The sequence below is a fragment of the Erigeron canadensis genome, chromosome 9, assembly GCF_010389155.1.
Source record: "Erigeron canadensis isolate Cc75 chromosome 9, C_canadensis_v1, whole genome shotgun sequence".
In the NCBI taxonomy this organism is placed as follows: domain Eukaryota; kingdom Viridiplantae; phylum Streptophyta; class Magnoliopsida; order Asterales; family Asteraceae; genus Erigeron; species Erigeron canadensis.
Window position 1 is genome coordinate 31966642 of NC_057769.1, and position 141378 is coordinate 32108019.

Genomic DNA, 141378 nt, shown 5'->3' on the forward strand with positions numbered 1-141378 from the left:
ATTCGGTAAGAGGATTATGATTACTCGCTGAAGGAGTTGAAAGCGGACTATTAGATTTGGCTCCACTTGATCTATCACTTGTACTGGTCAAAGCCTCAGAGAGATTATCTCGTTTCTAGCGAAAGAAGAGAAATATTTACAACATATAGCAGATTGAACATTTAAAATGGGATCACAAAATGATCTAATGTTCGATATATAGAAGACTTTCAAGCTCAAAAGAACTGAAACTATACAAATACAAGATAGTAAGGAAAAATATGGTTGCAACAACTGTGCTTTATACATAGACCATGAATCCTTGATCAGTATAGAAAACGAAAATTTTCAACAAATAGGGATTATGTTCATCAGACAATAGGAGTTTGTTCCTCAAATAAGGGGCGGAAAAACGGTCAGATTGGGCGAGTTGGGTACTGAGTTCAGGTTGAAACTGGTCATTTATAGTGCAGATCGATACAGTTTGGCAAGGTTGAGTTGACCCGGACCCGGAGACACTTTTTTCTCTCTTTATATAAATTCTTCTATAAGTAATTAATACAATAGTTATGATTACAATCTTTGCACTAAAACAATTTAGGAGGATATATTTCTGAAAAATAGGATTCAATCAACTTTCAACCTATTTGACCCATCCCCCATTTAGCTAACTTTCCTGAATTAGCCTTTATATGATCCATTTGAGCAAAGACACCACCTAAATTGACACATTCATATGGGTCCAAGTTGCACATCTAGTATAAGTAACTGCTGAAATGGTACCAGTTCCCTGAAGAATAAAGTGTGATACAATGACCAGGATATAGGAGACTAACCCGCAGTTTTAACCAGTTAAGCAATCCAGGCTTCTTAATCTTTTTCTCCCCCTTCAGCACATCATTGTTCGGTTCTGTACTTCCATCAGCAGAAACAAACAGCTCAGTGTTTGAATCATCCAAACTTACGTCACGCCTTCTGGGTGGGAGATATGCAAGCTGCCCATTTTAAGAGATAATTTTATATGATTTGTATGTATGCTTGCAACAAATATACAGAATATCAAATTATATGAACAATATTTGCACCTCTCTGCTAGCACTTCACTATTCAGAGTGATTAACTTAGAATCCGTGGAGATGATAATGAGTAGAAGCAACAATTTCGATACACTTATCAATAATGCTTGGTCGGTGTCACATTTTAACGAATAAAACCTCATAACACAAAAAAAACTAGATTATGATTATGATTATTATATTATTATTATTATTATTATTATTATTATTATTATTATTATTATTATTATTATTATTATTATTATTATTATTATTATCTTGTAATCAGAAGTGACATAATAATTGTGTTGATGTCAACCCAACCCAGACCGTTCTGACACATTACCCAACACACTTGCCACCTCTAAAATTATAAACAAAAAGAAGACCACAGTATATTCAATCTAACCTCTTCTTCTCCAAAAGAATATCCTCTCCTTAAACCAGGGCGATGAGAAAATCTAGATGCATGTGGTGATTTATTGGATACCAAAATTAACTTTGTCAGACTCTGTATTCGGCTTAACAAAGCTTCTTTAGCTTCGTCTTCTTGCTCCAGTCTTGACTGGACTTGACCATCTTCAGACTTTAGACATTACACAAGTACAGAAGAACCAGATGAATAAAGAGAACCTCTACATCTAAAATTTAAGGGCCATAATGGCAACTGATGATAGTACCTTTCGTTGAGGAATTGTTATAATGCCCCCCTTTAATTGATCCAATTCCTCTTTCAGAGATCGAATTTCATTTTGATATTTTTTGATTAGGGATTTCTCATCTACAATCTGTGCAATTTTAGAAGGTTATGTCCAAGAACTGTCAAGGATGACTATTTTTAAGTTCACAGAAACTAGATGCCCATACCTTGTTTTGAGCAGCCTGAATTTCAATGTGCTTTGCACGGTGGGCAAATTTTAGCGTGTTATGTGTTTCTTCTGAATTGCTTGATGAGGGGGTAACAGTACAAATTAGCTGAAAGAGAAGGAAACATATAGGCATCCATGAGCCAATAATATTATGGTTCCATAGAACCAAGCGTTGATGAACTACGAAATATTTTTTTAATGAGCTGAACATTAGGTGTATGGCTTACTGATACTCTTCCATGACCACTTAATGAAGATTGAAGAAGCCTGGTCAATTTTGAGTCCCTGTATGGTATGTGAGAAGCTTTCCCGTCTGTTAATTTGGAAATGACCTGTGATAGTTCTGAGTTAGCCAAAGGGAGATCTATAATGTAGAGTTCAAACAATTTACAAAGAGCAGAAACAAAATAACCTTATGATTGGTAAGGCCCGTTCTATTTAAACGAGATAACATTAGGGAGTGTTGCTGCTTTTTATAATCTATATCTGAATTGTGCAATATGGCAAATAGCTATGATAACAGGAACGTTCGGTTGAAGCCTTGTTTAAACGCTGAAGCTAGTGAATGGTACATATGGGAGATGGTGTGGGTTGTGTAATAGGGCAAAACTCATAAGTTTTAATACAGGTGTGAATGTTCAGTCAGGTTGATCTACAAACACTTTCAGGACCTTTCTTAATTACTTACAAACATTTGATGTGTAAATCATGATTACACATTCTATATTGTTACAATCTATCTATTTCTAAAATAAATTGATTTGCGGGGGCTTTAGGGATTTTAATGCACTATGGGGGACTTAGGGTAAACTCCGCCTACGGAAAGTAAACTGCAATGTCTCTAGATCACGGACAGTGATGCCGGAATTAAATCTAAGACCTCAGTTATAGATTGCTCACTTTCTTTCAGCTAGGAAAAGCAAGCATAATTTTTCAACCTGCTTGACTTGCTTGACCCACTTAACCCATTTGCAGTTTAGCCACATATTTTTAACTAACTCATTTGACCCATAAGAGATCAATTGTACCAAATAGACCCATTTATTTATAAATGGGTTGAAGATGCCCTCTAAATGGTACGGAATAGGTATTTCAGACAAGATCAAATCTGAAAGTTCTTGCAGCAGGACTTTTGATGCAATAATCAAGTATTGAAGCCATTGGTAAAAGTACTAGACTAAACTTATAATAACGTATAACTAGTCCTGGTAACACCTACTCTTTCCTGTTATACAAATATTAGTAGAAGTTGATGTGGATTAATAAGTTTATGAGCAAACAATGGCACAATTACAAGTCGCTTCGTAAAGTAAAATTACACTGAGGCCTCACAGTTCCAAGAGTTAGCAGGCTCTTATTAACGTAGGATCCTTCTTTCTGACAGACACCAGTAGTCTCAGCTTTGGAGCTCTCAGAACCTGCCAGATCTATGAGGTTCTGCAATTCAAAGTAGCATGCAAGTGGTTAAACCAAATCAATGGATATTACATAGAATGATAGAAATGGTGATATGAAGCCATTTTCACCATGTTTGCTAGTGAAAATACTAAAAACTAAAAGCTAGTTAACTAGGAGCAAATTAGATTCAATACAAGCTGTTGCTAAAAAAAACACGAAATCAAGGCCAAGATGAGGTTAAGATACATACCAGCTGTGAAAAGTTAACCGCCTCGTCTTCACCCTCTTCACCACAAGGGCTACTCTCAATTGTCTGTTTAAAGGTATTAGTATATAAAATTATGTTTGAACTATGAATATAGAAAGAAAAGAAAATACATGAAACCAAATACATGTACTGTTTAGGAGAAAATGAAAGATATCATAAGAGAAGAAAACTATGCATATTTGTGAAGATTTGTAGTTTTTATATGGAAAAATATAATACTTAATAGAAGGTAAAGATTTCTAAGTGTTCCATAAACAGGGGCAAGACCTTTTTGGAATCAAGCAGTATGTGATACTATTACACAATGGACCAAATGGCTAATTCAGTCTTACAATAAAAAGACGGGTTACCAGAGTAAATATTGTGTGACTTCTGCTACTGAGGAAATTAAAATTTGTTGACCCAACATGTCTGTGCTCTGCAATAACACAGGAAAAAGACCCAAAAGTCGATAAGATTCAAGTAAATGTAACACAAACGGAGATTAAAAACCGTGATATCAAAATACATGTAAAGGGGATTGAGAAAACTAAGTATAACACTATTTTAACAGCAGCTTTTCGTTGGAAGTTAACTAACTAAGCCTTTTAATACACAAAATAAACAAAACAAATGCACACATGTTGCAACCATAAGATGCAAAACCACATGTCTGCTCCATATCACTAATTAAAGACAAGCAGTTTCAACTTTTCAGTATATACAACCAGAATTAAAAAAATGCTCACATCATAGTGTAAAAACTTACCCAAAGGCAAAAAGGTTAAGGAAAAACAATGAACATGACTCTCATGTGACTACCAAAACGGATAAAAGAGCAGTCTATAACAGTCATGACCTAAATCTATTTGAATGTCATGCGTGTTCAATGAGAAAACATGCAGTTCGCGAACTAAGGCCTGAAAAATATAACACACCTTCTCCAGCTGCAATGAGAGAAAGAGCATGGGCAGGAGATAACACAACTTCCTCCTTTATTCCTTCGACAAAGGCTCCCTGATAGCAACAATTATTCCACAATTTAGTTATACTGACATTAACTAGGAGATTCTACAGAACTGCTATCATTATGCCAAAAGTAGATCATCAATATGTTATCGCCATTATATATATCCTTCACAAAGAGCATATGTATTCAACTCTAGGTTTCAGGTAAATTAATGCTAATTATAACAAGTATGGCTTTAACCTATAAAACTATGAAACCTATTTTTAAAAAATATCTAGCTTACAAGGCAATACTATATTCAGGCCTTCAGGGCCTGTTTATTTTTTTACTTATTAAATGTCGTCTTGAAATGACTGTCCGGATAGATCCAGTTTGTATCTGATAAGCAGTATTTTCGTTCGTTTGGTGTACTGAATGAACAATCTGAATACAGATGATCATTTCACCTTTTTGTAAAAATTTTATAACTATTTATAACTATCTAATTGTTTGATAACTATATTGTATGAAAGTTATAAAAGATATTTTTCTATAGCGGATACAAACAAGTCAGCGCCATAATGAAGAAGCAGCACCCCATTACCTTTCTAGCTAACTCAGATAAGTTTCTTTTTCAAACTAATCCAAATTTATAATTTGTAAAGCACTTTTAGTTGCTGTAAATGATTAGTTGGAAATTTATTATTCTTTCTTCATCCATACAGCTTGTGAAATAACAAAAACTTGTAATTTATCTTGAAATGAAAATGACGATTCTCATGTTTTGCATCAAAATACTCTATCAAGGTTGTTGAATGTGTACTTAGACCCTTCAAGATACATGCGAGATAATTCAGGATGTTGTTATCCTTCCAGTATCATATAAAAACTACGACACCTACAGACCAGGCAAATTTTGCTTAAAACGAAAATTACAAAAAAAAAGGTGGTCAAACAAACCCCTTCAAGGTGCTCTCAAAAGAGCATAACAGTACAATCTGAATCCAATCTAATATTTAGGAGAGAACAAACATCATAAATGTGATAGACGACTAGATGTACTAACAATTTAATTACTTTGGATGGAAATAGCATGCGAAAACAAGTATCAGAAGAAGATATACATTCATTACCTGGCTATCCTCTCGTATTCTTAAATTTTGCCCTCCTGGATTTAACAAGTCATTGACGACCTGAAGAAAACAGATAGATTTAACAGCAAGATTACCAGAAATAGGTAGAGAAAAGAAAGATAAACAAGGTGGTATATCTGTAAATAAGTTGCCAAAGGATCACAGGAAGTAAAAAAAGACTGCAGATATGGGAAGGACTAAGGAGATACATGTCATACTTTTATACTTGAGAACAGGCTAATATAAACTATCTGATCATGGCAATTTCGGTAATCAAGACTACTATTTAATTTAGAAACTGACGGGGTGTAAGCAGGCCAGATTCATTAAGTCATGCAAGCAATAACTAGTGAATAAGTGAAAAGATTTCTCACCTCATTATAAATTTCCAAATATGAGACACGAAGAAGAAATTCACGGTTTGGAGTCTGAAATATAGTACAATTATTTTATAGTCCTCTTGAAACAAAATATAACATATATAATGGTACCAGAACTTTCAACAAAAGCTACCTCTTGAATGAAGCCAAAAGCATCCTTTACAGCCAACGGAATAATTCCTGGGGACCTCTGGTCACCCTGTCTTGTATGCATAATCAAGATACCAATATAAAAACAATGATATGTAAGCAACAGTATGTCCCAGCTAATTAACATAGCAACTAGAAGATTAAAAACATAATGGAAACTTATAGAAGAAAAGAAGTTAACATATGCAAATTCTAGCTATGCAAAGTCAATGAAAGTGGATCATAGAAATTAACCAGCAATTACCAAGCAAGACAAATAGCTTAAAGGGTGTTTGGATGTACACTCCGAGTGATTGTGTGATATTTGAACTATCAAAACCAGATAATCATCCATAATATTATGCCTTTAGGATTAGAAAATAGTTTGGGAATATGCATCTGCTATTAAAATCCTAGTATTCAGATAATAAAGTTGTTTGTGTATTCGGCAAAAACCAATATAACTATGGTACTAAGTCTAACTAATCAAATGCCCCCCAAAAAAAAGACTTGAGGAAAAAGATGTTTCTCGTGAAAAAGATGTAAAATTCGCTAAAATGAGGTTAAAGCAAATACATAATTTTATTGTACCCGTTGGTACTCAGTGTTTGTTGAGCTGGTATGAGATTGGTTATTTGAACACAACATCACCAGAACAAGTTTATCCTAATATAAAATAATATATAATTTCGAGTTCAATTCACAAAAATTACATTATCATTTCTATAACACATCATATTACGCATTTACGCTTACTAGTTTTATGAGCTACAAGACTGGCAGCTAGCAGAGACAAATTTCTACAATTCCAAACAACATTTAATACTAAAGCCATAATAAGAAGACAAATGCTGATATACTTACATGCATGGTGTGTGTCTTTCCACTACTTGTCACGCCATAGGCAAAGATGGTTCCTGTAATTGAAACAGAGCATGAAAGATTTATAGGCAGACAATGACAATCACAACACGCATCTGATTTTGGGAGGTGATAGGTATAAAAGCTCAATGAACCCAACACACATGATAGGCAGTGTCTTAGTTGCTTATACTTGCAAAGTAGTTTGGCTTATTAATCTATAGACTAGTGGTACTCATCGTCTGGAGTCTGGACCTTGTTTTGAGGACCTACTTTAGAAATTAGGGGCTCATACTTTTGTATGAATCTTTTCTATTTCTGATCAGAAGACTCGTGCTTCTAGGAAGTTTAATAGATGCTTCAACGTAGTTGTATGATACTCCATGTTTTAGGAGTTTTTATGTTTGTGTTGCAAAGTAATGTTAAAGTAATCCTCTTGGCCTAAGTCGTCTCCTTTGTGACAACAATCATGATTAGATGAAAAAAATGCAGTGGATTAAATACATTTAGGAAACAAAAACATGAAAATTCAGCTAGAGAAACTAATATGCTTACTTTAGTACAATATGTGATTTGCATAGATCCCAAGTCACATTAATTTCTATAAATTTACAAGAAAAAACGGAAAGGAAACAAAAAGCCATATAAATGGAAGAGAATGATACCATTAACGCCTTCCATCGCACCGCTAACAACATGTTGGGCAGCAATATCATATACATGGCGTGTTGTAGTTGTAGGCCCAAACACCCGATCTAAATACGAATTATGAGAAGAGAAAGGAAAAATAAATGAGACTTACGGCCAATAACATATGAACCTCATAAAGATCCTAATTAGAAAGATCCTTATTTTCAAAATTATATGATCAAACACCCTAATCTATTTATATGTGGAAATAGGGGGGAAAAGGGGATATGTATGATTCAGATGTAATAATCTATTCTACATACAGCAGCCTCTTACAAGTTACAGACTTCTTACCATAGAAACAACGTCCTCATGGGAACTATCGAATGACACGCTCCTACTTCCAGTAACTGTCATTTATTCATTAAGAGACCCAATTCCAGGAAAATTCTAAATTTTAAATGCATGGAATATCAGTCCTAAAATAGTCCATCTAGCTTCCACTCTAATACTTTTCTATAAAAAACTTGACATTGAAGTACTTCTATCTAGGGGTATCACTTTTATCCAAATCCAACTAATCCATACGATCCAAATACGGTTTGGATTGAATGGGCTGGGTTATTAAATTTGGTTTTCAGATTTGTTATTCAAAATGCACATATTGGATTACAGATTTATTTTATAATACTCAGACCCCTCCAAATAAGAGTTTCACTAAATAATGTATATTATTTACAATACAAATTAGGTATAATAGTATTTAAGTTGGTTTTATTTTTGACTAGCTAATAAAATGAGAAAAGCCATATCAAATTAGCATCCCATTAACAAAATTTGAATCTTCTCTCATGGTGTGCTTTTTGTATTATCAAGATGATATGTAAGTAAGTAACAATCAAGGGTTGTCGGGTTATGGGTCCCAATACAATTTACGACGGTGTATGACAACTTATTATATGTATATTTATGGCTAGTCTGTCTTTGACTCTTTGGTAAGAGATGCTGATATTAATGCATATATCACTTATGACAACTTTGAAACCTTGAAGTTTAACTTATTTTGTATTATATCCAAACTATCTCATATTTAACTGAATCCGAACAACATGAACCTTATTCTGTTCGGATTTTGGATGAACTTATAATAGGTTAAGATCCGGATAATCTGAACCTTATACAGTTTGGATTTTGAATGAATTACGATAGGTCAAATCTGAATAATCTAAAATCTGTACAATTCATCCGAATAACACCCTACTTATATCTCTTCACTAACATAGAAATGGAAACTCCTAATCATTGCAAACTAAGCATTGAATTTGGCACTTTTTGCACAAGATACTCACTCATCCAAGATTTTTGCAATACAAAAGAAGATAGCATTGGTTGGAACAAAAAGCATAATACAACAAGTCAATAACTTTTAATCAATGATCAATTATTGAACAACCATCTGCAGTCCCTAATAATATAATACCAAATAATATCATCCCTTTCCAAGGGGGTATTGCCCAGCGGCTGCTGGTTTGGGATTTAGAAGTCCCTAGTTGAGACTCAAATTCAATCCCTGTGCAGCTCCATTGGTTCCAGATGGGAGGACTATGCTAATCATGTTTCCTAGAATGGGTGGACACTCTAAAAGGTTGTCAAGCCTAAGTTCTACAATGCCTTCTACATGGTTGTCAATTATTTGTGAACGTTATCCCTTTAGCAACAGTCAACACACAATCCAAGGTCAAGAATGTTACTTCAACTTAAGTTGGCTTTAGATTGTATGTTCACCTATTTTTCTTTGACATAAAAATAGTCCTAGTGAACTCATCATCATCAACAAAATAGTCCTAATCCTAAAACAATAATAGCAATAATAAATGAATAACATAACCCAGAATCAAACAATACCATATGCATAAGCTATTGATGGAGTTTCCTCGTTCCGTAAAATCGTTTCTCCATCTGCATACCATGCAATCTCCTCTCCTCTTCTTATTTCCCTTGGACTACATATATATAGATACAAAATTATTCACATCCAAGAATTGACCACAACATATACATATATACACACAAATCACAGAAAACCAGATTTTAGCAACACAAATTGATCACCCGGGAAGCCAAAAACAGAAAGTAACAGTAACACTCCAAATTCACAATATATACATATACATACATATAAACATAAACGCAATAAACCGTAAACAGACAGTAACAGTAGCATTCTTCTTATAGAGTAACAATCATATATTTACACACACAAAATTAACTCAAATTTAGCCACAAATTGATCACCTGAAAGGCCAAAACAGACTGTAACATTAATGGTAAAATTTTCTTAGATTAACCACACTACATACATAAAAATACACACAATAAGGTAAAATTTAGCATCACAAATTGGACCGGGAGGCTGAAAACAGACAGTAAAACAGTAACATTCTCTTAAGTTAACCACAATATATATGTACAAATATTATATATATATATATACAGTAACAGTAACACTCTCTTAATAAACCGAAAAATATATACATACAAAATTCACACAATAAATTAGAATTTAGCAACACGAATTGATCATCCGCGAGACTGAAATAGAACAGTAAAATAGTAACATTAAAACTTACCACATTATATACATACAAATACATATACACACACAATAAATTGGAATTTAGCAACACAAGCTAGAGACAAAAACGGATAGTAACGGTAACATTCTCCTATAAGTAAAAACAATATATATGTACAAATATATATATATATATACACATACACACGATAGGCTGTAATTGAGCTAGAGGAATATATGGATCACCTGAGAGGGCGAAAGCGAACAGTAACAGTAACATTCTCGATGGATCTCTGAAAACCTAACGGTAACAAGTCCTGAGAATGCGGCGGTTGTTGTGGTGGTGGTGGTTTACTTTTAACAGATGATGAAGCCGGAGAAGTTAAAGAAGGTTCTGGAAATTGTATAGAAGACGACGTCGTTGGAGATGAAGAACAACATGAAGCTGAATTCGCATTTTTCGAGGTGGAATCCATTTGAAATGAATCTCGCATTTATAGGAATTTGTTATTTATTAGATCTGAGAAATATGTTATCAGACTGTGAAATGTGAATGTTTTGTAATGAATGAATGAATTAATTTGTGACAGAAAAAAAAAAGTATTTATAAATGAAAGTGATGATGAGCTTCTTGTTTATATGGATGGCAGGGAAAATGAATTCGTACTTTTTTGCGTTTTTTTATTTTCTATTTTTTTACTTTTGAGGGTTTTTTAGTGTTAAAGTGTTTGATGAAACCGTACTTTTTGGGGTTTTTTAGAGTTAAAAGGTGTTAATGAAACATTACTTTTTTTGGTTTAGTTTTTCCTTTTAGCATTAATTTTAATCTATTTTGTATTTAGTGTTAAAGTGTTGATGACGGTCTACATGTTATCGCTTCTTTATTTGGGTGGTGAACTATATACAACTATTTTTGCCGATACACCACCAAATGTGCTTTATTATATTGTACATTACAACCCTGTAAAACATATTAGGTGGTGTATAGCCAAAAACTGATAGTATACAGATCGCTTCTTTATTTATAAGCATTTACCTTTTTCATCTATATATTTTTTCTACACATTAGCATAATTTTATCACTTAATTCACATTTTCTTTTGTTTTTTAATCATTTACAACTATTTAGACTTCATATTACTCAATTTAATACCCACAACAAAGTAACTCCCAATCAAAATACATAAAATAATTATAAATTTTTTTTAAAAAAAATAGGAAGTGAAGTAGGTGATAGTGTTCACCATGGCTTTTAACACTTTCACCAACTCATTTGGTCTCTAGCCTCTTTATCTAACATTTTTATCCAGTCTTTACGGGTAGTCTTATAAGAATATATAACTTCTCAATAGATTTGTCATACAAAAAGTTGAGTTGCACACGGCGCCTTTTAATATTGTGAAAATAATTTAAAATTGAAATTAAACTATATTGAGACGAGGTTATATGATAATTTTAAATGTATATTTTATTGGGTGGTCAATTAACTTGAAACCAAACTAATATTTGTACATAAAATAGTATTAAAATATAATTTTATAGACATCAAGGATAATCGCGACCACTTTTCACTTTTTTGTAACTACGTCAATGGTGTTATAAATTTATTCAAATCATATTTTTCATATACCATTATCTTCTTTAACATATGTTACTAAAACTTTATTTTTTACTATATTATTTTTAGACTATGTTCTTGATCAATCAAGGATATAATGAAATTATAATGTACCTAAAAAAGCTCACAAATACTTTTAAACATCAAATTGAGTAACAAAAACTTTAAGTACAATTAATGACATATTTAACTATCGCTCAATGAGCGTTTGGAATGTCAAATATTCCTAAAACCATGAGTTGCATATTACAAACTACTCCGTACAATTTATTTGTGATTATCAATTTGCTTGAGTGTTTAGATATTTAATGAACAAGAAAAAAACATACTTACACTTATATAATACCTAAAAAAGATCAATAAAAAAGAATGCTACTTTAATCAATCAAATCAATATTACAATTAACATCTACACTTTTACTACTATTAGAATTGAGGTTTTTCTATATTATCGGGGCATTTCTTATTGAAAATTTCTCACCGATACTATTAGATATCGAGTGACTGAGATTTTCTTTTACGATATTTATTTGACAAACAATGAAGTACAACAAATACATAATTTTAACCTATTAGAAGGAATCTTTAGATACATAATAAAATTAAAAAACTTAGTGAATAAAATAAAAATAAAACTTAGTGTTTTATGTTTATCTATGAAAAAGTTAACTATAACAATGTTAGAATATAGTTAAACTGGTATTGAGAACATATAATCACGTGAGTCCAATAGATGAAAAGTGCAGGGTCACTAGTTCAACTTTGTTAAAAGCGGGGAGAAAAATATATCATGTGCTCCATGTATGAGAATTGTGTTTCATCAAACATGAGTTTTATGTGGTGTGCACGACTGCACGCAGAGTATCTAGATAGTAAGTGGGACAAGGAGTTCCCACTCATTTACCTTTTTTTTAATAATTATGGTAAACATTGATTGGAGTCAATTGATTAAACGTGAAGGGTATAGACTAGAGGAAAAGAGAATTCACCATTATTGTGTGGCCTTTGTTTATAAAACAGTAAAAATGTACGATGTAGACATCCACGTCTCTTTATATAACTAAGAGATGATAGTTTTTGGCTTAGTTGACAATTATGAGAAAATGTAAGTAGGATTTTTCATGATGTGTCTTTTTTCATTAATTTCATAATTTTAAGCATTTCATGTTATTTGAATTATTCATAATCATTTATCCTAATCATCATTAATTAATAAATAAAAATTAATACATAAATAAAAAATTATAATATGTCAACAAATCTTCAATGCTATTATTTAGGGAATGTATCATAAATGTTTCGAATTTCCACTAATATAACACATCGAATTTAAATATGCCATAAACACGAAAGATATCATGTAACCTTATAATTTTGGCCTATTAAAATTTGAGATCCCTGTAATTATATTTTATAGTTTTTTCATTCTAATTTTATAGTATGTTTATGAAGTTATTTTATAAAAATATTATGAGATTTTAATTAATTTCCAATAAATTTTAATATAATTATTCTTTTCCATGCAAAACATGAATTTAATCTAATATCAGTGTATCACAATATATTAGTTTCTATATTAATAGAACAAAGAGCTTAAATGGTAATCTCCTCGTTTTAATTAGGCTCAAATGTATGACAAATTTTGGTCAATTTTATTCTTTTCTTTAAAAAAAACTTTTCATAAAATTTTAAATTGGTTTAAGTTAATATATCACTGAACAATTAAATTTGAACTTTACAGTATGAAAAATATTAAAGGCAGGGTTGCATGTAACGTGATAAAAAGTTTGTACCTTTTATATTAAAAATCCACCCCTGAATTTTTATGACAAATGTACAAAGTATTTAATACACCTTAACTGTAGCCTTAAGGACTGCGTTTAGTAAAAACCCTTTTTTTATATATAAAACCAATCGGGTTCTCCTCAATTTCAATCATAGTTTTCAAAAACTCTTGACTTCTCCTTCGCCGACCGTTCCCAATCCTAGTTTGCAACTATTAAGCAATAGTTTGAACTTTTCAAATATAATAATAAGAAAGGGGGAAGAAAAAAAAAACTTCAAAGAACAAAATGAAATAATGCTTTTGTGGAACGAAATAACCTATCATTATAATAACAATATATATACAATCAAACAATATAAACAATAGATTATGAGTATGCAAATATTGCCCAAAAAATATAAGCTAAAAATGGGGGGGTGGGAGGGGGGATGTCTAATCTATGAGCTACTAGTATTTTGGTTTATGCAAATTGATCAAAATGGCTAGTGCACATACATGTCAAAGTGTGGACATGTAGCCTTCCAAAAAAAAAAGTTCATGTAGGTAGACCAACAATAAATCATGGCTAGAGTTTTGGTCCTTCTTGTGCTTGTAGGTGCTTATCAAAAACAAAGTGTTTATTGTCCCCTTCCTATATTATCGCTTGTTCATACGAAAATTCGAAAACCTTATTATAATGCAACGTACAATAATACTCAACTAAAAGTTTTGGGTGCATTTGTTTAACACCAAAGGTTTCTCCCAAGTAAATGTATCCTCATTTGCCAATGACAGCTTTTGACATAGAATTATCTCTTATCTGCTAAGTCAACGTTGCCATTTTTCTCTTTTATTTTTACACATTGACTTCATGTTTTGTTTTTATTGCTTATTGCATTATGCCATTATCTATTGATTCCCTTACACAGGATAATGAGATAATACATTTTAGTATTTTACAAAACAATACCAATTAAATCAGAATGGGTACACCACCATTGAGAATATAGGGATAGATGAATAGATGATTACCCCATAATGGGTGGCAAATTAGTCTGTCTACCAAACAAGTGGGTAGACTTGTTCTGTTTTCTTTATAAAGTGGATAGTGGTTGAATATTTTGTATGTATGGTTTTGTTGAACAATGTTTTCATTTCTTGATACTTCTATAAATGTTTTAGCTATTGACTTTTTAAAACAAATCTTTATTTTATATATACTTCACTGTTGTAAAACTCGCCGAGTGGAGCCGAGTACTCTCCGAGTACTCGCTACAGGGTAGGGTGTCGAGTAGGCCGATTACTCCTAGTACTCCCCGACTTGGCCACTTTGACCCCGAGTACTCACCGCATACACCCGAGTACTCTCAACTCGCTTGTCAACCGACCTGAAAACGATTAGCGACTTCCGCAACCTTGATATACTTAACTAAAAAATTGTCTAAAAAACCTTTTAAATTCGTCTAACTTGAGTATTAAATATTCATTTGACGTGAGTACTAAATATTCACACAACTTTTATAAATGTTTGTCATTTCATCCCATGGGGAGCGAGCCAACCATATTATCTTTTAGTCTTTTTAATATATATATATATATATATATATAAAAGATGATTGAGGTTGGTTATTGACTTATTGTAAAAGAAATATTAAAGTAAAACAAATAAGACAAGATCTTGACCCTTAAATTATGAAAAAATGCACGAAGTACGAATATATATTGATGCACGATGATTTTTATGATGCACGGTGATTTTTAGTGAAGGGAAACATATTGTTTTATTTATTTTACTTTAATACTTGTTTTATTTTACCTATGATATTATATATATGATATTATAATCGGTACTGTGGCAGTTTCCAAGCTTGGGTACTACCTATCTCACATACAGGGGCCTCAATCTGTAATTTAATAAAATTTTAGGAGGTAAAACCATTTTTTTTCCTTATACAGTGCAAATCATTTCTTACATATATATATATATATATATATATGTTTTAGGTAAAATAAAACAAGTATTAAAGTAAAATAATAGGTTTCTTTTTACTGAAAATCATCGTGCACTATGAAAATTATCGTGGATCAATTGCTTTGTGAATCTTCGTGCATCAATTTAACCATGATCTAAGGATCAAGATTTTGCTTTAATTTATTTTACTTTAATACTTGTTTTACAATACACAACCCCTATATGTATATTGTATAATATATATATATTTATTATGTATATATATGGCCCTAGATTTTTTTTATATGTTTGATTACTAATAGAAAATCTCTGGTTTTCACACCCTTAAGGCCTTAACCAGTTCAACATTCGGTCCGATTTTAAAAATACCAAGTAAAAGTCTCTAAAATTTAAACAGTAAGCCATATATGGACTTGTGGATCATTGATAATTGTAGTCCATATATTTATAATACAACCCAACTCACTTCTAGAAAAAACATATAACGAAGCCTGATTGTAGCACTAATTATGTAATGTAGATATGCAATAGCATATTCGTTTAGCATTTTCCTCTTAATTCATTGTTCGGATTTGTCTAGTGAAGACATGCATTGACGTTATATAATTCGTATTGGAAATTTCTAGGATTATCTCGATCATTTATAATGTTTGAACTTTTTTAAATTTGTTTGATATATGACCAGCTCATAATTTTCCTATATGAAAATATATCGACCCTTGAAGTAAGGGGAGACTATTGATCGAATGGCTAGATAATCATACATGATTTTGATGGAAACACTAAACCCGATTATAAAGACTTTAATTATGATCATTGAATCGAATTGATAAGCCAAATATCCCCGTAGGCTGATAGGCAATTACTTAGGAGGTTAGGGGTTAGGGCGCAGCTACTTGTTGTGACAAAAAAGCCACATTAATTAATAGTTAAATTGAGATAGGTTTGTTTTTTGTCACCACAACTCCACAAGTAGCATTCTATTGATCGAATGGACAAAAAACCACATTGAATAAACACAAGTAACGAGAAATTGGGTTTCTAAAGGAAGAATTTTGTCCATGTTAATTCTTAGTGGAGAATGCTATTCATGATTCCGTGGGGTGTGTATATATGCTTTGAGAAGGAAATAAACAAACGAGTTAATCAAAGTATCAAACAAACAAAATCTACTTAAAAGCAAAAGTAAAATCCTCTACATTATTGGGTGACCAAGTTAAACAATATGACATATAGGTGACGTAGAGACGTTTGTACGTGGATCATGGTTAAGGAAGGTCGGATCAGTTGGTTAATCATTTTATCTATCTATATATACTGGAATATTTTATAAAGTATTTTGTTTTTTTTTTTTTAAATCTCAAAAGATGATTTGAACAACCTAAATCACTTATCTTCTTTATTCATTAATTTAAATATATCTACCTAATATATCTATAATACCCTTAAATCTCAACCACTCATTTTTTTCACCTCTATAAATCATTTTATTCCTCTAATTTGTTTAAAAACTTTTATCTCAAAAAACGTATATCGATAAATTACAAAAATTGTGTGAGCATTAATTAAATTTCATGCTTTTTCCATTAAAGATGTCATTCGATATACATTCGATGAAATTTTAAATCCGAGGGCGGAGCTCGTACGGCTAAAGCATTTAACTATCATACTCTATGACTTATAACCTCCTATGACCTATCACTCCACCATCTCACCGTCGCAATGTGCGAATACTTTATTTCGTATATGAAGATAGAGGTTAAAGGTTCAATCACTATTCTTTGTAAAACCGAAGGTCCTTATTTTTTAAAAAGAGATCTGAAACAACATTTCTACCTTAAATAGTGGTAAGTACATAGGTCTCATCCACTAGCTGATATGGTCTTTCCGATTTTTGCCGATTTCACTTTCCGAATTTGTGAGTGATTGAATTTAATAGAATCCTTTACTTGCCAAATATACGTAGATATAGAAACTTCCTCTTGGGGTGTACGCACATGAATCATTTCATGACACATACGTATTTAGGAATAATGTAAATATTGCAAAAAAAAAATATTTAAATAAAAATAAAATTCCTTGCTTGTCCACAAAAAAGAAGATTATGTAACGGATTCCGTAAGCTTTATTTCTGATGATGTGGGTCAGCTTAATTACATCAACCTTTTGTTCTCATTAATCCAACATATATTCTTTCTTTCCTTTTAATCAAGATGGAACAAAACACTTTACATGATTTTATTATAACCAGTGACAACATTTTCTAAGTAATTCTTTAGGTTATGGTTATTAGCTAGATATATAGCGATAATTAATCACCAATCAACTTTAAATGTTTGTTACCATTCTGCCAGTGAAGAAGATGGGAGTTGATGTAATAAAATGAGAATCACACACACACAACCTAATAATGAAGTATAAAAACATCATACTTAACAACAGCAATCCCGGTTTTGAAATCGAGACTATGAGTCTTGGCCTGTGCATAGCCTCTAGCACAACGAAAAAGCCCAGTTCCACCAACTATCGACATTTCTCTCATAGGCGTTAACGCAGCATTTCGACCCAATATGCTCAAAGTGCTTCCATTGTACTTACCTTCAGTAAAACAGTAATTCAAGACCATTAAAAACCCCAATTGCTGCATATCGGATGCAGCGTATATTCCTTGAGCTCTTCCCACGATTTTGGACTTTGGTTCGGGCCCAATAGTTAATGGGTCATCCATCATCATCACAAGCCCAAAAAAGCTTTGCGAGGTGTTTGTGGTTGGAGCTGAGGCAACTTGGACCGCGGTAGGGTTAGGACCGCTGGGTATATCATGAAAATAGAATTGTATGTGTGTTAGCTTCTCTTTTTTAGAACCAAGTGATTTTGTTGACAGTTTTCTTGAAAAAGGCTGTGATTTGATGGTTGTGGTGAGGATATGAAGGATGATAAAAGTTATGAGGAATAATTGGGTTTTAAGGAAATTTCTTGCCATAGTGTTTTGATATGATGAAGCTACGAAGTTAATTTTGGCATATAACTATTAGTTATATGCATAATATATATATACATTTCATAAGGTAAAAAAAAAAACCACAAGTGTCTTAAAAACGACAAAGTGAATAAAAGATCTCACTCCATTATGGCCTTATGGGCATGGACCAAGTTAACCAAATATGGCACGTGGGTTAGTCAGATCTTTTCTATTGATTGTTAATTTCTCGCATGCTAGCTAGCTTTATATAAATAGCTAGAAATCTTAATATTATAAAGTATTGGAATACTTTGTCGTCTTACGGAGTATTTTTTGTTTTGATATACGAACCTTTAATTCTTCACATAAGTTACCATCTCTTTTTATTTCCACATCATTTTTCTTCTCCCCAACGACATACTAGCAATCTTACATCTTTTCCCACTTTTTCTTTATTTTGATTGTATTCCTTTAGTAAAAAAAAAACTAACAAGGGAAAAAAAAAAAGAAGGGAAATACCGGGGAACAAAGCCTGGATAGGACCGTGGGAGGGAGCTTAATTTGTTAATTTTACAGGATTGACTTGTTGAGTGAGACGGTTGTTATCCCTATTGGGCCTGAGAGGCCCATTAACTACCCTACTCGTATAGTCGTATAAATTTGTGAATGAATCATCATGGTAATTTGCAAGACGGTGGTTTTCACAATTCACAAAAATCAACATACGATCTAGATAGGGTTAGTCCTATGCAAGACGGTGGCTTTAACAAAAATATAATGAGATCTTGAAAGAGGTGGCGTGGGCAATCGTTTTGTTACATGGAGACAAAGACGGAGCTAGTATGGGAGCTAAGAGAATGCTCATTGCTCAGCCTACTCCAACTAAGACAACATATTTTTAAGTTTTAATTCGAAACATTAAATCATCATTATTTGAACATGTTATAAGAAAATATTTGAAGAATAGTATTTAAAATGTGGGCAAAGTTTATGATAAGGTGCAAATAAAGCCAATTTTTTTTTATGGATATCACTACTATATCAGATAGATAGGTCAAAAGGTCAAGTTCCCAATTGGAGTGAGTGGTGCATAAATCTAACATTTGAACAATGTTAGTTTGATTAATCATTTTCTTAAAATTTTTATTTGGCTACTCGTTCGGTCGTTACCACCATTTGGTCTTTGGGCTACTGTCACTACCCCTCACATTTTGAATGAGCTGGGCTTGTATATAGGACTGGGCCATGAGGAGGAGGTTTGTGGATGTATTTTTTTTTTTTACAATCCTACTTCCTACTTTTCCTAGTTTGTCTGAATGGTTTTCAATTTGTAAGATTTCTTCCTGGAATTCGATTAATATGACGTACGTGTTTATAGGATAGATTATATTTATCAATATCGTGGGTGGTGGAAATCGAATTATGGCTGTAGCTAATGGAGCTATGAAATATAATTGTGTAGTGTCCTTACTCACTTACCATCAATGGTTTGCAACTTGCATACTTTTCAATTTTTATCGGTAGAGTTTATTTCAAAACTTACAGTATGCTGCTAGAAGTATGTATGTTTTTCTATTCCCCCTCACAATCTTCTCCTCTGAAAATCACATGTGTAAATACAAAATCACCGCCCTCACAAGATCACAGCATACTTGTTATCCTCTTTATAATAAGGGTTAATTTATGTCGCTGGTTTTTTTTTCTCCTTTCATTTGAATTCAATCCATATAAAATTCTGCCTCATGCTTATCAACACGACCGCCAACATCAAATCATGAGGTCGGTATGGATGGTCTAGGCATGACACGCTAAGCCGACATGGGAGAGAAGTGTGTGCGTGGCTGGTGCCAAACGGCTATTTTAGGCCCCATTTTAGATCTACAACCAAATTTGAAACAAATTCAATCTTCTGTGCAAAGTGGGTTAGCCCTACCACGAGCCGACCAAATCCGAACTGAACCAACCGAATCCGTTTTAGGCGGGGTCTTGGGTCTCTGTTTTTAACCTCTTGAAAGTTATTTTTTTTTAAATAAAAAACTTCTTTATGTAGATGTATATAGACATATAGATATACTAGAACGGTGTTCGCACGATATAGCGGTGTAATGGCGGCAACGGTGGTAAAAACGTTGGTGGCGGTGGCGGTGACGATTGGTGGTGGGGATAGAGGCGGTGGTGGACGATTGGTGGCGGTGAATGTGAATAGTAGTGTAAGTTATTGATGTAATGTGGTTTTGATGAATTGTTGAAACTTAGTTATTAAAGGTTCAAACTTAAAACTTAACAAAAACTCAAATTTTGATTTATATTATAGTATAGATAAATTGGAAGAAAAATAACACATATATGATTTTTTATTGTTTTCAAATTAAACACCCTGTAATTTTATTTAGTATTTTCAATTCAAATTATATGTGATATGATTAGATGTTTTATTTAATGTTTTTTTATTCAATAACTAGTGATTGACAAACATTAATAAATTTTAACTTGTGTTTATTTTATTAAATTGTTTAATATAATTGTGAGTAAATATAAAATACAAAATTATTCGAGGTATGAAAAGACATAATTATCATGGATTAGACATACATAACTTAGAAAAAAAACAATGTGACACAATATTATTGATAAATTGTTAAACATAAAAAATATGTAAGGCATAGCTTTCATCATTGAGCTTATAAATATAATGAAAATAAATAATAAAAAAGCGTTTATCTATATTATAACTAAAAGAGAAGGTTAGGGAATAACCACTTAAAGTTCTTTTTAGGCCTAATACTCTATTCTAATTATTCTAAAAGTCTCTCCTTTTTTTTAAATTTTTTTTATTTGCTTATTAAATAGATAATTATTATATAACACTTTATCATAAATCTTTTTCTATCAACTTTTTTTAATTTTTTTTTAAAAGATATATAATATCCTATAAACTCTCCCAATAATAATTATTATATATACAACCTAAATTTTTATTAATCATTCTCATTCATATTATTCATTTCCTTCCTATAATTAATAAATAAATGAAGTTCAGTAAACTTCTCAACAAAAAAAAAAACATACGTTTTTTTATATTACTTTTTGTCTTTTGTATTTTATTTGTGTTTGTTTATTATTTTATATTGAATTGTTATGTTGTTGTTATTTTTCATCTCTTTTAATTTAGTTTATTGTCAATTGTAGTTTGATTATGGCTTCTTCTTCTAATACAAAAGGGTTTATTCTTTTAAATTTGTTTTATTCATGTTTTGTTATTTTTCATTTCTTTTGTTATTTATTATTTTGATATTTACCTTTAATATATGGGGGAAGGAAATATAAGGCTGTTAGACATTTAAGTTGGGTGAAAAACCTCACACATACTTTTTTTAAACCATAAAAATTATGCGGGGTCAAACATTTATTCAAAATATTAAAATATTGGTATGTAAGATATTTTTCACCCAAGTTGAGTGTATAACAACCTAATACTCACTTTTCTCTTTATATATATATATATAATATATATAATAAAACAAGATTGTTTTCTATAAGTATTTTTAAAAAATTTGATGTGTCAAAATCATATTTCACCTTAAAAATTATTTTATTTAAATATGATGTCATATATAAATAAAATAAAAAAACCTTTTTAATTATATATATTATTTAATATATTTTATAATTTAAAATTTTAAATAATATCCCAGAGTTGAACCCAGGTTAATTAACTAATAATATATATATATATATATATATATATATATAAATATTAAAACAGTAGGAATCATAGTTTTTTAAAACCCTCTTTAATTTAAAACTATTTTTAAAATTTGTCACATAGGAATTTATCCTATGTAATAATTTTCCACAATATTTATTTATTTATGCAATAAAAAATATTAAATATATATTGGTATGTAAAAAATAAAATTATGAAATTAATAAAATTGATTTTGTTTCCTAAAAACCAACATTAGTTTCATATATAGATTACATAATTGTGTCGACACATCACACCATTGTCATATTTTTTTTTAAAGTTGGTTTTTGATTTCATCTTCAAATTCTTTTCGACTTTTAGTATGAAAAGTAATTGGGTTGTTAATTTTTATGTGCTTTATACATCATTATATTTCTCAAAAAATTTATATGTTTTAATGTATTATTATATATTAGTTCATGTTCATTTTTATTCTTTTTACGTAGGTTATTTTAAATAGCCGCACATCGTGCGGGTAAAAGAAATAGTATATATATAAACTATTAGTTGATCGGAGAGGTACGAAGACTAGTATAAACAATAAATAACAATCACGTTGCGTAGGAGTTGCAAAAGGAAGTGGTGCCCGGGTCAAAAGTGGAAGGTGACCTACCTCTTCTTCATTAATGGGTGTGACCGTGATTTATGGTACGGTGAGTCGGTGACTACATGGATCTATTGTCATTCTATTTCGATGTTCCTTTGTTTTATAATCTCCGTAATAAATTTGATCATTAACATGTCACTCAATTTCGCTGAATGTTTTGTGTCGTGATTCGACAGCGTGAGATCTAACATATATTGTCTTAACTGGATCCGCGTTAGAGATCTCATTTAAAGTAGAATTGTCTATTTTAAATACCCGATGAGAGGAAATCCTCTACTAATCCGCCAAAAACACAACGATTAATAGGGTAAACATTGCCATTCAGATTTAAACCTGAATATACTCAACCCAAGTTCAGGGTCTTTCAATATCCTCCTAACTCCCAAGTCTTGAAGAGACCTTTTAAATGGTAGATGACTTTTTAATCATTAAGCTAATACTTAAGGATATTTAAGAGTATATTTTTATATCATGACAAAATTTTTACCAGATATAATTACATATATGATACGAGATAATCATCTCATTCTTTATTCCTACTTGATTTATCACATGGCTTCAAATTCTCATAAAATATTTACTAACCTAGTTGAAAAGCTAGATATGATGATTAATATGGGCAACGTGAAAAGCAAAAGTATAAACACAATATTCACAAAATATGTTAATTTATTATTCCATTTATTAAAGTTTTCGAATCTAATAAATCAATGAAAAAGCTTACATGTAGCATCACAACTGTTCCTTTCCGACAAGTGTATTGCTTTTTCTACAAAAACACAAATAAAAACATATGGTTTCAATAACTCACAGCAAATTAAACACACCAAAAACCATACATTCCCACTTTGCCACTAGAATCCAACACAATCAATAATGTAGGACATAAACATTGTACTCAACAACAGCATCACCATTGCTAAAATTTAAAAAAATAGTCTTTGCAAGTGCATAACCACGAGCAAATCGGAATAATCCACTTCCACCAACGATCGGCATCTCCCTAACCGGCGAAAACACATGATTAGTCCCTAAGATACTCAAAGTACTACCATTATATTTTCCTTCAACAAATACATAATTTAGAGCCATTAGTAATCGAGTGTCACTCAAACAAGCGGATGCATATATCCCTTGAGCTCTTCCAACAATCTTGGAGGTTCGTTCTGGACCAACGGTCAATGGGTCGTCTATCATGACAGTAGCACCAAACCCGGTTCGGGAGGTGTTTGTTATTGTAGCTTCAGCTACCCGAACCGCGGTAGGATAGTCACCTCCTACTATGTCATGGAAATAAAAGTGAAGGTGGCTTAGCTTTTCTTTTTTGGAACCAAGTGTATTTAGTGACAACTTTTTTGAAAACTGATGGGATTGTGTTTGAATGAGAATTGTGAATAGACAAAATGTAAGAATTGTGTACTTGGGTATTGACAGAGTTTGTGCCATGGTTTGGTTGAGAGAAAATAAAGAGAGGATTGTTTGAGGTTTTGAGTGGTGGTATAGATTTACCATCTATATATTTAGATTTACCAATATATATATAAATAGAAGAGATTCCTTAATTTCTCTTTATAAAAGTAAGTGTCTTTGGTGTGTTTCAATATAATTAATGAATTCTTAGCTTAGGTCTAATAAAGATGATGATATAATTACTTGATAATTGGCTGATAGTTCTTCAACTTCTAATCTTGTAATAAAACATGGTAAACATAATTTTGATGATTTCAATTTCCATAATTCTTTCTATGCGTTGTTGTTTTTAACCATCAGCTTTACACATTGGAGGTTTTGAATTCGAGACATGGGAAACACCTCTTTTAAGGAATTTTACAAGGAAAGTCCTCAGGTAGATTTGAGTCATGCAAAGGGACAATGTTTTATCCCAACTAAATTAATGTTGTGCCTTTGGGCGGTTTAGTTGAGAGTTTCTTAGGCTCTCTAGCGCGAATCCAGTCAAAACAACGTAAGCTAGATTCCCTGTTGCGAATAAATTATCTATACCTTTAAAAAAAAAATTAGGATAAACATACAGATTCATATTGTGCTTACTAAATTTTAGATGTTTTTTCCCAAGCACTATTATTTCCGTATCACTAGTGTAAATTTATAGTCTGTCACTCTGACGTGTCTCTTTAATTGCTATGTAAAAGTAACTCTAAATAGTTTGATCGACTTATTATTTTCCCTTCCTTTTAGACGGTTGGTCTTCTTTAGGGTATAAACAAGAAGATACAGCTCGCGAGCTATCCGAAATCAACTCGTAAATTATTCAAAATCGACCCGGTTTAAGTCAAGTTGAGCTCGAGTAACTCGAATATGGTTTCGAGCCGAACTCAAGTATCAAAATAACGAGCCCGTGAAACTCGCGAGCCTTCGAGCTTCTCTAATATTACAATTTTACCCTTTATATATAAATATTTAATTATAAATATAACTATTATTGTTATTATTTATATAATTCATTTTAAATATATATCTTATCGAGTCGAGTCAAGCGCGCTCGATAGTGTCGTTTACTCGATCAAACTCGAGTTCGAGCTTGGAAAAAAAACCTCGATCGAGCTCGAGTTGAGTTCCGAGCTTCGAGTTCCTGAGTCGAGTCGAGCTCAAACATGACAATTTTTTAATACTCGTATAATATAATGATGCATGTCTTTCATTTAAAGATCTCAAAATCATCTGTATATTGAACAAATTGATGAACGTATTACTGTATTAGTGGTGACGGTTGATGAGATCGAGTCAATGTTAACTTTGAACAAATTATGATACTAATACCAATCAAGAACCGTCTTTTTCCTAACATCAAAGAGACTAAGAGAGCGACTTATACGATATTTTAGTCATAAAACTATCATTTGTTACTATAAAAAAAATTATATTCTACAATAAAAAAAAAAATACTACTACAGTGTATTACACTTTTAATTTTTTTTAGAGAAAAAATATTATTAATATTACTTTTTAACAACGATTAATAATATTTATCTTTTCTTTTATTATACTAAAGTACAATTGCTCTAATAACTTATCGATCAATCACAGTTCTAAATTTCTTAGTGCTGACTTTTGTTTTCAATTTTGACTTTAATTTTGACCTTTTTGTTAAATTTACACTTTTTACCCAATAATTTTAATATAATAAATAAATAATAATAGCTTATATATATCTAATAGAATAATAGCTAATATTTATCCAATAAAATAATAACTAATATATATCCAATAATATGTTCTATCATATATATAAAATTACGATTTTTTAATGTTGACTTTTGTTTTCAATTTTGACTATAATTTACAACTTTTTGTTTTCCTAATCATAAATTTACATTTTTTACCCAATAACTTTAATATAATAAGTAGATAATAATACCTTATATATATCCAATAAAATAATAACTAATATTATTCAATAATATGTTCTATCATATATATAAAATTACGATTTCTTAATGTTGACTTTTGTTTTCAATTTTGACTATAATTTTAAAAATTTTTGTTTTCCTAATCACAAATTTATAATTTTTACCCAATAATTTTAATATAATAAGTAAATAATAATACCTTATATATATTCAATAGAATAATAGCTAATATTTATCCAATAAAATAATAACTAATATTATTCAATAATATGTTCTATCATATATATAAAATAAATTATATAAAAATATATTAAATTTATTGTAAACATATTAAGATTTTAGTAACAATTGTACTATTTTAATTTTAATATATATTAAAAGACAGTTGAACTAATGACTTATTTACCAATCATATCGTTCGATTTCATCAAATTGACTCTCGCTGATGTCATCATTTAGTTTTTACATAATTTTATATAATTAATAAAAACAAATAACTAAAATAATTATTTTTATAATGTTATTAAAATTGGTTTCTATTTACAAAGTCCGGTTTTCACACATGAACAATTGTACATTGTAGTATCTCGAGTTAAGTCAAGAAGAGTCTTTAATGTGTTAATATGTGACAAAGATGAGAAGACAAAAAACATTACAACGAATTTCGTTTATAAAGAAGTATTTCAGATTATGAAGGACGGTATATATTTCCAATATTCTTTTATTACATTAGTTTTCTTTCTATTAACTTAACATTATTGACATTTGAATTAAACATTTAGTATTTACTTATATGTTCAACTTTCACTTTATAAACTTTTATGAGTTACATGTGTTAATATCTAATATTAATAATGTCGTAAGTCTTGTGGTCAGTGTTGGATACAAATTTAAAATCTAGTTATCTACTAATAAACTAAAACATGATTGCAACATTGTTTAATAAAAAAGTTATATAAAAAGTTAAATAATACATGTTACGTCCAAAATCAAGTTCTATTGATACGTATATAATAACTTCGAAAGTTTTAAATACTAAGCAGGGATGTCTATTTCTCAAGGTATCATTAATTATGTAGATGTTCATCGGAAGAAAAAAAATAATAATGTTTTTTTTAACTATATAATATGAATATATGTTCATTATCATTGAACTAGCATTGTACCCGTGCGATGCAGCGACGGTTTGGTCATGACGACGACTGGTGGTGGTGACGGCGGTCGTGGTGGTGACGAACTATTGTTGGTGGTGGGTGTAAGTAATTGATGTAAAGATATAGTGGAGATATTTTAAAAGATAAGAGATTGATGATGTAAATTAATTAATCAAGAGTAAAGTGGTAATTTTGCATCTAACACTTTTATAAGAGAGAAAATGATAGTTATTATAAGATAGTATAGATAAGTTTAACGTAAACATGAGTTGATTGTTAAAAATTTAAAAATATAAAAAATCATACTTATGTGTTAAAAAAATTAAAATAGATATTTTACAAAGAAAATTAATTTGTGTACAAAATCGTGCATCGCACACTTATAATAAGCTCAATGGATTAGGCCTATTAGAATAACGATTAATGGGTAGAAAGAACCAATTTTATGACTAAGGACATCTCAAAGTGAATTTCAAATGTTACATTACTTCTTCGTAGCTTTGTTTATAAACTTGCTTCACACATTTAACTTTCGTTAACTATTTTCGAAAGTCAATAATATTCTAGTTACTCGTATAATATTATGTTAATGTTATCTATCTTTAGTTAATTAAGAGAACTTTATTTTGATTGTTTATATTATAATTACATGAATGGATCACAAATTCAATATATATATATATATATATATATGAAAAAACCGTAACTTACAATTCTTTGTAGTATACTAAATTGACACCATATTTGGTGTATTCGTTGGAAATGAAAGTTTAGACCAAAATACCAATTTGACGTTTTGGTGTTAATATTGATGAAAAAACAAAAACAATTAACGATAACATCAATACGTTTGAAGTTATTCTAACTCTTAAAAAAAAGCTATAATTTTAATAATCATAAAAGGTTTCGATGATGTATTTTCTTATTAAAAAATAACTCATAATTGTAAAAAAAAAAAATAATTAATCAACCTAACTCGTATTTCTAAACATCAACCTAAAATTTTAATAATTTGATATATTATCCATATATATATTTCGGTAGTTCTTTTTGTACGTATTCTTATCACTGGATATTTTTACAAGTCACCATCTTCTAATTAAATGGATTATTTTTAGGTATATGAAATAAGTTTGATTTGGGTAAAAATCTTCAAAGAATATTTCTTTGATAAAAATCAAATTTATGTTATTTCGTGTGCTCAAAATTCCTAAATTTATGTTATTTGTTTGATTTTATTATTACAAAACAAAAAGCAAAAAAAATATATCACATTAATTAATAACTCACAACAAATACACCAAAATCATATATTGCCGCTAGCTGCCAATATGATAAATCAATAATGTAAGACATAAACATTATACTCAACAACAGCATCACCATTGCTAATGTTAAAGAAAACAGTCTTTGCAAGTGCATAACCACGAGCAAATCGGAATAGCCCACTACCACCGACAATCGGCATCTCTCTCACCGGCGACATCACATGATTAGTCCCTAGTATACTCAAAGTGCTACCATTATACTTTCCTTCGAGAAAAACATAATTTAGAGTCATTAGTAATCGAGTGTCACTCAAACAAGCGGATGCATATATCCCTTGAGCTCTTCCAACAATCTTGGAGGTCCGTTCTGGACCAACGGTCAACGGGTCGTCTATCATGACTATAGCACCAAACCCGGTTCGGGAGGTGTTTGTTATTTTAGCTTCAGCTACCCGAACCGCGGTAGGATGGTCACCTCCAACTATGTCATGGAAATAGAAGTGAAGGTGACTTAGCTTCTCTTTTTTGGAACCAAGTGTATTTAGTGACAATTTTTTTGAAAATTGATGGGATTGTGTTTGAATAAGAATTGTGAATAGACATAATGTAAGAATTGTGTACTTGGGTATTGAGAGAGTTTGTGCCATGGTTTGGTTGAGGGAAAATAGAGAGAGGATTAATTGTTTGAGGTTTTGAGTGGTGTACTAGTTGTGGTATTTGGCCTTATATGAAGATAAAAAATGAAACGTGGTAAGTGTATGAGAATTAAAAATTCGTTATACATCAATATCCCTTTCCCTAAATTATATAAAAGGGACTTCCTTTCGTGTGAGATTGTTTTCGTATAATAATGGGTTTAACACTTGAGATAATACTAACCATTTTTATCACTTTCCTTTTTCTATCTTTATAACCCTTCTTCATTCTACGTTTTCATCATTTTTCTACAAAATTAATCAATCCTTAGACTTAAAAATGGTTATAACTAAAGTACTAAACATACAAGTATTGAATTAATACAATAAGATATGATCTTAACTATTAGATTATGATAAAATTGACCCAGAGTATATATAGATGTACACAAAGTTTTATGACACACAATGATTTTCAGTTAATTAAGATTTTTTTTATATATATTATTATTTTTTAAAAATTTGTTTTATTTGAATAAAAAACAATAGTAGAAAAGCTTTTTGTCCATATTTTCTCTTCTTGAACCTTCTAACTCGCTTTCTATGTACCTTCCTCAACTTAGTTTTTTTCTTTATTTCTTGATTAATCTACACATCATATCATGCGCAAGATAAAGTACTAAAGTTTCTAAATATGCGTATAAAGTTTTTGAAATAAAAATATTTAATTTAGTGATTTCCCTAACAAGGTTGGTTGTCATCTTTTGTAGCTGGATTAAGTTTATTATATGCTCATTTTAATTATTTGAGCATTACTGTTGTTTAGTCAAAAAGAAAAAAAGAATCATTTAAAGAGAATCTATAACAATAGTTAAAGTTAAAAGAGTTCAATCAAAACAAACACAAAATAAATAGCATGCCGGACGTGTCAGTCTTGGTTTTAGCTAGTGTTTGAAGAATTTTCGATCATGTTATAGCAGTTTTTGGCTACTGTTTGTGATATACGTGTCCAGTGTCCTAAAGCATGTCTATTTGTACTTTTGTAGTGTTTTGCTATATTTGACGATTTTGTTAGTAGTAAAGGAAAAGAGAAGTTAAAAAGATAATATGTTTTCCATACGAGTATTTTTTTTTTGAACTGTATTCTTATACCTTTACTTTTATAAATAATCCTAAAATTTACCGAATAAACTAACATCTTTTACATGTTTACATCATTATGCATTAGATGTGGCAATTCAGTGATTCACTATTTCACTATGGATATCATGGACCAGAGAAATACGGGCTTAAAGGCGGCCCAAGAATCTGGTCGGCTATATGTATTCTTGGTCCCCCATCTTTTCTGGTATACCGTGTGGAAAAAATTGAACAATGGATACATATATTCCATTCCACATGCACTTTGATAAAATAATATATAAAAACATAAGACTTTGAAAATCTAGCAGCTGAAATTACTCGAAGTTCTTTTTATTAATTATGAATATATATGTCTTTTGATTATTCTCTTACTAGCTAATTAGCTATGTACAATGTGTATAATAGTATGTAACAACTCCAACTATTTTCCAAATATATTTTGTTATTTAAATCAAAGTTGTTAAACCTAAACATTCATAAAACAAGGAGATTGTGAATACAACAAATCTGACTTGTGGCAAAGAAATAACTAAGCCGCGTGTGTCAAGAATTTACTCTAATATGCTTGACATTGAATTTTTTGTACGGATACGACAAAAATCAAAGCATTTGGTGTAAATACGAACTTGTGGGTGAAAATTTGCGAAACTACGAAAACCGGTGTCTTAGACACCGGTCTTAATATTTTTGGGCAAAGCCGGTGTCTAAAACACCGGTCCTATCATACGTGGCAAGCTAAAGTCGGTGTCTTAGACACCGGTCTTCATATTTCATGTCAACAAACGTAACTTAGATGCCGGCTTTCATGAGTTTGTGTGTTTTTCTGACAAAGCCGGTGTCTTAGACACCGGTCTTAAAACCTTTTTTTTTGGAAAAACCCTCCCGCTTTGTATGTTATATTATTGAAGGTAAAAAAATGCAGGTTTTTTTCAATGGAGGTGAGGTATGGCATGGAGAAGATGAAGGTGAGTGGGTTATCAATTTGTTATTTTGTTCATTTTATATTAAACCCCCTTGAAAATCATATAATATATACATAAGTCCTAACTTTCTGATTTTGCCAATTTCATATATCATATTTTACAATTGCAGTGATTTGAATGTTTAATATTTTTTCTAAATCATCGGTGAAAAACAATTTGGATTATGATTATCTTTAAGATAGTATTTTCAAACTTGCTACTTCATGAAGATTAAATATTTGGTAAATTTATAATAATGATTAATATATCTACCAATATATATATAACAAGGTCCTAAATTCTTTTATGGAGAAATAAGGACCGTTAGATGAGTTCAAACTTTTAATTACAACCCTTAGATCTAAATAATAGTACCATTACCAAATTTAATATTAAGTAAACACAACATTAGTCCATCTACTTTGAATAATTTACACTTTTTTGTTTTCCATTACTAATTTACAGTTCCCACCATTAATATTTAATCACTAATATTAAGAAAACACAATATTAGTCCTTGTATTTGAGATAATTAAATTTTGTATATTTAATAAAGTATGTATATACCTAGGAAGCCATAGATCGATCGATTAGTGTAATGTGTAAACATAATGAACTAATATATATACTCATGCATGTATGAGTTTATATTGTAACCGTATTATTAAGTTATCAAATCGTTTATAATTATATTATATACATTAAAGGTCTTTTAGATTATCCGACTATTATTTAACTAATATAGATAACTATTAATTTATTAATAAAAGAAAAAGCATGTCATTCACTATATATACTAGATACTAGATTAAACTCGTATGTTGTGCGGGATAATTGAGAACAAAAATATAAAAACAATAATTGATAGTTACATTATTATTCATAGTTATAGTAATATAAAGAATTATCAGATTACGACTGATAAAATTTTTTTATAATTTATGAATATATTATGTACGCTAAGTATAAAAGCAAGACTAATGAAACATAAATATTTAAATCATAAAAGTCTTTCTCATGGTATATAATTATTAAATATAATATAATAAATACTTTTCAAAAAATAAACATAATATAATAAACAATCTTATTTGATAAAAGATAATTATCATTGAATTAATTAAAAAAAAGTAGTATAATATATATAATCTTTGTACTTATATATAAAATAGAAAATTAAATATTAATGATTAGGATTATGATTAATGATTATGATCAAAATTGATGATAAAGATTGTACATGGTAACATAGATATAACAATTTAAATGGAAAATATGACACCTCTTTAAAAATCTAATGTGACAAAAAAATTAAAAATGTCACCTATGAAACTATCATCTCTTAGTTACATATAGAGATTGAATACATGGTATATAATTATAAACACATAATGAGTTTCAATTTTTCATTACATGCCTTAAATTTTTTATTAACTTAGTTTAATTTCGTACGCATATTTAAATTTCAATGCAAGACAATTACCTTTTATATATTGACAAAATATTACAAGAAAACAAATTAAAAAAGCCATTTTTGATGCAAATAAAACTTTACATAACAATACAATTGTATTTTAACATGTTTTACCTATAATTAATAATTATGTTATTCTTAAAACTTATTGTGTTTATTTCGCGTATTTATATTGTCTCGTGTAATATACAAAAAATATAATTTTACTTTTATATATACAAAAATACGATTTTCTTAAATAATTATTAACCAACTGAAATATTTTATTTCATTTAATTAACATTTGCTTATGTTGTTGATCCTATCAAATTGAAAAACTTATTACTTGACACTTTTTAATAAGTTATTCATTATATGTTGTTCCTAATAAATCTAAAAGTTGAAATTTAGGGTCTCTTATAAGATTATATTATGAACTTTCAAATCTTAATTATTGTATTATAATTTGCTTTTACATAAGTTATGTTAATTAAAGTAAAAATTAAAAGTTTAAGATTTTAATTTCCTAAATATTTTAGTTTTTAAATTTGTTACATAAATCCAATATTTGTTTCAAATATTATTAATATTAATAATAAAATTCAACCATGATTTTAAAAAGTACTTTGAAAATTTCTAAAAATTTAACTATAAGTACATATTTCGAAACCTCAATATATTAATGTGAAATTAATTTTAAAAATTTCAAAAGGTTAACTATAAACAGAAAAAGTAAACTTTCAAAAGGTGAGCTACTGGTAAGGTCTTAAACCTTAAGGAAATCCATTAGGGTATAAATCACACTTTCGAAGTTTGTATGAGTGGATAATTAAGAGGGTTTTTAATAATATTGGGTTTCATCTCAGACATGCGTGGTTCAAATGCTAACTACTTTTGTTTTGTTAAATTTTCTTTATATGTATATTTATATAAACATTAAACTACGTGAAAATTGTAAAAAATGACTAATATAGTTACACTAATTAAAGAGAAGTCAAATCCATATAGAGCTCTTATTTATATTCCGCTAAACAAATTTGTTTATATTGAATTTCAAACTATCACTTGACACAATAATTTGAAGTGTTACTAATTGTTTATAGAAAAATAAAATCATGAAATTTTATGTTTTTTTTTTCTATATAAAGACATACATTAACAACAACATACTAATTAATTTACAACTTTGGCACCATGATACTAATTAATCTATTTTCAACATCTTTTATATATGGTTATCAATGTATGATATTGTGAAACGATAACTTGTCACTAATTAAATATGTTATCTTGCGTATTACGCGAGACAATAATCTAATTTTTAAATACATTATAGCAAATATCTTTTTGATATCTTTTCAAAAAGAAAGAAAATTTAAAAATTTATAGCAAATAGAATTGAAGATACAAAAAAGAAAAATAATAAACAGTTTGACATTTATTTAACTAAAATTTATAGTTTGTTTAAGCCCACCTCAAACATTCATACTAGTAAACAAATCTGAATTTTATAACCAGCCTTGTAGTCTAGACTGTTGGAGTAACAAAATAATCATAAATGAAAGTTGGGGCCTTTAAAAAAAAAATAATAAAAAAATAAATGAAAGTTGGGAGTTAACGAGCATCAGTTGTCAACGCGTGTACTTCCTAGTTAGCTCAAGTGGTTGAACACTTGCCTTACAAGCAGAAGGTCTTGGATTCAAGACTTGGGAAGTACATAGGAAGTTTTTCTATAAATGTTTGGCTCCAAGTATACCCAGGTTCAAGTCTGAGGAGGCAGGGTTTACCCCTATTGATCGTCGTGTCTTCGGACCGATTGGTAGGGGGTTTTCCCCGTCGGGTATTTGAAATAGACATTTCTACTTCGAGGAAGCTCTCTAACGCGGACCCGGTTAAGACAACGTATGTTAGACCTCCCGTTGTCGAATCGCGACACGAAGTTTCTAAGCGAAATTCACCTCTCAAAAAAAAAGTTGTCTAACACGTACTAATTGACACTTTTTTCTAGGAACCATATGTATATCGCCCAATTTAAAGAGTTTTTTAATAATTTAATTTAATTTTTAATGATAATACATACATACATTTGAAGTCAGTCTCCACCATACAATATAACCTCTTTATCTTCTTTCCCACTTCTATCTTCTTTCCGACTTCTTCCCAATGTAAGTTACACTCTGAACATATTTTCCCCAATTTGTTATCAGATATAACCTAAATAAAAAGCTAAGTACATCAATTGACTCCTTTACTTATCACAAGCTTATGACTGGCGTTCAGAATACCGAATTTGAAAGGAAAAAAAAGGTAAGATCGGCGATGACAACGACAACCTTTAAGTTTCGCTCTTCTCGCATAGCTACTTGGTAAAAAGTTGCATCCATGTATTATTTTTTCGTCTACGACAACAAAAAAGGAAAAAACTAATGAAAGCCGGCCTCAAAGTCACCGTTTATGTCAGAAAGTTATAGACCGGTGTCTAAGACACCGGCTTTGGGTTGCCACGTATACTAGGACCGGTGTTTGAGATGCCGGGTTTACCGAAAAATTTTAAGACCGGTGTCTTAGACACCGGTTTTCGTAGTCTTACAAACTTTTAGAAAAAGGTTCGTAGTTGTACCAAATGCTTTGATGTTTATCGTATCCGTACAAAAAATTCGCTTGACATTCTAGGTTTATGGCCTAGCTTGTGGAAAAAGTGATCGACTCCTTAATTAGAAGCTTCCACTTATCGAGGCATAGAGAAGAAAATTGGAAAGTTGAAACCATTACTTTGTCCCCCCAGCACTACTAGGACCATGAATTCAAAAGTTTTTTATTTCCCCCACTTATTACAACAGCAAGATGTAGTCATAGTTGGTCAAATTTTTTAATTCTCGTCGAATAGAATATCTTTCTAAGATTACGGAGTTGATTTCACCCAAAAAATAATCAATGCATTTTGAAAGCTATTTGCGTGGTGTGATGGCGGTCTTTAATTATCAAAATACCAGAACCGAAGACGTAGAAAATAACTTTTAACATGGCCGTGAACAACCATCAAGATACGAATTGATACTTCGGGGGACTTAAGGCTAGTGGTAGAGTGTCTATTAATACTACACTATTTTTATGGAGTATCTATTAATTTTAAAGATAATTGGTAAACTCAGACTAGTGTAATTTAATTTTATAGCTTTCAATTCTTGTGTTAGTAAAATACGCCCGAGACTTTGCCAGAATCCAAAATCATTTTTTTATGAAATAAAATTAGTTGGATATACGAAAAATAAGGGCGCCGAGGTCAATCTTTTATTGGAAAAAAAAAAAAACATGACCGTGTGTTTTAAGTCAAACATTTGATTGATTCATGACCTTACAACGAGCAAACTGTTCCATCACTTTGACGTAACTACAAAAAACACGTGTGTTGAGCGACCCAAAAGAGGTTCGGGTGAAAAGTAGTAGATGGCATTTATATCATCAAAAAGGATTTTCAAATGGCCACAAAATGATAAAAATCATAAAATCCTTAAAACGTTTGTTAAATATCTATATTATATCATAAAAATTTCTATTTCTCTTAAAATTTGAAATAATAAACATATGAACTTTATTATTTTATCTTTATATTTAAGATTTTTATCATAAATAATATAATGAACTAAATTAATATATAGTATAACATTCTTATCTATTATCTACCATTTTGCAGCCATAATTTTTTTTAGGATGAACCAAACATGAAATACAAAGTTCGAAACTCGAAAGTAGTAATATTATATATATTAAGTTTCTTTAACTTTAGAGACTTAAGCTATAGCCGCTGCTTTATATAACTTTAAATGATAGAATTGATATTAATATCAACGATAAACTAAGTACATACTTTAGGATGTAAGAGTAACAAATTAGATTGCATATGAATAAAAATATCATAGATCATTAAAGATTTTATTTAAACTTTAAAAAATATTTAATGTTTGTAATTGGCAATTTGGCATAACTAATGTCTAATGGTGTATTGGTGTTGCACAGAAAATTTACATCTCGTATACGACTAATTGTACTTTGTAACAGTGCAAGACAACCAGTGACCCAACAAATTTAAATGGACCGGTTATTTTGAGTGGGCCAAATTTATAAAGATGGTCCTTGGCCCATCTAATATTGTATGTAGCTCCACTGGTATTTTAGCCTTTTCTTTACTTCTTGAGTTTTATAGGCGAAGAAGGAAAAACCGAAGGGGTGAGCCGAATCAATTATATCGTTAGCCTACATAAAAAATTAGAATAATTTTCTTTTTTTTATTGCAACAGCTACATTTGATTTTAAAAAAATAGTTAGTGATCAAACCAAATACCTCTTCAACATTGTTTACCGATCGATCATAAAAAGTTTTTGATATTTTTAGTGTTTAACAAGTCCCAAAGACGTGGCCGTGCTAATAATGCCAGCCAAGCAACGAAGTCGACTAGACTAGATCCATGGTAATGCTCTTTTTCTTTCATATCACATGTCGGTTAAAGATTTTGTTTAAAGATTCTATAGAGTGACTTATTCTTTACCAACCCACCATTTATTTGAACTAGCAGCTTCTATATATATATATATTCAACGCCTCATAAGATGTACAAAATATTCAATTAAAGAGATATGTCACGATCATGATTTTTTAGGAAAGCAACATTTCACCTAAAACGACTAATTGGATATAACTTCACACTATGTATATCTAACAGATGTAGAAAAAAATAAATAAATTGATAATCATGTACCAATTCAAAGGAACTCAACAAGAAGAGAATGCATTTAATTATAGTCTTATGATAAAAGTACAAACGATACAACTATCACTTCAAATTAGTATACATATATATCATACAACCGAATCATGACATAATGTGACTTATAATAATATATATATATGCCATATTCTGCTCTGATAATGTCGATTTGAAGATGTAATCAATAATGAAGGACATAAACATTATACTCAACGACCGTATCACCATTGCTCACATTAAAAAAATGAGTCTTTGCAAGAGCATAACCTCGTGCAAATCGGAAAAGCCCACTCCCACCAACGATCGGCATCTCTCTGACCGAAGTCAACGGTGCATTCCTCCCTAATATACTCAAGGTGCTACCATTGTACTTTCCTTCAATAAAGACGTAATTTAGTACCATCAACAATGCAGATTCACTTAAGTCAGCAAATGCGTATATCCCTTGTGCTCTTCCCACAATCTTGGAGGTAATTTCGGGCCCAACTGTTAACGGGTCGTCAAGAATGACGGTAGCTCCAAATGCGGTTTTGGAGGTGTTGGTCACGGCGGCCTCGGCGACTCGGACGGCAGTCGGGTGATCTCCTGTCACTATTTCTTGCAAGTAGAAGTGAAGGTGGCTTAGTTTTTCTTTCTCTAAGCCAAATCCTTTTTGTGACAATTTTTTTGAGAATTGATGGGCTTGTGTTTGATGCAAAAGTGTAGTAAATAATAGAAGAATGATAAAAATAACATGCTTGTGTTTTTGGACACATTGTTGAACCATTTTGGAGAAATTTAATTAACCAGGAGAGAAAGCTAGAGAGATCGATGTATATATCAATATATGTGTAGAGGTCTAGTTTAAATTTGCATTTCTTCTTATAAAGGAAAAAGTGGCCTGGTCGCATTTTGTTATATTTAATTTATTAAGATGTATTACGTCGTCTTGTAGGCAACTAGCTAGCTAGTGTTTGCCAGCAAGTGGCCGGAGAATTTGAAATGATCGCGGAACCATTCTAATATGGAACAGTGCTTTAGCAAATAAGTTTATGAGCTAATCGGACAATTAACAGACATGCCGTTGAATCCAATCATTATTGTTGTTCAAAATTAAAAATAAGTCCATAAACTAAACAACTTTTAACACAAAAAGGGAATTGATCACGTTAACTTGTTCAAACCGGTAATTTAGAAGAAATATATCGTTTTGACCAGCTAGTTTAGAAACATTAATATGGAACATCATTGCCACAATATGAGAGTTTCTTGTAAATTTTAGATGTCCATCAGTTGGTTTATACAACTAATTATCATTTACGCTATCTAAATTATTATCCTATTCAATTATTATTTTGTTCTTCTTAATTATTCATATTAAACTAGTATTTCAGTTTATATGTAAAGATATATGTTTTGTATATTTTTAATTGATATTGTAATGATTTACATCTACTACTGTACGTGAAGATACTCGTATATCTCAATCTTAAAACGTAACCAAAAAGACATGTAATTATTTTACCGCATATTTTTATTAAGTGGTAAAATTAAACTTATCTTACATATTATTATAATGATCGTATTTAATAAGTAACATATGTGTGTGGTGATTTCCTCCATGTTTTTTTAAGACAGCAACGGATAAATGGCTAACACCCTACGCGAATACGCTCATGTCGATTCGATTCTTGGCAATGTCCTAAAGGGTTTGCTCCTCATGTGTTAGATGAGTACAACATTACTAAGACCCCTCCCCACATTTGCATGTTACATGATTCTTCGATGCTACAAATAAAAAATAAAAAACTCTCCTACATCTATTAAGATAGTTATCATGTGAGCTTTTTTTAGTTTTTGAGTTTCTTAAGTTTGGAAATGTTTAATTCACTCTTAAACAATAAAAAATCAACTATTTATTATGATCAATATATATTATGATCAATAAATAGTTGTGATCAACAAAGGGGTTTGCTCCCCATTTATTTGTGATCAATAAACAACATTTAATATGATCAAATACGTATTAATTTACCTGACCGACTCACCAAAATCAACAAGGCAACAAGCTCCAAAGACGAAGACATGCTAATAATGTGAGCCAAGCAACGAATTGAAGACGACGAGCTAACTAACACAACTGTTGGCATGGGAGCTAGTATGGGACTATATCCATGGTAGTCGCATACACAAAAGTCGGGTTTTGCTCAACCCGACCCAAACTGGGTTTGGTCAATGAGAATAGAAACGGGTTTGACCAAACCCGAATTATCGGTTTGAAACCGGGTTTTGGTCAAACGTGGACCGGATTTTATCAGTTTTTGTTGGGGTTTTTTCTTCCAAAACCGTACCTGGTCTGATTTTAAACCTAGTATTTACCCGATTTTGAAACCCGAAACCGATTTCATACTGTCGGGATTCCCAAACCCAAGCCGATTTTGATCAAACTCATGTCGGTTTTGATCAAACCCAGATTTGACCGGTTTTTGTTTAGGTTTTCAACCCGGTTTTGAAAAATCTCGTTTTTATGTGAACCACTAATTAATCCATGGTAATGCTTATAAAAATTTTTCATAGATTAAAATTTTTTTTCCCCGGCTTGGCCACATTTAGTAGCATTTATCCTATCATAGATGTAGAATCTTTTTAATCAGTTCAAAGAAACACGTACAATACAATATATATATATATATATATATATATATATAAAAGGCGAGGATCCTGGAAGAAGGTGTGTTAAGGAGAGAAGGGAGAGAAGATCTTATTAGCCAATCAGAACTCGACATGTGTTAAAGATAAAAAAAAAAACGCGGTGGCAATTTTGTAAATAAATTAAAGTTTTGTAAAGCTTGGTCATTTTGGGCTCTCAGTAGGCTGGGGCAGCTTGGGTTGGGTCATCATAAGTTGGATCAACTTAGGTCCTGGGTTAGTTTGGTATGAGTCAGTTTGGTCCAGCTTGGGGTTTGATCAGGTTTAGGTCAGCTTGGGGTTGGATCAGTTTGGGGTCTAGGTCATCTTTGGTCAGGGTTGGGTCAGCTTGGGGTCTGGTCAGGTTTAGGTCAACTTGGGTCAGCTTGGGGTTGGGTCAGTTTGGGGTCTGGGTCATCTTTGGTCAGAGTTGGGTCAGCTTGGGGTCTGGGTCAGGTTGGGTCAGCGTGGGGTTGGGTCAGCTTGACACAATTTACACATAATCTACACAAATGTAGATTATGGGTTTTGGGTCAGCTTGGGTTCTAGGTTAGGTCATCTTGGTCAGGTTTGGGTCAGCTTGGGGTCTCTTCAGGTTGGGTCAGCTTGGGGTTGGGTTAGCTTGACACAATTTACACATAATCTACACACATGTATATTATGGGTTTTGGGTCAGCTTGGGTTCTAGGTTGAGTCAGCTTGGGGTCTAGTCAATTTGGGTCAACTTGGGGTCGGGTTAGCTTGACACAATTTACACATAATCTACACAAATGTAGATTACGGGTTTGGGTCAGCTTGGGGTTCGGTTGAGTAAGCTTGGGTTGGGTCAGTTTGGGCTGAATCAGCTTGGGTTGGGTCAGGTTAAGGTGGGTCAGCTTGGGCTGAGTCATCTTGGGCTGAGTCATCTTGAGTTGGGTCAGCTTGAGGTGGATTGGGTCAGCTTAGGTTTGAAATCAAATTAATTACAAAAATGCCACCGCGTATTTTTTTAGAGGCGACGTGTCATACTCTGATTGGCCAATAGGACATTCTCTCCCTTCTCTCCTTAACACACCTTCTCATTTGATCTCTCATATATATATATATATATATATATTGTAAAACAAGTATTAAAGTAAAATAAATAAGACAAAATCTTGATCCTTGGATCATGGTTAAATTGATGCATGAAGATTCACGAAACAGTTGATACACAATGATTTTCATGATGCACAGTGATTTTCAGTGAAGAAAAACCTATTGTTTTATTTGTTTTACTTTAATGCTTGTTTTATTTACCTAAAAAACACACATATATATATATATAGTCTTACTAGATTTAGTACTTGTATGATGTACGATTAGTTTATATATGTATCGTATAATATGACTTATATAATATACAACCGGCTCATGACAATATAATGTGACTTATTATATACGGAGTATATGTCACATATATTTTGGTCTAATTTAAACCAAGTGACCAACTATGCATCCGTATATACCCACCTCCAAGGTCAAGGGTCGTAATAAGTACCATTACAACAAATTAAAACAGCACAACGTTGGATATATACATATATAATGTCGATTTGAATATAATCAATAATGAAGGACATAAACATTATACTCAAGGACGCCATTGGTCGCGTTTAAAGAATGAGTCTTTGCAAGAGCATAACCTCGTGCGAATCGGAAAAGCCCAGTCCCACCAACGATCGGCATCTCTCTGACTGAAGTCAACGGTGCATTCCTCCCTAATACACTCAAGGTGCTACCATTGTACTTTCCTTCGACAAAGACGTAATTTAGTACCATCAACAATGCAAATTCATTTAAGTCAGCAAATGCATATATCCCTTGTGCTCTTCCCACAATCTTGGAGGTTATTTCGGGCCCAACTGTTAACGGATCATCAAGAATGACGGTAGCTCCAAATGCGGTTTTGGAGGTGTTGGTCATGGCGGCCTCGGCCACCCGGATGGCAGTCGGGTGATCTCCTCCCAATATGTCATGGAAGTAGAAGTGAAGGTGGCTTAGTTTTTCTTTTTTTAAGCCAAATGTTTTTTGTGATAGTTTTTGTGAAAATTGATGGGCTTGTGCTTGATGCAAAAGTGTAGAGGATAGGAGAATGATAAAATATATAGCAACATTATGCTGGTGAATTTGGAGAATTTGTTGACCCATATTATTGGAGAGAAATTAATTAAAGAGAGTAGATCGATGTAGAGGCCTGGAGGTTACATACATTTCGATCTTTTTATAGAGGGAAAATTAAGGAGGTAGGTTGTAAAAAATTTGCGTCACATATGCACAATTATTATATTAAGATGTTTGCGTAAATAGCTAATTTGTTTGCGTAACCACCCGTTAATGACCTACTAGTAGTATAGTATTTAATTAATACAGTAAAATCTTAGTTTAAATGAACTTGATGACCAATCACGGTGAAACCGCCCTCCATGAAAACAAGCTGTGACCCGATGACCGTTTAGTTCAAAGACGACAAGGGAAAAAAAAATAAATCAGATGTTATTTCACTAACTTCTCATAATTTTTCGGGAGTCAATTTTAAGTTGAATTAATAATAGATTATATTTGTAAATTGATTGAGTTTTTAAAAGTGGGTAAAGTTGGATCAACTTTAGTTATATTGAATTATTTAAACATCAAATTTTAATCTTGATCATTGAATATAATTTAATGGTTAAAGTTGATCTAACTTTACCTATAAAGTTTAATCAATGTTAAAAAATTAATAATTCTTTGTAAATGCCTTAATACATTGGCCTCTTGGCTTCTTATCGTTGTGTTCACAATTTACCTTGTAATTCAATATAAGGTAAATAAGTGAGAAACTTCTGGTTTCATGTCCACTTTAGTATCTAAAGCATACATTGTATATAACTCATTCCCGATGATTTACTATTCACACATATGGATCATAAGATATAAGATCTTCATTTGTCTTTAAAAAGATTTGAAACTGTGACTTACAACCTTCATTTATAGGCTCATGTAATCATATGATGATGACGGTACCAATTGATCTATGATATATGATCGATTGGTTCACCTTGTAATTTGTTGATTCATTGACAATAAATTATCTATCGAAAAAAATACGTAATATGTTGTGCATATTCATGGACCCTAAACCTTTTTTATTTGACATTATTTCATAGATTGATTGCGGCCCAACAATGATAAGATTAAAAAAGAAAAAAATTATTTTTTTCAAATTCGTTCCACGAAATTCTCGTAAACTTTACGAACGAAACAGTCCTTTCAGTTGAACTAATTATTTAACAATATAACCTTGAATTGGTTTGGATAGTATCTTTGATTCATACTCAGCGCTTATCTGCCCAATCAACCCCAACACACTTAAATTGCTATAATACACTAAGAAAAATGGTTAATGTGTCAAAAATATAAGCTTAAAAATATGCATAATAATAAAATGGTTAATGTGTCAAAAATGTAAGCTTAAAAATATGCATAATAATAAAAGATTAAAGATCAATGGTAAAATGAAATCCATGTGTCAAAATATTGAATAGATTAGTGATATTTTTTGGTTCATTACTCATACATTTTTTTTTTTTTTGGTAAAGAACATGATTTTAATTTACACTCTAAAAGTCTAAACACACACAAATTATAAGGTTTGTGACAAACCGTTTGTCGAATCTTCAATCCCAATATTATTAAATTAATTGTAGAAAATGATCAATAATGTAGAACGTAAACATCATATTCAACAGTTGCATCACCATTGCTAGCATTGAAGAAATGAGTCTTTGTGAGCGCATAACCACGAGCAAATCGAAACACACCCGTTCCTCCCACGATAGGCATCTCTCTCACCGGCTCTTTCACGGCGTTCCTCCCTAATATACTCAAACTGCTACCATTGTACTTTTCGTCCACAAAAACATAATTTAATACAAACAAATACCCGGGTTCATTTAAGTCGGCAGATGCAACTATCCCTTGTGCTCTTCCCACAATCTTGGAGGTTAGTTCGGGACCAACTGTTAATGGATCGTCGGTCATGACCGTGGTTCCAAATCCGGTATTAGAGGTGTTGGATGTCGCGGCCTCGGCTACCTTGACGACGCTAGGGGGTTTACCACTAATCACGTCATGAAAGTAGAAATGGAGGTGAGTTAGTTTCTCTTGCTTCAAACCAAGATATTTTGGTGATAATTTCTTTGAAAAATAATGGGATTGTGCTTGGTTGAGACATAAGAATACAAAAATGGTAAGAATAATATAGTTTTGGCCCATGGTGTATAGATGCAAGGAGAATATATTGGATGTGTGGGGAATTAATATATGGTGATAATCATGGTATTTCATGTTATAAAGACGAGCAAAAGAAACGAAAGTCGAATTTGGACAACTCACAATCGCAAAAAATAAATAAACTTGAACCAATATTATATGATTTTATATAATTATATTTCAGCTATAATGTTCTCTTTTATTTGTTTGAGACTAATTAAAATGCTATTTTAGGCCGGCCAATTGCAAGTAACATAATTCCTAGAAGTCGTTGACTTGTTACAAATGATGGATTTAAAAGATAACAAGTGGTAATATATGTAAAAGAAATAATCCCCGTTTACATCGCCATGTGGGCTCGATTAGAAAACGTATCCTGATTTCTAATCAATGATAAATGGATGTTTATATAACAGTAGTATTATTTTGGTAATTTTATGGTAAGATTTTTATTCGACTTCATCCATTTGATGTTATTTTTGGAACGTTAAAAATATAATTAAATAATAATGTCTAGCAAGCTGCTAGATATGATCACAGTACAATAGTACATCATACAAAATCTAGCGCTAGAATTACAACATATATATGATCATCTATTTCGTATTTATTTTAGTGTATATACAATGTTTCTCCATCTATTATTATTATTATTATTATTATTATTATTATTATTATTATTATTATTATTATTATTATTATTATTATTATTATTTTTAACGGCGGGTGGGAAAGTCGTTCCATCGAGCTGAGCGGTGACATCCAAACGTGTAGTATGCTCAGGGTTTGAGACACTTTACAATGCTGGTACCCCCAAAGGGAGCCCATTTTACGTCAAAGAGGTAAATGCCCGATGTCAACGGGAAATACAAGATTCGATCCCATGACCTCTAAGCCAACACCCCCTCTCGCCAAGATACCCAGAAGGTATATATCCCAGCTGGCCACTGCGACAGAAGCTATTATCGTCATCATAGTTGAATTGAAGACGGTTTTTTATACATATACACATTTACTTTTTACTTATACACATCAAATATGTGGATTTATCTGTATATACATTTAATACTTATCAAAATGTTGATGATTATTTTTATTAGACACATATATATACGAGTAATATATCAATGCGTGTTGATCATATCTTAAAGATTATGGTTGTAATCAGGGTACTAATTATCTGGCATAATATATCTATGGTATATTTTATAAAAGTTTGTTTATACTAAATGATGATATATAGCTATTCCAATTAATAATCACGAAAGATAGATATATATAGTTGACAACTTGACATTGACCAAAATGCTAAAGTCTGATAAGGTCCGATCTCGTTTTGTCAACTGGATTCTTATAGTTTTTTTTTATTCTTTAACGACCTTCAGATTTAATTACAGAAGAATGTTATAGCGAGAGAGGTTAGAAATACAACATGTTTGAAGTACCATCAAGTTTGAATAATGGTTCCGGATAGTGACGGGCCGGTCTATATGGAAACCGAAATCATAGAAATGAAAATGGTTTAGTTTGTTATGTTTAGCTGGTAGGCATGAGATAATAATACTGACAGAGAGTACGTAATCAATTTCTTCCCGAGAAGGCCTTCCTATACGTATTTTGATTTCCATCCGATCCGATTCTCAAGTAAATTAATTTTGACTTTTGAGGAAGTTTTATCTTCTTGTTATTGTTGATCATCAATGCATACAGTATGTTAGAAGTATCCATCGATTATTGAAGCTATATATGTCTATTTAACTATTATTAACAACTATACGTACAGTTTTATCAATTATAGGTAATTAACATCACATGTTACATTATACCAATTCTCAAACAAATATATATGCCAAGCACGTCTCGTGAGATGGAGAATTTAGTAAAAGAAATTAATGATTAACTAGTAGCTGGACTCGAATTAGTCGTGCATATACTTAATTACTTCTTTATGACGAGGCAAGTGTTGGTTAATTTGTTTAAATTAATATCCTTTTCTATATTATACTCGTATTTGCAACATAGTCAAAATATTTCTTTTAGTTGTAGTAATGGCTAGAAATTAGCAGTGCTCCATCACCTCCTTAAATAGAAGGGTATCAAGGTCATTTGACTACAAATTTTACATCACAATTTTCGCTAATAATAATATAATAATAATAATAATAATAATAATAATAATAATAATAATAATAATAATAATAATAATAATAATAATAATAATAATAATAATAGAAATTGAGTGAACAGTGGTTCGATTTCCAGATGCATCTGGGCCGTATTTTTGGTATGCGGGGGTGTTTTTGATCCAATTCCAACCTCTAGCATAATACTAATCACTTGAGTGTCACTATTAGCATTCAAACCATTAAACAATTAAGACGTCATTCCAATAAAAAAATCTCGATCAATTAATATGCAGTTAGAAAAAAAAGAAGAAGATAAGAAGTGAATATGTGTTTTCATGCATTACGCAATATATATGCAACTTAATTTCCTTGACGCTCGACATGTTGTTGTATAATAATCGTTTAATTAATCGTTGTTTCAAATTAATCTTCACCCTCACCAGCCGCATTATTACTTTGTTTCTTCATCGTCACCCATATGTTACGCCATTAATAGAAAGGCACCATTAAAAAGTCGGTTATGAATTTAGAATGATTCTTCTGTCTCCATTTTGATGATACGTACTTAACTATTTATTGTAACTTTTATTGTAAATAAGGTCACATACTTATGCTATAAATAAAGGAACAATTATGGTTACAGAGTTTGTATTAATTAAGGTCATCCAAAGTACAGTAAAAAAATAATTATGCGCATTGATTTAATCACTCTTTAAATTGAAACAAATACAAAATGTAATTAAGCTTGTTATATTTTAAATCATCTTTGCAAGATGTCGAAGATACAAAATATATAAGCTTGTAAAACCCTTTATTATGCCCATTTGAAAATCAATATATGTTCAATGATATAAATGATCAGTAATGAATGACAAAAACATCATACTCAACAGTCGAATCACCATTGCTTGGATTAGAAAACTGAGTCTTTGTAAGCGCATAACCACGAGCAAATCGAAAAAACCCCGTCCCTCCGACGATTGACATCTCTCTCACCGGTGCCAACACCGCATTCCTCCCTAGTAAACTCAAAGTGCTCCCATTATACTTTCCTTCACCAAAAACCAAATTAAATACCCATAAATACCCAAAATCATTTAAGTCAGCTGATGCAGACATCCCCTGTCCTCTTCCCACAATCTTGGAGGTTAGTTCAGGACCAACTGTCAATGGATTGTCCGCCACGTATGTTGTTCCAAATCCGGTTTTGGAACTGTTGGTTGTGGCGGCCTCGGCCACTTGGACAACGGTAGGCGGGCGGCCGCTGATTACTTCATGGAAGTAGAAGTGGAGGTGAGTTAGTTTTTCTTTCTCGAAACCAAGCGAATTTGGTGACAAGTTTTCTGAAAATTGTTGGGATTTTGTTTGAATGAGAAGTTGGAATAGGAAAATGGTGATGATGATATGCTTTTGGTTCATGGTGTGGATGTAGTAGGGCGAATTGGATATGTGGGAATGGTGATCATGTTATAAAGACGGTTTGGAATATTGCAACAATAGACTATTAATTGTTATTCGAGTATATGATTAGATCATATTCCACTTTGCATCTAGATCAATGAAAATAATTGAGTTTTATTTGTGGAACTTTGTAAAAATAATTTATAACTTATTTTATAAGAGCATTTACTCATTAAGCAAATTAAAGTAATTTTTTTTTTCTCTCTATTTTTTGTCATGAAATAGTGAGTGGACTAAATGAATTAATGTCTGCATTGTTTAGGGAATAGATAGGTGATGATTATTTTTACTTATTAAATCAAGAAGAAACATTCTTAATTGATTTTCTGTTTAAATATTTTCTATTAATTAATGTTCATCAAATTAAAAGTAAACATGACAAGGTTCAATTAAAAATTCTACGACAGTTTTCTTTGTAGTAGATGTGCCCCGCAAGACCAGATTCAGCAATAGCGACACTGGTGGAGGCGTTTAGTTGTAGGTCAATTTTATAAACAAATAGTTTTTGTGTGAATAATATTCTCTTGTATTTGTTTAGCACTAATGGAAAGGCTTTGTAGGCCAATTAGTAATATAATTCCTCGAAGTCATTGACTTTTTATCACAAATTATTTAAAGGATAATGATAAATCAACCTAATCAGTGTACCTAAAGAAGTGCCTAATTGCAAGATGGTGACATGTGGAAAAATCAGGGGGCAAGATTAGGAAAGAGAATTAGTGGAATCCACATGTCAAATTCTTAAGGTTTTAAACATATCTTTAGACACGCCAATTAGGTTGATTAATCATTTTCTTTATTTAAAAGATATCAAGTAGTAATATCGCCATGAGGGCTCGATTAAAAAACGTATATGGAATGATATATAGAGTTGTACAAGCATTTCTACCGGGCATTGATCCCGGGAGAAAAACAAAACTCTCGTGATAAAAGTTAAAATCATTAAGCTGAAAACTAAATTTTTTTGCCAAAAGTTAAAAAACTAAAAGTTGCAATAAAAAAAATAAAGAAAATGAAACTTTCGTAACAAATTAAAAGTTTAAAACCAAAATGTATGCGATAAAAAGAAGAAAAAAAAAAGAAACTTTCGCAGCGAGACTTTAAAAAATCAAAGTTATGGTGAAAAAAATAAGAAAAAATTTAAATTTTTGTAACAAAAGTTAAGAAAACCTGTTATATGTTAAAAACCAAAGAAAATAAAACTTCGGTTGATAAAGGTAAAAAAACTCGAAATTATGTGAAAAGAAGTAGCGAAGATGAAACTTTGGCGATAAAAGTTTACAAACCAAAAGTTATGTGATAAAAAGCAAAACAAAAGAACGAAAACTTTAAAACAAAGCTTTCATGACAAAATTTAAAAACTCAAAAGTTATGTGACAAAAAGTAGAACGGAGAAAAATAAGAACAACGTTTCCGTGACAAAAGTTTAAAAAGTAAAAATTACTTTAACAAAGGAAAACCTTTTTTTTTTGCAATATATATGCTTTAGATGGGTTGTACCTAATGTTTAAGGAGTTGTAATTTAAATATGAATGTTGATGGACGTTAAAAAAAGGACCTGATTTGTAGTACTTTTTGTCAGTATACTTAACGGCCATGACATGACTTTTTTTAAAGTCTTGGGCGTTTCACTTGTAGTCCATTTTGAGTTGTCTTTTGTACATTCTTGTTCTTTTAAGCTCCAAATTTATCAAAAACTCACAAGCTACCTACAAAATGAGTGCAAGACAATAAGTAACCAAAATTATAATAAATGAACCAAAAATGCATATAAATAAGAGATATTAGCCGATAAACCAATATACCAAACATGTATAATTCGGCCAATATCAGGCCGTTAAAGCTATTAATTGTTTTTGTTTTATGTATGCTTTGGGGTGGTTGTACCTTGTGTTGGGCCGCATGTACTTTTAGCTACAGTAACTTTCCTCTCAGCCAATGGGGTTGGTGGCCCATTGGTAAGATCTTTGACCTTGGGAGGATCCACATGGGTTCGAGTCCCACTTCTTACATTTGTGGGGTGGATTAAATGGGAGTTTTTCGAGAGTCCTGATGTAACACTCGCCACTTTGACCGGTCAACGCTAGCGAACTTGCAAAACAGAAATTAGTTAAATTCAAGTAAATAAACTTTTGTAATGAAAAGGTAAGCATGTGAATAGTCATTAGGGGCGTAATTTCAAAATGTGTTTGATTTTGTCGAGGAAATATTTGAACGAGTCTCGAGTTAAAAGTTTTAACTAACCGAATAAATTATCGGGATAAACTGAAACTAGTTGCGAGAGTGTTAGTGGGGAACAAAACCTTCCCTCCCTCATTTCTCACACCCTCTACTCACTCTTTCTCTTTCCTTTCTCTCTATTATCCAAGAACACCCTCATCATATTTTTTCTTCCACTTTCCTTCTTTAAATTTTAGATTTCTTCATCATCATAATAAGTAAAGTTAACTAGTAACTTGTATAATAATATCACAGGTATCTAAAAGACACTTTCGGGCCCAATATCCGCTTCCCAATGCGAATATCCTCATACCCATTTTGTCTTATCTCCTGTTTATCGAAGTCACATCGTAGGTATTCAGTCTTCTCTCGGCTCACACACAAACCATTGTCTTCAAGGGCTTATCTCCATTTTTCTAACTTACGGTTTAGCTCCTCCGTCGATCTCGCAAAATTGCAATGATGTTATGCAAAATTTTAACTTAGATTCACACAACATGCGATATATAGATTGATAATTAAATTGCTTAGTAATTTTAGTATATAACTAAACTAGCTAAATAAACCCGGGTTCAACCCGGGTTTTTGAAGTTAAATCGGTTCTGACCCAGACATTTTTCGTTTAGATCAATATTAGAAGAAAAGTGTTGAAAAGTTCAAAAATAAAAAAAAAACGTAAAAGGTTTAATGTTAATGTTGATGACTATTCATTTATCATTGTATATATGTTTTAAAAATTATTTATATGAGGATAGAAAAAGGAATGAAAGTTTAAGATAGCTAAAGGAAGTAAACATGCTTAAGGTAAAAAAAAAGCAATAAGAAAATAAAAATACAAAGATTATGATGTCATATCTATTTAAATATTGTGCTAGCAAAAGACGAGGGTTTGAAACAATTTTGTTTTATTAATATAAGAGATTATTCGAGCAAAACGTTAAAGCATAAGTACAATGACAATGTAGGCATATCTAGATGAATGAAAGATATCAAGAGAAAAGAAAACTTTACTTAGCGAAAGCTCTAATAGATGATGTATCTATTTTTCAACTGTCTGATAATTGTTAACTGGAATTTAAACGACCACTATTGTAACTTCATGTTTTTTAGTCGTTTAATTTTTACATGGTTAAATATTTGTCACTTATGATATTAAAAAAATTTAATATATCATTAATTATATATGTTTTCGTGCGGGTCCCACTCGTCCCGCCGGATAAAGCGTCAAATTGGGGGAGAAAGCTAACCCTAAATCTGGATCCATAAATTAATTCAGAAATTTCCAAAGTAAAGTTTGAGCCTTTGATTGCAGTCAGGTATGAATTCTATTTTTTAACCATAAATTAATCGAATAATACCTTTCATAATAATTGATTAATTACTCAGGGTTAATAATGCTACTGAATCTGTTACCACAATCATTATTATCATATATATTTTGTAATGTTTAAATTCTATGCTTAGGTAAAACAATCTCTGAATATGTAATTTTTTGACAAAGTTTCTAGGTGGCTTTGATTTTAGTTATTTGCAGTGAAGTTTGAGACAAGAATGGATTTTTAGCATATATTTACTAATTACTCTTGATGAATATGTAACTCAAGTATAAAACTTTTGAAAATTTATATTCTTACAGTGATTAAGTGGCTGTTGTAAAGCTTGAGCCCGCATTCGAAAGATGCATTTAGTTGTAGAAATTTGGAGGTGTTTTTTTGTAAAAGGTTTGATGGATGGATTACTTGAAAAACGAAAAACCTGCTCAAATAAGATAGTTTTAACTCAATGTTTGATTTATAAGATTTTGGAATATGTATGCTTGTATTTGTATGAAGTTTTTATAATAATAATATTGATTTGAATGTTGAATTGTGTGATGATAAATATCATCTAGATGCTTGAGCAGAAGCAGCTTTCTTGTGATTCAGTATGGGATCGATTACCTCCTTTATCTTCTAGATATGTGTGGCTTGCATCTCAGGACTTCGAATCCGGTGAGCAAATTTTTTACAACGTAGACAACCCGTTGTCTCATTATCGTTGTCGAATACCGGAGCTGCTTGGAAGACAGATCCGAGCAACTTTTCATGGCTGGGTAATTCTCTCAAGCTATCCATGTGTTGTCATGTGGTCTCTTTGGAACCCACTTACTTCTAAGCTGATTCGACTCCCCCCATTGAATCACAAACATGGAGATTCCCACATGTGTTGTTTGTCCGCCCCTGTTGATGACCCAACTACTATTTTTTTGTTAACAACGAACGAAAAACCTACTATTGTTTTTTGTCGGCTAGATCGTAAAAGAAAGAGATTAAAATGGACGGAAATGTCGTATGCTAACCAGGTCAAGAATACGAGTTATGTAGATCAGGGTTGTGTCCTAGACTGTCCAACTTGTTGCAATGGTAAAGTGTATGCCTTGACACGTGGTGCTTACGAGGAGAGCATCGTGCAAATTGACATTGTGGTTAAGGAGAAAGAAGTTGTGATAACTTTATTGCCGTTTTATGCAGTCCCCTTTCCTGGCTTCGATCGTAGTCCTCCTTTCAATAGAGGTTCCTCTTTTTTGCCTTCTCTGAAAGGAACTTGCACAGAACTATTCTACATTCTAGTACAATTTAAAGATGAAACAAGCACAACAGTTTGTGATGTGTTTTTGTCTAGATTTGATATGACTAGCATGAGATGGGAGGAAATACAAGATCTCAAAGATGCTATATTTTTCGTTGAACTTGTTAGCGATTACTCGGTTTTTTATAAGCCTGCAGTTGCCTCAGAGTTAGGAGGTTGTGTACATATTCTTGGTGAAATGGGCAAAGTAATATACTCGTACCACATTAAAAATAGAACCATCTCCCCAATTTCAATGCCTTGTGTAGTACGAGAAAGCCAAGCGTGTGCAATGCTTGAATTCAGGTATCTTTATATCTAATGTACTTCCTTAATAAAGCATTTAATTAGCGTCGTTCTTATGATTTTATTCAAAGTCTCTTTACGTGGGGACCATGCTAATTGTTATCTATTGTACGTGTTTTATTTTTAGCACAAAAGGTGATCATGTTGATTCTAAACAAAGAGAAGAGGCCAAAGACATTGGCATAGATGTAAGATTAGTTGAAAGGGATTATGAGATTGTAATTAATAGTACAACTATAGTTGAATTACCCATGCTTGACATTTCATGTCATCTATCCGAAAAGATTATGGAGCACTGTGTTGGTGTCGAGTACCTGAATTTTCGTACTACATGCAAATATTTCCATATAGCAGCGCCTTCAATACAATGGAGCAACATAACAACATTAAAGAGATTGCAGATGTATTCGCTAGTTTCACCATTGTTGATGGTAATGGACAAAGAGGGTGTTATCACTTTTATAGATCCCATGGGCAGTGATAGATACTTTTTAAGAACATCTTGGGAACCGATTGCTCATCACCATATATACTGCTTTAGGTATGGTTGGTTGTTGATGTATAATGGAGGTTTTGGATCCACGGTGTTCTTTAACCCCTTCACAAATGCTTTATGCAAGCTTCCTATGACATTTTGTATAGATAGGTTTTGTCTCTCAGCAGCACCTACTTCTCTTGACCATCACTTTGTAGCCCAGAAACAATCCTGGCGTAGATCCACCTTGAATTTTGGTGGTGATGATCCGCATTCTTGTCAGTTTCTGACATTTTATGGTTGTGATCTTTATGCATTATCAGACGAGGGAGGAATTGGTGTTTTTAGACAAAGGGGAAAAGTAATATACTCGGACCTCATCAACGATAGAACCATCTCCCCATATTCAACGCCTTGTGTAGCAAGATAAAGCCAAGCGTGGGCAATGCACGAATGCAGGTATCTTTATTTCCGTACTTTATTTATGAACTATTTAGCGTCATTCTTGATCTCTTACTTTTATAGAGTTGAAATTATATACGAAGTATACAGCATGAAGTATATACTTTTTGACAAAACTAAATTCAATAAAGATATTATACCTGATTGTTTTTCCTTATTTACAAATAGAATACTTATGTGTGTGTAAAATTATTAACCCTGTTGGTAAAATTATAAAACCAAAGCTAGTTACTTTTTTCATCATTTATATGTTTTCCTCTATTGACTATCCACTGTGGTGACTATTACTATATACCGCAACTGGTACAGAAAAATGAATAAGGACATAATTGATCCCTTATTTTATTATGTGAGTGAAATACGAGGCCACGAACAGTTTGCTACCACCCACTTGCTTTAATTGGATATTTTTAATTTACTTTCTTACCTTCTGATGTCCTTTTGCATTAAATGACAACTTTTTCATTTAATAAAATATTGTTTTGGGTTTAAGTTGGGTTGTGAATGTGATTATGTGAGTGAAAAGTTAGATTAAGTTGGGTTCTGTAAGTGGGAGAGAGAGAAATTAGTTTTGAGATAAAACTCATAAAAGGCTGGGTTGAGTTGGGTTGTGATAGTGGAAAGTCTTACACCACCACGACCTCCATCACCACCATATTTTACCTAAAATAAAATTTTAAAGTCGTACATGTTTTATATTAGCACAAAAAGTCACATTTTAAGATCTTATTTTCTGTAGTTTAGCAGGTTATCATGCTGATGATTCTAAACAAAGAGAAGGGGACAGGGATGACAATGGCATAGATAGTAGATTAATAAGGGATGATGATGAGAATATTGCATCCAATAGTACAACTGGTGAATATTCACCCCTGCTTGATATATCGTTTCATCTATTGGAAAAGATTATGGAGCACTGTCTTGGTGTCGAGTACATGAATTTTCGCAGTACATGCAAACAATGCCATTTAGCAGCACCTCCAATAAAATGGAGAAGCAACAAAACAGCATTAAGGAGATTGCAGATGTATTCGTTAGTTTCACCATGGTTGATGGTATTGGACAACGAGGGCGTTATCACTATTATAGATCCCATGGGAGGTGATAGGTACTTTTTAACAACATCTCGGGAATTGATTGCTGATCACCACATATATTGTTCCAGATATGGTTGGTTGTTGATGTATAAGTTAGGTTCTGGATCCACGGTGTTCTATAACCCCTTCACAAATGTTTTATGCAAGCTTCCTAGAATATTTCGTATAGGCAGGTTTTGTTTCTCAGCACCACCTACTTCTCCTGATTGTATGGTGGTTGGATTTACGACATGCGAGGAATGGGAGGTTTACATCCATTTTGTTGCCCAGGAACAATCCTGGCGTAGATTCACCTTGAAGTTTGGCGGTAATGATCCGTATTCTTTTCAGTTTCCAACGTTCTATGGTCATGATCTTTATGCCTTATCTAACGAGGGAGGAATTAGTGTTTTTAGACAAATGGGCGAGGAAGATTACTCTTTGGAGCATCTTGTATCTAAAGCCCCAACAAGTTGCAGATCTTCTGTACAATACTTCCTAGCAAATTGTGATCAACATATTTTACTAGTCATCTTGGGCGAGTTTGGAGAATCTGTTGAGGTATTCAATTTAAACGATTCTAAATCAGAATGGGAGAAAATGGATGGTTTGGGAAAACATATGGTTTATATATCTGATACAACATGTCTCTGCATCAAAGCCAAGTTACCAGAAATGGAGAACAAAATCTACTTTTCAAGATTATTACATACTGGAAATGGGAAAGTAGTGTTCTATTCTCTTGAAACGTGTCGGTTTCATACATTCCATGGCAAAAACATTGAAGAAGGTTTCGAGGATTTATTTAGAACTATATACTATTGTAACCCCCATACGTGGATTGAACCTAGTTGGTTGTTTATTTAGTATCATTATCATATTAATTACTAAGTTGTAAGTTATTCAACATCTGCTTATGCGTATATATAACTAGATTAATACCTGGTCGGTGACCGGCTAAAAAAATTTTTTCTATATGTATCACGTATTTGAAGAAACATATGTCAAAACTTATTAGAAGATGTATCGTAAAAAGACAAAAACGGTCTTATAGTTTAATGTGTAATACATATGTAAATTTAATTATTACACTTGGTCAGTTTATTACTACTACTTATATTTAAAAATAGGGTTGTCGATTAAGGTTGGCAAAGAACCCTGAACCCGATGGAGAAGTCCAAAACTCGAATTTTTTGGGTAAGGTCTATGAGGGTATTATTAATTTTTTTAACGAGTTCGGCCCCATGGATGGTTTTAAATGAACCTGACTCATTTACCAGATACTCGTTTTGAACCCGACAATTAGTAAGTAATAGGGACCCGTCAGGCCTCGGTCTAGGTTTGGGACGAGATTATTAATCGTGTCCGGGATTAGCTAAATTTATCTCATATTCGGCCTGTTGTCATCCCTACTGTCAACACCTGATCCAACCTGAAATCGACAAAAAAAATCAGCTTAAGCATGTAAAATCTGACCCGTCAATTCACTAACTTGATTTTTCGGGGGTTGGGTTCGGGTTGATCCTTCGAGTCATCTGTTCAACCCGCCAACCCAAAATATTTACGTTTATATAGTTTTTTTAAACGCGGAGTGATAAATATACAACACATTTTAGTCATTCACAACACAAGTACATATTATATTGCACTGTTTATAACTATATAAAGCTTACATTGTTCTAAATGGCTAAATATTATTGTTGGTTTATCACTTTCCCTTTTTTAATAGGTCGATTCACTAACATATTTGACCCGTTAACCTGATAACACATAACTTATTGACATGAAATAAGCGTAAGATATTATTTCAGTTCATAAAAAACTATATATGCTCCATATTACGTAAAGGATGTTTATTTATTAATAAGAGTATACTACAAAATGTGGGTGTAAATTTGCTAAAAATATCAATATAAATCAATTAAAGTTTGAAATTACAAATTTATTGCAATGCCGCTTAGTACAGTGGTAGTTTTTAATTTTTTATGTTACTAAATTGTATAACAATAACCCTGGTGCCTATCTAATGCAATTTATACTTCTCATTAAATTAATATTGCAATATCCATATATAGAACTTTTATTAATTAATAAAGTTTGACTTTTTATAGTTTGACTTTAGCTTGAAAGGCCAATATTATTTTGTGTATGAATTTCAATGGTTAGATCAAAAGATAAAGTTTTATATTTTTCTCTTAACTCTACCAATAATATAATATATATGTATATATATATATAACTAGGTGAAACCTGCACGTTGCATCGCGCTTTTTTATTTTCTAAAATAATTCATCGTAAATGACATAGTAAAAAATAATCTTCCTTTGTTAAATATCCAATTATTTACAACAAAGGATGCAAATTATGAGCACTGATAGGTGAATATCTAATATATGTTATTTAACTTATGCTCTAAAAGACATCTCATCCCACCATTTATTGTAGGGTTTTTTCTATTTTTTTTTCCATTAATGGATGCCGTGAGTAGTACCAAAATTGTATAATATCACGACGTAAGACAACACGATTACATGTCTTCATCGGTCTTCTCATTTGTACAGTACATCAATACCAAACAACATTAAATAACAACCACCAAATGTTATTAAAAGATTTCAAGAATCATGATATAAAGCTTTAAGGCTTAATCCATCCATCACTTATGATTCGACTTTCAATATAGAAGCTTCCTGATCCTTGAGATTTCATATTTACCTTCTTGATCCTCGATGATGCCTAAGCAAAAAACCTCCTAAAACTCTCTTTCAACCACTTGTAAGCAGAATTAAATTCACCTTATGAATTATATATCAACCAAACATAAAAAATAAAAATAAAGAAAATGCTATCAGGCAACGACTTAAGTAATGGGTGTTTCTTTTTCTAGCTATCATAAAAGTATTTCAGATAATACACCAGTTAAGAAACCATACCATGTTGATATATACAATTTCTCGTAAATTACATTAAATTGAAACAATCTGACTTTGTAGGGGATATAATGCATATTTATGATTTGCGATATAGTTGATATATACAAAAAATCTACCATTGTTGCAACATCCTAGATATAGTGTTTTGATAAATAAGGCACACTAATTTTAATCAAGTTGATATTCACAGTTAACATGCATTAGTCTATTCTTCCTTCCAAGTGGATTACAAATACAAAGGCAAACATCACAATGCTTATGCTCATCTTTGTGAATATGTTATTAGCATTAATCCCATTCCCTTCCTGCACATTATCATTTGTATAAACTTAGGAGACAACTTTATTTTCATGTGAATTATGGTATGTGGCATAGATTGAAGCATAATTTACTTCGACCTATCAATCTGTCTCAAAATGCATTGTATTTTTCGTGTGATGTGTTCATGATCATTTTAACATGGATTTGCATGACACTCCAAGTCTTCAAAGTCATCCCATGTTTTCGACTCTAATACTTAAAATCAATATAAAAAGCATAATATACAGTAAACCCATTACATAGGGGCACGTCTAAGTTCTCATCTACTGTTATATACGAGTATTACACAACTATGTATGCTTCACAATTCAGAATTAACAAAAAAGATAGAGCTTTGGCTTACTTTGGCTTCTTGCTTACGGAAGATCAAAAAGATCAGTATCATAATAGACATCAAACCTTACAATCCGGTACCAGCAACTTCACATTCTCCTTTCTTTAATTCCGGGTCGATTACTACATGTATCGGGGGTCAATGAATATAACTAAATCTTAACAGATTTTAACGAAATAAGTCAACAATGCAAGGTACCCGGGATAGTGTTGAGTTTGCTAACTTGGTATGTAAGACGGTTTGTCTTGAAGAACCGGCGAGTTGATCAGATGGGTCCAATGGTTCACTTGTCGTTCAAGTAGTCGGCACTTGTTGATCCAGTTGAGAGTTTCTTGAAATGCTTTAGCAACAGTCTGTAGGATTACCTACCATCATATTGATAGTGTAAACACGATGTAAATGTTTTACTTCTATATATTTGACAAAATGAGATTATATAATAAAGGAGTAGTACGTACATCATGGGTTCTATTTTGAGGACTACACGTAACCCATAACAACGCTTTTTGATAATTAAATATAAATAAAAATATGTGCTTCGTAAAATAACAGTCCGAAATCGAACGATCACCATCTGTTGTCTAATATTGAGACCAAGTACCGTACGGCCAAAAACCTCTAGCCAATCACACGTTTCTTTTCTGTTATCTATCCAGCGCGCAGCACCTCCCCACCTTTTCTATGATCTCATTTTGAGCTTTAGTTAAGGTTGACTGGCCAATCACAACCCGCCAACTCAGCCAGAGGGCACTTACCCATGTGTTTTTATATTGGACGGAGCCGGTCAGTCACATAACCAGCATTCAATTCACCAACCCATATGTCCATATAATTTCTGTTGTCTAACCGTGAGAGACGCTAAATACCCATGTTTTTCACTTGTGTGAATATAAATCTCCCCTACCTCTGAAAATGGTAGAAGTATGCTGCTGCTAGAAGCATATTTGTTACCCCTTTGTTTTTTTGTTTTTCTTTTCGGCTGTAAAACATGATACCAAGTAACCAACACATATATTTATTTTGCTTTTTTTTTTCCCTTGTGAACTGTTGGGAACAAAAAGTAAAAAAGAAAAAGCCTATCAGACTTTTTTTTTTCTTTTTTATTTGTTGGGCCGAGTAACACTAGCAAGAGCCAAGGCATGCAACTCAAATCAAAATAGGATGAAACACAACTAAATCCAATCTATCTTTTATTCTCACAAGACAAAGCAAGAGAAAATATTGTATTATATGGAAATGAAATGAGAGTAGAAAACATATAGATAAAATAAAAGCAAGGAGAAATTAATAATGAAGAACATAAACATTATACTCGACAATGGCATCTCCATTGGTAGCATTGAAGAAATACGTTCGGGCTTCTGCATACCCACTAGCGAATCGAAAAACACCAGTTCCTCCTACCACTGGAAACTCTCTCACCGACGACAAGATAGGATTTCGACCCAATATACTCAAAGTACTTCCATTAAACCTTTCGTCTTCAAACACATAATTTTGGACCAACATGAAGCTCATTTCATCAAAGTCCGCAGACGCATACATTCCTTGTGATCTTCCTACACGGGTAGAGTTTGGGTCGGGCCCAACAGTCAAAAGGTTGTCATTTATGGCCACAAACCCGAACGCTGTGGGGGAAGTGTTCGTGACCGGGGCTTCAGCTACCCGAATAGCGGTTGCATTTGGGCCTCCCACGACATCATGGAAGAAGAAGTGAAGGCGTGTTAGGTTCTGCCTCCCAAGTCGGAATGTTGAGGGCGGCAAGCTAGTTGAGAAAGGTTGGGATTTTCCGACTAAGAGGATGGCGAGAAGGATGCCAATGAATGTGGTGAATCTAAGATTACTTGCCATGGTACTCTTTTAGCTAGATTGAGAAATAAAAAAAAAAATAATACGTAATAATATCTTTTCGATTAAGATGTTATTTTCCATTTGCATTGTGCATCGGTTTTTATACTTCATAAATTGAGCCAAAGATATGATGATCCTTCAAAGTCAACTCATTTTTGTTTAGTTGACAATTCAAATTTATGAGATTGGATGAATTATGACATTGTCGGTCAACAAATGTGCATGGTTATATGACTCCGTCTAGATGGAAAAAAGTATAATATATTGCATACTTCAAATCAAATACTATATTAGTCATTATATGCATACAGCTTAGTTTTCTAACGGGCTAATTAAACAGATAAAATGGAAAAAAAAAAACAGAAAGCACAAAAATTATAATTGGTGAATAATAGAATCAATTTATATAAAATACATTAATGAAGTTAAATAATAACACTACGACACTCAAAATATAACAATTAGAACTTCTAGAACTTCTTTTAACAAAAACTAGCATGGTACTCGCGCAATACGGCATTAGCCGCCGCGACGACGGTGTAGTGGTGAGAGCGACTGTTAGTGGTGGAGGTGGTTTATCTAGGCACAAATTAAAAAAGGGTTCAACTAGTTGCAAATATATTTAGAATAGTCTTGTCTAGCCATATCAAAATTCCTTTTAAGCACAAATTTCGGTTTAAAAATGCTCAAACGTCTTTAGTCTATCATGTTCTATAAAGTTCAGCAAGATGCAAGGGAACAACAAAAATAGAAATAGTAGCCACTTATTTTACATGGTAGCGGATCCTCTACAGAATTTGACTTATATAGGATTACAAATTCACAACCCACACAAATTTTGCAAAATGAAAAATGGTCCAAATTTTTACATTTATTTCGAATATATGAACATAAACTGAAATTGGACTTATAGTATATACCCCTTTTTATAACCCATTTGCCTTATGTGTAAGGAAAATGACAAACATGTAGCTTTTAGGATTGAAAATCTCTATAAGTTAAGAGATTGATTATGTATTCACTTGATAGAGGAAGTATAAAAAGAATTAGAAAGAACCTCACTTATTTGGATACTTAAAGTTTGGATAGTATTTCTTCAGTATTCCTACTAATTCCTTTGTCCTGCTCTCGTGTGATGCGCATATGTATCTTCCATTGGCCTCGGGTTTTTCATATACTAAAACTAGTGCTTCGGCTACATCACGTACATCTACAATCGGCACCAGTCTGTGTTCTATTTCAATTCCTTCTGCAAATACACATACATACAACAAAAATCTTACTTTAAATTCATAACAATCCCGTGATATCAAGAAAGATGCAGACAAATAATGAAAATAATATGGCATACAGTATTACCAACCTTTAAGAAGCCTTATAAGAAACAAGCTACTAGTATTGATCGTGTTCTGCTGCATGGGTCCTATAATAAGTGTTGGGCATACGGACACAAAATCAATACCGTTTGTTTTTGAGAATTCCCAAGCCTGGCTTTCTGCTTGTGTCTTAGAAAGGGCATACCGGTCCTGTATAGCACAGTTGACATTAGATATTTTTATGATTAATAGATCGATTTTTGAACCATTTTACTTGGCTTTTGGTTGTAAATGAACCATTATTATTGTGAAATGGCAGAAAAATCTCATTCGTTTGCCATGATGGTGAAAATTTTGACCCATCTGCTTGCATGAGTCATCTCGGAGTAGATGTATCTTTATACACAAGGAGCGAGTCACAAGGTCTCCCAATGTGTGTTTTAATGCATAAAACCTTCTAAAGCCTCTTATTCAAAGAAATAGACTAGTGGCGAAATTTGTAACCATATTTCACCAACACTGTTTATAAACAAATAACTTCTTCTGGACATACAATGTTATAGGTACCAAAATTACTATTTTTGACCCATTACCCAATCTGCTTGACCGGCCTGGCCACTTCTTTTGTAAAATTGCAAGAATGAGTGACTGGAAAAATTCTGCCAAGTAAATGCTGAGGATGACACTGTTTGGAACTCAACTTTTCTTTCAAACTCTTTCTTTTTTGAAAAGTCTAGTACTCGTATTATTTTATCATGATTAACTTGCAATGAAAAGTGAAAGTTCTAAAAAATATTTCACTCTTGTAATGCAAATGAGAGGGGGTATCATAAGTCTACATTATAGAAAAGTTAAGCTGATTATGTTATTTGATCTGCAGAATTCTTGGTCAGACCAAAAAGTCTCATCCAATGGTCGATCTGTCATCTGTGGGTCTATTAGGTAGCATCGCAATAGCAACTATAGAGGATACATACACAACTTTTTTGACATTTATTTCGCAACATGTCTTGAGTACATTTAATGTACCATTAACCGCAGGCTCAATTAATTCCACCTGCAATGAAAGTAATTTTAGAGCTTCCAAAAATGGTTAGTCAAAATTAAAGTTAGACAAAATGGGTGGGTCGGGTCACCGTTTGTACAGATAAAAACGGGAAGGTTTTTGACCGCTTGTTTGAGAAATACATATAAGTAATGCATTAGCATGACTACAAACAAATATCATCAACATCAGTATAAAAGCATAATTTGACACGTTTAAGATAAAACACAACCCGAATGAGTTGAAACTTGCAAATGCTTCAAGTAGTCAAAAGATAGAGGTTCAGTCAGAGGTGATTTAAACTTGCCTCAGGATTTGATACAGAACCATATGGTACTGGAGTCGCAGTGTGGAACACACCATCACATCCTGCGATGGCTGAACGAAGAGAGTCGTAGTCGAGAAGGTCTGATTTGAATAGCTTCAAGTTCTCATATTCTTTCTCGAGTCTCTTCAAATGCGCATTTTTCTCATTCACTGAAAGAAATGGTATAAGAATAAGTTACACAAAGCCCAAAAGATAAATCCTTCTTATAGTGTTGATCATAACTGTCAATTGTATATCTAAAAGTATTAAAAAATTGCAAAGGATTCAAAAGAGGTCATATGATTTCGGACAATATACAGATTATACTTCGTTTTTGATCCATTTTGATAATTAGCCCAAAAAAGATCATACTAAAACAGCTTCAGTTAGATTCTTGAAGTCTTAAATAAGGCATGCAGGATAAAAAGGTTGAGCAAAACTAAAACTGTGAAAAACAGTTATACAAATATATATGTTGTGAGGAAGGAACATTAACTTGGGTCTCTAACAGTGGCATGAACAGTATAGTTATTAGAAAACCACCTGCTCCTGTTACACACACTATTTCCCTCTCATTATTACTATTATTTTCTGCCATTTTTAATGACTGGTTTTACATTCTCAAAAAACACTATGCACTGATGCACAGCTTATATACCATATGAATTAATGGTAGAGTTTAATCCATGTATTTATTGTATGGAACATAACATTTGAATATTTGTTTGTCTACATGTGTTCTAGAAGTTATTGTGATGAACATTTTTTGAATTTTTGTTAATTCCACATTTTTGGCCAAATAAGGAGTAATTCATAAAAGCCCATTAGGCCAAACTCTAGCCCAATAGATATAACAAAAAATCATATTACTACCATCTTCTAGCCCAAATAAGTCCCTTCTTCAAATCATTGGGTTTGGGTCAAGAACAAGGGGATTCAGGTTGAATACATGTTAGCATTCACTAATTAGACCAGTAGGTTTATTTGATTAAGATGACCACACAACAATTAGAAAATCTTAACAGAAAAATAAAAGGGGTTTAGGTGGCTATATATATCACCTTATGTATCCTAGTGGAGTAGGGAAAATGGAAGTTGTTTAGTTGACTGAATTTGGAGTCAGGGGTTTGTTATGTATTTGACTTTCTTTGTACATGCTTATTCATTATTAAATCAATAAATTTCATAAATATTACCTATTCCGTCCAAATTTTCAGTGGATATTTTTTTTTTTTTTTGAAAATATATACTCGTACTATATTATCATATCATATGACTGATATAGCTTCATTTTCTCGTATCGAGCATCAAAGAAACAGAAAACAAAAATTAAAAAAGAATTAATACTAACAACTACATTATACTTCCTTCACTACTTGTATAACCAACCATTCTTTCATTTTCAATCTTCTATATAAACCTTCTTTCATATAACCATTATTCTCACCATCTTTCAACCTCTTTAATTCTCTTTTTTTCTTTCTATCTCTAAATCCTGCTTTGCTCCTTCGATCTATAAAATGGAAGGTGAAGCAACCAAGGTCAACATTACCGAGACACCAAAGGAAAGAAAGGGAAAGGCGCCGCTTTTAACAACACCAAAAGCCGCCTCAGGATTCATGAAACGTTTTGTTCATCATAAGGGTACTACTCCAAAAGGCGGGTACAAAAGAGGCCTAGCCATATTCGATGTTATACTAAGACTAGCTGGCATTGCTACTGCTTTAGCTGCCGCGATAGCTATGGGTTCCACGGAACAAACACTCCCTTTTTTCACTCAGTTCTTTCAATTCAAAGCTGAGTTCGATGATTTACCTGTTTTTACGTAAGTCATATATACTACTAATATAAAATCTTTTTTCCTTCATATAAAAAAGGCTTTCTATTTCAAATGGAAGCTAATTAACTATTATGGGTCAAGACTCAATGCATACATAGTTGCATACCATTGGTTATATATATATATCATATGTTACATAATTCAAATTGTCATTTTTAAGGTGATTTTGTATAACAGGTTTTTTGTGATCGCTAACGCCATCACTGCTGCCTACCTTGCTCTCACGATCCCTATCTCTATAGTTTGCATTATCCGGCCACACTTAGTTGCTCCAAGGGTTCTCCTCATCATCCTTGACACTGTAAAAACTTCAAAATTTTGATCTTTTTATATCTTTTATTTTTGCCTTATATAAGTACTGTTTATCCACAATATAAAAAATTAATCGATCAAAACACGTTTCATTTTTTATGATCCTAATTGAAGTTTTTCTTTTTTAGAAAACGCTCAAAACACACTACGGCTAAATAATAGTGTGTGCTAATTAACCCCCAATGTATACGACTAAGTAAAGCACAATGGTTCGCTATAAACTTTACAATGAATATATATATATATAGTACTTACTATATCAATATTTCATGATCAATTGATCTCAATCTATGGTTTTATATTTTAATTACAGGTTATGGCTGCTTTGACCACAGCGGCAGCTGGTGGAGCTGCATCCATCGTCTACTTGGCCCATAACGGAAACTCAGATGCAAACTGGCCGGCCATTTGTCAGCAATTCAATGATTTCTGTCAAGAAATCAGTGGAGCAGTGGTTGCTTCTTTTCTAACGGTTGTTGTCCTTATGTTCTTGGTGACCTTGTCAGCATTCGCTCTTTAAAATACATATATATTTACTTCCTTGCTGTTTTAGTTTCCTCGATCCTAATATGTATGTGTTTCAACATTGATCTATATATGAAATTATGAAGTGTGAATTGAAATAGTTATAAAGTTGTTTTGTTGATGTCATTGCGTTATCTTATCTATATATATTTATTTTATGTAGCAAGAAATTAATCATTTCAATTCAAGTGGAAAACTCAGTTAAATGGTAAGCCAAGATGTAACAAAAAGAAGACGAAAACAATGATAAATATAGAGACTGAAATAACTACTTATTGGTGCCATAAGCATTTAACATGCAAGACTAATTAATTAAAGAAGGTTAAGGATGGAACCAGAAAATTATTTTACTCAATAAACAAACTTAAAACACTAACATACAAACCATATTTTTCTATGATTAATAATACACGTTAGAGGGACAGTGACCTCTTTGTCCCTCGATCGTCATGGATGTATCTAATTAACTAAAGTCTACACATTAAGCAAATTTTTTACGACCTATATTAGAGTACTAATTACAGTATGTTTTTTGCTTGAATACATCTCGAATTTATTATTGGGACCCGGGAGTGAATGTTACCAACTTTATGGTTTATTATTTTTTTCATCTTTTAAATTTATTATGTGGGTTCTAGATGTGGGTTTTTTTTAAAATCTCGAGTTCGAGTCTTGATATTTTTTATGAGGAGGGGATTGCAGATCCAGCAAATAGCTGGAGACTGAGAATGAGACTAGTCCACTTGATAATTTTTAAATCTTAGACTTTTTGAAAAACAAAAAATTAAAAAAAAAAGATTATCGAAAACCAAATTTTTAACCAACCTTCTTTTTAACTACTTTATCCGTTACCAATCTCCCCAAACAGGAAACCAAATTTATCGGAAACCACAACACACTTCGTGTCACTTTCCCTTTCGCTAAATTTCCGGCCACTATATAACTGCCATCACCGGTAAACTGCCAGACATTTTGATATCTATATCTATACATGAATGAATAATGGAAGTTTTAGAATTTCAGTATCTCCCAAATACTTGTTGCTCCAACACTGTTTCTAAATGGAAGTAAGTCTGTAAGTGTGTGTGTGTATTATACATTTACTGTTTGATTTTTTATTTTATTTTATTTTTTCTGTATAAGAACAGATAATCGTATCGCTATGATTTGAACCCTGACCTTCTCTTTTATATATGCTGTACTAGACTACAAAGGGAATTATATAAAGGGTTTATTGCCAAAAACAAAAAGGTAATTAATTTGGGGAGAGGTTAGGTAAAGGATGCAGTTAGGTAAAGCATGGGGATTATGTAAAGTTCAGGGGGAGGTTACGTAAAATTCAGGGGCTATGTATGTTTATCAAATTTAAAGGTTTAATTTCTAACTTTTTTTTGAAGTGGCATTACCTAAACTTAGGTAAAGTCTGCAGTACGAATCATTTTCCCAATTAATTGAGCTTTTATCATCTAAAAACGTAATTCTGTTGTATATGTACGTATTTAGTAGCCACTTCATCTGATCGATACATGTGGATTTTCATGTGGTTATGAAAGTCTACGTGTATTGACGCATTGCCTTTATTTGAATGAAAAATGAAAATACCGTTTTTTGACTTAGGTTGAACTAATTATGGTGATAGAAAGTATTTTACCCATTAATTGAAAACATTTCAACTAATGATCCCTTTCTTGGTAACAAACCCTTAAATAAACGTGGTTTATGGAAATTTAAAAATTTAGGCAAATCCCATATCGGCCGTGGACATCATAGAATATTTCCGGGCTCATAAGTAACTCTTGAGACAAGATTGTGGTGCCGTTATTGCTTTCTGTAGTTACGTGTGCTCGGATATAACTATATAAGTAGGATCGGTGATCCCATTACTCTCCACTGGGGAGTAGTACCAGGATGGATGATCCCATTTGTATCTACCCCCTTAAGCTTGGTTCTAAAAAGCGATAGGCGCACAAAAGCGATATGGTCCATTTTGGAATCGCAAAGCGCAAAAGCGGCGAGCTTTTCGTACGCAAGGCGCACACTTATGAAAAATTTTTATAAATTATTTATATAGTATTTATAACACATAAAATAACAAAACAACATCAGTAACATACTCATTTAAGTCCGGATTTGATCAAATTTGGTTTTTGAAAGGAAACTCTCAAAAGATTGTTGTTCTTGTTGAGGAAAAAGAAAGAAGAGATCAATCTTGTTGAGAAAGAAAGGAGTGATCCCATTTGTATGATACATCGATGGGTGATCCCTCGGTCATTAAGTATGCTCAAGTAGGAGTAGTACCACGATGCATAATCATCCTCTGACAATGTCGCCACGAATAAAGTCAGGAAAATCATACACAAATGATGATCAAGGTGTTTGTGCTGTGTGATTGTATGTTAAATTTTAGAGTGTAATATTCGAGGGCTAAGCTCTGAAGATTGATAATTAAATGCTACTTAATGAATTAGCCTAATTAGTTGCAAGGATTTTGAGGATTGATAGTTGACCATCCTGTTATTGGGATGTGGTTCTTGTGCTAGTTGAATAAATAATGGGTGGAGCATGTCATATGCTTTCAAAAATAGGGACAGGGTAGCATGTAGTTTGATTTGAATAGTTCATCGGCAGAAAGATTTAAGATAATTCTTGTGCAGGATAGGTTGTTGCTCACTATTAACTTTCATCTACGCAGATCTCCGAATCCATGGTTTTCATTTAAGAATTCAATGTACTGCTTTTCCCACAAAAATGTAGTGGTCCTGGATCATTTTTCATCTAGAGTACGCGCTAGGAAGAACTTTAAGATAAAGCTTTCTTTCGGCTCTAGCTTCAGATTAGTTGATCCTCAATTGCACTGCTTAGCCTGTCATAAACCAAGAAGATTGGGACACCTTTCTCCTTTTGCTTCTGCTGATGATAGTCTTGCAGTTAATGGCAGTCCCCAACCAAGTACTACTGGGGATACTGTGGAACTGCGGGACAAACTAGATAATCCATTACAAAATGAAGGTTATAACAGTGCACTTCTCCAATCATTGCATGATGTTGCACGGGAATTTGAGTCAGCCCTTAGAGTTCAGAGTTCTGTGTCAAATTTATCATGGTTCTCAATTGATTGGATTGGTGTAGACCAAAATGCATGGGTGAAGACCTTATCTTACCAGGTTTGTCAAGTTACATATCTATGTTTTGTGTCACCCGTGCTAATGCTTAGTCACACGTAGGTTATGCATTCGTGTATATTACTCATAGTATGCTCTCCATATGTATTTAGGCATCAGCATGTTCATTGCTGCTAGCAGCATGTGAGGTTTTATCTCTAGGAGATAGAAGAAACAGAGAAATTAATGTTCTGGTTCAAAAGAGGTACTTTTAATACACTTAGCATTTTACATCTCATGTTTAGCCGACGTATGTTATAATTTTTGGTAAGGGTAAAACCCTATAAGTTCAACAATGGCAGATAAAGGCGAGATCATAAGAACAACTTGTGATTCAGTAATCTTAGATATACAAGAACAGCTTGTATATCTCTAACACAAGAACAACTTGAGAGAAAATGCGTGGTCATTTGATTATGCATTGTTCAGGGTTTATCTAGAAATATATTTAAGATTTGAAATGTTGGCACTATTGGTAGGATTTTGAGGGTATGCAATTGCATATCCTGACTTATATGTAGGTATGCCAATTAAGCATTTACTGTAACTGTTGCATTGGTGCAGTCTGTCACAACTCTGTGCTACATTGGAAAATGCTATCAGGGATACATTGTCAGACAAAAAATCAGAACTTTATGAGTGGTTCTGGTCTGAACAAGTCCCACTGGCAGTATCTACTTACGTTAATTATTTTGAAGACCAACGTTTTGCTGATGTTGTTGGGATCAACAAAGGACTGCTGTCAAGCTTGGTGGATGCAAGTGGGAAAGCAGTGCCTATTTTTGCTTTGGGTTGCGTTGCTGCAATAACAAAACTTGGGCCCGCCAAAGTTTCTTGCACGCAGTTTTACTCCATAGTCCCAAACGTAAATGGAAGACTGATGGAGATGCTACTTGGATTAGTTTCCATACGCAAAGCTTATCATTCCATTAAAAAGATAGGTCTGCACCGAGAATTTCTAGTCCATTTCGGGCCTCGTGCTGCAGCATGTAGAGTGGAAGATGATCACAGCACTAAAGAGGTTTTATTTTGGGTAAATCTTGTGCATAAGCAGCTACTACAGGCTCTTGGCAGAGAACGAATATGGTCAAGACTGTCAACCTCTGAAAGCATTGAGGTAATATCGTATTTATCGTATTTCATGTTTTGATTAAACATATAATAAGATTATCATTTTATTTTTTCCGTAGGTTTTAAATAAGGATTTGGCTATTTTTGGATTCTTCATCGCTCTCGGAAGGAGGACTCAGTGCTTCCTTTGTGCAAAGAACTTTGAGACACTCCCTGAACCAATTGGAGGTTTAATCAGGTGAATTTATTAAGTAACAATTATTTCCGTATTTGTCATTATTACTCGTAGCAATTATGCATTGATATGAATCTGATTGTCCTTTTTTTCCGTAGCAGGTATTTCATTGGTGGCAGTGTGCTGTATTATCCTCAGTTGTCGTCAATAAGTTCTTATCAACTGTACGTGGAGGTTAGCATATTTAAAACTATGCATTCTATAAAAAGTTAATATATGATAATCTAATACTAGCCCTGTTTTATCATAGGTTGTTTGTGAGGAACTAGACTGGCTTCCATTTTATCCAGGTGTAGAGAACTTGAGGCTCATGCATGGTCATAAAAGCACACGAGACCCTCCAAGTGAGGAAGCTATTGCTCTTGTTTTAGATGTTTGTTCACACTGGATTCAAAGCTTTATTAAATACAGCAAATGGCTGGAGCACCCTTCTAATGTTAAAGCTGTGAGATTCCTATCTAGAGGGTATACCATTATTCATAGTTCATTACATTAATATTTCATATGAAAGTTGGCTTGTTATCCAGTGGACTAAGATATTTTTAAAATTTCAGGCACAACATATTAAAGAAATCTAAGGAAGAAGTGGGTTTACCAAAGTAAGCTGAACGAGACCAAATGACAGTTCTCTTTGTCTTTCTTTCTGTGCAAAGATTCATGTACATCGCTATATGATGATTATATAGTCAAAAACATGTTAATATCGATACCTGCAGTTATCAAATTGAATCTCTTGATCAACAACTGATTGTTAACCTTCATGATTAACGGGATAAGAAAATGTTGATGCAGAAAGCTGATGACTGAAAACGGTGCTACAGGTTTAGTAGAGATAGCTAGTTCTAGAAGCTACATTTCATCAAGAAAAGATCTTGATTCATTTGATAAGGTATCTTCATCTTCTTTAGATGGAGGACAGCTATGAAATGTTTATGCTTTGCAAGAAGTTCAAGTTTGGGCAATCTTTAAGTGTGGTGCTGTTTTATTTTTTTTTAAGGATTCCATTTACCACCCTTCTTACTACTTAGGCAGAAAATTACATAATATAATAAGGAAGTCTTTGGTTCCAGCTCTGCCTTAGCAGTCTGGCGTGCCCCACTGGGCCAAAGGAATGGCATGGAGCTATTCCTTGTGGTGTGGGACAATGGCCGGTGCCAAAAAAGGCACCCAGGGTCAAGGGTGTCCCCAGCCTAGCTATACCTTTTGGGAGAAAATTATTTGAGGATACACTGTACCAGCTTCTGATGTTTGCAAGGGGGATAAGATTTAGATGTCTAACAGTTAAACCCATTCACATAATAATGGGTTGCTGTTCAAAATAACATAATAATCTTTTATTTCAGAAGATCCAAATGGATAATATCAATTAAAAGAGCTTAAATGGAAATGGTTCAAATAGGGTGAGCAGGTCAAAAGTCACCCAGATTGTATTGTAATGCATAAGACCTTAATGCATAAAACATTTTAAGTCATGGTTTTTAAAAAGTTATTGGTAGATTGTTACTGAAGTGGTATAAAATCTTTAAGCATACTTGACGGTCAACACATTAGCTATATATAAAAATATTTAATATTTGGACAGGAAAATGTTTCACCTGAATCCAATCTGATATCTACCTAAAGTTTACCCGTTTTGACTCATTAACCAACCCACTCAACCCACATTTTCCACCTCTTATCTATCATAGTGGTGAGCTGATGCACTTCTGCTACAATCTTTTAGGCACTGGAGAGTGTTGATGAAGCTCTTCTCAAGTTGGAAAAATTACTTCAGAAACGACACATATCAAGCTCCAATTCTGGGAGGGAGCATCTAAAACCTGCTGGTTCTGATCTTGATAAAATAAGAAAACTCAAGAAAGAGGCTGAATTTCTTGAGGCTTCTTTTAGGGCAAAGGCAGATCTCCTTAAGCAGGTAACTCTATGGATTTGAGTAATGACAAACATACTCATGAAGGTTTTCTGGAAACATTTGCTCGACTATTGTTATGGTTGTTAACTTCTGTATCTGGTTGACTTGAATATATCTTAATGGAATTAGGGGAATGATATTAACCGTTCTGAATCTTCTGTTAGCAACAAGAGGCAGTCTAATAGTAGTAGAGGCATTAGCCGTGGGAATTCAAATATAGAGAGAGATAAGTCTAGCAGGTATAGTCCTATATTAATAATTATTAGCACTTGACCATAACATTAGGCCATTAGGGGCAATATGCATAAAATAAAATGACCTTCGGTCTGATTTCTGCTTCTGGCAACACACTCTGTTTTTTATGTTATAAAACTGCTCAAACTTTCAAAACTAGGATAAAAAAATTTTGGTTTTAGGTAATCTTATCTGGTTACCCACTCAAATATTGATGTAACAGCTGCAGTGTGGGTAACTTTGAGCATGTTGACTTTTTCATCGGGCATGACACTTAGAAACCAGTTAGCTTATAAGATTACCCTCAATGATAACTTTTTGAGAGTTCGAGCCTTTTTTTGAGGCCAATAAGTGTGTTACCTGACATAGAAACCAGACCTGAGCTTAGTTACAATTATATGCAATCTATCCTGACATAAGTATTTGATGCTTTAATTTTTTTGGTATTCTCCTTGTTTATTTTGCTTTCCTTATTTCCGTGTTATTAGTAATTCCGATGGCTTATGGAGCTTTTTGGTACGCCGTCCTAGAACCCTAGATTCCGGTTCACCAACTTCCTATAGCAGTGTATGCTACTAATTACTTTTTCTTGAATCTTGATACATGCTTTTATTCATTCACACATACAGACATGCTTTGATCAAATGCAGACATACTTGGTTTAGCTTTTAATTATTATTAGCCTGAAGATGTACATTGCAACATTTCATTTCTTTTCTATTAGACGTTTAGCCAGATTTGTTTTATGCAGGACAATACACGTGTAACTGAAACAAATGAAATTCAGCAATTTAATTTAATCAGAAATGAGCTGCAAGAACTTGAAAGGCGGGTCCAAAGAAGTGCTAAAAGCTCCAACAACAAAGAGGTTGTTTTTATGTTTATACCTAAACTAGATGGAGCAAATAAGATGTGTACAAAAGACCTCCATTGAATATTAAGGAAGTAGTCATGCAAAACTTATGGCTAAGTCGTCTTGACATTGAGTCAAGCGCCTGTTTTTATTGATATTTTTATAAAATAACCAGGGGTGACGGCCTTTTACCGAAAACTTAGCATGGCTGTTTTTGTCTTTCTATATTATGATTGGTTCTACTTTTGGTTTATTCAGGAAGAGGTTAATGTGATGGATGATGCTGCTAAGTATTCTAGTGATCCCAAAGGGCTTCAAGTGGTCAAGGTGCAGGAGAAAGAGAATTTTATCGAGAAGTTCTTGGATAGGTTGAAAGAAACTACCACGGTATGTATGATGCCTCTGCCGCCTGAGGGAATAGTCCTCTTTGTATAAATTTGTTTGATTGCAACCACTGATTTTTCTCCCCGTTGCTTATATTCAGGACGTGTTGCAAGGTACTCAACTTCTAGCGATAGATGTTGCTGCAGCTACTGGATTGCTTATAAGGGTCCTCACAGGGGATGAATTGACAGAAAAGGAAAAGCAAGGTCTTCGAAGAACTCTAACTGATTTGGCTTCAGTCATTCCGATTGGGTTTCTCATGCTTTTACCTGTGAGTTCCCATCTATATACTTTAATTACTCATTTCGGAGGTCATTTATATAGGCCCTGATTGCTCTATAACATGTGCCTACATGGACAGTGGACATTGTACAAAAGCAGTACCCCACTGTCCTAAAATAAATGAACACTGTTCCTTTTTCTTTGTACCAAAATAAAAGTAAAATTTGTCTTTTTTGGTTCAATTTTGATCCAAATTTGTGAACGTACCAGCAGTCATCACAAAATACTAGCATCCTTAATTATCTTATGAGATCTGAACTTACTATAAAAAATCTTTGTAAATTGTGTGCCAAGTGAAAAATGGCATTTGTTCAGACTAGAGTAAGAGTACAGTATATAATAGAGGTGACAAAATGGTTGGATCAGGGGGGTTGGACAGCGGGTCAAAACAAGCTCAGCTTGAAATGGGAACTTCTATGGGTCAAAACAGCTGTCCATTAAAATTTAAAAGTATATGAAATTATTTTTCAGGTTGTTCATAATTATGAAAACAATAGTATTACAAAAATAACATTAATCTGCGAATTAGAAGGTTGTATGCGCCAAAAGGAACTTTCAGTGACTTTTAAACCATTTGAAATGTTACCCTTCAACTAAAACTTCATTTGACCGCTTTGGAGTAAAACACAACCTAAACAACCTGTTTATAACTGAACTGGTTGAAAATGTCACCTCTTGTATGAAACCTTGGAATTGAGTAGCTGGGGAATTTGATGGCCTAACCATTTTTTCTTCATATCTTTTGATCTAAAATTACCACATGAGCATTGTGTAGGTGACCGCAGTTGGGCATGCAGCGATGTTAGCCGCTATTAAGAGATATATACCATCTCTGGTGCGTATACCAGTCTCAAATTCCTTGCTTTGCTAATAATCGACACCTAGTCTTACAAACTCACGTGTTTTGTTTAGATTCCATCTACGTATGGCCCAGAAAGGTTGGATCTACTGAGGCAACTTAAAAAGGTCAAGGAAATGGACTCCACGGATGCAGACCCACTGACACCTGCGGATGAACCATAACAAGATGATGTTATCACAAAAGAATCTTGTAACTAACACATCATTTTTGGAACTCAACATCACATCTTTACAAGGTATCCTGGTTTTTCTTTGAGAAAGGTCATTTCAAGGATGGTGCACTAGGTGGGATACTAGTAGCTGTCTCCAGAATGTATAGGAATACGTATGTCTTCAGCCAAAATTCAAATGTCTGGTACACCATACTGATTTTCTTGTAGCTTATGTTAGGGGTCAGTGTCCACGAGGACTGATGGTACTTAATGGCAAAATTGTAATCGGGAAACCATATGGAAAGGAAACCAATCTGCCTGGCAATTGGAGTTATTTATTCTTTAAACTCCATAAAAGCATACAAATTACATGAATATATGTTCTGAACCAATACAACTCCACATTGTTGATCCAGAGAATATGGAACAATGCATGCAAGTTCAACAGGCCTTTTGCACCTAAATTAATACTAGCAACTTAACAAGTGGGCTGCAAATAATTCAGCCAAGCGGTGGATAATACAAGTGTTTACTCACCACATGGATTATACAATCCAAGTAGATATTTGAGTATGTAAACTTGAAGATAAAAGGAAATCATATATTTGTGAGAAAACTTCACATTAATGAAAATTAATAAATTAAAAAAAAAATAAAAAATATCAATGTAGAACACAATCTGAAAGGAAAGATGATAAAATTACAATAATTGTTCTAACCTAAGTCCAAAACTCTACTCTCACTAATTTAGTAAGAATCCATCGCCAACAAAATAAACGAATACTGCAATGGTAAAATAATCCATTAGGGTCAGTGAATTCAGTTTCTAACAAGTCAGGCTATGAACGATCATCTTGATGAAGCTTAATTAACTGAATGAGGTGAGACCTTGCACGATTTATTGCAGCAAAACTAAGACACAAGTGTTCTTCAAGATCCGTGAGCTGTTTCTGAAAATATACATTGTTTCTTCTTAGCTGCCTCGATACCTCCATAATAGAATGCATATCCTTTCCCCTCCATAAACCACTGCGTATAAAGCTTTTATTAACCTCAATATCAGAATACAGATGGTTCACAAGGCGCTCAATGGTAATTATATCTTCATGAAGTACATAAGTTCCCCTTTGTGCAGCATCTAACTGTTGCAGAAGATACTGCTCTTTCTTCTCAAACTTTGAAGGTATAATACATGCAGGGAGAAACGCAACTGCAACAAGAGCAATAAGTGCATGCCTTGCAATGATCACTCCCGCTATAACAGCACCGACAGTAATACTGATTAAACTAAGGGCAGAACCAATGGTGACCCAATGAAGCAAACGTATACGACAATTTGACTTTTTGATTAGACTCTCAAGTTGACCATTGAGTTCAGAGAAGCAATGACGCATGCCACGAACTTTTCGGGACCCGGGGTCAGGAAACGGGTTCTCAAGTTGTTCATATTTAAGGAGAAGATCAAAGGCTCGGTTACATTGTGGTGATGAAAGGTAGTCAGTTTCAGAGTCCAACGGGAGAACATGGAGGAGATCATCTAAAGGTGCAATCAGCATACGCACTCGTCTAATGGCTTGAGTCAGGTCAAGACATAATCGAGCCTTGTTTTCACTATGGTCAAAGAACGACCAGAGAAGATCAGTCACAAAACTAGGCTTTTCGAACTTAAGAATGTCATCAACAAAGTCCCGGTTTGGGCGAAGAACCTGTGCCAAGAGTTGTTCCTGTGTAATCTCACCAGGTATTTCGGTTTCTATGTCGAGAAAAACCCGTATTTCACTATAAGAACTTGTTTGCAATGCTGATGCATACTCGTTGGTTAGTGTTGGAGAAGGTTGAGATCCTGATCTTGAAGTTATATCAGCTGAATTCCCTTCATTCATTAACAATCAGCAGACATGTTATATTATGATTATTTTCATCATAAATAGTACAAAAAAGGGTTAACAAGTTTACCAGGTAACGGTAATTGATGAGAACGAAAGTTTTCAGCTGTTGCTGCCTGTGATGGCCTCAAACAATGCAGCATGATCAACCCTCAAAATATAATTGTCATTATCAGATACTAAAAGGTCTAAATAAACAATACACTCTGCTATGCTATCTGCAACAAAATCAAGAAGTAAGTCCATAACGAAAGCAATTTTGCATACAAGAAAAAAATATAACTGTCGCAAAGTCGCCACATACACCAAAAAAAAGTAATCATATCGAGAACCATTTCTGTATGATTTGAATCTCATTACATGAAAATAAAAATTGAATACTTGACACACAGAGCATTCATAACCATTTTTTTTCTAGTTTCTTATCTGGTGATTCTGGTCAGTTTTTAACATACAGGGTTCCTACTTCCTAATCACAAAATAATATTAATAAAAAAAAAAAAGGGTAGAAAATCTAAGGCCATACTACAATAAATTTCTCTTTGCAAACGAGGTCTTGATTATTCTAAGCTACACAGGTGTTCAACTTAAACAAGAACATGCTACTCACATAAAATGCTCAAAGTAAATTGAAATGTATCTAAGTATCCCATCCCCTTTTACTATAGTATATATCTGTTGCCCTCTGTATCAGGTAAGCAGTAAAATGCCAACACTTGTCAGATTTTGTCATCTCGACAGCATATAAGTTTCCACGTCATCAAAACTAGCACGACACTACAGGTTTACAAGCTACAACCAAGTAAACGCTGGTTGAATCAAAAGGTACTGAAAGGGGAATACAAACAATCGTGTAACACGAGGATAGTTCAATACATTTTGATATACCTTGTGTCACGAAAATATAATACTTCAAAAAGATCGCCTACAAATAACGAGTTCCCCTAATTCAATCATCAACATAAATATAGGATTCATAGCAGCAAACAAAGCACTTACATAGCTTAAATTAGCTAAAACGCACCTAATAATCGAACACTTGAAACAACGTCTCGGCTTTTCAGAAAACGCGATAAGCTAAGAGCACTACCAAATATCGAACCAAATAAACGCCTAAAAACTGTAGCTCATTTCAATTCATTAGACCCTAAATCAACATTACAAGTAAACCCCAGTATTTATAAGCAACAAGCTAGCTACTAGGGAAACTTACACGGCAAGAAAATAATAAATATTAACCAATTAATTTTAAACAAAAAGTAAAGAAAATTGGGGTATTTAGAATAATTGGGGTCAGTTTGGGTATACGAGTAAAAACGATACAACATTTGGCGAAAGAAATATAGAAAAAAAGTAAGAATAAATGAAAAAATACCTAGAAAATAAAAAGGAGAAAAGATGGAATTTAATTATCGTCTTGCAGAAGTTTGCGAAGGCGGGATTTGACGTAATCAGAGCGAGCTTTGGCACGAGCTTGTTGAGGGGCTATGTTAACAAACGACAAGTAAGCACCGGCGGCGAAGAGTGTGGCACCGGCGATGAACACGACGGCGCTGCCTTTTAGTTGTTTTTTAGTTGGTGGGTACGACCAAAACACCATTTTTTATTATTATTATTATTATTATTATTATTATTATGTGTCTCCCTCCGCGTCGCCTAAGATTGATTTTACTGATTTCTTTCAAAAAGGGTTTTTCAAAAGATCTTAGAATTTAGATTCCCCTTTATTTTGAACCACCACGAGTGAAAGGACTATGGGCCATGAGGGTTTTATGTGGTAATGATTTTTTTTTAACACAATGTAATTTTTGGTCTCGATACCTTACTTATATATTTAGATAAAGCAAATTGCTTTCAAGTTTTATCTTTATAATAGAATAAGATCTTTGGTCTTTACACGAGATAAGGATTAAATCTTTAATCTCAATCTCTCTAAAGATACATGTTTTAATCACTTAATAGAACATATGAAGCAAGGATTAATAACATTTAATATGTATGAATTGACTAGATATACCAAATAAGTATTATTTTTAAATATGTTAAAAGTAAAAATAATATATTAATGTTCGATATTGAAAATATATGTTTTTATTAAGTTATAAAATTCATATAAAAAAACATATTTAAATAAAACATTGAATTCTTTTATTTTAAAATAAAAACAAAAGATTATTAGTTATTTATAACTCATTTTATTAATTCTTAAAAGGTTTACTTATTAACACTACTTGATAATTCATGAAAGAAGGGAGAAAACAACTTTCCAAATGTTACATGTAACCATAAAAAAATTCTAAGGGCATGTTTGTTTTTTTAACCATTAAGTGACTGAATTGATTAAGTGACTGAATAGATAAATAGTGTTTGTATGGATTAAATCAATACAGTTAGTTTTTTGTTTATTAAGTTTGGTTATGTTTGAACCATCCTAACCCTTTAGAATGAGTTTTGGAGTTTATAAGAGGCAAGTTTTCACCCCATGAGAAACCGACACATGTCTTTGCCAAAAACTAGTCAAAACTTGCGAAATTATATAATGTAGCAAACAAAACTAGTCAATTTAACAATGCCAGAAAACATATAAAAGGTAACCAGAAATTAAAAAAAGTTGCCGGAAAACATAAAAAGTGATCGTTTTTTTATAAAATATAAACTTGGGCTCAGAATTTAGGGGTCGGGAATTTCAGAAGTCAGAGACGCCATGACTGCTAACCCGAAGGTTTACCCCGTCAAGATACGCCCCGGATCATCCGAGTCTCAATTTTACAAACATTTTGTATCATCATCGCCAATTTAACGTAACACTGACAACCTAACTGTTCAACGATACCATCATTGGCTAAAACTACTTTTTCCGGCTACCTATTCCTTTAATTGAACAAAATCCAGCAACGCTACCAAGGAAAAATCTGGCAACGTTACCGCTAAGTTAACACTAGCAAGCTAATCACAAACATGCAATTAACGGCAACGCAAAAAGATAAATATACATACATACATACATACATGATACATACATACATACATACATACCATATACATATATATATATATATATAAGTAGCAGCAGCAGTTCACCGTAAACCCAAAAAAAGGCTCACCGGAAAACCACAGCCGCCGTAAGCAGCAGTTAACCAGAAAACCCAAGAAAAGGCTCGCCGGAAAAAGAAGCAACAAACAGCAGTTCACCGGCAACCCAAAAGGGCTTGCCGGAAAACCGAACCAACAAAGCAACAGGAAACCCTAAATCGATTAAACCGAAAACCCCAAAAAAAGGGTCGCCAGAAAACCGATTAAAGTAGTCAAATAGCCAACTACACCCTTGTCGAAGCCAAACAAAGATTTGGCCGTAAAAAAAGTAAACATTTCTGGCCGGCAATCATCGGAAACCCCAAAAAGGGATTTTTTTTGGGGTTTTCGATCTCACCGGAAAGGGTGCTATATAACGTTAGGAGCATCGACAAGTTTTATCGGCATGTATTCCGGCAATAGAAGCCAAGAAAAACATAGATCTAGCCTCAAATCGAAAACCCCCCAAATTTTCCCGGTTAGGTTTCTAGTGTGTATGAAGTTTTGGCACAAGAACAAAGGGAAAAAAAACGGCATAGATGCACACTCCCAACTTTCACAAGGATCGGCCAAAATATGCCGATATATATAGTCAAAACTACCCGATTAAACTTGCTAAAACTAGTCGATGCATGTGCTATTGGCTTGCCAAGGAGCCGAAGCTAGCCGATGCTTTTTGCTGATAGAACTAGCCGACAACACCCTTGCCCCCGGCAAGGGTGTAATCCCAAATATTGGCAAATTGGCATGTTTTTGGCAAGTTTATACCCAATAAGAGCCTGACACGTGTCATTGCCAATTTGAATCCAAAACTTGCCAATCCTTGCCAAAACCAATGGTATAGTGCTATTCTTTTGCCAAATCTTGCCACAAAGAACAACAAATCAAAAACAAACAAAAATAAAGGAATTTTCCTGTATAAATTTGTTTCTAGTTGTTTGCCGTAATCAGCCAAAACTAGCCGATTGATTTGCCAAAACTTGCCAATACATATATTATAGGCTTGTCAAAGAGCCAAAATTATTTGCCAATGCTTTTTACCGACTACACCCTTGCCCCTAAGTGAGTAATATTTTAAGCTATCACAACCGAGGTATAAACTTGGTTGCGTAATGTTACGCACATTTAGAATACTAAAATAAGGAGGAGATTCTCTCAAGTTAATTCTATCATGACTATTCATGTTAGAGTACTTTTGGCCCTTGGATGGAAATTAAGGCCAAGATTCAAAGATGATGTTTAAATCTTAGTCATTGATTTTCATTTAAAGGTCAAGATCTCCCCAACTTGACTCAAGTTGGGGAATCAATTTGAGAGAATCCCTTCCACTAAAATACTTCACACAATAGCATACAACTATATATGTACAATATATCTTTAATCAATCTAATTCATATGTCTAAAAATCAACTTAATCATAAGATGATGGCATGTGAAATAATCAAGGGATAAGATTAGGAAAAAGACTAAGTAAAATCCACGTGTCAAATTCCTAAGGTTTTAGGTTGATTTTTGGATAGAGATTTCCTCAAGTTAAGAGTAACTTGAGGATAAAGTTAGAAGGTTAATGACTTTAATTATCATTTTAGAATCTTGACAATTGTTTTTAAATTAATGGTCCAGATCATCTAACTTTATCCTTCAAGTTACTTCAAATTTAAGGGAATCGGATGGGGATTCTCTAAAGTTATTTAGGGGTAAAGTTGTTAATCTCAACCCTTGAATTAAAATCAAGGGTCAAAATTCAAAGATGATCTTTGAATCTTAACCGTTGATTTCAATCCAAATGTTAAAATCCTTTTAACTTTACCCCTAAATAAATTAATATTTGATTTTTAAATATATGAATTAGATAGATTAATATTTTCTCTTTTATTTGGGAGTTGGGGTTCATTTGTCATTTAGTGTTAGGTGTGTGTGTCCATGCGTTAGTTGGTGAACTTTTAATTAAAACTTCATAGGAGACGAAAAGAGCATCAGAAACTTTGTTTCTAAAGGACGGATATGGTATCTTCTAAATTCTAGTGCATAACAATATGTGCTAATATATTTATTAAATCACAATGAAAATAATGAAAATTATGATTGGGGTTTCAAGGTTTTTGGTTTTTCTTATTACTCGTGAAATCAAGATACAGAACATATATAGCCATACGTAACTTATGGCCAAAGCAAAAGAGAAAATAGGAAACAATATGGAAAACAATATAGGAAACAATATAATTCCTAAAATTAGTCTTTTACTCCCCTTAAGCTGGAGTGTGAAAATTGCGAACACCCAGCTTGCCTAGCAAATCATGAACCGGCTGTGCTCCCAAAAGTTTAGCGAACAAATCCGCAACCTGTTGTTTACTAGCCACACATATCTGCAAAATCTCGTTAGACTCAACTCGTTCCTGGACAAAAAAAGACAGTCCATCTCAACATGCTTGGTTCGTTCATGAAACACTGGATTGTTAGCAATGTGTCTAGCAACTTCGTTGTCACAATAAAGAGGTGTAGCTTCTGTTATATTGATTTCATGTTTGGATTTTATTTTATTTTTTTACTAATGATAGAATTCTAATGGAAAATCATAATAAGTTAGTATTTTGTTTTTTTTATTTTTTTATAACTGATGTAAATCATAGTGTGTTATTCAATATGTTTTAGCTTTTGTACATCTCAGATACGTTGAATGTATGAAATTTTATACTCGTAAATTCGAATTACTTAACGAATCATTTCTTGTGCTTTTTTTTAATTATATAAGTTGTATTGTTGTTTATTTGAATTTCTTTAACGACACTACTCGAAGTAATATTATAATATCGGGAGGTTTGAACATCTTATTTGATGCTAATCATGCTATCAAGAAAACTCGCGAAACAAAGCCGCCGGATGACGAATTACTGAATTAGCGTTCAATTTTGACTTAATAATATTTTTGAGTTATCCATAAGGAAAGAAAAGAGGTAAATATTTTGTTAGACTTTTAACTTAGTTATTTATGAGTAATAATATATATACTCTATTATCAATCTAAAAAAAACGTCTCAATAATCATGTAAATATGATCATGACGTTTAAAAAAATTAAAAGATGAGGTGAGGTGAAATTTAACGGGTTAATTGTGTCCTCATATTATATATGGTGATGAAATGAAAATTTTGTAGAAGAAAATGTCATATCTATTTTTTATGTACAGTTATATTCGTACAATACTTTATGATAGATCTATCACAATGTTGTTTTAATAACTTGTACAATGTGCTATATATGTTGTACATTATGATAAATGTATTAAAAAATATGGTACGAATATCATCACTCATTTTTTATAATTATTTTACATCATATTTAAAGACAAGCATATATATTATGGGTATGTTTGACAAATATAGCTGGTAGCTGTAGCTTATAACTTGTAGCTGTAGCTTTTAGATGAAGTTGTAAGCTGTAGCTTTTAGTTAGAGCGGTAAGCTATAGCATTTATTTTTTAAAAATGTTTGGTATGGTAGCTGTAGCTGCAACTTTAAGAGACATTTGTATAACTTTTAAAGAGTAAAAGCTTCACCGAAAAGCTAAAGCTCCTGAAACGCTACTTCAACTAGCTAGCGTTTCATTTTAGGGCTTTTTCTTTCAAATAAAAGCTAAAACTAGTTGCATCCAAACAAAACTTTTAATATTTTAGAAGATTTTATTTTAAAATAAAAAACTAAAGCTCCTAAAAAATTATTGAAAACCTTATGCCAAACATAACTTATGTTTTTTGTTTTAAATAATAAGCGCATAACATTTTCTTACATATTATATAATGTAATGAGTAATAATATAAAATAATTAAAGAGAAGGCCTAGCTACTTAATTAGCTAGTATTTTTTTTTTAACGGCAATTTTGGGCTCAACGATTCTAGAGGAAATTTATACTGGGAAAAATTCTTGTATCTAAACCTGTAAGCATTTTACTTACATCACAATTTGAATCCAAACCCGTTCAGTCTCAAACTCCATCATACATCAATCAATTTATTAAGGAAAATGATTAATGGGCCTAAAAGTATGCCTAATGAGGAGAGATTGAAACATGTCAAATTCAATGGTAAAGATCATGAAAGAGAATATGTGGAATCTAGGTGTCAAAATTTAAATGTATTAGACATATTTTTAGATACATTATTAGGCATATTTATCATTATCCATTTATTAATTGGTACTTAATTAGCTAGTTGCTCTACGGAGTATTATATAAAGGCGGTCACAAAGGTAATTAGGCCAATCAACCTTCAGTATAAGTCTCATCTACCACTAAACCCATCTCTCTCTCTCTCTCCCTGCAAAGTATTAATCTCTTGATACAATGACAACCCCTACAAGAAGGTTAGTTATCATCTTATTCAACCTTTTATTATTATAAATTATAAACATATGTATATATAAGTTATCATGGTACTATATCGATGGATAATTATCAATCATGTAGTAATTTGTTGGGAATATACTTGTACTTCTATATTGTTTTCCAGTTATATCCTACTTGTTCATATTATAACCTTAATTTGTGATCCACCATATTATCATCCTTTATAATAACTTAATTTATATATGATGTTGTTAAAAAACTACACCCAGCTTACACAATTTTTATAATATATCGATACTAATTGACTAAAAAATAACTTAATTCGTTATATATGTATATATAGGCTAGAAGGAAAGGTGGCTTTGATCACTGGAGCAGCAAGTGGAATCGGAGAATGTACTGCAAAACTATTTGCCGAACATGGTGCAAAAATCGTCATCGCAGACATCCAAGACCAACTTGGTCAAGCCGTTTGCGAGGCCATAGGCTCATCAAACTCGATCTATGTCCATTGTGACGTAACCAACGAGGACCATATCAAAAACGCGGTAGATCTTGCAGTTTCCACCTATGGTAAACTCGATATCATGTTTTGTAACGCCGGTATCGTAGATCCAAACAAGCAACGCATCATTGATAACGAAAAAGTAGATTTTGAACGCGTACTTAGTGTCAGTGTGACCGGCGTGTTTTTGAGCATGAAACACGCGGCTAGAGTCATGGTTCCTGCTCGGTCCGGGTCAATTATATCAACCGCTAGTGTTTCTTCAAAACTTGGTGGTGCGGCTTCACACGCTTATTGTTGTGCCAAACACGCTGTGGCCGGTTTAACAAAGAATTTGGCAGTAGAGCTTGGGCAATTTGGGATACGGGTCAATTGTTTGTCACCTTATGCAATGGTCACACCACTAGCCACAAATTTTGTTGGGCTAGAAGGGGAAATGCTAGAAAATGTGATGAACTCACTTGCCAACCTTAAAGGAGTGACACTTAAAACCGATGATGTGGCTAAGGCCGCCCTATTTTTGGTCAGTGATGATGCAAAATATATTAGTGGACAAAATTTATTTGTTGATGGCGGATTTAGCATTGTTAATCCATCATTCAACATGTTCCAATATCCCGAGAATCTTTAATTAAAGATTTAGATCTCAAGACCTTATCTTGTGTTGTATTTACAATAAGCTAAGCTGCAAGATGTATGATTTTTATATTTGTAATGTACGTAATTCCGCGAGTTTAGCTTATTTTAATTATCGATGTTAACAATAATGCAGGCCGTCCAAGTTCAAACAAGCTTATATTATTTTCAAATGTAGTGTTCTTGGTAGTATTCTTGAACCTACATAAAGGTCATTTTGAATTAATCATCTACAACAACAACTAGGAATTACACTTAATTATCAAGTACATTTTTATTTTAATGACATACTTTAGTTAAGTATTATCATATCAACGATGATTAAATTAAGAAACTGATAAACATAAATCTAATTATTGTATATTTTAATTTTGACTTTTGAACATAAATTTTTAGATTCAAAACACATTAAAAGTTCACCCAAAATAAATATCGGTTCTTAAAAAAGAAAAAAAAATGATGATATACTAAAGGTTTTTAGCCAATGATGGCCATTTCAACTGATTAGGTGCACTATCGGTTTTACCTAAAGTCTTAGAATATCAGAGATGACAATCCTTGTGGTTTTTGCTTTCAAATACTTATAACGGCCTATGGTTAACGTATCATTGTCTAGGATACGTACAAGGCTTCACCATTAGAACGACCTGATGTCGTGTTTTAACTTAATATTCAGAAGAAAAAAAACCCTAAAGTTTTGAATCTTAATAAAGGTTTAAAATATGACTTTATATTTTAAATATGCGTGTATATGTTTAGATTGATTGAAATTGTTTATAACTTAAGATACTCGGTAGATTAATTAAAATTTTGAGTAACTTTAGGGCAACTAAATATTTCAATTTGCATAAATGTAAATATGTGTGTATATGTGTAGCTTGATTGATGATTATTGATTAATCAGTTAGACGAATTTAGTAACAACTTTTAATTATACAAGATCTACCTGCCTAGCCTGATAAACCGATTCAAGCTCCATTTCTACTTTTCTACCCGATCATCTCTTGGTTTCACAAGCACTTGAATACACACTCAACATATTAACTTACGTAGATATGTGAATCACATAAAATGGATATGAAAGTCTCTATGTATTAAAAGGGTACATTGAAATTAATACACAATGGTTTTCATGGAAATAAAGATTACGAAATATTGGCACTACCATCGTTTTGTCTACATATTTGATCACACCACCGCGTTTGGCCTACAAAACACATAAAAGTCATTTTGAAACAGAGAGAATCTTATTTTATATAAAAGCAATATATCTCCGCCTCTTGCAAAGTCATTTCCACCATCATCTTATTTCTCATCATGGCAATAACAACGATGATGCTTCACCATCTTCAAGATTCATGTAACTTTCATCCACATTGGTGGTGGGTTTGGACAAATAATTATTAATATTCATATTACATGTATGATTCAAAGGCCGTTGCTTTGTTTTTTTTTACGACTTTTGTGAGTTGCAACGTTGTTTTTGTGTTTATGTCACTTGTTTGATCATCAACCAGTTTCATATTCGGGGAAAAAAAGTTATTATACTGAAATGATAAAAGTTACAATTGTTATAATCATTTTATACATAGTCAAAAAGAAAGTAACCCATCCTTTTATTGAGGACTGTTTGTTACGTAGATAACGTAGACATACAAAATTAATGTAAGCTTATTTTGCACATGGGATAAATATATATCCAACAAACCTTAATTTTGACTTAAAGTGGAACAATTTATACGGTTGTGATGTTTTTTATGTAGATAATATAAACATACAAATAAACATAAGGTTATTCTGCACATGGGATAAATATTCAAACAAAGTTTACCACTAAAAATGGAACAATTTATACAGCTGTAATGAAATCGAAACTTAATCAAATGGTCATAATTAATCTAATACTCCATTAATCGGTGACAATATATATATATATATAACCCAATCCTTGAGACGGGGTATGAGAGATGTGAGATACAGACAGTTTTGTCTCTATAAAAAAATAGAAAAATTAAAGACTACTATCGTAAAGACCTTCAACAAAATGAGATAAAAATAGTAGGGTGTAAATATATAATTTAGTTATCATATATGTCTGAAGAGTATCACCTAAGGACATTAAATACACGTAAGAAAAGATAGCAAACATAGCACACTCTATCTCACATGTCTGAAGTTTGTGTTCGTTGTGTCCTAACGAGCCCTATCCAAAAGTAACCACCACCGCTAGAAGAAGATTAGTTTCCCTAATACATACGCTAAACATATAGGCCACAAATATCCACATATACAATTGTTAACATTTTTGTTTCTCACCTTCCCTCTAAAAAACGATTTGGTGGGAACACCATTCAGGTTCGAATCCTTGCAAAAACATATTCAACCAGCCAAAGTTTTTGGGGTCTCATCGTCAGGCAGTGTCGTAGGGTCGCTAGTTTGAGAGAAAAAATTCCTCTATGGAATTAAGGGGTTCCTAGGCATTAACTTTTTTTTTTTTAACATTTTTGTTTCTTGGTCACTTAAATCATTCGTGTTCTTCGAAGCCAAATGGCAACCACTACAAGAAGGTTATCCTTTACTAGGATACAAGTTTTTAAATTGTTGTCTTTATTATATTTTAGGGGTTTGCTAAATACAACCCTTAAAACTGTGTTTAAGGTGCATAAATTGTTTGTACATTATAATGAAAATCAGGGGGCGGACTTTTAATATGAAATGTATAAGTTTTTAATGCACGTTAAATACAGCCCTTAAGGCTATATTTAGCATTTCCCTATACTTTATATGCTATAATGAGTTACAAACATATGCTTCTCTCTGTAAAACTTGAGTGAAAATGAAGATGTTTTTGGAAGGTAACTAATTTTCGAAAAAAATTAGTGGAAGAATTAGTTATCATAAATGCCTAATGAGTATCACTGGCTACATTAAATACGTAGGGAAAGGTAGCAAACATAACACACTCTATCTCACATCGTGCAGCACACAATTAATAGAACATGTGAACATAGGAAACTCTTAGGGCCTGTTTGTTTTATATCCATTAAGTGCTCTGTAGATTAAGTGTCTGTCTGAATTTAGTGTGTCTGAAACGAGTAAGACGGTAAATAAATAATTGTTGTTTGTTTTGTGTGCTGAATTAACCGACTGAATAATTAAGATTACTATAACGCCCTTGATAGGAATTAGGGAGTGGATAGTGGGGTAGTTATCAAGGATAATTATGTAAAATATATTTTAGTTGTACTTTTTAATTAAGTGATGACTTATTAGATAAGTCTTAAACAAACATAATTTCCAACTTAGGCAATTAAGATTAAGTCATGACTCATGGATTAAGTGGTTATCAAACACCACCTTAGAACATATTAAATATCGACATAAAAACATAACCGCCATGGCAATAAAATACATTTCTCCTTAGTTGTTGTTTGGAGTTTTTTTCAAAAATAGTGTAGTGGGAAAACTTATTTACCAAACTAGTATAGTTTCAATAATATTTACCATTTTAGTATAAAACATAATTAAACATTATATTTATTTCTATTAAATATAATAAATAAAGATATGTTGATAACACTTGTTGTTCGATTGTATTCACGTTCATTCTTTCTTTCAATAAAGATTGGGTATAAAAAATACAACCATACACATTGATTAATTAGGCAAATACAAAATCGATACTATGAGTTTTCTGAAGATGAAACAACACTACAAAGACAAAAATATCGGCATTTACGATGACACGTGAATACAAATCGATCAAGTATGTCCCAAACACTAAAAACTTATGCTCTATAATAGCGATCTAATTTGATATTATTATACGTTAATTAGTTTAATAATCTGAGATAAATAGGATAATAGCTAAAGCTAAAAGCAATTACTTGGTAGTTAATCAGAGACGTTATTCTCAATGGGATGACATCCTCTCTAGAAATGTCTCTTCCATTGATTCGACGATCCGCATTTGATTTATCATTTATTCTATTGTTTCAACAGAAATACCATTATATTTTACTATTTCTTTGTTAGTGATCTTTTGTATATTTATCAACATTTTTTTATAAAGTTAGTTTCGATACAGACGTGCTAAAGACAATTTTAACCAACAAATCGTTGGAACTCCAACCCCCTCCTCATGGAAAATACCTTGAGATGAAAAACCCAAAATTCGAACCCGAGACATTGGGGAAAACTCACATTCGAGGCCCACATAATGGATTTAGAAAATACCCCTGACCAACCCACCTAATTTAATGTTTGATTAAGTTGTATACTAACATATCTTTATTTATTATATTTAATAAATATAAATATAATTTTTAATTATGTTTTATATTAAAATGGTAAATATTATTAAAACTATACTAATTTGGTAAATAAATTTTCCCACTACATTAGTTTGGAAAAAAAACTCGTTGAGATAGTTTCAGAATGTGTAAAGTTAAAACTAATTAACTATCGTCAGCAAGATGGCTTAGTAGTTAGGCGTCATATTTCCTCGAAAAGCCAATTTTAAGGCACATGAAATTCTTGCATAGGGCCATGACCTTGTTACTAGGGGTGAGTATGGATCGGTTTGGGTCGGTTTTGTCTAAAACCGAAACTAAAACCGATCCATTCGGTTTTTAGAAAACCAAAATCATTTGATTCGGTTTTTGTTCGGTTCGGTTTCTCGGTTTTTCGGGTTCGGTTTGGATCGGTTTTGGTTTTTTTTTTCGGTTTTTTTAATAAATTTTTGTTTTTAAAGTTTTATTTATATATTATGATATAAATTTAACTTTCAATTGTTAAGAAAAAAAATATGATATAAAAACTCAAATACAAAGAAGCTTTTTATTTACTTATTATATTTTTTAGGTGTTAAAATTTGTATAACTTTTACAAAACGATTTGTTTTTACTACACGTTTTTATTAAAAATATACAATTTGTATAGATTTGTACAATAAAAAGATAAAATAAATTAACATATTTCTAAATTATAAGTAATAAATATAAATGTAATGTGATATAAAAATAAAATAAGTTAAAATATATTTAGTTCCGGTTCGGTTCGGTTTTTATCGGTTTTTTGGCATATGAAACCGAAAACCGAACCAATCCGTTCGGTTTTTAGAAAACAAAAACCAAACCAATGGATTTCATTCGGTTTTCAGTTTTTTCGGTTTGGTTTTGTCAGTTTTTTTCGGTTATGGATTTTTCGGTTTGGTTTTTATTCACCCCTAATTGTTACTACAAAAGGGGCTGCTTGAAAATGAAAATTAGTCAACTTTAGAAATAAAATTTTTGTAAGCTAGTATCGCTAAAAACTAAAAAGTACTCTTATGTGGCACGAGTTAGGTACCCGTGCAATGCGACGACGGTGGCGTGGCTACGGTGGCGGTAGTAGAGTGATTATTAATGTAAAGGTAATTGATGTAAAAGGATGTAGTGTGGTTATTTCAAGGGTTAAATGATGTATGTTGTAAATAAATTTCATTAAGAGTATTATTATAGGTAATTTTTAAATTAGTGAAAATGGAGAGAAATAATTTGGATAGATATGGTTGAAAAATATTTTAGGAAATTTTGGGTAGATGTAGTATGTGAGTTGAAAATGTGTTAAAAATTAAGTGTAATTTAGGTATTTTAAAAGTATAAAGTTAAAAATAGGAAAGTGATAGTTTGTTTTATAAAGGAGTATAGATAACTTTAATATCCATTTGCCATCAATAATGCGAGTATATATGTTTTACATATTCTGCTAGACAATATCAAATCACAAATCCTAAAGACTATGAATAATGTATATCAAGACAATATCAAATCACAAATCCTAAAGACTATGAATAATGTATATCAAAATTTGGTTAACGTAATTACGGAAAGAAAGATAAATAATATCAAGAAAGAAGAAAAAAACTTAGTACTGAAATTCCAAGGTGGATTTTGACTTTTGAGTATCTGCTAATGTTGAGGAGCAAAAAAATTTACGAGTGCCGTAAACATGAAAATAGAAGTCTCTAAGGCCTTTCCCAACCCACACCTCTTTCTCACCTTGTTCTCACTGCCACGTTAGTGTCACATCATCTTTTTCTCATTTCATATTTTAGAAAATATCCTTACCAACCCTACTTCTTTTTCACTTCTTTCTCAAATATTGTATTATTTTTTACTAAAAAAGAAAAGGTGCTCCCGTGAATAAAATAATATGGTACTCGTTTTCTAACTCTTTCTCGTGAGAAAATTCCAACCTTTTTTCTCCAGAAAATGGCTCCAGAAAAAATGCATGCTAATGGCTTTCTCAGAAAACACATGAGAAAAAGGGTAAGAAAACTTACGTTGGAGGGCCTAAGTCGCAAGTCCCTCACGGGCCCCACCTCATCTTATTGGGCCGGTTAATTGGCAATGTTTGAAAAGAATATGGGCTGGTATCCATTGAGGAGTTACCGAAAAGATGGGCCAAACCAAATTAAGAGGCATTACTCTATTGCCCATGTTGCACACTTGCACACGTCCCGCCGAAAAGATCAGCGGTTTTATTAAACACGGTCGACCGGTTGAATCGTGTACATCTATATCTATAAATCTATAATCTTAATCTGTAAAACTTTTATAAATTAATAATGTTAGAGACCGAGATTCTTTATAAATTTATCAAGATATTATTATATCGATAAATTAATAAATTATCAATTTAAATATATTCATATATGACTTTCAAAATTTCCTTTTTCAATTTCCATTTTCAATTTATGTTCACACATTAAATTAAATGAATTTGTCAAGTACATTGTTTTAAATTAGGAGAGTGATAAATCTACAACAAGATTTTGCCATCTACAACAATGGACGTTTTATACAGTTGTACACTGTGCAGTATAATATGAACGTTTGTTGTAGATAGCAAAAAGTTGATGTAGATATATCATTCCTCTTTGAATTAAAGATAGTTCAATGTACGAGAAGATAATGCTTGAACTTTTAAATGAGATGAGAATATTTTAAGATAAACTCAATATAGATTCCAAGTTCCAAAGAAAACAAGTTACTATAAATTCAATTTTACTAGACAATGTTAAAATTTAGAAATATTTAACGAATTATTAATTTATAGTTTTATTGAGACTAATATATTTACATTGGGGTTTCAAAAAAGTTATTATCTTATTGATTGGAGTCCAATTTTGTATTGGGACAAGACAAATTATTAATTTTATCGAGGTTATTAATTTATCGAGTATTAAATTATAGATGTTTTACTGTATCTATAGTTTATATCTATAAACATTTATAAAACATTGATTGTATTCTTTAGTTTTGGTTAATGAAGAAAGGAAAGAAAATGGAAGGGGAACAAATCAGTCCAATTTTGAGAGAAAAGATGTTGGAGCAATTTACTGTAACTTTCTCTCTTTCTCCTCCCCTCTCATCTCCTTTCCATTTTATAAAAAATCTTAAAAATGCATTTTATAAATTTTTCCTTCCCATTCATTTTCTTTCTTCATTAAAAACTCTTAACAATACAGTGAATATTGTCCTTTTATTTTTAGAAATTAAGCACCTTTTTCATATTCTCATAATACCCCTAAGCATATTTTTTCTTCCTAAAATACCCCTATTTAAAAGTAAAACTCTTATATACCCCCCTTTCCCCATTCTCTCTAATCATAACACACTTTCATCGACCTTCTATCACCCACCGCTATCGCCCTCCTTCTCCGCCGCCTCCCTTGATCTCCACCACTGTCCTTCATCTCCACAATCGCTGCAACACGCGGATACTATGTTCGTCTTATTGAAAAACAATTTGTCATCTTTTGGTAACTCAAACAGTTTAAACCTTCGCCGTTTACCTTTTGTAATCTTACGACTTACAAACACTATCCTACACTAACATGGTATTCGCATAATACGACGGCGGTGGTCATGGTGGCTACTATAGGTGGTGATGACAGAATATTGAATGACAGATTGTTGTAATGCAATTGTAAAGGTAAGAGTTTAGAGTGTAAATTAATTTATTAAAGACAAATTGAATAATTTTTTATGAGTTGGAAAAGTTTATTAAGGGCAACTAAGTCATCTCTGATGCCCCCATTTGATTTTAACTATTTTTAAAACGAAAGATGAAATAGAATTTTTATAAAATAGCATAAATATCTAAGCTTAATTAGAACTTTTATGAAATAAAATTTTAACTTGTTTTGATTTCTTATATCTCAAAATTAGTAAGTAAAGGTTTACAGTTACACAATATTTTTCTCTAAATATTATTATGTAAGTTTAGGTGGGAAGATACAAAAATACTTTTAGGGGGATGGAGCATCGGGCGGGCTTTGAGCGGGTTGGGTCTCAGATAGTTCATAAGCCGCTGGAATGTGTTGGAGGGTTAAACAAGCAACGATCAAATGACCGTTGCCCCCTTTTTCATTAAAAAAATTTTCCTCTATTTTCACCTATAAATACACAAATTTTTAACCAAAATAAATCACCAAATTTATATTTTTCCATATCACCACATACTATACTTTCACATTTCATGAATCCAAGAAGAGCAAAAAATGTTGCTGGCAACTCACGATCTTGTGGACGAGGCGGCGATCGACCTCAAGTTCGAAGGCAACCGCAACTTCAACATCAAAACGTCCCCCGGTTAATCATTCAACACAATCAACTTATTATCGTCCCGCACTACCGATTTCTCAACCTCACTATACTCACTCGAGTTCTTAACCTATGTATTATCCTCCTCCGATCCCGTAATAAGTTGTAAATATTTAAATGGTGAGATTTAAGATAATTGAAAAAATGGAAGTTATGACTCTTCCGCTTTAAAGATATATGTAATTATTGTAAGTTTAGGTAGGAACATACAGAAATGCGGCTATAATTTTGGGTAGAAAACCAAACCAAATCAAACAAAATCTTGTATTTTCACGAATCATGTACGTACTTGTGGGTTGGAGGGATATGAAATTGATATGAAAACAATTAATAATATATTCAACCTTGTATTTATCTATAAATGTGAACTTAGGCCATAAGCCCACAAGTATCGTCAACATTTGTGGCAACTTGTGCATCTTTCGTGGTGCCCATTACTAGACACATTCTCTATGTAAAGTTGGGTCCCAATGGTATGTTATCAAATAGACAATTTCCATCGACTTATAAAATATGGACTATTACTATTCTTTGTTCTAATTTCTTCACCCAAAAAGGAAATTTCTCTTCACTCTTGTAGCCACATTTTATACAATTCATTGTGTTTCGGATTTCAATGACGACCACTACCAAGAGGTCCGTGGTTTTATTGGTTTGAGTTTTGCCTAATATATATATATATATATATGGAATAATATGATATTTCTGTTTTAAAATGATGTGTTCTTGATTTCTATTAGCATTTGCAATTGTTTAAGTTTTTATGAAAGAAGTAATGATAAAACATGTCTAAAAGAAAGACCTATATTAGTTTAATTGATTAGATCGATGATTGACATATGGATTATGATTTTTCTCTAATTACCTCATCTTAATAATGTATCATTGTTAATTATATATCGTTTTTATCATAATTTTAAGTCTAGCTCGCACATCTATAGTTAGGCCTATCAATAAATTCGATCTCTGTTATCTGAGTAACCATTGAGCCATCATATATTCATATGTACCGCAATTTATGCTTCATTTAGTTATATAAAAGGTGCACTGGCAATTGTACGTATAGACGGTATAGGTCTTAACTCTTAATACGAAAACCTTTTTTTTTTTTCTTTAACTTTCCTAGAATATATGTATCCACCCAATTCATGCATGGTGGCAATTGTGTCGGTATGGGGCAAAGGGATATGGTGGCAGGCTATTGTTTACCTTAAATTTAAAAATTAGTTTCATGTAAAATAAAGGTATAATGGTAAATTTGTTATTTGAGAAATGCTAAATGCAACCCTACTAAAGATTTAACGTGCATAAAAAACGTGTACTTTCTATATTAAAAGTCCACCTCCTGAATTTTATGGTATATACCGGCTGTATTTAGGAAACCTCTTATACATATATTAGTTTTAAGAATTAATTAGGATCAAAGTCACCATCGTTTTGTTTATATCTTAACAAATAATACTAGTAGAGATAAGCAAATAGATAAAGTGCGATTTTGTATTTGCTTATATCTCGATGTAGCATAATTAATTTATAAAATTTTCTGAATGTTGTTTACAAATTTCTATAGACTAGAAGGAAAGGTAGCAATAATAACCGGTGGCGCAAGTGGAATTGGGGAGTGTACCGCGATTCTCTTTGCTGATCATGGAGCAAAAATAGTTATAGCCGACATCCAAGACCAACTTGGTCAGTCCGTTTGCGAGGCCATAGGCCCCGCAAACTCCATATACGTCCGTTGTGATGTAACCAACGAAGAGGATGTAAAAAAAGTTGTAGACACCGCAATCTCCACTTACGGGAAACTTGATATCATGTTTTGCAATGCAGGGATAGTAGATCCTAACAAGGCACGTATCGTCGATATTGAAAAAACAGACTTTGAGCGTGTGCTTAATGTCAATGTGACTGGCGTGTTTCTTGGCATGAAACACGCTGCTAGAGTTATGGTTCCAGCACGATCAGGCTCAATAATATCAATGGCTAGTCTTGCTTCAAATATTGGTGGTGCGGCTTCACATGCTTACACTTGTTCAAAGCATGCTGTAGCCGGCTTAACCAAGAACCTAGCAGTAGAGCTTGGGCAATCTGGGATTCGAGTCAATTGTTTGTCACCTTATGCAATGGTCACACCATTAGCCAGTAGTTTCATGGGGCTTGAAGCGGAAGCTCTTGTGGATTTACTGAGCTCACGCGCTAACCTTAGAGGTGTGACGCTCACTACGTATGATGTTGCCAATGGGGCTCTTTTTCTAGCTAGTGACGAGGCTAAGTACATTAGTGGACAGAATATGTCTATTGATGGTGGATTGAGCATCGTTAATCCATCATTCGACATGTTTAAGTATCCACGGGATCTTTAAATTTGAAAATGTTTTTTTTTCTTTTTCTTTTTGTTGTTCAAAAAAATAATATGAATTTGAATTTTTAATCTAAGTAGTTTAAATTGCATAAATAAAGGCTACAATACAAATAACTAATCAAGATGCATAGTATTCATAAAATAAGTACCGATAGGTACTCATACAGTCATACAATCCAGCATCGCACAAAGCCATGGCATCCTGCATATAGCCATGAATCGTGAGTTCATAAATACGTGAAGTGGACACCACAATCTTTAAATTCAAAAAGTTTTCTTAAAATATGAGATTTTGCCGTTAACAGCCTCCTATATGAGGCCAACCGTTAAATTAAAAAGCTGGTTTGCCAGGTTTTGAATCTATCAATTGGACGAATTGATATTTCGTTTGCTAATATATGTTCGGTTACATACATATATATGTTTTATTTGTAACAATAATCTATATCAAAAGATAACATCTATACTTTTTTAACTTTTTAAATCTAAATCATGTCAACTTTTTCATTTTTGTGTGATGTTGGATATGAAGTATAATGTTTCTAACCATATGATTATCTATCTGTGTTCATTTCTATTGGATTCATTCATGAATATAGACGAATGAACTTAGATATGGTTTCATGTTCGACCTCCTTTCTTGGCAAGCATTAAACAGAAACTACATGAACAGTCATATATTCGACCTCCTTTCTTGCTTTATTGGTGTAATTGGGTTCCTCTGAGAGTATCTATTCATGCTTGGCGGGCGGAGTTAAACAGACTTCCGATTCTAACTGCTCTTCAATCTCGTAATGTTTCGCTTGCTTCTGTTCGATGTCCAATCGGTGGTGAGTTTGATGAGACTTCAGACCATCTGTTTGTCTCATGTATTTTTACACAAGGGATCTGGCAGGATATTGCCCACTGGTGTCGTTTTCCGCCCATCTTTCCACTTAGGGTTCGGGATTTGCTGGAAGCCCATAGTGTTTGGAGGGGGATAACACGTTGGCGTAAACTTATACATGGTGTTATTCTTATGGCCATTTGGACCGTTTGGCTGTCAAGGAATCGATTACTATTCGAAGGGAAATGAGTGAATAGGACCTGTATGTTCAACGAGGTCCAAGCATTGAGTTTTCTTTGGATCAAATCAAGGGCTAAGTTTGCTACTCTTACTTGGAAAGACTGGAAGACTTTTAATATCTCACCCATTTGTGTTTAGTATAACTTATTTTGGTGTTTGCCCTTGGGTGTGTCTTTTTCAATGTTTGGTGTTTCAATGTAAATGTATTTTGTTGGTTCTAGCTTCCCGCTAGGACTGTGATTATAAATATTTTCGTTGGCCGTTAAAAAAAAGTAAAAATATCGTTTCATGTTCATTTATTTGTTTGTAAACTCTTTATCACGGATGAACATGAAAAGGACTAAGTTTGTGTTCGTTGTGTCCTACAGAGCCCTATCCAAAAGTAACCACCACCACTAGAAGAAGATTAGGTTCTCTATATATATAGCAAAAATATAGTCCACAAATATCCACATAAACTGTTAACATTTTTGTTTCTTAGTCACTTCAATCATTCGTGTTCTTCGAAGCCAAATGGCAACCACTACAAGAAGGTTATCCTTTACTAGCATACAAGTTTTTGAATTGTTGTCTTTATTATACTTTGTGTTATAATGAGTTATAAACATATCCTTCTTTCTGTAAAACTTGAGTGAAAATGAAGATGTTTTTGGAAGAGAACTAATTTTCGAAAAAACTTAAGTGGGAGATAACTAATATTGGAAGATGTTTTTGGATGTCAATTAATATAACTTAATAACCCTCCTTCTAGCAACTTGCTAGTACTAATATATTACCTTGAGTTTTACATTTGTTTGCATCTCTTAATAAATTGATTATGATGTTATTTGTACATGGTAATATAGGTTAGAGGGAAAGGTAGCAGTAATAACAGGAGCAGCAAGTGGTATTGGGGAGTGTACAGCAAAACTCTTTGCTGAACATGGTGCAAAAATAGTCATCGCAGACATACAAGACCAACCTGGTCAAGCTGTTTGTGAGGCCATAGGCTCATCAAACTCGATATATGTCCATTGTGATGTAACCAACGAAGATGATGTAAAAAATGCGGTAGATCTTGCAGTTTCCACCTATGGTAAACTCGATATCATGTTTTGTAACGCAGGGATCATGGGTCCTGGCAAGGAACGAATCATGGACAATGAAAAGATAGACTTTGAACGAGTACTTAGTGTAAACATCACAGGCGTTTTTCTAGGCATGAAACATGCTGCTAGGGTTATGGTACCAGCACGAGCTGGCACGATATTATCAACATCTAGTATTTCTTCAGGTATTGGTGGTGTAACCCCACATGCTTACACTTGTGCAAAGCATGCGGTGGTTGGACTCACCAAGAATTTAGCAGTAGAGCTTGGGCAATTTGGCATTCGGGTAAATTGCATGTCACCTTATGGGATAGCCACACCCCAGGCCACAGGCTTCCTTGGGCTGGATGTTAAGGCTGTGGAAAATAAGATGAACACGCTAGCTAACCTTAAGGGCGTGACGTGTGAAACAGATGATGTTGCTAAAGCCGCCCTTTTCTTGGTAAGCGATGAGGCAAAGTACATTAGCGGGCAAAACTTATTTATTGATGGTGGATTCAGCATTTTTAATTCATCATGGAACATGTTCCAACACCCTCAAAATTAATCCTTAACTTATACTTACGGATTTTAATCTTATATAGTACACACAAGGGTACAAGAAAGTGATGTAAACCATCTTTTGAATTTATACTTATGTCTAAATTGATCATGTCTAATAATTTTAGTGTATTGTTGATGGTTATTCTTCTAGTTCTGCAAACCAACATATAAACACATTGAACTCTTTAAGGGCTAATTAAGATTTCCAGACTGAGTATTCAAGAGACCAAACCTGAACTGAAACTTCGAAAATACAATGTCAAAACTGAACTACATTTCCATATACGAACGCCAATATTAACTTAATTCTCCTACTAAATTTTACGGATCCACCTAGATTCGAGTCTTGATAAATTTTCTTGGGTTATGCTTCTAACTAATCTTCAAATAGACCTCAACATAAGGTCGGTTCTGGCTATCTATCAGCACACTTGTAAAAATTAAAGGTGCATGTGATGATGAACATACCACACCATAGGTTCAAGACATGGTCTCGTCCAATTTAAAGAATTCAAATTCCCAGGTGGATTGACAATTTGGAAGTTTAGTTGTTGAAAATTAAGAACATATCAACTTTTCATCAGAATGGCTGGATATCCCATCAAATTAAAGGCTTGTCTCAAGTTATCTAATGCTATAATTGACTCGCCTATTACTGTCATATGGTCCTTTTATGCATGAACGCTAAATATAACCAAGAATTGCCAACACATGCTGTCTACCAGTAATGCGAACTAGTACTAACCGCTAGTCAACATATTTCATTGCAGTCTTTAAGTATCACTGAAGTATCGGGGTTTTTTTTATTTTTATTTTTTGAAAGGCCTGAAGTATCGATTTAAGTAGTCATATTGTAGGCTTATCTATAGATTCTTTATAACTATATGTCGCCGAAGTATGTAAAAATAGATAATCGATCCCCACTGAGCAAGAATGTATCTTTTGCCATTTACAACACAAAAGTCTTATATAACATCGAATGTCTACTTATTATCTTTCCTCGTCTCCTCTTTTGAATAATCTTGATATCTTCATTTATACAGTAGTATCTTTCTTAGTAGGATTTTTAAAAAGTCGAGTTAAAATGATATATCATTACTTAGAAAGAAATATTAACAAATATGCAAGATAACAGGAAAGATAAATACCATTGAAGTTAAAAGTAGACACGGAAAGGAAAATGGATTTCGTACCTGGAGAATCTTCTATTAAGTTGATAAGGTAGAGTGTGCTGAAGGAGTATGCGAAGGATGATCCCGGGATTCCCAGGTGTTTAGTTATTATGTAAGAGATAGGACCAGCCTAGTTGTGGACACCGGGACCAGCCTAGTTGTGGAGTATGCGAAGGATGATCCCGGGATTCCCAGGTGTTTAGTTATTATGCCAGAACAACTTACAAAATGCAATGGCAAGGACAGTTCAGGTCATGCAATCAGACTTCTCATGCCATGAAAGCATATACCAGACGGGCCACATACACATAGTGGAGGCTGCACCAAGCCACCAACTATTCGCCTTATTTCACAAAATTACAAAAGAGAAAGAAAGAAAAAACAATACAGATTCTTTTACTTGATTCACATATAACATTCACACAGGGAAAAGCTTCAATGCGACAATATACTCATTCAGCAACATCTAATAAGTTTTTAGGGATCACTGACACCAGACCACTAGTCATCAAGTTTGCTATGTTGTCCTTTAAATAGATGGGTTCATCAAAATCTCAACTCAAGTTGCTCCACCAGGCTGAGAAACACCATACACTTTATAGTATCCAACAAGATTGGGCACTATAAACTGGGTTTCTTACGCTTCCGAACAATCAGTTGCTTGAGTTTGCTAACCCAACCAGATTCAGCATATTACGGTCTTCTTTAAATCTGTCCAGCACAGTACCTTTGATTCCGTCTTGCTTTTCTTGTTGACCTCCCTTTGGTACAACTCCCCAACATTCTATCACTTCAGGGTATATGTGGTTGTTTTTTGACAAGCAAGGATTGTTGAAGGTGGGCCCGGTGAATGTATGACCATTATCAAAGTTTGATGATATGAATAGGTTGAAGTGACTTGTACGTCCACCAAAACCAATGCCATTAGGGATGCTATCTGAACTGAAGTTTACTGCACACTGTAGGCGGCAGAATTCAAACCATCAGTCGGCAGAAGCATAAAAGAATAGGAAGCTGAAGTAATCAGAACTTAAAAAATCACTGGCAATATAATTTTTCTTCTATTTCATGTATTAAAGGACATCGACTTGCATCCAAAAAGAGAATGCACAAAAAGAAAATTATAACTTTGTCCATTGCACTAAAAGTGCAATGTTTGATTCCATACAGTTTAAGAAGATAAATGAACTATCGTCAGAGATTATGAATATACCTAGGTGAAGGCTTAACAAAAGATTTCTTTGGAATCCCAATCAATAACATCAACTTCCTAAAATTCAGAGGTGCCAATATCAAGGACTTTACATATGAGCAAGTCAATTTGAGTTATATATTATCTCAAAGATTTTAGTTACTAATGTTTCACAAACGAACAAAGGAATGTTTGCATATTAATCAAACCTGACGCGACCCAATTCTACATGTAATTAAATTGACCAATTCTAGTTTCAACCTTACCCTCTAGACCTGGTACCCAATCCATACATCATGCCAGATCTAAAATGAGCACCAGAGAGTTTGTATTGAAAAACTTCCCCAAAAAGGACATGTTTCCCTGAAATGGACACATTGGAACTTCCGTGACACTTCCAAAAGGTAAAGTGCTAAAAAAATTTGAAGGCTTTATCATGATTCAAAATCGATGTAAAAGGTGCAACACGCTCATGTGAAATTGAAAAGAAGACGGCTTCATGAATTAATAGGTACAAGGCTTATCGGTTCAAAAGGTCTCTCATGTACCTATTTAGCTATAGTTAGAACTTGATGGGAACCTTACTATTGTAGAGCATGTTATTAGTAACATAAGTAAAAAATAAACTTACCCATTGTATGTTGTTGTTAGCACCTGTAGGTCGATATATAGATGCTGTAGGATATAGCTGAAATAGGAAGGTCTTCATGTCCCCATAAAAGTCAGCATGCCTCTCCCATGGCTGAGAAGCATAACCTCCATATATGTAGCCTTCCTTGTCCTTTATAATCAACACGGTTGGGCCTTCAGCATTTCTGCGGGTCAATTAAAACAAGCAATTGGCAGATAAGAAAAATCACTATTGCACTCATACCAAATTTACAAGATATATTGTCGTTTCTACTTATATTTTTGGCTATCAGATGTTTATGTTTAGAAATTAATGGGATGAAGTAAGCTACCCACGAAATATTGCCCAAGAACGTGTTGAAACTTAGTCCATTAAATGCACTATGATACATGAGTTTCCATTCATCCAATTCTTGATGTGAAAGAGCTCCTCCTATGTGCCAAGCATACTCCTCCTTCAATAGCAGCATACTAGAATCGATGTCATCTTGATACACCAAATGAGGAACTTGAGTATCTGTTCCACACATAATGCACACAACAATGGTGATATATTAGTAAAGAGATCAACCAACATTCCTAAATTATCGGAACATTATAAACAGTAGATAACAACATAATCTTCGGATTATAAATACCTGACGTTGGCTTCAACAAGGTTACAAGAAACTTTCTGGCAGATGGAATAAGGCGACACCAGTTTCTGAAATCTTCAAAAGACATACTTTTTTCAGAACTTCCTTCATTATCCTTTGTAAATTTGGAAGCATCAAGGAATATGCTAATCGACTTGGGGTCAGACACCGATGAGGGTTCAGATTTTTTTACAGGTAATACATTATCAAGTATTTCACTTATAACAGCTTCCAAGTCAGACCTGCTGGTCAAGACAACACTATAAGAAATTTCTAAAAGAAAAGAGCACTCTGGCATACTTACTATTAGCAGCCATTATTGGCCTATCTGACTACGTGCAACGTAAATATATAAATTCGAATACTTCGGTGACATTACATTAAAGAAACTAATCGGCCACATAAGATTGAAGCGCATTATGTATACAAATACAAAAATTAATTCAATACTTAAGCATTCAAAATTAACGAAAGGTCAAGTTTGGAGGTTGCAGACATCCAAAGAACTTCCCAGTCACTAAAGTGTAAACAGTTACTCAAAATATATTCACATTATAACATGATAATACATTAATCCATTTACCTCACTAAATTGCCATCACCATCAACATCACATAGTTGATACAGAAATTCATCAATCTCGTCTCTAGTTCCTTTTTCGTAAGTCCCCTGGATTATAAACCAATGTATAAAGTATTACCTAATCATTTTATAACTAGTTATTATTATAGGTCAAGTGTTCCTTAAATGCATTGAACGTTACCTGTAAACCTATCGTATGTATCCATACATACTTTAAAACCTACAATTATATGCATCTAACTTTCCATTATTTCTATTGCATATATCTAACCTGTTAAACATTTAAACCAGTGGTGTGCCACCGGTTTAGATCACCTAACAACCAAGATATATACAATAGGAATAATTGAAAGTTCGATGCATAAAATAGCAGATTTTAAAGTACGTATGGATGCACGCGATACATTTACGGGTAATGTTCGATGCATTTAAGAAACACGTAACCCTATATGATTATAAAAAATAATAATACAAATACTATATATACAACACTAAATAAATATGGGAGTGAAAGAGTTACTTTAGCAATAATAAGGTCTTGGAAGGTAAGTTTGTCGTCTTTTCGGTTTTGTGAAACTAAATCATAGAGTCTATCAGCTAAAGGTCCTTTGATTCCAGTATAAGCCTATGAACAATTAAAATAACATAGTTAATAATAATAATAATAATAATTCATAAATGTTATAAAAAAAAAATGAAAAATAGAATATAGTAAACCTTGAATACGGAGATGGAGATGTAATGACCTTCGGATTGAGATTGAGCGGCGAGAGATTCGAATAAGGATTTGAGGTCGCTGAGTTCTTTCTCAGAAAAAGATCTGTGAATTAATTATATAAAAAAATAGTATATAAAATTTAGTTGGCATAGAATGATTGAAAGAATGAAAAAGGTAAAAGTGAGATACCTGATGGCGGAAGTGAAACGAGGATTGGCGCCCTCTGGTGATTGAGCGTTGCCCATAGTTTGATTGCTGATTCTTTTTCTACGCTTAATGGAATGTGTTCCTTTTATTTTATATTTTTATTTTTATAAAAGGGAGGATGATTTGGCTTTTCAGTGTGTGAAACGGTGTTTTTCAGTTTTCTGGTAAGATTTAAAATTCTCATTAAAATAGTATATTAAATAACAAATAGACAGAAGGGCAACAAGCTACGAGTTAACCCTTTGCATCACAAATCCAAAATGTTTAAAAGTAATATTCATAGACGTTGACATCCTAATGTTATTGTGTACAAACTTTCGGATCGCCTCAAGTGCAATAAAACTAAAGGTATTAAATGGTATAAATACGTATTGGTAGTCCAGACACGTATTCTTGTGTTTGCATGTAGCAATTTTTAAAACAGCATGACCCGACGTGAAAGTATCGCATCTTAAGTTCACAAGAGGGGAGACCCCTGTTAGATCCACATATGTGTGTTTCCCCTCATCCATCCAAAGACCAAAAGGTGAGCTGGTCTAAGTGTTGATCTTCCTTCCAACAGGTTGGTCAAAAAATTAATTGACGTTTCTTTCTTAGTAAAAATCAAAGCCCACCTGAAAATGTGAAAAAGAACATCCATAACCAAATCGTGTCATTATTTAAACCTCAGGAGCTCTCGACATTATACTGCATGCTCCATAAAAGAATCTAAACACACCTTGCTACAAACAAGGCATGTCTCGTCAACAAAAAGTAAGGGATCTTTAAGGATTATTTGAAAATAGTATGATACCCCACATGTGATATATGTTACTCTAACCCATTTATAGGCAAGGACAAAGTCTTAAGCATGTAGTGCATGTAAACATTTAAAGATAACTTTTTATCTACTGATTATGTCAAAGTAAACCTCTATATCTTAGACAACTTTACTAAAAAGGGCACGCCAATGCATATTGGGCTTTAGATGGGCATTGTCCTTTAAGTGAAGCCGCCAAAGTCAAAGCTTGAATCATGGCACAAAGACAGGACAAAGCACAATCATAATTAGAATCCATACAACATTTAAAATTTAGAATTGATAATAACTCATTATGTTCATCTGTTGTGAGAAACTTATATATAAATTTAAAATTTAGAATTGATAATAATTCGGTATGGTAAAGAATTGTAAGAAGGATGAAAGTAACACTTTTTTATTGGTTTTAGCCTTTTGGGTTTCAACATCGGCAATGTATGAGGAGATTAATTTAGACGTGTTGTATTCCTATTTAAAGTATATAGTTTGCTTACAGGTTATTTTTAAGAGAGATTTGGATCCATGCGACAAACATATTTTGAGTATATGTTATGATTTTTTAAATTATAGAGGTTTTTGATCAAGTGATTAACTTAACATCCTCTATCTTTGAATATCGGAGTTCCTTATTATTTTGACAAGAAATGAAACACCTCCATACTATTTTGCCCATAATGCATCACTTCTAAAATCAAAGAAAGTTACATATTTTGGTATTTTTAGGGGTTTTTAGGATTGCGTTCAAAAGATTATGCGTTTAAAAATTATATTTTGAAAAAACATGTTTCAATTTACTTTCCTAAAACTGCGTTCTCAATATGAAAATACGAGATGGGTACCCGTGCAATGCGGCGGCGGTGGCGGCAACGGGTGGTGCTAACGATGTGGTTATTAATCTAAACGTAATTGACGTAAGTAGTAGTATAGTTATTTTATGGTTAAGGGATGTATCTTTTGTAAATAACTTTATTAAGATTATTATAAAGATATTATGTGAAAATAATTAAAATTAATTAATAAAAGAGATAGATAGTTTAGATAAATATGAGTGTAAAATATTTTAGAAATATATATTGGGTAGATTTAGTATGTGATTTAGAAATGTGTTGAAAATTAAAGGTATTTTGGGTATTTTAAAGGTAGAGAGTTGAAAAGAAGGGAGGGTAGTTTGTTTATTAATATAGTGTGTTAACGATGTGGTTATTAATCTAAACGTAATTAACATATGTAGTAGTTTAGTTATTTTTATGGTTAAGGGGTGTATCTTTTGTAAATAACTTTATTAAGAATATTATAGAGATATATTATGTGGAAATATTTAAAATTAATTAATAAAAGAGATAGTTGTGATAAATATGAGTGTAAAATATTTTAGGGATATATTGGGTAGATTTGGTGTGTGAGTTAGGAATGTGTTAAAAATTAAGGGTATTTTGAGTATTTTAAAGTTAGAGAATTGAAAAGAATGGAGGGTAGTTTGTTTATTAACGAGATGGGTACCCGCACAATGCGACGGCGGTAGCGGCAACAGGTGGTGCTAGTGGCGGTAGTAGTAACGATGTGGTTATTAATCTAAAAGTAATTGACGTAAATGGTAGTGTAATTATTTTATGGTTAAGGGATGTATCTTTTGTAAATAACTTTATTAAGAATATTATAGAGATATTAGGTGGAAATATTTAAATTAATTTATAATAGAGATAGATAGTTTGAATAAATATGGTGTATAATGTTTTAGGGATATATTGGGAAGATTTAGTGTGTGAGTTATAAATGTGTTGAAAATTAAGGGTATGTTGGGTATTTTAAAGATAGAGAGTTAAAAAAAGAAAGAGTAGTTTGTTTATTAATATAGTATAGATATAGTATAAATAGATAATCACTTATTTTGTCAAACGCATCTATAATATAACTAAAAGAGAGAGTTGTGGTACACTTGACACCCCTAATCCCCCTCCTTTAGCTTAATCTTCCATCCTTATTAATCTTTTAATTTTTTAATATTAATCTAAATTAATTTACACTTTTTGGTTTTTCAATCACCAATTTACACTTTAACCCCAATCTAAAACAATTAATTTACACTTTTTTTTTCCCGCCACCAATTTATACTTTAACCCAATTTAAAAATAATTAATTTACACTTTTGATTTTTCATCACCAATTTGCACCTTAACCCAATCTGAAGATAATTAATTATACTTTTTGGTTTTCCAACACCAATTTACACTTAAAAATATTTAATTTACACTTTTTGGTTTTTTATCACCAATTTATAATTTCTCCCAGTTTAAAAATAATTATTTTACACTTTTCGTTTTTATTGGTAATATATAATATAACTCACGTGCGACAACAAAAAAAGATGCTACGATCAACTATAAAAGGGTTTTTCTTTTTATATACTTTGCACATAATTAATCATTATTATTTTTTAACATTGAATTCTTATGTTATTTTTATTGTTATTTCTTTTAATTTAATTTGAGGTTCGTTATGGCTTTTTATTTAACAACGAAAAATATGACCACATTAGTTCATCTTGAAGATCTTAAGTCAACACATGTTAACCATCATTTACGACTCCGTGTTGTGCATGTATGGACTGTTTCGGAGTGAAACAACCAGAAGAAAATCAAAACGTTCAAGATGGTCTTTGTTGATGAATTGGTATGTATTTTTCAAATTATATAGTTTACACTTTTAAAATATAAGAAACTGTAAATTTTTTATTTAACTAAAGTTGAAAAAAAAGGGTAAACTGAAATCAATATTTATATGGAGTTAATTTTCGTATGTTTCTTCTTTAACTTTCGTATTGATTAAGTTGTGATATGTGACTTAACTAATCTAAATATTATATATTAAATTTTGTATTTGTAACATATATTAACTCTTAGGATTTACGATTATATCTTTCTATAACATTTTAGATATAAAGTCTAAATTTGACGCAGCCACGCAGTGAACATAAAGCGAACTATTCTTTCGCCTTTTACTAAAATCTAAATTTGCTATGAATATGTTTCTGATTACTTTAATATATTGACTTTGATTATTTTGATATCCTTTTGAAAGTAGCTCATTAATTGTGTGTATTTAAGATTTATGATTATATCTTTCTATAAACTTTTAGATAAAAAATTGAATTTTGCTATGAGTAATATTATGATTACTTTAATATATCGACTATGATTATTTTGAATCTGTTTTGAAACTAGCTCATTAATGGTGTCATTTTTTAGCCGCTGTTATTCTATCTAGGGAAAATACTACATATTGAGATGATGTTGAATATTTTAGTATGATTATTTAGCATGGTGAAACAATTCATTATTTTAGTTTGTGAATGACAAAGATACTTCAGATCTTATGAAAAAACATGATATCAGTTTTAAATAATACCTTTAGATAAAATCCTTCGGTTCACGTTATGTTTAGGATTTAACACAACCGGAGATGGCTTTGCAAGATTTTGGCTCGACTTTTTTTTTTTTTTTTTATCAACAGTTTGTTTTCCTATCTTTCTTGCATTAGCCGATAAAATCATTTGATCGACGTTTGGTGTCCTTGGTTGGGTTCCTTTTTTATCCTAAATGATTTTCTTGGATCTGTATGCAAAGATGTTTATTCGATTCTTATGGTTAATTTGTTTGAGGTTTATTTTTTAAAATTAGATTAAATACATAGAAACACACTAACAGAACTTACCAGTTTTTTCCATGTTTTTTTGATATTTGCAGGACACTATCATACATGGCTCGGTCAATGATGAATGGACGAAAAATTTTGAAAATATTTTGACCGATGGAGTGGCTATTCAGCTAACAAAATTCTAAGTTGATTTCAGTTATCTACTTAATATATTCGAATTCTAATTTTTTAGCTTTGATTAATATATTTAAGACTGGGTAGAACACTAGTTTTTCAATAAATCAGATACGAGTAATATAATCTTCGTCTGAAATGTATTATTATTATTTTTTAATTTTCATTGGCGATTTTGTCTATAGATAATCCTCTTTTTATGTTGTTGATCATCTAAAATAGGAAAAAGCAAACACTCCTCACCACAACAGCTTCTTGTCGGCTTAACAAACAAAACATCGCCCCCAAACATTTTCACAACAAGCACACTTGTTGACCATCTTGGATCCACATCAGGTAATCTCATTCCTTCCAATTTTTTTATTTTTATCTTTTACTTTTCTCAGTTCAATCTTTCTAATTTTATCCACATTCACCACACCACATATATTCATTACTAGACATTTAATTAAGAGAATCATTAGGGTTTACAAACATCTATATCTATCATCTATGTATATATATGATGTTATTATATGCTGTTTTTTAAGAATTTGTGGACTTGCTATCATGCTATGGATTAATTAGTCATATGTTTGTGTACAAAAATGTGTAAAAAAATGTTTTTTTTAAGCAGGGTGAATAGAGCGAGGTGATTCGGTGATGTCGAGGCCGATTTTATTGGTTTCGTTGCTATTGTTTTTGGTTTTCACTTCTCAGTTTGAGTGGAACCAACACATTGTAAATGAGGTCGAAGCTAGGCCGGTTGCGATTTCACAAAAACAACAGTATTTGTTAGATAGGGAAGAATCTGTTAAAGAGAAGGTAAGTTTCCGAATTTTTTTGTATCTGATTTTGATAAGTTTGTAGTGTTATTTAGTATGATATGTAACGTATATACGTATAAAAACCTAAGGTTTAATCCCCGTAGATTACGACTTTGGGGCCAACCTTGAATTGTGTAGCCCAGTTGGTTCTGTAGGAGATGAATTTTGCGAATATGGTGTTGTTTCCCGATTGGGTTGGCATTCATTATTCGTGTAGAAAGTATGTTCCTTTCTGAATTATTGTAAATTTAGGTTTTTGTCATTGGGCAGCTACATGTAAAACAAGTTTCAATAAGTTTTGCCGTTAATCAGATGTGTTAAGTGTAAGTGCATGCTATATGTCAACAAATGAATTTAATAATATCTACTGATATGCATGATTATTTGTCAATGGTAGACTGGTAGTAGTAATAGGATAACTAAGTTGCTACACAAAGTAAGAAGATTCTAGCTTTACTTTATACTACTGTTAGATTTTAGTGGGACATGAGCTACTAGGCTTAGTTGGTGCCTGGTGGTGGATGAGGGACTATTATAAGCAATCTTTTTTTTCGAAATGAACATACTTATTATATAAATATATAGAGCCGAGCCAAGCCTAACCCAGCCCGGTTTGTGGTGGATGAGCTACTAGACTTGGTTGGTGGTGGATGAGGCTCATAAAATCGCAGTGTGAAACACATTCTAACCAAGCCAAAGCCAGTTTCTTCTGATGGCATTAAGCGCAAATATCTTAATTCCAACCTTGCCTTAAATGATAGATCTGGCCATGGCCCGAGGGAGCCTGCCTTAAGAGTTATTATATTGCATCCAGCCTGCCCACCCCCACTCCTAAGTTTGCAGTTCAAAGTAGACTGAAGATTTCAATAGCAAGTGTAATGACTTGTTTACCACAATTCTAGGTCTTCTACATTACGTTTTATATTTTAACTTATGGTAGTTCCGTAGTTCCAAAACAGTAGCTGATGTATCCTAGAGGTTGCCTATGAGTGGACAAACCAGTTAATGGTATATCATGTCATATCATTTTTTCATTTAGCTCACTATCTGCTTTCACATTGGTCATCCTAAAGTTTACGTCGTCTCAGCCGTCATATATGATTATGGCATCAGCGCTCTTACTCATCTCAGCCATCATATAATAACAAAAATACACAATAAAACCGATTGTCAGAAAAAGAATGGGTCTTTCTGCTATGTGCTGTGTTCTCTACAATAAGGCTAACTTAGGTACTAGTGATTTCTATTTCTATCTAAGTTCATTCTTTGTTATGAATTATGATACTCCAGGATATGCTACCTGTCAATGTAGCACATCAGTACACTAAATTTTGATGCATAAGTCATAATTTGACTGTAATTCGAATGGGACGGATTACACAAGTCAGATATGGAGTTTTGATCAAGCTAGCAAAATGGCATACAGATATGTACGAGTTACTACTGAGGTTTTTAATCTGGAGTAATAGGAGTAAGTATCCTCATTTGAAGATATATGGACTGAACTAGAATTTAATCCTATAGTAAGACTATCATTATCCGTTAAATTGGTAAAAGTTTGAAGCTAAATGGCAACATAGGTTTCCCCTGTCAGTATACAATGAGTATTGAGGTCCTCTATGGAGTTAAAACTGTCACTAATTTTGCGCTTATGGCTCAACCTGTGAAGGTAAAAGTAGTAACTTCTAAGGAGTATATTTGTACACGTGTATGCATGGTCATATTCATGTAATTGAGTATTCGGTGCTAGGCTTTGAATGCTCAAGTCTAAAGGATATAAGAAGTTATGGATTTCTTTCTATTTAGGTTGGAACTAAAGGAATTCTATCAATATTTTCGTGTTTTTGCTTTTCCAAATTGCCTCCTATTGTTTGGTATTCAATTCTTCTTGATCTGGTGTGCATTTCCTGGCTTCTGGCTGTTTCTCATGCATAATTAATTACTGGTTAGATTTTTTATTTTATTTTTTGCTTGTGTTACAGTGTTTATGAACGGATGCATTCTCTTGCATTAATATTTCTTTCCTGTATATTAGTTAGATTAAAGACTCAAGATGAAGTTGTTAAATTGTTGGAGTTTTGATATGATTCATAATCGCATAGTCAAGGGTAGCAATAATTGCATAACTAAGAGGCAATCTGAAATACGTAGTATCATGTTGTTCTCAATACTAAGATTAGCTTTTAGTGAGACTTTGGGTAACTAGGCTTAGTTGGTGGAGTTGGAACTATCGTCACAGTATACCTATGTTTGTGTGCTTAAACACCCTCATTTGGTGAGAGCTTCTTAAAGATTTATAAAGCAACGATCAGGTGATACTGGTGTCTACTGGCAATTCTTGTCCCTTCGAGTAGATATGGTGTTTAATTCCTCAGTAGGTCTGTACTTACAACACCAGTTGGAAAGGTATATTAGTAACTTGTAAGTAGTATATGCATACATGTTTATGTATAGATATATCGTCTTACGTATATTTGATATTATAAATGTTGAAATATAAGACCCATAGCTCTTCGCCGATAAAGGGTTATAGAAATAAGAGTTTTTTTTTTTTTTATCATAACTTCAGTGGTCACTTTCCCCTGTAGCCCAGACTGTCAAATCTTCATCTGGCTTAGATAGTAACAACAATAAGTGCATGTGTTGGGCACTCCAAATTTAATCAGTGAGGACAAATTAGCAAACGGTGTCTGGTAGTGCTTTTAGTTATTAGTTATATCATAAAGCGACCATTCTTCTGAAATTGTGTGCATTTCAGCTACTTATTACACATTATCTTGCCGATGCAGATTATCCTATCGCAAGAGAAGCATATTCAGAAACTAAAATCACTTGTGCAGAGTCTTGAGGAGCAGTTGTCAGCATGCAAGGGCAAAGATGAGTTTGTGAATGACACTACGGGATCTTTGACCGAGATACTAAATGAACTAAATCATCACAAAATCATGGAGTAATCACCATTGCTTTCTTTCTGTAAGTAATATTAATTTTTGAATTTAGCTTCACTCGCATTGCATGTTTTAATTGATCTAAATATACACCCTAACAGATGCCTAGATGACTAGATGTTAGTGTTTGATATATGAATTTTTATATAACCACGTTCAAGTAAATTGAATATTTTGCATAATAGCAATCATGTGAGCTCTATTTGCTAATATCCTGATAATATGATCAACAAAAACAGACATTCTTCAACAGCTGTGCATATCAAGTGTTTACCTCTTTTAAGTATAGTGGCTATGAGGCCTCATTGGTAGTGAACGTCCTTGTTGGGTCTTTGAGGGAGGGTTATGGTTTGGTCAATGGCTGTTAATTTTTTTAGTAAAATGACATTAAGAGAGAAATTTTAGAGAAGATCATTAACGTTTACAACAGATTTGAAACAGAAATAATCAAGTCTAGAAATTCTTGAGTGTACCAAAGATACCATAATGGATAGAGATTGCGTAAAAATTAAGACTCAATATTGATAAAGTGAAGTGAACCTTAATTAAACCCTTATCTTTACATACTTTGGAATGAGAACCTTCATTATAAAGAACTGAAGCCCTTGAACCAATTTTAGCCATAAAGAAGTTAGAGTATCAACGCCACATTCATGATAAGTATATTTTGAATGATAAGTCAATAGGAGAGACATTACTCTATGAGGCAACAAGCTAACAACCAAATAGGGTAAATTCTTTTAAGAGAAGATCATTAACGTTTACAACAGGTTGGAAACATAAATACTCAAGCCTAGAGATTCTTGAGTAAACCAAAGATACTAAGATGGACAATGATGCTTCAAAAATTAAGACTCAACTTCAATAAAGTTAAGGGAACCTTAATTAAACCCTTATCTTTACAGTCCTTGGGATTTAGCCCAACTCGATATTTAATGCCCCTTATGTCTTTCAGCCAAATGTTGGTCACGGGTTCGAAACCTTTGAAAGGCATATTTGGAAGTCCCTGCCAATGAGTTGGGGCATGGGGGTTTTCTCTAGCATTTAGCTGGTTTCCTCCAAAACGGTAGTGGGACTTCCACTGCCAGTCATACCCTCGGATTGACTGTGCTGGTGACGTGGTCGAAATCTACCGGACGATAAAGAGGCATGCCGTTGAGTCCAATCACTAATGTTAAAAAACAAAAAAAACCTTATCTTTACAAACTTTGGAACGAGAACCTTGATTATAAAGAACTGAAGCCCTTTAACGACTTTTAGCCATAAAGAAGTTAGAGTATTAACGCCACATTCATGCTTTTGCATGATAAGTCAATAGAAATTACATCACTCTATCAGGCAATAGTATGCATCATACTTATCCCCTTGGGCATGTTCATTTCTTTGTCTCAAGTTGCTTTGACGGTTTGATCAAATAATTGAAGTGTTTTGTCTTTACATTTTGGATGATGGTCTTGTAATTGGTTGTTATGAAGTGGATCTGTTGTATTAGGACCCGGGCCTTTGAATGTTGTCATCACTTGAAAGCCCTTGGGTTTGTAGTCTTTGATCTGCCATCTCTTCCATGGGATGTGTCTGCTAGATTGTCTCCATTAAAATCAAATTAAATATGTATTATCTTCTATTGTTTTTAAGTTGGATATACCCGACAACCTATACTTAAGGATTTTTTACCCGTTAGATTGTTACACATACTTCACTATGTAGTGGTAAATAATTCTTTTATGGGACCTTAAGTTTCTCACTATATCAGGTTGAAGCTTAACATTTTCCTCAAGTAATTGAAGTTTGTTAGAAGTCTCTGAGTCTTAACCTGGTCTTGACCAGTGAAATGCAATAACCTGTTTTTTTCCCATCAATAGTAAGCAACGACACGATACTAAATGCTAGTAAGTTTTTGTTACGGAAGACCTAAGATTGACAGATATTTTTACTTCCCATTGTTCCTACACTCTCAGTATTCCAAAATATGTTCCTCCTTTCGTGGTTCTTTAGGTAATACTGTTATCTAAAGTAGATTAACATCATACTCTAACCTGTTAATTAACATTAATTTCTGTCAAATACGAGAATCTGATGTTTGCTGTGCTACCAGCATCTGTGAACTCATCATTAAGTAAGTTTCTTGTTGATAGGCCATATTATGATACAAGCTTGCATATTATAGGTAAACAAACACCTTCAAACCCATTCTGTCATGTCCCTTCGTTAGATTTTACTTTTGATTATAAACCCAAGTGTAGTAGACTAGTAAATTGAATATCTTTGAAAGAATCTGAAATTTCTTGAGTGATTGAAACTTGAGAAATCTTCAAGTGGTTTATTATTGGCCCATTCTGTATGATGTGATAATACATCATTCTGTTTTCTATCACATTTTTCCATGTGGCTATTTTAATATTACCTAGTGGATTTGTGCCTAAACAGGTATTAATGGAGGAACGTTAGCTCTTTTCTGCTTGTAAACATGTACCTTTAAAGCAGGTTAGTCATCAAAACCATTATGAGCGTTAATTATATCAACGATATATCGTTGTTCTCATAAATTGTAATCTCAACAGTGCATTAGTATTAATAGTTGGCAGTGTGTCTGTGTCAAAGGGGTTTGAAGCTACATGTGCACATTCAACTCTCTAGCTTGAAACGACATCTTTCTTTGTAAAAAAACCAAATAGTATCCCAGGAAAAAAAGTTGCAAATTTTCAAAAGTTAAATGTATCCAAGATGTTTTTTAAGATGTTTCTAATCAAGTTTGGTAACACGTTACCATCATTATTTATTTATCTATCGTGATCACTAACATATCACTGTTGTATCTATATTGGACACTAATTAAGGATCATTTAATGAATACCTCTAACTTTTTTGTTTTTGTGTACTTTAAACTTTAAGACCACACTTTCACTTAAAGCAAAATCAACCAACAGTTCTTTGACATTACATGTAATTTATGCTTATAAACACCAATCCTCATAATTTAAAGGGCGATAAGATCGGTTCTCCGAAAGGTCAGAATCAAGTGTAACATCATTGTTATTATAAATCAATGATGCTTACCCAACTTGTGGATGTTGTAGATTTATCACGGTAGGGAAATGTTATTATTATACTCATTATTATTACGTAAGTGGTAGAATAGCTCCAACGTCACGATCCACTAAGGTTCAACTTGTTTATTCATGGCGATTAGTTTTTAGATATTAGATGAATACATGATTGCGGTGCATATTCTTTGTTTATCGTTACTACATTAGATGAATAGATAAAAGCTTTGAAGAAGGTCAAAGGGTACCCAACGTAAAATGAGGTTGATGAAAATTGATGGCAATTTTGTACTTTCTTACTTGAGTAGGCAAACCCTATTTTTGTTCTTTGTTTGGATCAAGGGGAGTTCTAGTGTAAGTATATGTATTGTCAGTGAGTGATAAAGTTACCTGAGATGTTTAAATAGAAGACAGAGCTCAGGTAAGGTCAGGTTAGCATCCTATAAGCGTCTGTGTTTGCTTTAACTTCCACCATATAGCTGGTATAGCTTTAACTTCCACATTAAGAGATACATACCTTATGGGAGAACATAATGGTCAAAATCTTAAACAACCAACATTTCATAATATAAAAATTGAAGTTTTCTTATGCACAAATATGAATGACAAAAGAGTTGGTCAATTGTTAGTAAATATTTGGTTTAGTGTATCATATATAGATATAGAGAGAAAATATAGATATTTTGTTAGTTATTGTAACTATGTTTTCTCCTACCTAAGATCCAGAGTTTGCATGTCATTATGATTATGTCCATGTGGTAATCTTATTATTTTCATCTCGAATGTTGTGCGTGATATCAATTTTATCAATAATAGTAACATTAATTTGGTTGATGTATGATCTATGCAAGTACTGTTGCGTATATACACTAGTCAAAATTGAGGTATCATTTAATGAAACATTTAATTTAAGCAGATAGCTTTAGATAAATAAATATATTGTATTTCTAGTCCAGTGTCAAATATGATAGTAATAATTACGTAGAATAAATTTGTTGACTAGATTAAAAACAAAGATGTAGTTTGTGATAGATGTCATGTTAAAGGAAAGAAGTTTGTGAATCACTAACGGATCATGGGACGGAATATCATGGTGTCACACGTAGCTCACTCGATCATATCTGAACAGGCAACAGGGAAACACGGTAGAAGGAAACCCATAAACATGGAGAAAATGGCTTTGGTAAGAATTGAACTATCTTCTTGATAGTATATTAGATTAGATATGATAATATACGAGTATTTTTTATTCGTTTCATAAAATTATCCAATAACCCATCTAGCATTATTTTTGTTTTAAGGTCATAGTTTTAAATACCAAAAATAAGTAAGAAACTTATTGGTTTTCTGTGGAATATAAAAGTAAAGTGTATATCATAGAAATAAAGTGGCTCATTTATACCGGAATTAATATCAATGTGACATTTAAAGGCTAAGAAGGAAAACGCAACATATTTGTTGTTAGATATCGTTGCTTGCTTTTAAGCACCATCAATTAAAGTTTATTTATTGATCTTTTATAATCATCCATACATTATTTTCTATGAAATATGATGCATAAATGACTTTCGGTTCAAGTGGTTAAGGTGAGGTAATGTAGGGATGTATGACAAAACTTTGAGGTTTCACGTTAAGCCATGGGGTTTTCTTATACCTATGGTGCAGTTTCCTTACGTGGGATGTGGAAATGATCAAGTGAGCCGTTAGTTATCTCAACTTGCCGTTGAAAATCAAAATATATAACACATACGTTATAAATATGAATCATAGGATAGCGGTAACTTAGTATCGGTAAAAATGTCACAGATAAAATATACTCTCTGTGTCAAACAGGCTCTTCTTAAAAGAGAGATGCCATTAATACATCAAATTGTTTATAAGAGCTGTATATCTATAAATTAAATAATCTATAATCTATACTTCTATAATTCTATATAAAAATTATACCCCCTTGTTGAAAAGTTTACATATTTGGGACATACAAAATTACCATTTTACCCATTAACTTACACAATCATTCCATTATCTTCTAAAAGATATGCAATATCTATATCTATACTTCTATACTACTATATAAAAATTATACAACCTTGTTGAAAAGTTTACATATTTGAGACATGCGAAATTACCATTTTACCTTTAATGAATTAACTTACACAATCATTCCATTATCTTCCAAAAGATATTCACTATTCTTTTAAATAAAATATCTTTATGTCAAATACCTATACTACTTGACGCATCTGCCTTGACGCATCTGCCGCTAGGGATGTGCGTGGTCCGGTTTGGTCGGTTTTGGCTTATAATCTCAACCAAACCAATATAAACGGTTTAACGATTTTTCAAACGAATCTGTCCAAATTGTTATGTCAAACTAAACCAACCAAAACCAATTAATCCAGTTTGATTTGGCCGGTTAAATGGTTTTCTTATTTATTTGAAAAAAAAATTCTATATATAGCATTTAAAATTTATTTATGTATATAAGCTAAAAGACTTTGAAGTACTTTCTAATTCACCATTAATGTTTGAGTTCCGTTGCCTCTAATAATTATAATATATATATAGCACGGTACCCGCACGATGTGGCGGTAGTCGTGGCGGCGACAGTGTGATGGCTGGGCGACGGTTGGTGATGGAGCGACGTTGAGTTGTGTATATAATTGATGTAAATGGTTAATGGACATATTTTAAAACATAAAGGATTGATAGTGTAATTTAATCATTAAGGTTAAGGAGGTAGTGAATGTGAAAGTATTTTAAGGGGTGTCAAGTGAAAAAATTACATATTTTTAACATTACCAAATATAAAAAGGGCTATTCTTTTTATAATATAGTATATATATATATATATAGCATTCAAACATGTTTAAATCTTTGTACATACTAATATAATTAATATATTTGTCATTTATAATATTCTATTATATTTAAATGGTTTGGTTTGGTTTAACTGGTTTGTTTTATGTCTAAAACCGCAAACCAAACCGTAAGAACGGTTTGTGAAAAAAGCAAACCGACGGTCCAAATTTTTAATTTCAATCCAACCAATCCGTCCAATTACTTCGGTTTAAATGGTTTAGTTGGTTTCAACCAAACCGTGTACATCCCTATCTGCCACCACCAATGGTCGTTGTCGTCGTCACCATCCGTCAATACCACCATATCACTGTCACTTCCATTGTCGCCGCATTGCGCGGGTACCATGCTCGTACTACTATATTAAAATTATACTCATATGTTGAAAAGTTTACAATTTTGGGACATGCAAAATTACCATTTTACCCTTAATTAATTAACTTACACAAGCATTCCATAATCTTTTAAAAGATATTCATTATTCCTAAAAATCAAATATCTTTGTATCAATTACCAACACCATTTGACGCTGACGCCACCACATTGCAACTAATGTCATCACCATCGCATTGCGCGGGTATCATGCTCATCTTTTGTAAAGCATATTGCCTATTCTATTTTAAGAAATTTAGTATTTTTTATACCCAAAATACCTCTAACCTTAAACATCCTTAATATATTATTCATTTATAAAACAAACTACCGCTTTCCTTTTAAACTTTCGATCTTTAAAAAACCCAGAATACCTTTAATTTTAACATATTTGCAATCCACATACTATATCTATTTAAAATACTCATCTCTCTATTTAAACTAACTCACTCTCTTATTCATTTTCATCTAATATATACTTATAACAGTCTTAACGAAATTATTTACAACATACATTTTTCAACCCACAAATAACTGTTAACTAAATTATTTTTTTTTTACATTAATAATCACATCGTTATCGCTACCACCACCACAACCACCTTTACTAATGTCACACACCGCCATCACCACCAACCGTCGCTGCATTACGCGAGTACCCTTCTATATAAAGCAAACTGAACCCTCATTTTTAAGTAATTAAGCAAAGTTTTAAATATTATCCTTAACCCACCTATAATCTATATCCATATTTCTATACTTCTATATCTGTATCTATACTTCTTTATAATGCAAACAAGTTTAAGTAATTAAGCATTTTTTTTAATATTCCCATATTACCCATATACAAATATCTTTCAATACGCATACCCTATTTTCCAATATTGAAGTACAGTTTAGCCGCTGCAACGCGCGGGCACCAGTCTAGTTCCTTATAAAACAAATTGACTCTCTATTTTAGAAAATTCAACACTTTTTCAATATCCCCAAACTACCCTTAAGTAACCCTAACAAATATATTTAAAATGGTTAGGTTTTGCTCCATATTATATTTTGCATCTAATCCTCGACTTATATCTCTATTATCTATATCTATATCTATAATCCTTTATAAAGAGAATTAGGATTAAGAGATTAAACATATTTTTTCTTCCCAAAATACTCCTACTTAAACATAAAAATCCTTATATACCTTCTTTTTCACCATAACACACTCTTATCGACCTTCTATCACCCTCAACGACCGCTATCCTTCTCCACCACCTCCCTCGATCTCCACCACCGCCTCCTTTTTATATTGCCCCCACCTTCTAGCCATCGAAACGCGCATACATTATTCTACAAAACTTGTTTTGACTTCGGATATTAAGTATCTTTTATATATATTACAAGAGAAACTTTAATTCTAAATTGAAGAAATCAAGACCCTCCATTAACTTTTAACATTTAATATCCACCATTGGATCAACTTTGATGACATCATCTTTGACTAAATAATTAGTCCTATACAATTTCAGCCCCCTAACTTTAATAAGTATGAGATTTTTGACATAGTAATATTAAAATGATATTTAGGTTTATTCAAACTATTCATTATCACTTCCAAAGTTTATGGCCTCCATAATGTCAACCTTAATTAATTCGTAATTTTCTTATTCAAGCCATTAGCAGTAAAAGTTATCCGTATAGATGGATACATAAGAAATATATAAACCAAGCTTGTAAAAAAAGATATATTTGTGTATGTGTGTGTTAGGAAAAGATGTTGGTATAAGACAAGAAATAAAAACAACGTGAACTAAACCAAATTTATGAAAATATATTAGTGAGGGTTAATTACTTCGAGAATAAGCAAAACTCAACAACCTGTCACAAATAGTGACGTTTTACTTACCAATGCTTCCTTAAATTAACCAAATGCCTACAACATCATTAATCTAAGGATGGCAACGGACGAGAAAAAAATATGTTATTCGCCCTTTTGCAGATCGTGAGCGAATGATGGGGTATAGCTAACTATATTAAGTAGGCGTATAAGTACAACCCAAAAGTTGTTCCATTTGAGTCTCTCTTTGATGAATGAGGCATTAGGGAAATCAATAACTTCGCTATGGCTTCAATGAAGGAGATTAGATGCTTGTGGATCATAGACACAAAATCAGCTTCTACAAAACCAATATTATTCGTGTATCCAATTATTTTGAGAATACCATGGATCCTTATAAGTTAACTACTTCTCACATTTCGCAAACCTTTTTAGTTTTCAACTCAATGGAAAAAAACGCATATTGTAATCTGTAAAAAGTATAATCATTTGTAACACTACACAGAAACTAAAATATAGTTGGCGGGTGAATGAGAAACAACGTCAAACCTTAGTCTTAAAGATTATATTTATACTATGGTTGATTTATAAAAACAACCGGTTAGTTGTGATTGTTCTTAATTTATTTATTATTGTGTTAGTTTTCATAGCCTATAAGTTTTTTTTTTATATCATTGTACTAAATTTTCATAGGTATAAATACAATTTTTTTTATTAGTTTCCCCCGCGTTTCACACGGGATATAATCTAGTTTGAATTTTAAAATGACCAACTTTACATTTTTCATGTTATTTAGCTTTTATTTTAATTTACAGTTAAGATTAATTAGAAAAAGTCAGATTTAGCCCAACTGGACATTTAATGCCTTTTATGTCTTTCATCAAAATGTTGGTCACGGGTTCAAATCCTTTGAAAGACATATTGAGAAGTCTTTGACAATGAGGTGGAGCATGAGGAGTTTTCTCTAGCATTTAGCTAGTTTCCTCCAGAACGGTAGTGGGACTTCCACCGCCAGTCATGCCCTCGGATTGACTGTGCTGGTGACGTGATCGATCTTTACCGGACGATAAAGAGGCATGCCGCTGAGTCCAATTACCACTGCTGTTCAAAAGAAGAAAAAACAGAGATTAATTACAAAAATGATGCAACTAGGGATAAACCAATTGTGTTTATCTATTTATTTGTGGCGCTTTCTATTATCCCCACTTCGATATATTAATGACGTATTTTAAGTGGATAATCGACTTACTATCGGCCTCTCACCAACCGGTTCGACGGCCGAAATTGGGATAGGTAAACCACATAACACTATAGTTAAAGAGACATGAGATAAATTTGGAATTTGGTACCCAAGAACTCCGTATTAGGCTACATGTCTCCCGTCACTAGTCTACCGGGACGTCACATATCATTTCATACCTATACATTCCAATTCTTTTGAAAATATAGCATTTCTCAAGTACAATCTGTCTGTACCCATTATTAAGTGCATAAACATAGAAAATAACCATCTCAAAATTTATTAGAAAGAAAATAATTAAAGAAGGTAGTACATAAAAGAGTAGTAATGGGCAGGAGGCACTTGAATGAGTTTCATAATAGCAAATTGCCAGAGTGGGATTGAATTCCTGAGAGGGTCCTTTTTGATGGAGTTTGGTTGGCACTTAAAAATGGTTCCCTTAATGTGTGTGTTTAAATGCAATTTTGAAACTTCAATGTGGGGAAGTTGAGAGATTAATTTAAGTTTCATGAATGAAGTCACATATGAATTCAAAGCTTTTCACCACCCTCAATTCTTTGTATCAAAATGGTGCTTTCTACCTTGTCCTACCATTTCTACCCTTCAGCTTCAGCTTCATTTTTAATTTTAATTTTAATATATCAGTAAGTTGCAAAATGACCGTATCTCAAAATACGAATTTTGTATTTTGTTTTTAACATAGGCATTGTATTGACGCATCCATGGTTTGGATTATATAAACAAAATGAGTTAAAAAGAGAAACAAAAACTAGATTTTCAGAAAGTGGACAGAGTGAAAGTCAAATTTCTTCGAGTTTACAAACATAATGGATGGTAACTTTTGCCATCCTTGATTCAAAACATATTTTGTAATCATCACGCAAACCATAGATAATAAGTAATAAGTTTTCCAAAAGAACACCCAATGACGTAACAGTATAACACAAAACATCTCTCATAATAGCATGTCTCTCTTATTATATGGAGTAAAACATCCTTTTTATTTGCTATAGATACATGATACATTATTCTTGTTAAAACTTTAAATTACTCCATGACATTCGATTAAATGATTTAACTTTACATTGGAAACAAACTTTATTTATTTATTTATTTGAAAAGCAATAAATTTTATTCCAAAGCCAATACGCAGCTGCAAACTAACTACACAATAGCCAAAAGGCAAGTCCAAATAATACAGTAAGATAGCAGCATATATATGTTTTATTCCAAAGCCAATCAGCAAAACCAACAGGCAACATATATATGCCACTGCCATTGGGGTGTTAGCTCAGTGGTCAGGGGGTTTTCCACAATGTAGTTTCTTCTTAGGGGGTCTCAGGTTCGAATCATGCCACATGTAAATGTGGTGAGGGGGCCTTAACAATGATATACTCATCTAACACATGGGGAGCAAACCCTTTAGGGCATTGCCAGGAGTTGAACCAGCGTGGGCGCATCCGCGTGAGGGGTGTTAGCCATTTATCCGTTACTGCCTTTAAAAAAAACATATATATGCCACCATCTCTTCCACTAAGACTCACAACCATAAGAAATATAATCTCAAATTAATTTCTACCATCGAGTTGAAAATTCAGAGCCAAACAGCCCCTAAGCGTGACAACGAACCTTTGTGTAACACTCCGAGCTAGGCTCAGAATATTACGTATAACATGAACTATATGAATAAAAGGGATTCGGTGAATCCAGCATCAACAAACAAGTACATAATGCATAATATAAAAAATAAGGGGCAAATGAATCTTGGATCCATGTAAGTCCAGCCCAAGTTCTAGCACATGCATCAATCAACCATCACATCTTGGATTCACTTGATTACCTGAAAAGTGTACTAAACAAAGTCAACACTAGTTTGGTGAGTTTGTAGTAGTGGTTCGCAAGGAACCATTGTCAATAGTCACAATGTCAATCACGATAAGGTCATATGAAGTAAAGAAGTTACGTATAATAGATGAGCACAAGTGGTGTACATCTCCAAGTCACGTATTGTAGGTTTGCATGTGCCATGTTAAATGTCAATGTAGGCCAACCATGTCACGTAAAGGGTTTGCATTGCGTGTAAAACGCATAGTTAAGTATACGTTGCGTGTAAAGCGATAAATAAGTATTTGTTGCGTGTAAAGCGCATATATATGTATAGTTGCGTGTAAAGCGCGTAAATAAGTAACTAGGTTGGCGTGTATCTCCGCACAAATAAATAAGTATGTTTGCGTGTATCTCCGCACAAATAAATAAGTATGTTTGCGTGTATCTCCGCACAAATAAATAAGTATGCTTGCGTGTATCCCCGTACAAGTAAATAAGTATGCTTACGTGTATCTCCGCACAAATAAATAAGTATGCTTGCGTGTATCTCCGCACAAGTCCATCAACCATCCAAACCAACCAAACGACATGTACATACACTTAGGAGGATTCTACTTTCAACAGGTTCTTGATGCTTATATATAGGGTCACCCGCAGCCTTCCTACCACATCTCAAACCCTTTGAAGGCATAATCGACTTCTATGTATGCACAATTATCCTAATTAATCACAATATCACAATCATATGCGTAAACCATCAAGCAATCAATCAAATCCATCCATCAATCAAACAATCAATAAAAACCATCAATCAAACAATCAATCAAACAATCAATCTAGTAAATCAATAAGCTGTCAATCAGAACAGCCAAACAATCAAACAAGCACGTATATTGACACTTTTCAGTCCGAATCTCAATTGAGTAGGGAGCTACGGAACTCACCGGTCAGGTGGTGTACAGAGTACTGCCTGCAAACCTGTCTTGATAACACTCGGGTAGCACAATCGTCTTAATCTGACAACAAACCAACAGTAATGAGTATCCTCGAATCTCACTTCTATTTTATGTTTACTAGTGTTCTAGAAATGCCATGATATAATGTCGTTTATGTATATGGTTACTTTATTACACCATTTGCTTAATCGTTGTTTATTCACATTAACCCTTGCGTTTCATACTAAATTAAACTATATTATTACGTGTATTATGTCCGATATCACCGATATCACGATTTTTTCTAATTAATTACCTTGTCAAAAGGCACACTTATGACCCGTGAAAACAACAAATGCCTATTGAACCACCAAGGAAACCACTCGAACCCACAACCACCTTTACCCGGTTCGGTTCACACACACACACATCCAAATCTGGCCAAAACAAAAAGGATGAACAAGAAATAGAAGAATCAGAAAAAGTCAAAAAGATGAACCAAAAATCTGGTCAATGATGGTCAAATAGCCCCCAACACCACCTAAACACGCAAATCTGTCCATACCCATACACGAATCCACACACAGACAAATCTGGTCAAAGGGAAAGAAAGAACAGGAAGAAATCGAACTGAAAAACACGAATGCCACACACATACACAAATCTGATCGAAAAGTTAGAAAGAACAGGAAGAAATCCAAACGACTTTGCCACTGAAAACCATGAACTGGATGAATACCAAGACCCTAGATCGATTTCGGACCAAAAAAAGGAAGATGAGAATGATTTTCGACCTTACCCGAAACCCTAAAAAGCATAAACGGTCGGATCTTGTACAAACCCAACCCGATTTGGTGATTTTACATATGTATATTCCGATTTCATCACAAAATCGTGAAACCCATTTGATTTTTCTACAAAACCACTACTATTTGTGTATCCAATTATTTTGTAGATACAGTGAATCCTTATAACTTTTTATAACTATACGTAGTTAACTACCTCCATATATTTGGTCAACCGTTTTAGCTTTCAATTCAATGGAAGAAAGCGATCTTTAAAAATTTAATCATTTGTGATACTACATGGAAACTAAAAAACACTTGTCAGGTGGATGGAAAACCATTGTCAAACCTTAGTCTTTGAATATATTTATACTATGGTTGATTTATTTTAAAAAACAATCAATTTATTGTCATTGTTCTTATTTTATTTATTATTCTGTCATTTTTTTTAACTCCTTTTAAGTATTTATTATATCATTGTGATAATTTCTATACGTATAAATGTAATTCTTTTATAGATTTTTCCCAATCTAGTTTATATTATATACTATACAACAACAATAAAAATTAAAAATAAGATAATAATATTATTGTTTATTACTTGTATAACTAGTCAATGTCGAGTGGTCCAATAAAAAAAGTTAGAAGTGCTTTCTTTAAATTCCGATTCAAATTTTTGACGTTAAATCACTAGCTTGTGAAAATTTAGTTATTACGGTAAATACTAGCATTTGTTATTTCGAACAAAACCATTACAAACTAGTGATTAATTAATGCATCGGCTCATCTAATTCTTATATTTATTTTATGAAAAATGTTAAACAAAGCCCTTTGAGGTTCAACTTAACGTGCAGATTGTACATTTTCATATTAAAAGTTCATCCCTGAATTTTATGGTAAGTATAAAATTAAATAAATTAATTAATACACCTTTACAAAAACCCTTTAGGCTTCATTTAGTAAAACCATCCAACTAAGTCCATGTAATTGATGGCTTAAAAGTAATGATCCAACTTATATACGATCTTAAATTAAGCTAATTTGCGAAATCTAATTAAGTTTTAAATTCACATTTGACAAACAAGTATATGTATATTTAATGGATGAGATCATGGCATGTCTGTCATGCTTTTGCATTTATTTATATATGTATTTAGGTATGCATGTCTACAATTAATGTATAATAACTTACGAAGTATGTTAAATGCTATTCAATCGTATACTAATTTTCCAGCAGATCCAACCATACTTCGTAAATTTAATTAATAACTAGATACTTAATTATACTTTTGTATGTTTAGACTTATTAAAGTTAAGTTGGAAAAAAAAAACTAGCTAGACTATATTCGCAACATACTCATACATAAATATAAAACTCTAAAATATAAATTTATATCCAAATTAAAATTTAACGTTTCAAAATATCCATTATATGGCATGTAAAACTCTTAAAAGGATGATTATTTTTTTTAAAACAACTAATTAAAATGTAACGTTTCAAAGTATCCATTATATGGCATGTAAAACTCTTAAAGGATGTTCTTTTTTTTCAAACAACGAGTTAGTGGTTATAGTTAGTATTCAAAACACCACTTAGAAAACAAATAATTTGTGTTGTTAGACGTGTATCAAACCATCATCACGCCACCATAAAACAACATTAGTTTCTGCTACAAATCCAACTAGACACCAACCTTGACTATATATGTTAGCGTGTATATATTAGTATATTTTTATATACTCCCTTCGTTCCATCTTAATTGTCCTATTTTGACTGGTCAAGTATTTTTCTTTCGACTTTGACCGTAAATATCTTTGTTTGTGTTATACGTTAGTTGATGAAAGTTATATCAATCGAAAGTACATTTAAAACTCAATCAATTCATATATGTTATATCAAGTGTTATATAACACAAACAAAAATATTTACGGTCAAAGTTGAAAGTAAAAGACTCAAAAAAGTCAAACTATAACACTTAATATGGTACGGGGTACATAACTAGGTTGTAGCAGCAAATCAATTGATTTGGAAAGAACCCTACCATAGGAATTTTTCACAATATAGATGGACCACAAAATGGAGATGTGGTCGGTGTTGTACGGATCCACTCGAGTAAACAATCATAGATTGACCTTATAATTAAACTTAGGCAACCAATATCTATATAAAAAAGATCATATGTTTATAAAAAAAAATTAGCTATAAAAAATCATATGTCACTAGCTTATATATAATACGGAGTATATAATAATGTGTGTTATATGAATATATATTTTATTTTTATTTGTTGCTGGACTATATATGAATGAGTATTTACTAAGCAATGAATGAGGGTCTTGATCATCTCAACTCAAGAAAAATAAATATGTATAAATGCAATCTTTATCAAAAGGTTTAATTTTCTGCACCGATATTGTGACATTTTTTCAACAATTAAATTCATCTCTTGAATTACTTATGAGTTCAATTCCTATATAAATGGTCTTTGACTCTTTCAGGCTCCAAACTAACAAACACACGTCTCTCTCTTTCTTTCTCCCTCTCTCTCTTGTTATTTTTCTTGTTCGATCTCAAGGAGTTGCCAATTTGAAGGTATTATATTTGTTGGTTTTCCATAACATCTAATTATGATCAAATTTTTTTTGGCATATCTAATATAATATCTATCGAAATCTTATGATCAAACCTGACCATGCTTGTGTTGCAAATTTTGATAAACAATTAAAGTTGATGACTTAGATATTGTATGTTTTGATGCATATAAATTAAGTTAACTTGCAATAGGTGTTTTTCTTCGTAGAGACGTACGTACATCCGAATTAAGGTGAAATTGGAAGATGAGTCGAAGAAACGGTGGTGGAGGTCCCAAGCTTGACTTGAAGCTAAATCTTTCTCCACCAACACGTCGTAGACCAATAATGATTGAATCGCCAAACGAATCAGCCACGGTTTCTCCTACGAACTCTTGTTTGTCGTCGGAGCTTGTTCATGATGAGACAGGCCTCCACTACTCAACAAGCCCAGAAGCGACGTCTATGATGTTGGTCGGTTGTCCTCGATGCCTTATGTATATTATGCTTTCCGAGGAATACCCTAAGTGCCCTAAATGCAAGAGCACTGTTTTACTTGACGTTGTTCAAAACAACGTCAAGAAAACAAAAAATAGTTAAAATAAAATAAGTTTTAAACTTTTAGAAGCTAGTAGCAGATTATTTTACTTTAATGTACGTGTAATGTTGTTTAACCTCCATTAAATTTCACTTTGTAATTCATGAAGACTTTATGCAAATTGAGTGGATTCGGAGATAGTGGCCTCGTTTTTTCCTCTCTTATTTTGGCTAATTAGATCTCTCTTGTATAAAGATAAAGATCTTAATCTAAATGGGTAATTCATGTCGACCCGAATTTTCTATTTTTATTGGAAAATATGTTTAAAGATCGATTTACAATATTTATTGCATTATATAATGACAAATAATACGAGTCAAAGTTATTATATATATATATATATATACTAATTATTTCAAATTTGCCCACACTTCTCAACTAATTATAAAGAACGACATTGGGTGTCTTAATCGGTGATCAAATTGTTTTTTTCTTGGTGATGGCGAGTAACATAGGCTATTGATGTAAATGTAACTGATATAATGGTTGGTGTAGTTATTTTTAGAGTTAAGAGACTGGTGGTGTAATTTATTTCATTAAGAGTATTTTAGATATATATTAGTAGAGATAATTAAATTAATGAATAAAAAAGTAGATCAAGACAGTGGATTGTGAATCCACCACGCGCAGGTTCAATCCCTGTCGTTGAGGGTGATTTAGAAAAAAAAAAAGAAAAAAAATAAGATATTTCAGTCATATCACATAGAGTAACTCTCAACATTTTTAAAAATAAATTTTTTTTTTTCTTTTTATAAGTAAATAGACAAATTCGATAGGTGTTACTTTTGATCATGTAATCTTTCATTCACTAGGATGCACAATACATAGTTCGATTATACAAGTTCTAGGGAGATTTTTTTTTTAACTAAAAATGAAAGTTTTGATGACATTAATGATCAATTGATTGAAATAATTCATTGAGAGAAATATATTTACTACTACATTTTCAACAAATTAAGCTAAATAAGACAATAACAACTTCTATTCGTCATTCCCTTCAACGGAAAATTAGATTTCAGTAATTCTTATAAGAAATTCTTAAGTACCAAATGGATATTTATGTGTAAATAAAAGATATCAACATGCTAACGTTTTCATCGATGATGAGATTGCCGTTGTGTGAAAGAGATTTTCTTCGTCATTCGCTTCAACGGAAAATTAATAAGAAATTTCTATCCATCAAATGGATTATGTGTAAATAAAAGATATCAACATGCTAACGTTTTCATCGATGATGAGATTTGCGTTGTGTGAAAGAGATTACAAGAATTCCTTTATGTCCATTTGAAGACGATATGCTCTTATTCATATTTAAGAGAAAATAGTTTTGTGTTCAACTTAGTTTTGCTTTCACAAATATTAAAGTTCAAAGGCTATACAATATTATGGATGTAAAATGATGTAAACATATTACTTTCAAAGGGTTGAATATAGCTGCTTAATGGGTGTATAGGCAATTCACAATTCTAAAGCTCAAGTTATTCTTTAGAAACTACTTTAGGAAATTATGGCTTATAAACTCTAACAAGTATTTATAAAACATTGTTATCTCATCATATATAATCAACCTACAAATCATTGCACACATATTATTCATCAATGTCAGAGCTAGGATTTTCATTCTATAATTGTCGAACAGTTTTCATTATACTTATAAACGTAAAATTAAATTATAACATTAAATTAAATTAGTCTGTGATTGTCAAACACAAGATAACTCTCCTATATTAATAATTAAAAATATACATAAATTGACTAATTAGAAACCTAAATTGCCATTAAGGTGATAGCTTAATGATTAGGGAGTTTTTTATTTGGTAGTTTCTTCCTAGGGGTTATGGGTTCAAATCTTACCACATGCAAATGTGGTGAGGGACCTTAGCAATGTTATACTTATCTACACATGGAAAAGCAAACCCTTTAGGTTATTGCCAAGATTTGGACCCAGCGTGGGCGTATCAAAGTTGGGGGCGTTATCCATTTATCCGCTTTGACTTTAAAAAAAAAAATAGAAACCTGAATTAATTGTATGTAACAACCACTTATAAATAAATCAAAAAGGATCTCAAGTTGTTGATAATATTAAAACAAAGTTAGAATTATTAAAAAAGATGAAATAAAATATAATGTTGTTTTGAATTGCATTATTTTATATTGATTTTATTTACACTATTTACATTTAAATTACTTAGTTTGTTATTTTTGTATTCTTAAATTAGATCTGTTAGTTTTTTCAGTTTTATTTATATAATAGTTTTTATAATTTTATTTTGAAAATAATATTAATACAACAACAACTGTACCTAATCAATGAGCGGGGTATGGGGGAGGTGAGCTGTAGACAGTCTTACCTCTACCAAAAGGTAGAGAGACTGCTTCCATAAGGACCTCCGGCCAGGAAGATGTAAAAGTCGTAAAAAGGTAAAGAGTTTATACTTGGCTGTCGAGAACATCATAAGACGATATAACTGTCAGTTGGGTCCGCTGGGTATGGCTACCTTAAGAGTAGGGAAGGGTAGCCGACAAACGGCCTAATAAATACCTTAGGACAGTACATAAACTCTAGCTACCCTAGTACGCAAATAACATCATAAAATGTAGGAACATAATAAACAAAGTCTTCGGCAAGGAGCACAAACAGAGGAAACGTAAACCGCCAGGACAACCATACCTGTACATATGAATTGACTAAAAACTAAGGGGATTAAACTATTTCTAAACAACCTACAGAGCAAGGTACCTTAGGCCGCTAAGCTAAACTAATCCTAGTCTGCTCACAAAGACGCTCACAAAACGGGCAAAGGTAACCTATACACCTAGTCTTCTAGAAACTGTCCATTGAGAACACCCAACAACAAAAGGATAAGGAAAAGTTGTAACAAACTACCTAGATAACTAAAAGCACAGGTTTAACAAAACCCCTAAAATAACAACCATATAGAACGTAGACAAATTTAAAAGTGTTTCAGCATAAAGCCCAAACCTACCTCCATATAAGGAATTAACTAAGAAATCCTACCGCAACCTATGAAACACACTAACTTAACTGCCTAGCTAGCTTAATCATAGTCCTCTCCTGAACTCCCAAACCCCTAAACTAGTCCTAGTCCTCTAATAAACTCTCATCGGTCATGTCCTCTAATAGGCAAAACATTTTGGGGCAGCCAAGAGTAACCTCCCCCCTCGATTTTGGCATCCCTCTACTCAGGCTAAAACCACTACGGAGGTTACTTAGATCCAAAGTCTAAGAAAATAAGTCTACAAAAACCTGTTCCTATATGCCTAACACTCACAGTCCACCTCCTTCACCAGAAAACTCCTTCGTATCCTTCGGTATTTTGTCCTTCCACCTCCGTCGACCTACCTCTTCTCCTGTCAGGTCAAAGCCATCTTTGGCATTGAGTCACCTATGTTGGGCCTACATCTCCCGGTCAAACCAACACAAACCACCTTAGGCAAGGCAATATGGGAAAAAGATGTTGATCAAAGTCCCGCAAAAGTCATACCCCAACCTAATCCTCTACTTTTATCCTAGTTCTCCAGGCCTTCCTATCCGACGTCATTAAATCCGACAAACCAAGCTCTATTAGGTCCTTCGCTAATCGGTCCTCCCACCACATGTTAGGCTTTCCCCTTCTTCGTATGTCTTCGACGTGAATAGACTCCGGTCTCCTTAGTGGTGTTGTTCGGTCCCTTCTCTTAACATGGCCAAACCATCTCAAGCGCCCTTCTCTTAGCTTGTTAATGATGGTCCCTACTTCAAGTTCGTTTCTAAAAACTCCCGTGGGGATTCTGTCTAATAGGGGCTTCCCATAAGACCACCTTAGCATCCTATCTATAAGTAGCATAATACATCTTCTAAAATTATAAACTACAAGTTGTTGGTATTTAAACAAAAACAACGAGTTTGAGTTTCACCTTATAAAATCTAAGAAATTTTTTTTTTTTAACATTCTAAGAAAATTATTAATATATATTATATATATATATATATATGAACAATTAAATAAGAACAGTCTTAAAATAAAAACGGTGAGAACACTTAAAAAACATCATTTTGATGCATTAAAAGTCCATAAAACTAACATAGTGCATAACTAATTATTATTATATAAGTGTTTAACAACACATTGGGCTGTCAAAATCAAGAAAATCATTTTTTTTGTGCATCCATCTTGGATGCTAATCTTCAAAATGATGCATACATCAAAAAAAATGATTTTTTCGATTTTGACAGATCAATGTGTTGTTAAACACTTAAATAATGATAATTAGTTATGCACTATGTTAGTTTTATGGACTTTTAATGCATCAAAATGATGTTTTTTAATTGTTCTCACCGTTCTTATTTTAAGACTGTTCTCACCGTAGTGTTACCATATATATATATATATATATTCTTTTAGTCACGCTGACGTCAGCTTTTTCGTCTTCTTTTATAAAAATAATTTTTTTTAAAGAGTGTATACTTAGAGTTTCATATTTTTACCACATAACTTTTGTGTTTTTTTAACTTTAGTCTAACTTTTTGTATATAAACTACTTAACTTTTGGGTTTTTTTAACTTTAGTGTTTTTTGTATTTAAGTATAATTTACTTTTAAATTCTAACTTTTTTTTACCACTTAACTTTTGGGTTTTTTTTAACTTTACTCTAACTTTTTGTATACAAACGTAAGTATAACTTACTTATAAAGTTTTTAATTTTTACCAATTAACTTTAGGTTTTTAACTTTAATCATCAAATCTTTTTTTTTTACTTTCTATATCTTATTTTAAGACTTCTAACTTTTACCATCAAACTCTTAGTTTTGGCCACCTATTTTTTTTTCTTCTACTCCTTATAGTAAGCTTTTAGTTTCCAAACTTTTAGGTAATATTGTATACTTGTGTGTATATAGTATGTATAAAAAAGCTAGTTTCAAAGAAAAACAAATGCTAAATTTGTGTTAATTTATTTCATCATTCAACCCTCTTTTATCCCCTTTTTGCCCTTTTGTTTAGATTCTGCGTTCAATCTCTCTCGCACCTCTTCGACCAAAACCGATATTTACAAAATTCACAAATTCCCAAAATTTTGATCAACCAAACACATGACGCTTGGCTCAGGTGGATCCAGTGTAGTTGGTAAGTTTTCTTTATAGATATAATATAATATATACAATATAATATCTATTTTCCATCTTTGATCATCTGGGTTTCTTTCTTTTTTGTCAAATTTGTTTCATTTCATCATGTATTTCATTCTTATGATATAAAGATTGTTAATTTATGTAATGAGTATGTTTTCTTTGTTACTTTAGTCTAACATAATATTAAAAAATCTTGAACTACAGGTTAGATTACAATTTGTTTTTATTTTTTGGGAATATATTTTTTGTTGCTGCTGGATTTTTACTTTTTAGTTAATTTTTGGATACCCTGCTCATGGCTGGATTGCGTATAGCTGTTGTTGTTGTTGTTTGATTTATGGGTTAGAGTTAGACTTAAAACTATTGGATGTATTATGGATTCTTAGGAAAAAAAGTTTAGTTATGAAAAAGAGAGAATTGATGTAAGGTCAAGCTGAATGTTTGACTTTTCCAAGGAATTTTCGATAGCAAATGAATTGTGATTCGTTTTTGAAAATGTGTGCTAATATTCGTGCAGTCATTCTTGAAGTTGTATGATGTCGCAAGTTTGAGTTTTTATTCGGTTAGTAATTTGTTGGTTTTAATTCTTGTTGGTGTTGAATAGGCAGAGTTGAAATGGTATGTTAGGTTTGTGTATGTAGTTTCTATAAGATTGTAATTAAACTGACAGATTTGATATCGTGTGTTTAGACGAATATGCATTGAAGATTCAGGTTGTCAACTACTGAATGTGTTGTTTGATGAATAGGTATAGGATATGTATGTTTTAAAGGTTTTGAGTTTTAGCTTGGGCTGGTAATCGTGTCATGTTTGGTTGATGAGTCCGGGTGGTGGGTTCATAACTTCATATATCCCAACATATCTTGGTAATGGTGTAGCAAAGCTGAACCGTAACCCAACATGAATAAAAACAAGTTAGTCATGTTGACCCATTTAACGACACATAATAAATTAAAGGGTTCACGATTTCCACTATCAGTCGAGAGTCTAAATATCTTGAATGCTCGCGCTAAATATTAGGATATAAGTATAAGCAACTTTAAGATACATAATATGTGATACGGGATAAACATATGAAGTATACAAATGATATAGTTTCGGAAGAAAAAAAAATGATTTAATATAGTATCAATAGTGTTCATGAGTTGTAAAAATGGCTAGGAAGGTCTACCCGAACCCAACCCAATTATTGAATGTGCTAGTCCTTTCGACGCATTTATGACTTAAACTTGTTTAGCCTCATTCTAAACCCATTTATTTTTGTGTGAGGATCGTCTAGTGTGGTATCAATAATTGTCATCTTTTTCTTTAGCTTTTAGGACCTTAATATTTGTCCTGCTTTCATTTATCCTATGAGATTGATTTCATCCTCTAATAGTGATCAAAAATGCATACTGGTGTTACTTGCTGGCTTGCAGTTACTGTGCAAAATGAGTTGATTGCAGATTTAATAAATTTATTATCCATGTGCATGTATATGTTTGGTTGTACGTTTGATTTAATGATGACTTGAGCTGTATATGTTTGCTTGTAGCTTTGATTTAAGTAGTTATTGGCTTCACCAAGTTGTTAAGATCGACTTACACACATAATTATAGTGATAGGCAACTAAAGATTCATGCTCATGATGTTTTATGACACATAGAAGTTTGTCATTGTGAGAATTTCTTTGAATCTTCAGCTGTACACTCAAAGATAAAGGTTGGTATCATTTTTAAATTTTAAGAATAAAGTTTAGAATGAAAAAATGGATATACCAGAGATACGGTATTACTGTCATCAAAAGGATATGTTGTGTATTCCCATATAGTGAAATTAGGCTCTATATCATGTATGTACTTCACATATAAGGTGTCTAAAGCATTTAAGGTTTCATTCATTATACCATTTAGCACCCTTCTCGGATATTCAAGCCAATTCCATCTCTCCCTGTGTTAGTAACATACTAACATGGGACCCATAACTAAGTTAATTGGTCATGAATGATCCTTGAAGTAATGGTAAATTTAAAGATTTTGGTTGCAAGTACTTGAAGTATTTTGCAGTGCCTCGGAATTTCAGATTGTTGGAGGAGCTTGAGCGTGGAGAAAAGGGTATTGGAGATGGCACTGTGAGTTATGGAATGGATGATGGTGATGACATTTATATGCGCTCTTGGACGGGAACCATCATCGGTCCTCACAATGTAAGCTCAAATCATTGTGTAACTTGAGTTTTACTTTAATTGAAGGTTAATTGATGTTTACTTGGAAAGCCGGAACTTCTAATCTTGATGGTTTGGAACTTGTTTTGCCAAGTTATCTAGTAATTAAGGATGAACTTAGAGGTGCCAATTTTGACCCATTTGTAGGTAAAAGGGCCGGTTTTGTTTGTTTTATCTTTAATTTAATGGGTCTAGGGTGAATTTAAAAAAAATGAAATTAAGCTGAACAGATTAACTGGGTAGGAACTCCACTTACCTAAGCATGCTTTTTTTCCACCCTCAAATACACGTGATTGTGAATGATGAACAGGAGCAAATTATGTTACACTAGATTGTACTATTCAGGATGATAATTTTAACAAGCTTTACTTCCGGGGCAGAGGGCCTAATAGTATGAGTCTTGGTTCTTAGTAGCCAAATACACTGATACACGCCGATATTGGGTGAGGTTACATGATTAAAGGAATGATATGTTATTTTGGGTCTTAAATCAGGCAAAATGGTTATGGGACCACAAATTGGAGAACTTACAACTTTCAGTCTGTCTAATACTTTATCTATGGGTGTTTCAGTCTGTACATGAAGGCCGGATCTATCAACTGAAGCTATTTTGTGACAAAGATTACCCAGAGAAGCCTCCTACTGTCCGTTTTTACTCTCGGGTCAACCTGACTTGTGTTAACCACGAGACTGGAGTGGTACATGAATGTCTAAGTTTGCATATATTTCTTTCTTTTAACTACTTTTTTCCTAGAAAAGATTCTGCATTTCATTTTAACCTTCCGGTGCAAAATGGTAACTTTACTCCTAAATGAATGAAATTTATTTTGCTTTTGGATACATTGTTTTCAGATTGCGCTAATGTTTGAAGATGCATACAATCATGCAAGACCTGTAAATTATTGGCCTAGAGTATGGCCACAAATGGTTGTGTATGTGTTTGTACATGTATCTTGAAAGCGGACTTGAAAATATTATCGATTGCAGTTTTGAGGTGTGTTCTGGACAAAACTATTAAATGACTAATTGATCATACCATCTTGCAGGTGGACCCTAAGAAATTTGGGATACTAGGAAATTGGCAGAGAGAGTACACGATGGAAGATGTACTGACCCAACTGAAGAAAGAAATGGCAGCTCCACACAACCGAAAGCTCGTCCAGCCACCAGAAGGTACGTTTTTCTAGATGATGTAATAGATATGAATATGAAGACGATAGTTGCATTCAGTATGCAAAATATTAGGTTTGGATGTAGAGGATGATGAGTTGAAGGAATGTTTTAATTGACTCTCATGGCTGTTTCTGCATGATGTTTGATTCATGGGATTCTTGTTTGGGTCAAAAGTTTAATATACATATGTAACTTCTTTTAGTAATTTTCTTTGTCCTTGAGATTATATGTTGATGTTGAATTGCTCCAAATATGTTTTCTGGCGGTGGAATGCCATTGTCTCTTGCCGCAACCGCCATCACAACCGCACAACATCCCCCAACAACAGCTTTGGGGGAGTTGCGTTTGTCAATATTGTAAATTGAAAATCCGTGTATAAGCTCTTTTTACTAGCAACGTGTCAACTGATGAACGACCTTTTTGTTAATATTTTGATTTTATGAATGACAACACTTCCTAAAAGACATTTGTTTTATGTAAGAAACAGATGTCCTTGGATCGACACCATCTTTGGTGGTTCCCTAATCTACAGGTTTATGATAATCTCTCGTTTACATAACCCAAGCAGTCTCGTTCTTTGTAATAAGATGGCTATGCGTTTTCATATTTGAATTCTGAAGAACCTTTTTTCTAATGAAACCAAGTCTTGATACTGCTTATACAAGCCCTTATGTAGTATTATGAGGTTTAGACATTTCATAGAAATGTTGAAATTTGTGAATAGTATTAAAATTAATTTAGTATACCACTGTAAATATTTGAATAAAAGTTATATAATCTTTAAATAGGTGTAATTTATACAAAGTTATATGAAAAATGACTATCGTACCTTTTGTGCTAATTTTCGGTTTTAATATTATTGTATGGGATGTAACTTTTGAAGTAATATGCAATCTTTTAAACTTTTTAATACTATAATGAGGGTATAATATGTATTGTTGCTGCACTTATTTGGGTACTGCATCTCTCACATTCAAGGGGATGATTTTTTTTTAATTCATCACATGAAAGAAAAATAGAGAGAAGATGTGAGAGCAGCGGTACCTTAATGTTCCGATCATTTGCCCATATATGATAGATGTGTGTAAAAATTTATGTCAAATGACAAGTTGAAAAAACCAAGAAGAAAACAAAAAGTACGAAATTCATGTCTCATACGGTAATAATTAACTTTTAGGCTTAGCAGTATCGTGGTTATTCGTATAATTTGAAGGTTATGGGTTCAGTTTTGTAGTCTTTTTAAGCGACTATAATTTTAGGCATAAATCCTTCTCTTTTACTTTTTTTGTTTTTTGTTAAAAAAAAAAACTTTTGAATTTAAAATCTTAAGCTGTGTTTGGTAATGGGCTTTTAAAGCTTAAAACTACGAGTTTTTAATGTATATAAACAAATCAGCATGTTAATATTTTTTTTAAAAAAATTCCATGAGCTCTGAAAATCCATTAAAATATTCTAAAAAGATACTGAAAAAAACAAATAAATAATAAGCTCTAAATACAACCCCCAAGGCCCTAACAATAATCATTGCTCTAGAAGTCTAGAGTCTAGCCCATACAAATTCCATATTATAAGTTTTTGGCCCAAACACATAGAGTGGATTCCGATTGTCATTCTTCTTGGACGGTTTATGCCCTATACTCCTATAGTGGTATACTGGTATTAAAAGAAGAAAAGAAAGTCTATTCAAGAATGACAAACTTAGTATACATAAAATTAAAGGCATTGCTCAATTATAAAACTGAATCTGGCTATCCAGGATCGGAGGTTTTGAATGGATTATGAACCAATATCTGAATTAAAAGAATTAAACCCAAAGTGAATATTTTATAATTAATAAGGTACAAAATGACTATGCAAGTTTTGAAGGGAAAGATGACTATGAAGGAATGACATTCAGGGAAACGGGATAAGTCACTTTGGTGATTTAAGTTTTGGTAAACGATAAACATACCTTGCATGCGTATGTTTAAAAGGTTTATACATAATACATACATCAATAATATGCACATCAAAAAAAAATATTAGCAACCTTTTATATTGTTCAAAAAATATAATTTGCACATCAAAATTTTATATATTATGATTTGATATACATTTTTTTTTATGTATGTAGCAACCTTTAAAACATAACTTCAAGGTTATGTTTATAAAGAGTACAAATTGAATCAATAAGATGGGTTGAGATCCAACCCAATAAGAGTGGTTTGTTATCTAAAATTTGTGAATGAATTTGTGTAATATTTCTATTTTGGGAAAAGAATTTATGTGTGTATGTAACTTGTCTTCAACTACTATTGTAGGAAAGAAACTTTATTTTGGTTCATTGTATGTAAGTAACCTGCTAAACTGAACGAATCGTGTAAATAATCTACTAAATGATGATGTGGTGGTCTCTCATTGGACCACGTATTAGATGTTTGATGATGCCACGTTAGTATCCGACCAATTTCTTACACAATTCGTTCAATTTTGAGACAAACTTACATACAATGAACCAAAACAAAGTTTCTTTTCTACAATAGTAGCTGAAAACAAATTACATACACACCCAAATTTTTTTTCGTAAAAATGGAAAACGAACTATTGAATTCATTTGATTAAATAGAAGTTATACTTCAAGAAAACGCTCTCAGAGTTGATATCGAAATGAATAATACCAAAATATCACTAAATATAAGTAACTCCCAATGCCGTCTTCTACGGGTTTTGGGTCCCAATACTATTTTCGACGGTGTATGGGGGAGGTTGATATGTAGACAGCTTTACCCCTACCAAAGGTAGAGAGGCTGCTTCCAGGTTCTACCATAGGTAGAAAAGGACTTCCAGCCTTGCTGAGCATGAGGATCGAACCCATGACCTCTGTTTTTCAGAAGCATAAGCTCCAACCACTGATCCAACCCAGTTGTTTTTTACCAAAATATCATTAAATCGATAATATATAAAATTAACTCAAACTAATATGCTTTTATTACAACTTTAGTATGCTATATCCACATAGAGATTTCTATATGTATATCTATTTTATACTTACAATTTTTTTTATTTACCCAAACTACTTTTTTTTTTATTAATTAATTTAAATAGCTTTTTTAACATACATATAGTACCTTTAATGAAACTATTTACAACATACGTATTTCGACCCTTAAAATAACCACACTACCTCTTACTTTTATATTAATAATCACACAGTTACCGCCACCAACGTTGTCACCGCCGCCTCCACTACCACCACTTGTCACCAGGGACAGAACAACATATATATTAGGGGTAGCCCAAACAATGGATCCGCTAAATCCATGTAATACAAATATTTTAAAAATGATGTCTTTTTTATGGTGTTACCGGTCAACTACATATGAAATATCAGTCAATGTAACTAACTTTAAACATTCGAAGGATTTTTCTATTAATAAAACTTATAAAGATGTACTTATACAATTAAAAGATAAATAAAAATTAACGAAAATGCCAAATATTCATAAAACCCACAAAAAGTAGCCAAAAATGTGTTTAAAAGATGTTAAAAATCGTAACAATTTAGTCGTTATCGTTACTTCATGTCAATACAAGAATACTGAAAAAATTATGATAAGGGTCACTTTCAATTCTGTTATGTTATTGCTCGTCACCACCATATTAACATACTATTAACATACTATGACATTGCACAAGTATATGACTTGTCATTGGTAGAGACCGGAGGTAAAAAGATACCTCTTCGTTATTACATATAGAGCTGGCAATTTCCGACACGGACCTGTTAGCATGACACGACACGACATGGTTTTTTTGTTTTTCGTGTTTGGCCTTAACGTGTTTCGTGTCTTAACAGGTCCGGACCTGTTAAGACACGATATGACACGATAAGACACGATAAGACAAGTAGTATATATATGGACATGTTAAAGACACGTTAA

At 32.5% G+C, this 141378-nt stretch overlaps 20 protein-coding genes and 1 pseudogene across 30 annotated transcripts in view; 8 read left to right on the forward strand and 13 right to left on the reverse strand.

Moving 5' to 3' along the window:
* Positions 1 to 10795, reverse strand: part of LOC122581337 (kinesin-like protein KIN-7K, chloroplastic) — a 13421-nt gene extending 2626 nt beyond the window's left edge. For both annotated transcript variants that reach the window (XM_043753553.1, XM_043753552.1), the window contains exons 1-17: positions 10452 to 10795; positions 9536 to 9633; positions 7666 to 7755; positions 7004 to 7056; positions 6144 to 6209; positions 6005 to 6058; positions 5631 to 5690; positions 4487 to 4565; positions 3920 to 3987; positions 3552 to 3614; positions 3236 to 3340; positions 2131 to 2235; positions 1902 to 2009; positions 1715 to 1822; positions 1444 to 1620; positions 816 to 974; positions 1 to 115 (exon numbers count right to left, since the gene is read on the reverse strand). The exon at positions 1 to 115 is cut by the window's left edge and continues 113 nt beyond it. In XM_043753553.1, coding sequence (XP_043609488.1) covers positions 1 to 115; positions 816 to 974; positions 1444 to 1620; positions 1715 to 1822; positions 1902 to 2009; positions 2131 to 2235; positions 3236 to 3340; positions 3552 to 3614; positions 3920 to 3987; positions 4487 to 4565; positions 5631 to 5690; positions 6005 to 6058; positions 6144 to 6209; positions 7004 to 7056; positions 7666 to 7755; positions 9536 to 9633; positions 10452 to 10699 — 1756 coding nt within the window. In that variant the 5' untranslated portion in view covers positions 10700 to 10795. The remainder of the gene's footprint in view (positions 116 to 815; positions 975 to 1443; positions 1621 to 1714; positions 1823 to 1901; positions 2010 to 2130; positions 2236 to 3235; positions 3341 to 3551; positions 3615 to 3919; positions 3988 to 4486; positions 4566 to 5630; positions 5691 to 6004; positions 6059 to 6143; positions 6210 to 7003; positions 7057 to 7665; positions 7756 to 9535; positions 9634 to 10451) is intronic.
* A 7076-nt stretch (positions 10796 to 17871) lies between these two features.
* LOC122582692 (dirigent protein 21-like) lies at positions 17872 to 18571 on the reverse strand. Its single transcript, XM_043755118.1, has one exon. It carries the CDS (start codon positions 18541 to 18543, stop codon positions 17965 to 17967), a length of 579 nt encoding a protein of 192 aa, XP_043611053.1. The 5' UTR covers positions 18544 to 18571; the 3' UTR covers positions 17872 to 17964.
* Positions 18572 to 23528: 4957 nt separating this feature from the next.
* On the reverse strand, positions 23529 to 24393 carry LOC122581864 (dirigent protein 21-like). The gene has a single exon (XM_043754175.1). The coding sequence runs from the start codon at positions 24387 to 24389 to the stop codon at positions 23748 to 23750; it is 642 nt and encodes a 213-aa protein (XP_043610110.1). The 5' UTR covers positions 24390 to 24393; the 3' UTR covers positions 23529 to 23747.
* Positions 24394 to 28653: 4260 nt separating this feature from the next.
* LOC122582061 (dirigent protein 21-like) lies at positions 28654 to 29375 on the reverse strand. The gene has a single exon (XM_043754409.1). The coding sequence runs from the start codon at positions 29312 to 29314 to the stop codon at positions 28739 to 28741; it is 576 nt and encodes a 191-aa protein (XP_043610344.1). The 5' UTR covers positions 29315 to 29375; the 3' UTR covers positions 28654 to 28738.
* An 8397-nt stretch (positions 29376 to 37772) lies between these two features.
* On the reverse strand, positions 37773 to 38422 carry LOC122583025 (dirigent protein 21-like). Its single transcript, XM_043755462.1, has one exon. The coding sequence runs from the start codon at positions 38390 to 38392 to the stop codon at positions 37808 to 37810; it is 585 nt and encodes a 194-aa protein (XP_043611397.1). The 5' UTR covers positions 38393 to 38422; the 3' UTR covers positions 37773 to 37807.
* A 3455-nt stretch (positions 38423 to 41877) lies between these two features.
* On the reverse strand, positions 41878 to 42462 carry LOC122583591 (dirigent protein 21-like). Its single transcript, XM_043755978.1, has one exon. It carries the CDS (start codon positions 42460 to 42462, stop codon positions 41878 to 41880), a length of 585 nt encoding a protein of 194 aa, XP_043611913.1.
* A 1545-nt stretch (positions 42463 to 44007) lies between these two features.
* On the reverse strand, positions 44008 to 44568 carry LOC122583592 (dirigent protein 21-like). The gene has a single exon (XM_043755979.1). The coding sequence runs from the start codon at positions 44566 to 44568 to the stop codon at positions 44008 to 44010; it is 561 nt and encodes a 186-aa protein (XP_043611914.1).
* Positions 44569 to 47506: 2938 nt separating this feature from the next.
* LOC122583594 (dirigent protein 21-like) lies at positions 47507 to 48110 on the reverse strand. The gene has a single exon (XM_043755980.1). It carries the CDS (start codon positions 48108 to 48110, stop codon positions 47550 to 47552), a length of 561 nt encoding a protein of 186 aa, XP_043611915.1. The 3' UTR covers positions 47507 to 47549.
* A 12055-nt stretch (positions 48111 to 60165) lies between these two features.
* Positions 60166 to 60740, reverse strand: LOC122580862 (dirigent protein 22-like). The gene has a single exon (XM_043753013.1). It carries the CDS (start codon positions 60735 to 60737, stop codon positions 60171 to 60173), a length of 567 nt encoding a protein of 188 aa, XP_043608948.1. The 5' UTR covers positions 60738 to 60740; the 3' UTR covers positions 60166 to 60170.
* A 1055-nt stretch (positions 60741 to 61795) lies between these two features.
* Positions 61796 to 64805, reverse strand: LOC122583595 (annotated as a pseudogene).
* Positions 64806 to 64925: 120 nt separating this feature from the next.
* On the forward strand, positions 64926 to 66077 carry LOC122584042 (casparian strip membrane protein 1). Its single transcript, XM_043756399.1, has 3 exons — positions 64926 to 65230; positions 65423 to 65546; positions 65871 to 66077. The coding sequence occupies exons 1-3, from the start codon at positions 64926 to 64928 to the stop codon at positions 66075 to 66077; spliced, it is 636 nt and encodes a 211-aa protein (XP_043612334.1).
* Positions 66078 to 66920: 843 nt separating this feature from the next.
* Positions 66921 to 75602, forward strand: LOC122581566. Of its 4 annotated transcripts, none has more exons than XM_043753797.1 (17): positions 66921 to 67149; positions 68775 to 69246; positions 69357 to 69448; positions 69808 to 70360; positions 70434 to 70552; positions 70651 to 70723; positions 70800 to 71014; positions 71104 to 71148; positions 71342 to 71438; positions 72273 to 72464; positions 72591 to 72700; positions 73184 to 73262; positions 73447 to 73563; positions 73807 to 73935; positions 74033 to 74203; positions 74990 to 75049; positions 75127 to 75602. In XM_043753797.1, the coding sequence occupies exons 1-17, from the start codon at positions 67085 to 67087 to the stop codon at positions 75235 to 75237; spliced, it is 2700 nt and encodes an 899-aa protein (XP_043609732.1). In that variant the 5' UTR covers positions 66921 to 67084; the 3' UTR covers positions 75238 to 75602. The 4 variants fall into 4 exon arrangements, with proteins under 4 accessions (XP_043609732.1, XP_043609735.1, XP_043609733.1 ...); XM_043753798.1 differs by having other exon boundaries at positions 67101 to 67149; positions 68737 to 69246; XM_043753799.1 differs by having other exon boundaries at positions 67129 to 67157.
* Positions 75603 to 75831: 229 nt separating this feature from the next.
* On the reverse strand, positions 75832 to 77451 carry LOC122583895 (UPF0496 protein At3g19330-like). Its single transcript, XM_043756268.1, has 2 exons — positions 77184 to 77451; positions 75832 to 77100 (listed from the first exon to the last, which is right to left on the reverse strand). Exons 1-2 carry the CDS (start codon positions 77254 to 77256, stop codon positions 76067 to 76069), a joined length of 1107 nt encoding a protein of 368 aa, XP_043612203.1. The 5' UTR covers positions 77257 to 77451; the 3' UTR covers positions 75832 to 76066.
* LOC122583897 lies at positions 77257 to 78713 on the reverse strand. Its single transcript, XM_043756271.1, has 2 exons — positions 78489 to 78713; positions 77257 to 77331 (listed from the first exon to the last, which is right to left on the reverse strand). Exon 1 carries the CDS (start codon positions 78711 to 78713, stop codon positions 78519 to 78521), a length of 195 nt encoding a protein of 64 aa, XP_043612206.1. The 3' UTR covers positions 77257 to 77331; positions 78489 to 78518.
* A 5726-nt stretch (positions 78714 to 84439) lies between these two features.
* On the forward strand, positions 84440 to 85740 carry LOC122583896 (secoisolariciresinol dehydrogenase-like). Its single transcript, XM_043756269.1, has 2 exons — positions 84440 to 84544; positions 84871 to 85740. The coding sequence occupies exons 1-2, from the start codon at positions 84525 to 84527 to the stop codon at positions 85661 to 85663; spliced, it is 813 nt and encodes a 270-aa protein (XP_043612204.1). The 5' UTR covers positions 84440 to 84524; the 3' UTR covers positions 85664 to 85740.
* A 9123-nt stretch (positions 85741 to 94863) lies between these two features.
* On the forward strand, positions 94864 to 96750 carry LOC122583053 (secoisolariciresinol dehydrogenase-like). The gene is made up of 2 exons (XM_043755494.1): positions 94864 to 94955; positions 95890 to 96750. The coding sequence occupies exons 1-2, from the start codon at positions 94936 to 94938 to the stop codon at positions 96680 to 96682; spliced, it is 813 nt and encodes a 270-aa protein (XP_043611429.1). The 5' UTR covers positions 94864 to 94935; the 3' UTR covers positions 96683 to 96750.
* Positions 96751 to 98184: 1434 nt separating this feature from the next.
* Positions 98185 to 99520, forward strand: LOC122581941 (secoisolariciresinol dehydrogenase-like). The gene is made up of 2 exons (XM_043754268.1): positions 98185 to 98280; positions 98593 to 99520. The coding sequence occupies exons 1-2, from the start codon at positions 98261 to 98263 to the stop codon at positions 99380 to 99382; spliced, it is 810 nt and encodes a 269-aa protein (XP_043610203.1). The 5' UTR covers positions 98185 to 98260; the 3' UTR covers positions 99383 to 99520.
* Positions 99521 to 100925: 1405 nt separating this feature from the next.
* Positions 100926 to 104621, reverse strand: LOC122581933 (MTOR-associated protein MEAK7). 2 transcript variants are annotated; one of them, XM_043754256.1, is made up of 8 exons: positions 104497 to 104621; positions 104307 to 104409; positions 104110 to 104214; positions 103591 to 103676; positions 103011 to 103252; positions 102709 to 102889; positions 102374 to 102557; positions 100926 to 101509 (listed from the first exon to the last, which is right to left on the reverse strand). In XM_043754256.1, exons 1-8 carry the CDS (start codon positions 104550 to 104552, stop codon positions 101204 to 101206), a joined length of 1263 nt encoding a protein of 420 aa, XP_043610191.1. In that variant the 5' UTR covers positions 104553 to 104621; the 3' UTR covers positions 100926 to 101203. The 2 variants fall into 2 exon arrangements, with proteins under 2 accessions (XP_043610191.1, XP_043610193.1); XM_043754258.1 differs by having other exon boundaries at positions 103011 to 103249; positions 104497 to 104620.
* Positions 104622 to 109369: 4748 nt separating this feature from the next.
* Positions 109370 to 117272, forward strand: LOC122582096. 3 transcript variants are annotated; one of them, XR_006321096.1, is made up of 5 exons: positions 109370 to 109477; positions 109758 to 109945; positions 112737 to 112920; positions 115323 to 115379; positions 117069 to 117272. XR_006321096.1 is itself a non-coding variant. In XM_043754454.1 (4 exons), the coding sequence occupies exons 2-3, from the start codon at positions 109784 to 109786 to the stop codon at positions 112899 to 112901; spliced, it is 327 nt and encodes a 108-aa protein (XP_043610389.1). In that variant the 5' UTR covers positions 109370 to 109477; positions 109758 to 109783; the 3' UTR covers positions 112902 to 112920; positions 115323 to 115678. The 3 variants fall into 3 exon arrangements, 1 of the variants encoding a protein (XP_043610389.1); XR_006321097.1 differs by lacking the exon at positions 117069 to 117272 and adding an exon at positions 116962 to 116980; XM_043754454.1 differs by lacking the exon at positions 117069 to 117272 and having other exon boundaries at positions 115323 to 115678.
* An 11023-nt stretch (positions 117273 to 128295) lies between these two features.
* Positions 128296 to 129076, forward strand: LOC122583916 (protein GL2-INTERACTING REPRESSOR 1-like). 2 transcript variants are annotated; one of them, XM_043756287.1, is made up of 2 exons: positions 128296 to 128375; positions 128584 to 129076. In XM_043756287.1, the coding sequence occupies exon 2, from the start codon at positions 128621 to 128623 to the stop codon at positions 128951 to 128953; it is 333 nt and encodes a 110-aa protein (XP_043612222.1). In that variant the 5' UTR covers positions 128296 to 128375; positions 128584 to 128620; the 3' UTR covers positions 128954 to 129076. The 2 variants fall into 2 exon arrangements, with proteins under 2 accessions (XP_043612222.1, XP_043612223.1); XM_043756288.1 differs by having other exon boundaries at positions 128302 to 128375; positions 128568 to 129076.
* Positions 129077 to 133949: 4873 nt separating this feature from the next.
* Positions 133950 to 137663, forward strand: LOC122582755 (ubiquitin-conjugating enzyme E2 variant 1C). Of its 3 annotated transcripts, none has more exons than XM_043755183.1 (5): positions 133950 to 134077; positions 136128 to 136267; positions 136858 to 136983; positions 137138 to 137197; positions 137332 to 137663. In XM_043755183.1, the coding sequence occupies exons 1-5, from the start codon at positions 134044 to 134046 to the stop codon at positions 137470 to 137472; spliced, it is 501 nt and encodes a 166-aa protein (XP_043611118.1). In that variant the 5' UTR covers positions 133950 to 134043; the 3' UTR covers positions 137473 to 137663. The 3 variants fall into 3 exon arrangements, with proteins under 3 accessions (XP_043611118.1, XP_043611120.1, XP_043611119.1); XM_043755185.1 differs by having other exon boundaries at positions 137138 to 137217; positions 137332 to 137454; XM_043755184.1 differs by lacking the exon at positions 137138 to 137197.
* The last annotated feature ends 3715 nt before the right edge of the window (positions 137664 to 141378 follow it).

What these genes read in the sequence shown, in the direction of transcription:
- LOC122583895 (XM_043756268.1), bottom strand. Translation starts at nt 77,256, where the DNA reads ATGCTGCATTGTTTGAGGCCATCACAGGCAGCAACAGCTGAAAACTTT. An exon ending in TCATCAATTACCGTTACCTG is followed by an intron (nt 77,101 to 77,183) that starts GTAAACTTGTTA and finishes TAATGAATGAAG; the next exon opens with GGAATTCAGCTGATATAACT.
- LOC122583896 (XM_043756269.1), top strand. Translation starts at nt 84,525, where the DNA reads ATGACAACCCCTACAAGAAG. An exon ending in ATGACAACCCCTACAAGAAG is followed by an intron (nt 84,545 to 84,870) that starts GTTAGTTATCAT and finishes ATGTATATATAG; the next exon opens with GCTAGAAGGAAAGGTGGCTT.
- LOC122580862 (XM_043753013.1), bottom strand. Translation starts at nt 60,737, where the DNA reads ATGGCAAGTAATCTTAGATTCACCACATTCATTGGCATCCTTCTCGCC.
- LOC122581941 (XM_043754268.1), top strand. Translation starts at nt 98,261, where the DNA reads ATGGCAACCACTACAAGAAG. An exon ending in ATGGCAACCACTACAAGAAG is followed by an intron (nt 98,281 to 98,592) that starts GTTATCCTTTAC and finishes ATGGTAATATAG; the next exon opens with GTTAGAGGGAAAGGTAGCAG.
- LOC122583897 (XM_043756271.1), bottom strand. Translation starts at nt 78,713, where the DNA reads ATGGTGTTTTGGTCGTACCCACCAACTAAAAAACAACTAAAAGGCAGC.
- LOC122581566 (XM_043753797.1), top strand. Translation starts at nt 67,085, where the DNA reads ATGGAAGTTTTAGAATTTCAGTATCTCCCAAATACTTGTTGCTCCAAC. An exon ending in CACCAACTTCCTATAGCAGT is followed by an intron (nt 73,263 to 73,446) that starts GTATGCTACTAA and finishes TGTTTTATGCAG; the next exon opens with GACAATACACGTGTAACTGA. An exon ending in GGTTTCTCATGCTTTTACCT is followed by an intron (nt 74,204 to 74,989) that starts GTGAGTTCCCAT and finishes AGCATTGTGTAG; the next exon opens with GTGACCGCAGTTGGGCATGC.
- LOC122582096 (XM_043754454.1), top strand. Translation starts at nt 109,784, where the DNA reads ATGTCGAGGCCGATTTTATTGGTTTCGTTGCTATTGTTTTTGGTTTTC. An exon ending in AAGAATCTGTTAAAGAGAAG is followed by an intron (nt 109,946 to 112,736) that starts GTAAGTTTCCGA and finishes TTGCCGATGCAG; the next exon opens with ATTATCCTATCGCAAGAGAA.
- LOC122583025 (XM_043755462.1), bottom strand. Translation starts at nt 38,392, where the DNA reads ATGGTTCAACAATGTGTCCAAAAACACAAGCATGTTATTTTTATCATT.
- LOC122582061 (XM_043754409.1), bottom strand. Translation starts at nt 29,314, where the DNA reads ATGGCACAAACTCTCTCAATACCCAAGTACACAATTCTTACATTATGT.
- LOC122582755 (XM_043755183.1), top strand. Translation starts at nt 134,044, where the DNA reads ATGACGCTTGGCTCAGGTGGATCCAGTGTAGTTG. An exon ending in AGGTGGATCCAGTGTAGTTG is followed by an intron (nt 134,078 to 136,127) that starts GTAAGTTTTCTT and finishes AGTATTTTGCAG; the next exon opens with TGCCTCGGAATTTCAGATTG. An exon ending in TTAACCACGAGACTGGAGTG is followed by an intron (nt 136,984 to 137,137) that starts GTACATGAATGT and finishes CATTGTTTTCAG; the next exon opens with ATTGCGCTAATGTTTGAAGA.
- LOC122583053 (XM_043755494.1), top strand. Translation starts at nt 94,936, where the DNA reads ATGACGACCACTACCAAGAG. An exon ending in ATGACGACCACTACCAAGAG is followed by an intron (nt 94,956 to 95,889) that starts GTCCGTGGTTTT and finishes AAATTTCTATAG; the next exon opens with ACTAGAAGGAAAGGTAGCAA.
- LOC122581864 (XM_043754175.1), bottom strand. Translation starts at nt 24,389, where the DNA reads ATGGTAAATCTATACCACCACTCAAAACCTCAAACAATCCTCTCTTTA.
- LOC122582692 (XM_043755118.1), bottom strand. Translation starts at nt 18,543, where the DNA reads ATGGCAAGAAATTTCCTTAAAACCCAATTATTCCTCATAACTTTTATC.
- LOC122581933 (XM_043754256.1), bottom strand. Translation starts at nt 104,552, where the DNA reads ATGGGCAACGCTCAATCACCAGAGGGCGCCAATCCTCGTTTCACTTCC. An exon ending in AAGACCTTATTATTGCTAAA is followed by an intron (nt 103,677 to 104,109) that starts GTAACTCTTTCA and finishes TTTATAATCCAG; the next exon opens with GGGACTTACGAAAAAGGAAC. An exon ending in CTAACAACAACATACAATGG is followed by an intron (nt 101,510 to 102,373) that starts GTAAGTTTATTT and finishes TGCCGCCTACAG; the next exon opens with TGTGCAGTAAACTTCAGTTC.
- LOC122584042 (XM_043756399.1), top strand. Translation starts at nt 64,926, where the DNA reads ATGGAAGGTGAAGCAACCAAGGTCAACATTACCGAGACACCAAAGGAA. An exon ending in GATGATTTACCTGTTTTTAC is followed by an intron (nt 65,231 to 65,422) that starts GTAAGTCATATA and finishes TTTGTATAACAG; the next exon opens with GTTTTTTGTGATCGCTAACG. An exon ending in TCCTCATCATCCTTGACACT is followed by an intron (nt 65,547 to 65,870) that starts GTAAAAACTTCA and finishes TTTTAATTACAG; the next exon opens with GTTATGGCTGCTTTGACCAC.
- LOC122583591 (XM_043755978.1), bottom strand. Translation starts at nt 42,462, where the DNA reads ATGGGTCAACAAATTCTCCAAATTCACCAGCATAATGTTGCTATATAT.
- LOC122583594 (XM_043755980.1), bottom strand. Translation starts at nt 48,110, where the DNA reads ATGAACCAAAAGCATATCATCATCACCATTTTCCTATTCCAACTTCTC.
- LOC122583916 (XM_043756287.1), top strand. Translation starts at nt 128,621, where the DNA reads ATGAGTCGAAGAAACGGTGGTGGAGGTCCCAAGCTTGACTTGAAGCTA.
- LOC122583592 (XM_043755979.1), bottom strand. Translation starts at nt 44,568, where the DNA reads ATGGGCCAAAACTATATTATTCTTACCATTTTTGTATTCTTATGTCTC.